This window comes from Macrotis lagotis, chromosome 6 (assembly GCF_037893015.1).
Source record: "Macrotis lagotis isolate mMagLag1 chromosome 6, bilby.v1.9.chrom.fasta, whole genome shotgun sequence".
NCBI classification, from domain to species: Eukaryota; Metazoa; Chordata; class Mammalia; order Peramelemorphia; family Peramelidae; genus Macrotis; species Macrotis lagotis.
The window spans coordinates 132,479,028-132,623,206 of NC_133663.1; the positions used below are offsets into that span (position 1 = coordinate 132,479,028).

The 144,179-nt window shown below is 37.1% G+C and overlaps 2 protein-coding genes across 2 annotated transcripts; both read right to left on the minus strand.

Annotated features, from left to right (window-relative positions):
• Nucleotides 1-19,176: 19,176 nt before the first annotated feature.
• Nucleotides 19,177-21,142, minus strand: POU4F1 (POU class 4 homeobox 1). The gene is made up of 2 exons (XM_074192619.1): nt 21,020-21,142; nt 19,177-20,307 (listed from the first exon to the last, which is right to left on the minus strand). The coding sequence occupies exons 1-2, from the start codon at nt 21,140-21,142 to the stop codon at nt 19,177-19,179; spliced, it is 1,254 nt and encodes a 417-aa protein (XP_074048720.1).
• An 8,414-nt stretch (nt 21,143-29,556) lies between these two features.
• OBI1 (ORC ubiquitin ligase 1) lies at nt 29,557-81,477 on the minus strand. Its single transcript, XM_074191864.1, has 6 exons — nt 81,358-81,477; nt 67,786-67,921; nt 65,148-65,239; nt 60,199-60,441; nt 53,953-54,041; nt 29,557-34,788 (listed from the first exon to the last, which is right to left on the minus strand). Exons 1-6 carry the CDS (start codon nt 81,427-81,429, stop codon nt 33,243-33,245), a joined length of 2,178 nt encoding a protein of 725 aa, XP_074047965.1. The 5' UTR covers nt 81,430-81,477; the 3' UTR covers nt 29,557-33,242.
• Nucleotides 81,478-144,179: the final 62,702 nt, after the last annotated feature.

Below are 144,179 nucleotides of genomic sequence, written 5' to 3' on the forward strand. Positions count from 1 at the left end.
CTCCTCCCTCAGGCCCTCCATCTTCTAATCTATTTCACAAACTACTTTCAGATTATTTCTCCTATAGGTTCACTCCAAGCATGTCATTTTCCTACTCAAACAATCCTCAAGTGTGTCTTCCAGTGCCATAAATATGATGTTTTATAACAAGAGGAAAGATAAATTCAAGAAAAAAAATAAGGTTCATTCAAATTGGAACTTAGAAAATTACTATTTATTCTTTAATTTTAAAAACCATATACTAATTTTAATGTTACTGCATTCAACCCATATGATTCAAACTGTTACTATTATATATGTTAGCAAAACTTAGTGAAAAGAATAAGCAAATCTCAGAATCTCAACATCAGACATGAGCAGCCAATGGCATTAGATTTTTTGTGAACACTGAAAAAGGATGACTTTTCCAATACCAAAATAATAAAAATGTTAACCATTGTTTAATGTCTGACTTAATTTATAGAAATTTAAAGATTCTATAAACTAAGAGAGGAGAATTCAGAGTTAGTGATTGTAATTTTCCCAACAAAAACTCACTACAATATTTGAAAAAAGTGCCAAAATTAATGTACCACCAAACAATATATTTGTAACTCCTAAGTTGATTGTTTACCAAAGGGTATGAAAATAGAACTAATAAATTGATGAAGCTTACTGCAGTAATCCAAGTCATAAGCCTGATATCTTTTAGACTATGTATCAGTTCATTTCAATTGTTATTAACTTAATAGTAAATGGACCTAATTTCAAAGCTAGAAGTGTTTATAGCAAGTTCCATTATAAAGTATTGAGGGAGATACTGAAAAGGTTTTGATTCCTGTATTCAGATCCCAAAATGCATACATAAAGTTCACCAAAATGGAGAGTTCAGGAAGTAAGAATTAGCCTGTATAAATGAAAAACTAATTTTGGTCCTGTTCGAAGAGTCAAGCTATGTCTTATTAATATAGGAATATGCAGTGGCTCTTTCAACACTGATAGTAACTGAAAAGCCTCCTTCACAGAACACTAAGGAGCATAGATTCACCTTTCTGACCATCTTTCCTGTCTTCTATATATCCTCATAAAATATTTACTATTCTTCTGAATGACCACTCTGATTATCCTTAGACTCCTTTCAGATTCCCTGATGATGTCATGGAAATGTTAAACCCATTATGCTAAGTTAGGACCTCCATCTGCAGTGACCTCTTGGCACAAGCTTCCCGAGGACAGCATGATATTTTTACATAAAAGTTACTCTTCATTCAAATCCTTGAGGTCTGATGCTGAAACATTCCAATAGCTTAATCAACCCTAATAAATACTTAACTAAGTTCATGGAAAAATAATAATAAAAATACAAAAATCCATTACAAATTTACAATTGAGTCATAAAAATGTCTATTAAAAGTACAATTATTTTACCACAATTTTATTGGAAAATAAGCATTTATCCTAATTTACAGGTTCAACCCAAAGGTGGTACATGACATTCCTTTTCATTAAGCTATTAGAGGAGTGATGAGTTACTGGCACCCAGCTCTAATTATCTTTAATGTAGTGTTTCAAATTGATCATGCATAATGCAATTACAAATCATAATTAAATTAATTTATATTGATTTAAGCTTTTATAAGTTGTTAATAACTGCAGCCTATTACATCTATTTCCACAAGCTAACATTAATATTTTCAATCTGCTGGAACATTTCATCCTTTCTCCTCTGGTATTCCTCTCATTAAAAAGTTCACACTGGTTACTACTTAAGACTGCTGAAAGCCATTTTCAAAAGGAACCATTTTTGTCCTAGCATTTTTATATACATGGATTGGGCTTTCTGAGCAATATCTGTCATGTTGTTCTAAAATTATTGTAACACAATCATCCTGGACACTGAAAGGGGGAAAAACTCTTCTAGGACTCACCTCTTTTCCTAGTTCCAGTCTTAGAAATCTGTAACAAAGTCCACCATGCCAAACCAAGTGTCTTACATATAATAGTAGCTCCATAAATATTTGTTGATTGCTGCTTTGACAAAGGATACAAAAGGGAACTCTTAGCTTAGGCCTAGTTAAAAGAATAGTTGTAAAGCTATGGAAAGAATGAGGAGATATTTTTGTAAATTGTTAATATTGCTTTATATTATTAAAATTATTATTATAACAAAAAATTAAATTATCAAAATTATTCCTAACTCTACTCAGCCACCAAATACAGTTTTCTGACAGCCTAGATGACTCAAGATTAAGTAAAGAATTAGAGGAGAAAATCCAGAACCCACCACCACCACCTCTTCAAAACACTTAGATAGGAGTGGTAGAACAGAGATAAACCACACTAACTTACTTGTCAGTCTGACAGACTATAAGGTTTAATGAATAATTCTATTCTTCCACTTTCTTGTACCTATATTCCATTTCCAACAAAGTACTGTTTTTATATATGCCACAGAAGAGTAATTTTAAAGATTGGAATAAGAAGATTGGAGTTCAAAGTGTTTTGTTTTTTTTTTTTGCTAAACCACCTGTATGACCTTGGACATAGCACTTCACTAGGCCTCATTTTCTTTATCTGTAAGTCATTTCATCATAGTTATAGAGATGGAAGGGAGCTCAGAAGTCATCTAATATAACTGTCTCATTTTACAGATGAAAAAACTGAAATCTAAATCAATGGAGTGCCTTGTGCAGGTAGTAAACATAAGATGGAACTTTAACCTAGGTCCTCTGACTTACAGTTTTAGTCTGTTTTCCATTCTAAGAAGCTGTCTCTTTGCCTATATGTGCCTTGAGAGATCCCTTTTGTCCTCTCTGTTGAATAGGAAGAAAGACCATAAAAGATTTTCGACAATCCTGCACTATTCTAAGTGGGAAGAGGAAGGGTAGGGTTTTAAAATTTTGCATGAATTTTATTGTAATCCTTTGTTAAAGACATTGTAACTGTCCCATCCCCGTGTCCCAAGAGTTAATTGAAGCACTATTTTCAGGAGAAGGCTTTGAGGATTAAGGACTGGAAAAAGCCAACTAAGCATATAAAGGTGAAGAGAATTGAAAGAAAGCTCAAGAGAAGGAATAAAGTAACAAACTTTCTCCAGATCCCAGCCATTCATTACTCTCAGGAAGATGGAGCCCTGGTAGTTAAATACTAAAAAGGTTTGGATGTAAAGAAATAAAGGGATTAAAATTATTGAGGAAATCATAAAAAAATCTGAGTAAAACGTTATAAATTGAGCTCCTTAAACTTGTGTAAAGCTCTTTGAAAGTACAGGGAATCATTAGTGATTCACTATGGAGAATAGGGGCAGATCAATCACAGCCTTTCAGAGATCCTTACCCCCATTTCCACTAAGACTCCTTATCCCAACTCTGTTGGGATGCCTCAGCCCAGGTCTTTACTGGACAGCATGGACCAGGGGGCTCCTAAGTAGTGCTTTCTTCAGTCCTCTTTTCCTCAAATTCCTCCTTTTCCATACTAGCGTTTTTGTAACTCTCACTCTCAGTCTTAAAGAGAGGGACTACAGTAGAGTTTCTACTACCACCCTACTTCATCTTCTCTACATTAAAGCTCACCTCCCTGAAGTTTGGGCATCCATAATCCAGAAGCCCAAGATTCTGACAATGACAGAGAACTGTGGTATAGGATTAAGGGTAGGGACAGAAAAATCACCCCAAGGAGAAGAGTAAAATACCATCAAAGAGGAGAGATGATTTTAGAAAAATAAGTTATGGAGGAGTATATTGATATGGCTGATCTAAACTAGGCTATAGTAAATGACAGCTAAACCTGGTCCAGTTTCCTTAGGTTTTAAATGTCAAAGCATTTATGTCAGAGAGATTAAGGTAAAAGGAAACCAAAGAAAACATACATACATTTTCTTTTCTTACCAAGTTACTATGTATTATAATGCCAAAAAAACCCTTTTATTGTAGTTTGATTAGATGGGTTTCAACCTTGGCTCTTCTATTTATTATCTATATAACCTAGGGCAATGTATTTGACATTTCTGGATGTGTATTTCTTTATTTTTAAAAATAAAGGAGTTTGATCTGAGAATTGCTTTACCACCAACAACGTATATCATTGCATATGTTAGCTTGCTCAAATAATTATCAACTCCAGCAACTTTACCCATCTTTTCTCTGAGATCACAAGCCACTAGTCTCTGATCTCCACTACTGTGCTACTATCCCATTTCCTCCAGAGGATAAGTCCAACATTCCCACAAAAGGATTGAATCATTAGGTAGGGGAAGTTAGATGAATTACACCAGGATCTCCTCAGCTTTTTCCTTGACTTAAGAGACCTAGATATAATTAGCCCTCATCCCAAAATGGCAAAAGAGATTTTTTTTTTCCATTAGTTTTTTTCTGAAAGAAAAGTCACAGAATGATTCTCTAATGAATGAATTGTTCTTTCCTAAGTGTCCATAAAGATTTTGATTTCTTACAAAGAGCTTTTTGGCTTGTGGTAGGGAATAGAGGGAAAGGATAGAAAGTTTCAAGTAGTCACATAATGATCTTGTCTGGGGGAAAAATTGAGAAGTAAAAGTACTCCAATCAAATAGGCAGCCTAATGAGGCTTCAAATTATCAACTTTCTGATTTGGACATAATTTTCCTTAACTAAAACTTTAAATGCACCTTGGCAATATGTCTACCATTTAGCAATGAAATCCAAAATATCAGCAAGGAATTCTCCAGTGGATGTTCTACTTACAAAGCTTGAAACTTTTAGATCTTTCTTTATCTAACATCAGTAAAAGAGCTATTTCTAGGAAAGAATAACTTTTGCAGTAGAGATGTGGCTTTATTAAAGTCTTACAATAGAAGATGACCTAGGTTTTTGTTTGTTGTTTGTTTTAATTTGGCATTGGTATGTATGAGAAGCAATCCAGGCTTTTAAGTTTCAAAGCAGGAGTCAGTTTTAAATGCATGAATTCTATTATATGTACAATTTAATCACAAGGTATTTAAAATAGACATTTCCATCTAAAATCCAATCAGAAATCAACACAGTTCCTCCAGGCATTAGATGATCATCTCGATTTTGCATTTGTAAACTGGTAGAAATAAATGTGACTTGTGGATACCAAGAGGTCAAGTACGGCTGCTCAAATATTTTTCTTACAAAATGACGGATTTATTAGACAAATAAGTAGCCCGGCTGATGCAAAACCCCCAGTGATTGAATTTTGACGTTGAGTCAACAACAACTCGAACTACATCAGTGCTTCAAGATTTAGTTATGATGGTAGAGATTACTGAACAAATAAGAGACAGAAATGAATACAGATTTCTGAGGATCTGCCCCTGGCACCCACTTCTTGACATTCTCCTCCATATGCTACCTCTAATTCATACAGTATTCTAATTAAAAGACTGGGCTATGTCTTCTGGTTTTAAAATAACTTTAAAATAATTAAGCTTTTTTATATTTAAAAAGCAGAATCTGAGAGTTCCATTATAAATATAGATCCTTTACCATTCTAAAAGGTACCCACAGGGAGGCAGGCCATGGGTGGATGGTGGCATTTTTTTAAGCCATATAATTGCAAAAGACTTTGTCTCAGATACATTTCTATATCCTTTTGTCTTCCACAATTTTTATTTAAAGCATCTTTTTGTCATAGTCCAAAAGGTTTCATGGGCTGAAACATTTAGAACTCTTCACACTCCCAACCCCAACTTCGTAGATATGAATCCATGTGAAATAATAAGTGTTTTTGCCTCTGTGACTGTGAAATTTCATTGATATATTGATCAATTTTACCTTTCTCCCTTGGGTTTTTCCATCCTCACCTTTATATGGAACTAACTGGGTTTAATTCTCTGGCTCAAGAAAGTTGAGCAACGGGAGCTAGCCTGGGTACTGAAAACCTACTGGCCTTTCTTACTAAGATCCCCACATCCCTCTGCACTTTCTACCTTTACTTTCACTTGCTAATCACGAAGAGGAGCTTAAATAATTGAAAGTACATTTAAACAAAAAGCAGTTCCTTTCTTGTCTTTTCAAGAAGAAAGAGACTAATTTTCTCCCGTTGAGAAAACTTTCCTTGTATTTATTCTTTATATTACATCTATCTTGTTGTGGACTTGGTGAGTCAAATTGACTTGAGTCTTATTGAAGCACCTTTTTTTTCTTTCTCAACCCCCCCAACCTCCCCCACCCCACCACAAACTCAGTACCATATCTGGACCCCTAATTTATTAGAACCATTTTTTTTCTTATCCCTAGAAATCTTCATTTGATTTTTGATGACATTTGTCTGAAAGAGAAGTTCAAAAGTCTTTCCTTTTAACAGTTAAAAACTTGCTTTCTGGAAAGCTAAGTCCAAAATGCTAGAGGCAAACAAATACTACCATGTCTACAACCCAGTTTATATTTGTCTTCAGGAATAACTAGTAAAGACAAAAGCAAAGTAATTTAATCTTGCCCCTCTCCCCACTCCACCCCACTCAAAGGGCTTTCTCTCCCACCCTCTCTATTGTCACACATTGAGAGACAAAAATACAAAATAGAAAGGAAGCTTTCTTTTCATTTTGCCATTTTTTAAAATCGTAATTCATACATGGCAGCTTCAGTAAGTGAATATGAAGCCTACAAATGAGTAAATTAAAGATTTCAGTAGAATTAATAATATGTTAATCATTTCATTGCTGCCTAATATTGGAGGAAGTTGTATAATTAATGCCCTTCTAGATAGTACTTTTTAATTTCAGGAGTTTTGATTGTTTGTTTTACAATGAATAGCAAGTACTTTCATTGGAACAATACATATGTTTACAGTTTGGCTCAACTTCCTTCTAGGATTTACATTTCCACAGCCTCTTTAGGATGCAAAATTTCTGTCAAATTAAAGTGAGTCCTCCTGTCTTGCCCGCTTCCAGCAAATCACTTGCAGCACCTAATAAATCCAGATGGGGTTCCTTCTATAGCCTGATGCTGCAGAAATCATTATTGTCCTGCCTTGCTTCATGTCAGAGGCCTCTTCGCCTCATCTGTCATGAAACCAATTTCACTTTATTTACATCCATTTGCTAGTTTAATTACTGTGCTGATGAATAGCCTGAAGGAATTAAGTTACGAGTCTTTGGAAACCTAAAGCGACAGATATATGAGGTACCTTTTAACTAAAAGGGAAGAAATGATGGTTCATAGAGTGTACCAAAATTTAAAGGTAATCAGTGCTTTTTTATGTCCAAAAATTCAAGATTATCATGTTGTAACACATATATTTATCCTCTCCCTGTTGTAATATATTGCTTTAGGACCCCTGGAATTTACTAGGTTTAATAACACATACATATACACAGATATATATGTTCTAGAAGGTATTAATCTTTTCCAAATAAACTGAAGAACTTAAACTTTCTTTTTAATTTAAAAATGATGACTACTCCTCTCAGTTATTTGCTCTGAACTAATAAGTCACTTTCTCATATAAGAGAAATATCGATGCCTTCATATAATAGTTAATTTATTAGAAATCAACAAGCAGTTCAAAGATTATATGTAATATATATATGTATATATATATATATATATATGAAGAGATTCTTTCATTTTTCTATGTACCACTTTGTTGTCTTTTATTCTTGGATCTCTATACACAATTTTTTCTTCTTCTGTTTTCCTTTTCTTATATATTTCCAAGATGCTTGGGTAGAAAATTTTACTCATTTTCTTTCCTTGACCATTGTGTACATAGGTATATCCATAGTAAGAAGCATGTGTCTGGGTTGTGAGACAAAAAGGGTGAAATAGATAAATGTAGTGTAGCTATATCAAACAACTTCAAAAGCTATTGGTCCTTTGGGTATTAAAGAACAAGAACACAAACTTGTATTTATTCTTTAGCATGTGAATTGACTATTGCTGAATATCTTTCGTATAACTTAATGGTTTAAGACTCTTTCAAGACTATGCTCCAAATTTCCCTTTATAAATCATCTGTAAATTTTAAATTTTAAACATCAAAAGTCAAAAAGTATATCATCATTATTTTTCCTTTTACCCTCAATTTACTTGTAATATTAAATTTTCTCTATTTCCATATATTAGATTTATTTTTCTAATTTGTGAGTGTGTGTGGTTCAATTTTTATATATTTTCTGAGATATATACATATATAAATACACATAGACACACACACATATATGATTGCATTTGGGACCTCTGAATTTACATGCCTATAGTTTTAAGTACAGTATTTCAAGAAATTATTTGGCCCCTGCTTCCACATTGAACATATAAATTTAACTTCAAATAACTTGAGGTTCTTCAAACTTTCTAACTATTCATGTTTCTGAAACTCTAGAGCTATCCCTTTGAAAACTATGTTAATCATTCAAGGGCAAGAGAATAAAGTATTTCCTTTACAGAACAAGTGATATATATGCCATCCCAAGTGAATTCAGTACGTTTTGTTATCCTTTGGACTCTATGTTTCCTTCATCATAGAGACAATTTAAAGGAGAAAAATGTAAAATTACTATGTGAGGACCTAGAAGTGATGAAAACTATAGTGTCACACACACACACACACACACACACAGAGAGAGAGAGAGAGAGAGAGAGAGAGAGAGAGAGAGAGAGAGAGAGAGAGAGAGACAAAGACATTAAAGGAGCATTTGAGTCAAGGGTATTGCATTCAAGTCCTTGAGAATTCTCTCTCTACACACCACAGTTCTACCAATTGTTCCTTCCCCATTTTTGCCATGAAGATTGACTCTCCCAAATTCTCACCCAGCCACCCCAAACACAAACACATAAAACACACATGCACACCATACACACTCACTTTTGGTACAAAGATAGTCTTTCATAGAAAAGTTCAACAATAAAAAAGTACTAAAAAGATACCCTTGGAGGTAAAATTCTTCTCTTAACTTCAAAAGAAATAGATAAAATTGCATCTTTGTGGAGATGCATAAAAGAGTATTTAACTTGACAGAATAGTTTGTCTAGTGTTTTTTAAAAAACTATGCTTTTTTATATGTTCAATTTTTTAATAAAAGAAAGACATTCAAAGGGTGAAGAATGAAAAGTTCTCTCTCTCTCTCTCCCTCTCTCCCTCTCTCCTCCCTTCCTCCCTCTCTCTCCTTTTCTCTCTTTCTCTGTCCCTCCCTCCCTCTCTCCCCCTTTTTGATTAATAGATCCATGTGGCTAACGGCCTGACATATGGTGTGCGAAGCAGCTTGAGATGGTACCTTAGGCATCCCCTACGGCCATTAACATATTAGAGGCTTATGTGCAGTCAGACAGTCAGACTTCATCTAGAGCCCAACACAGAAAAGGCTGCACCCCAGAGCTGTTTGATATAGTTTTTTCAATAATGTATCACTCTTCAATTTTAGTTTCTCCTTATGCTGAGAAACACAGGAGCAGAACCCAAATAAACTTTTGAAAAAGGGTTCAGCTATCCTCCTCAAAAGTGTTTTCCTATGTTTGTATACATATATATGTATATACATATATATGTATACACATACAGAAATGCAACCTCCATACCTACGACTAGTCATTATTATAAGTGAATTGAGAACCTAAGTTTCATCGGTTTATCTTGCCTAAAGTCCTTTAGAACCAAGAAGAGCCACAGACCTCTGTAAAGCACCAACCAGTAGATTTCAGATAGAGACATTACAAAACATTTTTTTAAAAATCCGACTCTGATCCTGAACACTATTTTCCCCCTTTAAAACGTGTTTTTGCAACAGAAACTTTATAGAACAGATAAAGAAATAATAATCCTCCCCTCAAAATAAATCACTGTGTTTAAACACCAAATACATCATTTGCTTTGCAGAAGAAGTAACACTACTATAAACAGTTTTGAAGACTAAAGTTTTGAAAAAGTCCTAGGGGAAAAATCGAAACTTGTAGACAGCGATTCTGAAAGGCGGAGAAAACATTCCGTTTGTATGCCATTCCTCTCTGTTCTTTAGAGATTAGAGTGATGATTTAAAATCAAAGCTTGCACCCCACTTAAGGCTTATTTAATCCATTTCAGCGTTTTGATTGAAGCTTAAAATCGAGGTCCCACCTTCTTCTCCCTTTAGTCTGCTGCACATAAACTGCTCTGCATCTTTTGAACTTTATTCTGACTGTTTGCTTAGCAAATAAATGATGTTCCGCCTGATTAAACCTTGGTAATTCCTCTGATTTCACGAAAACAGTATTAATAAGGAACTTTGATGTTGCCTTACTTTCGAATGGTATAGCCCTAAGGCAATAAGACTCATCAAGGTAACGGAAAAATAAATGGCCAGAAGCAAAGATCACCTTCAAAACACCACGGAGTCGCACTATCCGGTTCTAGTCTAGCCTAACCTAATTTAGCCCAGTCTACCCATTAAGCTACTCTTATCCAAATCTGTCCCTTTTTAAAAAAAAATAGTAATCCTGGTATAGTTTGAGTCATTGCTACCTTTAAAATGAGCAAAGCATTTTAGGCGACTCATATGCAATCGTCTACATAGACGTACTGCAAACCTTTATAGGCAGGAAAAAATAATAATTTTAAGTAAGCAAACAAAAAAAAAGTTGAAAGAAGAATTGTCTGCAGGCAGATGAAGAAGAGAGAACACATTTAAGTACCCAGAAACAAAACTTTCGAATATAACGCTATGAAAGTTTGGAAGACTTTTCCTGTTTTTCAGAGGAAACTTAAGAGTTCACATGAAACCTCTGGCTATTATTATTATTACACTTTATGAAGAAGAAAATACAGACAAGCACACACACACACACACACACACACACACACACACACACACACACAATGCAATTCCCTTGGTTGGATACGAGAAATTGAAATAATGAAATCTGATCTCTCTTAAATACAGGTGAAAGTTACTCATCTTTTAAGGTTTCACAATCCGTCGTATTTAAATCCATTTTCAGGAGACTGAAAGGTTGGAGGGGAGGGGGACACAACAAGCCTCCGCTTCCCTATTTCAAATTATTCCTACCTACTCTTTTTTTAAAATGCTTGCGTTTTTTTCCTTTATAAGTCAAAACGCAAATTTAATATTTCTCAAAGTATAGGACAATTGAATTTGCACCTCAATCTCGGAGCTTCCTGTCTCTCTCCCTTTTTCTTGTTTTATCACACTGCTTTAATAAAGTCACATAAGTGATCAGAATTAACATAAATCATTATTAGTTATTAGGATTTGCTCTAAATTACTCTGTGAATATAACACCAAACCCCATCTGCCACTCCTGCTCTAGCAGCAATAGATTGCAGATAAAATAAATGTCCTTACCCCATTAGAATGTTCCTGTCTCTGTAGCCAAAAGCCAAACAAAAGCAATAAATACAGAGCTTTTTTCTCTCCACTATTCAGCTGTGACTCTTTTCATCAGCTCTTCCTCTAGAAAAGCTCGATAGCTGCCTGAAAATATTGCATTTTATATCACCAAAGGGCGATTAATATTGCATTAACTGTATTTAACATTTTTAAGCGCGAGTAATCTGAAATGAGTAAGTTTCTCTTACTAAGTACAGGAGATGTCAGAACTAGTGCAAACCACTTAAGATATCTCTGTATAAACAGATTATTTGTTTCATACTTTGTATTTTTTATAATGTTATGGTATAGTGTGCTGTGTTTGAAGTACAAGAAGCCATGCTAATGGTCTGTTTAAAGTATTCTGACACTGTCTGGAGACATTCAAGTCTCTGCCTTCATTAAATGTTTATTGTCAACACTTCAGTGAAAAAAAAAGTCTGGTGTAAGTGAATTTCCACGGCTGGATATTGTCAACACTTTGTTTTATTCTGATCCATGTGTACAAAAGTTTGTATACATTATGCTGAACTGAAAGCAGGCGGAGATTTAGTGTGATAATTAGAGTTACCAAACAAACTTTTGTTGTTTGTAAACTGGTTTACAAAATGACCTTAATGAATCTCTCTCTCTCCTCTCTCTCTCTCTCTCTCTCTCTCTCTCTCTCTCTCTCTCTCTCTCTCTCTGTCTCTGTCTCTCTCTGTCTGTCTGTCTCTGTCTCCCTCTGTCTCTCTGTCTCTCTCTCTCTCTGTCTCTGTCTCTCTGTCCCCCTCCCTCCTCTCTTCCTCTTCATCCACCTCTCCCCCTACCCCCTCTTCCTCACACTCTCTCTTGAAAAATTAAACGTTGTGTCAAAGTGCTGCGATTTAAAGGAAATAAAATCTAAACCTATAAAATAAAGGACATAAAAAAGAGGGAATCCTTCACCCCATTCCACCTCCAACATTTAGATCATTCCATTTTGGTTCCGTAAGACTCTTTGCCTTATCAGGAGTCAATAATGGATTTCCTGGTCTTAGATTTGCCTACTTCTCTTACATAACCTTTTTAAGATACAAGGGTTTTTTTTTTAAAATCTTAGTTCTGTGACAAGAGCACGTCTTTGCACAATGGCTCCATTGGTTTCACGTCTGTGCCAGGGCTTCTGTTTTACACTTTCTTGCACATTCTTCTGCCCGTAATCTGAGTACTTCTTTCTCAGAAAAGATAAAACTTACCAAACTTGGCCCCTCTGTCTCAATCCTGAACACATGCACGCGCGCGCGCACAATACACACACACACACACACACACACACACACACACACACACACACACACACATATACACTCGCACACACACAAACACAGAGAGACAGAGAGAGAGAAACGCTCGTATCAACAACAAAAATAAACAGCCGCCACAGCAAAAGCAACTAAAATAACTGACAAGATTTTTATTTCTAGCATCTGGGTCTTTCTTGTTTTTAAATGGACGGTGACTGTAGAAGTTAGGAGGCGGCGAAAAGGACAGGCGGGCAGGGAGTTGGCGGGGGAGAGGGGGTCTTCTGCTAACTTATTAACTGGGAAATAGGGAATGCTCATATTTATCTTCAATAAGAAAATGCCCAATTCATTATTCTCGGGGGATGGACTTGGAGAGGGGCACAGGGAACGAGAGGGGCCTCTTTTCAAACCCTCTCCACCTAAAAAAATCTAGAAGTGCCGGGGAGCAACTACCTTGACAAGGAGACGGAAGGTGCACGCCGCGCATGTGCTGTAGATAGCATCAGTCTGGCACATTCGGCTGACTGACTTCTTTACCTTTTGCACTAGCTCCCCTGGACCTGATCGATCATTCCCCTCTCTAAGTCCAGGAACCGCTATTCATTTCTCGCAGTCACCCTATGCACGGACCCGAGAAATCGGGTCATTGGTAGCGACTAACCCGTTCTGGTTCTCCACAGGTTCTCTGCTATGTCAGACCCTCCGAAGCAGTTACTGAGACAGAGAAGGGCCCGGGACCCGGAGGGTTTAGCCAGGGCATCACGCCCAGCGCCCGCGCCTGGCGCCTGCTACTTGAAAGCCAAGCTGATTTCGCAGCCCAATAGAGCCAAGTCAAGCCCGGTCACTGCGGTCACGGAGTCCAAAGCCATGGGCTTCCAGAGAGACTCCGAGAAGAGACCATGCAATGCGCTTTGCCCTCGCCCCCTCTCCTACAGGACTTGCTCACAAAGAACTGCGAGGAAGAAAAGGAAGCTACGACTTCTCGGCACTCCCTTAGAGTGAAGAGATGGACGAGACAAGCCTATCTGCCCAAGAATGGAAAGCAGGAAGGAGAAGTCTTTCTCTGGGGCAAATGACCCTTAAGAGAGATTTCTGGATCGGAGCTGGAAAGGTACTTCGTTTTGGAGTGCGTGCTCCTGGGTGGAAATTAGAAGTCCCTGTCAGCTGTGTGGTTTTATAAGGGCAGAAACAAAACAAACACCCCCCCCAAAAAAAAGCCCAATTACTCCCCAAACCACAGTCTGATAATCAGAATGTTTTTAATAAGCAACTTAAAACTTGAGAACTTGACTGTCACATTCCTACTAGCTGTGGGAGGTAAGAGTAGGAGCAGGGGGAAGGACTGTTCTTCAACAGTGGTTCACTTAGACCACCTCAAAAATAACTCTGGGAATTGGAGATGCTTTCTCTGCATTTTCAAAGGATACATTTTAGAGGTTTTCAAAGGAAATACACTCTCTCCAGTGCCATCCTCGTGTCTCCCAGAGCCTTGTCCTCCCATCCCCATCAGAATATTTGGCGAGGGTTGGTAGGTGTTCTGTCCACCTCCCATCAAGCTGACTTGACAACAATTAAGAAAGTTTTTAATTAGTCTCTTGTTATAGTTCATTTTATTAATTTTCAGGATCTCAGGGCATGAATTATTAAAGGCCGCTCTGTAATTGTATTTGCAGCGATTCTTTTGTAGGGCACGTGGTTGGATACGGGCTCTCCAGGAGTGGAGCTCTCTTTTGGAGCGAGTCCCATTTATAAATACTGAGTGCATGAAGCGGGCCTAGACAGCAGCAAGCGCGAATATTTTATCAAATATTAAATAACATAATTATTGAGAATAGGTTTATCTCTCAGGTGGGAAGAAACCCTCTAGAGAATCGGAATTCGGTTGCTATTTTTAAAAAAATCAATTAAGCTAGTCGTCTCCTTCGAAACAGCAAGCAAATACAGAAGGCTTTCATTATTCAGATAATACTATGGCGATAACAACACAAATAGTATAATCGTATTAAATAAAGAATCTTTTCCAAGTCAACTATTCTGGAGATGCTGAAATGATCTAGGGAGAGAAAAATTCACATAAACACAGAGCAAAGGAAACGAATTAGCTTGGAGATCAGCCCCACGGAAGAAAAAAAAAATCACCTTTCAATAAATCTGTTTTGCAAGGGGAAGAAAGAAAGAAAAAGAAGTGATGGGGTTTGAAAGGAAAAGGAAAAGGAACCAATTGCACAGAATTCTGTTATTTAGATACTCTTCCTCCAGTTTCCAGGAAGTTAACTTGTTTAAAAAAAAGACCGAATTAGTCTTAATATCATATGAGACAGGGGAAAATCAATACTACCATAGCAGAGGGTGTTTAGCATTCATTTTTTAACGTTATATTTTTGATGTTTCTAAGTTGAAAACATTTGAAGAACAAGTAGTAAACAGACATTCCACAAGTCAGTTCGCGTCAAAGGGACAGTTAGACCCTAGCAGGAAAAAAAAAAGGGCAGAAATCCCAAAACCAAAAATATAGGAAAGAGGACAGGGAAAAGGGGAGGAAATGGAAATAAAGTCGAAGCAAAAGTTGGTGCCTGCTCTTTTCTTTTTCCTTTTCTTTTTTTTCACCAAAACCTAGATTTCCTGAGAGGATCAGGTGTCCGTTTTAATTCACTTCCCCCCCCCCCACCTTTCCTGTCACAGTGGGGTTTCCTCAGAGCTACTTTGAGTCATCTATTTACAATCTAGCCCAGACTGGACCACGATTACAAGTTAAATAAACTTCCTCTTTCCAACCTCTTTAGAACTGAAAACATGGAAAGGGGAAACTGCTACTGTGTGACGAACCATTGTACATTTTTTTGTAACATAGATTTTTATGTATATACAAACACATATATCCCCAAAGGATTGCCTATTAAAGATATTAATAAAGAACTTAAGTCTTCCATTAAATACTCATCCATTTAATAGAAAGTAAAGCATTCATGTTTTGCACAGTTTCCTACTACATAAAATAGGAAACTCTGCAAATCATATATTTTCATTTTGTTTTATTAACATATCATTTTCTTTGTAGTTGTAAGGATTTACTTAATACAAAACAGATTTTTAAGTTTTCAATACATACATTGTTCATTATTGTATAATACAAATGTGTTTGTCTGTAACATCAGTTTTGGGCAGATTTAAAAAAAACAGCCTTTGTAATTCTTTTTTTATTTGTTCATTCCTGGCTCTCCAAAAATGAAATCCCATCATACTTTTTCTATAAAATAATATTTTTTACAAATGCATTTATTAAAAACTCTGATGACATTTCAAGTCAATAACAACAGAAACAAGTCAATTTCTGATGGAAGAGATCTATTTTTAAAAATACCTTTAGTGTTTTTTAAACATTAACAATTGTTTAAAATCACAGCTTTTTTTTTTGATGTGTTATTCTTTTCTGAACATCAAGTAAGTGTCATGGTTCACAGATTTACCGGTGAAATTAAAAAGATTTGGCTAAAATAGGATGTCTCCAGAAGAAATAATCCCAGCTATTAAGAAACTTTTGTACATTTGGCATCTGATCTAGTCACAGGTCATCAGAAAATAGACAGAGGGTCTTGGATCACTTGAAGCAGTAGGTGGCATCCTGTACGTTCCAAATGAACAATTGTGTCTTAACAACGTATCAGGACAGAGCAGTTAATGGTTTTTATATTTGTTAACCCCCAAATAAAAATAAAGCATTTAGTTACATCATTATAATAAGTGCAATTAGGCCAAAACAACATATATAAAACCTCAAACCACCAAAATGGAACACGGATTTCATAGGTTGCATATTGCCTTCCAGAACACTAAAGAGTGATGTGGTTTGATTTGGTAGATTAAGATTTTCTGCAGGTAAAATAAACTTCAAGAAACGCAGGCAGCTAATATATAGTTCATTTTATTCAGAGCACCGCTTTTCACATAAGAGCTATCTCAAAGTATTGAATTCTGATTCGGCAGAAAAATACATCTTTTCACCATCCCCTCTTCTTTTCCTTCCCCCCTTTCATTTTTTTTTCTTCCTCTTTTTGGTTGAATTAAGTCTCATTTGTTGAACGGCTCTACCTGGACTTTTTCAGCCCTGCATCAGAAACAAAAATGCAGCCAATAATAATAAAACTTCTGTTTTCAATCGTGTTTTATTTGTAAGTGTGCTGGGACACATCTCCCTGTTGTATTTTGGCTTACAGAAATATTTCTGATAGAAATAAAAAGGAATATAGGAAAGACACAACCAAGGAGAAAGCTCAGCAAACATACATGGACAGGTAGATAAATCAGTGAGACATTTCAGGAGCTACACGTGGTTGCAATTTGTATTCTCTTTTGTGCATTAAAGAAAATATTTACAATAATCTTTCTTTTTCTTTTCTAAATACAAGAATGTGACAAGAATGTTGTGTTTTCTGTGAAAACAGGCATTAAAACTGTGAAATCACACCACCCACAAGGTCTACCAGAAGCTAGTCTATTTAGTGCTCAGTTTCAAATGCATAGAATGTTTGCGCTGCAAACAATGATACACAAAATAATTAAATAATCAAATAAATAAATAAATAAATAATAAGTAATCAGAGTGAGACCTAATCACGGCTCTTTCAGGTCATGCATGATTTCAGTCTTATTCAATGGCAGGTTCTCTCTCACCCCCTCCCCTTTATTTGTTCCGCTTTTTTGAAACCCCTTATCCTTGGTAAAGGATGGCTATAGACCCACCTATTCGAAGATTCAAAAGCTGGCATTTAACTAACCTTTAACTATCTCTGTCTTAATTTTTTTCATCCTAGTACCACAATGTAACTTCATTATTACTGAGAAATGATATACACATTTTTCTTTTCATTAGGAATAGTGCAAAAAAAAAGATTCCTCTTCTCGACAATAAATGACTTTTTTTTCCCCCAAAGGAAATCCAATTATTATTCCCTTTCCCCAACAATATGCAGACCCATCAGAAACAAACCAGCCGCATCAAATATTGCTTCTTTCAGTTGTAGATTTCGTTGGTTTCATAACAACTAAGTCCTGTCCTATAGTTGGAAATCAGGAACTTTTAACATTGCAATATCCTCTTCAATCTCTCAAGCAAATTGGAAAGGGGACCTACAGGAAGGAATGCTTCTTGTCACTCGGCCTCAGTGTGGGCAGAGCATCTCCCCTGTCATCCTCTACCGCTAACAGTTGCAATCTGGATATTTGACCAGCTAGAAAAAATATATATAGATATATTTAAAAAAAAGCAAACCATATCCAGAAAAGAAAAAAAAAGGGGGGGGCAAAGATGAGGTAACTTTCGCTTAGAGAAAACCATTCAAATGGTTTATTTCCTAGATCTGAATCAAATATGAGGGCAGAAGGGGGGGGCGGAATTTACTCCCCCCTCTCACCCGAAGTAAAATTTGTGTTTGAGACTCAATACTCTGCCTCTTCTTCTCCACGAGATGATGCCACCGGTCGCATCTCACCAGAACAGCTCTAAGCCAACAACCCCTGCCAAAGCCGACCCTGACCAAGTCAGAACTTGACAAGGCTAGGCTGGACTACCAGAAAACTGTCACCCCTTATAACCATGCAATAACCTCCAACCCGCCTTCGACCCACCCACTCCCCACAAAACAGAGAACCACCATCACGAAGCCTCAAGAAAAGGGAAGGATTTCATTAAGTCAAAACCAAAATGGGTAAGGTGGAGGTGAAACTTAGAAGAATAAAAATCAAAGCCCCAAACAATTAGCATTTGCACAGACATCAAGTTTCACCGTCTGATTGTTTTTTTTTCTTTCAATTTGTAATTCAGTTCATTTGTGTGCCTATGTGTATGTGTTTATGATTTACTTGGGCGGTGGTAGTAAGTAGTGGTGATGGTGTTCTTAACTCTCTTCCTTTGGGGAGGGGGCGGGGAAATCAAGCTGCAAAGGACGGATCCCCGGAGTTAGATTTCTAAAGCGTCTGCTTTTGCTTATAGTAGTTCTTTATTTCTATAGATTTTTTTTTTTGTTTTTTTGTTTTTTGGTGGTTGGTTGTTTGTTTTTTTTTTTAATTTTTGTACATTGTTCCTTGGTCCCCAGGATATTTTGCTAAGTGTCTCTGGTCAAGAACAAGTCAATTTGCCCTCCCTTCCCTTACAGCCCTCCCAACCTAGCCTCCCCCCAAAAGCCCCAGCCCAGCTCCTCGCAACTCCTCTCTCCTCCTTTCGGTCTCTCTTTCCACCCCTGCTTCCCACCCATGAAGCCTTCCCTCCCTCCCTCCCTCCGTCCCTCCTCCACCGCTACTTCCCCACCTCCTCTCCACACCCGGCATTCTCTTTCCTGCAGGCGGAGGGCGAGGGAAGGGGGGGTGAGAGGAGTAGGAAAAGAGGAGGGGAAAGGAAGGAGGGGGGGAGCGGGAAATTGGGTGGAGAGGAGCGCAGAGGAGGAGAGAGTGGGGAAAGAGGAGGGGGTGGGGAGGGGGAAAAGTACAAAATTAAACAAGAGAGAGAGGATAACGAAAATCAAACGGAGGGGAAAGAAGGAAGGGGGGGGAAGCCCCCCAACACAAAACACGCCCGAGCCTCAGCCCCCCCCCTCCCCTTCCCCTCCCGGGTGCCCCCCCACCCTTCCCCCAGCCCCAAATTCAGTAGGTGGCGGAGAATTTCATCCTTTTCTGCTTCTGTCTCTGGTTGCAAAACCAAACCCGCACCACATTCTTTTTGAGGTCCAGTTTCTCGGCGATGGCGGCGATCTTCTCGGAGGAGGGCCGGGGCTGCACGGCGAAGTAGGCCTCGAGGGAGCGCTTCTCGGGGGCGGCGATGGAAGTCCGCTTGCGCTTCTTCTCGCCGCCGTTGAAGAGCTCGGGCTTGTTCATTTTCTCGCGCTGCGCGCCCTCGGCCTCCTCCAGCCACGCCTGCAGGATGGGCTTCAGCGCGATCATGTTGTTGTGCGACAGCGTGAGCGACTCGAAGCGGCAGATGGTGCTCTGGCTCAGCGAGCCCACCCCGGGGATCTTGAGGTTGGCCAGGGCCGAGCCCACGTCGGCCTGCGTCACCCCGAGCTTGATCCGCCGCTGCTTGAAGCGCTCGGCGAAGGCCTCCAGCTCCCGGGGGTCCGTGTCCGAGTCGCAGATGGAGGCCAGCCCCGCGGCCCCCACCACGGCGGCCGCCGCCGACGCCGCCGCCACCTGGCCCGCCGCCGCCGCCGCCGCCGCCGCCGCCGCGCCGTGGTGCGCGGCCGCCGCCACCAGCCCCGGGTGCGGCAGCCCCGAGGGCATGTTCATGGCCGCCGCCGCCGGGTGCGACAGGTGGCCCAGGCCGTGCATGTGCGAGTGCGGGTGGGCCGAGCCGCCCAGGAGGCCGCCGCCGCCGCCGCCGCCGCCGCCCGGCCCGCCGCCGCCGCCGCCGCCGCCGCCGCCGGCCCCGCCGCCGCCGCCGCCGCCCGCGCCGCCGCCGGCCCCTTCGTGCCCGCCGCCGCCCGCGCCGCCGCCGCCGGCCCCGCCGCCGCCGGCCATGAGCGCCAGGGACGGCGAGGAGATGTGGTCCAGCAGGTCGCCCGGCTCGAGCGCCTGGTGGTGGTGGTGGTGGTGGTGGTGGTGGTGCGCCAGCGGCACGGTGGAGGTGGAGGTGCACGGCACGCTGTTCATGGTGTGATAGGTGGCATCGGGCTTGAAGGGGTGGCTCTTGCCCTGGGACACGGCGATGTCCACGGCCGCCAGAGCCTCGGCGCGCGCCAGCAGCGTCTCGTCCAGGCTGGCGAAGATGTTGCTCTGCAGCTGCAATCGACATAAACCAAACCAAAACAAACCAAAAAACAAAACAAAACAAAAAAAAAGGCAAAACAAAAAAGCAACCAAATAATAATAATAGAGGGCAGAGGGTAGGCCGAGGGGAAGGAAGGAAGGAAGGAGGAAGGCGGGGCAGGGGGGGGGGGGCCAAAATCAGAGCGACGGCGAGAACAGGGGCAAATTAAGAGAGGGGGCAAGCGGAGGGAGAGAGGATGGAAGGGGCGGGGGGAGGCAAAGACAGAGGAGAAGAAGGGGCCAAATGAAAACATCGAGACCGGGGAAAGGAGAAGGAGGAAACGTGAGGGAGAGGAGAAAGGGGGGAAAAAAAGAAGAAGAAATGGATATGTAACTCTCAGCTGGGGAATTGTGTCAAACACAAGAGCACATAAAGAAAATTTCTTTCAGAAGGCCGAGTCATAAAAATTAATACGGAAAGTGGATGAAGTCGGAGACTCGTGTGAACACCACTTTCAAAAAAGATCACAGGCGCTCAGATGATTGCAGAGGAAGACATGAAAAAAACATTAAGCGCCGCTTGTCAAAATGTGCCTCGCAGCGGTTTTGTTATTAATGCACACACATACATGCAGTATACAGGAAAGAGAGAGGGAGTGGGAGAAGGAGAGAAAGAGAGAAAGCGAGGGAAAGGCGTTGCAGCGGTTGGAGGTGGGAGTCGGGGGGAGGGTGGGGGGTCCCTTACCGGTGGAGTTGGGAGACAGGCTCTTCGTATTGCTTCGGAGCTGGAATGTAGAGATGGGTATTTGTGTTCAGGTAGGGTAGGATGCATGGCAAAATGTGGTTGTTTGCTGTTCATGGACATCATCTTGAAGGCTTTGCATGTAAATCCAAAAACACTCCTAAAGTAAGGGGGAAAGTGCTCTTGATACTCTCCTCTTGTTCGGGATGGTGATGAAGAAACAGTACCAGCTCCTGTAGCGGTGGAGGAGGATGCTGCTACTGCCGCTGCTGCTGTTGCTGTTGCTGCTGCTGCTGCTGATGCTGCTGCTGCTGCTGCTGCTGCTGCTGCTGCTGTTGCTGCTGTTGCCGCCGCTGCTGTTGCTGAAGCTGCTGCTGCCGCCGCTGCTGCTGCCGCCGCTGCTGCTGCTGCCGCTGTTGCTGCTGCTGCTGCTGCTGAAGCTTGGAGCTCCCTAGGACCGCACAGTGTGCCTCCCTCCAGCCTCTCGGTCTCACTTATCTGTCTGCTCTATCCTAGTGCTGGGATGAGATGCGCTCCTCTTACACCTGAGCCCCCACATCTCGTTGCTAGAGCCCAGCAATCTCTCGCGAGAGCTTGTTGCTCCACCGCTTTGATAGACGTCGGCTGTCTCTCGCCCTCTCACTCACTCCCTCTCCCTCCCTCTCCCAGAGTCTTGTTGCATCTTCTTGCGCACTTGCACGTCTAGCGGGTGCCGGAGCGTGGGAGCTGCTCTTATAATGACCACCAGGAAGGACAGTGCAGGTGTTACACCTGTGGCTGCAAGGCATGCGCACTAAACATATCACCTTTTCTCAGAGCTATCCTATAAAGATCAAACCTGTAGGTTCAGAAAGGAAACATTGTCTTCTCTGTAGGTACCGTTTATATTCTTTAAAAAAAGGAGGTGTGTGTGTGTGGGGGGGGAGATGCACATGCACATCTCTGGGTATGTTCGAATTTTTATATACCTTGAATACATTTTACATATCTAAACACACATTTACCCATTAGTTAGATCCATATCTATGCCTGAGCGATAAGGAGATGTTATGCAATGCGTACAGCTGAGCATTTGTATGCTAAATTATGCCCGCACATTCCTTTGTATAAATAACAACACATAAATGCAGAAGGTGATGTCTTTTCGGTGAGAACCTGTTACTTTTAAGAATTATAAATGGGCTCCTTGAGAATAATCATAGTGACAGACATTTGTTTGAAGCAGTCAGACGCTATTGATTTCCATATAATTTAATTTCCTCCACATACTTTTGTTGCGATTATTATTGTATCAGGCACTGCCAGTGACAGCCACTTAGGAGCCACAAGGAAGGAGCATGTGCTTTCTACTTGGGAAAGGCTGTTAAAGTGAGATTGGGCGTTTTCTTTATTGTTTGTCTCCTTTAACCGTGTACAAACTCACATTTCAAACAGTCCGTAGGTGATCTGAAGCACAGAGTAATCAAAAGGAAAAATACTTAACAGTATGTAGCTGGGATTCCTCCCTATCTCCCTCAAAACATGCACATACACATACACACACCACCTTCTTGTAGTGGGAACTCCAAGAAAACAGTGCAGAGTAGCGAATAAGCAAATGAAAATGTAACTTTTAAATAAATTTAGTTGTTTCTGTACCTTTTCTTGCCTGTTTGCTTACTTTTTTCTTCAACAGAAGATTGGAACAAACCTACTTTCAAAAAAAACTAATCAGAATATTAATTTAAAACAAATTAGAAAAACACCTGGCCCTGGCCCAATCTTTAATCATTAGTACCAATGATAAAGACCCCAAACAACCAAAATCCTCTTTCAATTATCCAACCTGGTATTTGGCCCAGGTCAAATGAATCCCTGGGGAAACAACAGTTAGGTGAATAGCATCTCCAGGGATCTTAATGCTTACTCTGGGTGACAATAACAATAGATATTATCATATCTGTGACAGAAGTGTTAAAGGGAAAGGGCAAGGGACTGTTTTGGAGAATAAGTGATCAGATAATGAATCTGCTGTCATTTCAAAAAGACTAGCTGGATCTCTTATGTTCTAATCTAGATAATCTACACGTATGTATGTGTGCACTGCTCCAAACCCAAACATCCATTCACAGGCTTTTGTCCCCTTTGTTTAATACTCCATGCACACTTGGATCATTAATATGTATTCATTCATATGCTAAAAATTTTAAAGTCCACTTTGGTTTTCATGCTCTTTTCTCCATTCCCCTTCTAGCCTAAGAGGGAATTGAGAAGCATGTTCAATTACTTGGGCAAGAGGGAGCTGTGTTTTCATCCATTATGGTACCCCCTGGGATCACTGAATGCAACTTTATCTCGATGGGGAATGGAATAGAAACAGAACATTTCTGGCTGAGGAGAGCAAGTTCCAAGGTATTCATTATGAGTGTACAAGATCAACCAAATTCTAATTGAAATCCATTCTCATTTCATCTGAACTATATCCATTGATGAAAAGAAGGGTTTTTTCCAAATGGACAAACTTGAAATTTGGGAGCCTGGGGACACTGACTCCTCTTCAACCTAAGGTGAAATATGCAAATATTTCATGTGCTTAAGACTGAAAAACTGAAGAGTGGCTGGACTACTGAGATCAAAATAATATAGCCTTCTGTGGAGAAAGCAAAGACAAACATCTCTGGTCAACCACAACCCAGGCAGGAAGGTTATGTCTATAAATCACCAAATACTCATGAACATTTATTTGCAAGAGAAGAGTGGCAAGTTAGGATAAGATTGTGGCTATGTTTCCCACTTGTCCCATTCTCTTTCTTTCTTCCAATCCACTTCTCTTTGGCTAACCAAAAAAAAAAAAATTACTTTTAATCTCCTGCAGGGAGGGGTGAACAAAGTGGGAGGAGGGCAGGGATTCTTTTCAGATAAGGTAGGCAAATCCTTGAATAAAAATTTATTAGTATTTGTTGTGACTAATAGATTCTGTGTCTATTTGTCATTTGTCTGAACTCCATTGTAAGCCCTTCAAGTACAAGAACCCAATCTTATACTTTTTTATTCTTCTACAACATTTAGTAGTGTTGAATGCATAGCAGACACTCAATAAATATTTGCTGATTAGTTGATAAGAGGAAAAGGTGCAGAGGAGAAGGTTATTGGAATGTAGATAAGATTTTTCCTTCTTTCCCTAAATATGTGAATTGGAAGCTGGACTCAGGATGAATGGTATTTCTTTTATGGGAATTAGACTCACCCAACTCTATGGCTAAAAAAAAAAAAATCTTTTTTTGTGTGTGACAATCTTTCCATTCCCCCTGTCACACCCTTCTTAGGTTTCTCCAGTGAAGTGGAGAAGTGGGATATTTATGTGAGAAGTGATAAGATGATAGAAAGAAAAGGACAGTAGATCTGGGCATGACTTAATAATATTTTACTGCTTTGTTTCCACTGATTTGGCAATCACAGGAAAGTTACCATTGATGCACTGCTTCAGATAGCCCCTGCTTGTACTAATTATGTTAGCATGGGGTCTCAGACTGGGCACAGATTCCAGCTCCCTCCCCCACCCCTTTTAATGAACATCCCCTTTTAATGAACACCACCAAAGTAACCCACAATCTCATGGCCTTGTATCTTATCAATAGGGGGATAACAAGAGCACCAGCTATTGATTTCTAAGGAATTTCCGCCTCTAGGGGCAGGGAGTCTATCAGCTGGATCGGAGACACATTTCTTTCCCTCATTAATTAATTTTCTCCTCCTCCTGTGGCAAGCCAAATGCCACATTTCCTCTGGCAGCCTCTTTTTCATTCTCAGAGGGGGAAAAAATCCTTGTCAGACTGGGTGGGGGTCCAAATTGTCATCCTATCTGTGGTGAGTTCCCTTATTTCCCTTCCCCCCCAGCATCTTCTCAGTCATCAGTTGGAGTGACAGCTGCTGTCCACTCTCCAGTGCTGATTTTTTTTTAAAGGGACGGGGATTACATTCAGTTCTTGGTTAGCTCATATTAAAAAAAAAAAAAGCATAACTCTCAGTTCTAAGGTTTCATAAGAGTTTGGATGTTTCTTATCTGAAAAATATAATGATGTGAAGTGGAATTTGATTTGTGAAATGGGAAAGTTCTAAAATATGTGACCATAAGAGTTAATAGCTGGTTATCTCTCATTTACTAGAGTCCATACAATATTATGTGGGGTGGGGACAGGAAATAACTGACAAGGATGTCCTCTCAACCTTGGAGCTTCAGAACCTGCCTTTCTAGACAGATTTCCCCTTCATTCAAAAAGCTCATAGAACTCTATCAAATAACTTGGTTTCTTCTTTCGTGACAAAAACTACAGTAAAATCTTTGTGACTAGAACTCTTGCTAATTAGATGGACTCCTGCAAATGCTGAAGAGTTGATTTAACAAGGATTTTCTCAGACCATTTCCTTTTAGTGATTTCTGAATAATTCCAAAACAATCACTTTCTGACAAAAAAAAAACTTGAGCTCTTAGAAAAATGAAAAAGTTCAAAAAGCCATCTTACATTTGTTTGAAACGCAAGAAATTTCTCTCCTTTTAATTCCAGGGAGAGAGAGAGAGAGAGAGAGAGAGAGAGAGAGAGAGAGAGAGAGAGAGAGAGAGAGAGAGAGAAATGGAAGGAGTTGTAGGAAATTCTTTTCTTGCTCAACTCTCCAGAGGCAGATTACATTTTGGAACACTCCCTTACTTGGACACTTTTCTCTTGGCAAAAAAGGAAAGGGCTAAAGAAGACTAGTTTAAACTCCCTCTGACTCTGTTTCTGTGTGTCTCTCCTCTCTCCCCACTGCCCTCTCCCCCATCCCTCTCGACCCCTTCTTTTCTCCCTCCATCCTGTCTTTAATGTTTTGTCTCTAGTTTTTTCTCTAGGGAAAAGCGTCTAACTTCTCTACTCCCTGCTCTCTTAGTTTTCCTTTCCAGAATGATCCAGTTTTTTTTACTCTCCCCTTGCCCTTCCTCCTCCCAATTCTCTTTATTTCTACTGCCCTTTCAATTTCTCTCCTACGTAGCTCATCTCCTTCCTTTTTCGAAGCCGGCTTCCAAGTTGGCAGTAATTTGACCGGCTCACAATTCTGCTGGTGCATTTTTAATGCCTGCTCAAAACTCGCTGTTCATCGTATTCCTGCCGGGAACATTCGCATTCATGGAGAGAAGCGCCAGCCTACTCCTCGCAGTAAATCGGAAGCTTTGAGGGTCTTGTTCATTAGGGAAGTGCCTGGGCAGTAACTCTATTTTAATGTCCCAGCAGTTTTCAGTAAAAAGAGGGTGAGGTAGGCATCGAGAAAGAATCTACTTTTCCACTAGTTTTGTTCTGCTCCAAATTTCAAAGAGGCGAATTTCCCTATTGTACCCTACCTGCTTGTCACCAGTAACCATTCCACTCACCCTCTATTCCCAAAGCATAAGGATTTATATGTTATTGTAACCCATCGTATTTGATTTCCTTTTTTAAGGTTCCCCAAAGACGAATATACTACAGATTAGAATATTAAATACTAACACCTCGTACAAGACACAGGAAAAAAGGAGTGATTTGGGGATTCGTGAGTAATCTATAGGAATAAGCTGATGCTGTTTTCTGTTTCCAGTTCCCATTTTATTCATATGCAACTTCCATTAGGTGTTTTCCACTTCCCAACACCACCCAAAGCAGTTAAGCATATCCTGAGCTTTCCCAAAGTATTTCTAGAGGTAGTACCACTAAGAAAAAAAAAAATCAAAAACTACAATATACATATAGGGTTTTTTTTAAAGTTCACTAACAATCACTATATCCTATTTAGCTATTAAAAGTATAATATATAAAAACCTCTTCCCCTGTGTATAGCAAAACCAACCTACCTTCAGAAAGCCCTATGGGTGAACGCATAAAAGACTATTTCCATGTCCTAATGAGGACCTTCCTTACTTCAGCAAAGGCCTGCTAAATTACCGGTGTACATACTGCCATAATTGCTTTTGCAGCCAAAGTATGGAATGGTGTCCTATTAAAAATGGAAAAGCTTGATTGGTGATTTAGGTCCCCGATAGGCAAAGAAGTTGCCCCTCGAAATCCCTCCCCCTCTCAAGGCTGCAGAGTAAGTTGCCTGGAAATCCTCTTTAGAGGTCCTGGGGTGAAAAAGAAAACCTTGATACGGTGATTTCTGCAGATCTTTGTGAAAGTTTCACCTTTCTCCACCGCCCCCAAATAAACTACTAGTCTGACACAAACACGGACTAATTAAAGGAACAACGAGGAAGAAGCCCCAAGCACCAGCGCCCAGAATCCCAAAGTGGAGCCTCTTAGCTGCTTAGGTAAATAAGCAGCTGATTTAGTTAAACACCGACCCAGCACACCTAACCAGGGAGTTAGCTGCGCTTGGTGAAGAGCTGGTGCCCGGCTCCCGGCACCTCCTCTCTCTCCATCCCCCCTCCCCCTCTCCCACCCATGCTGCTTAGCCCCCAGAAGCAGACGCTGCTTTCTCCTTCCGTAAGTAAGACTCGAGAAAGGGTCTGGAAATCGAAGAATGAACAATGACGCCGCAAGTTAAGAGGAAGAGAGATCTGCTGAGTTCCGTCGCCAGAAGAGCCAGCAACTGCGCGCTCTCCTAGCAACCCCCTCCTTCCTCACCGCACGAATCAAAGCCCGTTCCGAGGGGCTGGGAAATAGTTGCCTTGTCATGTAACACATTGCCCTGATTTATTATAAAATTTTAACGAAATCATGCATATTTTAACAGCCTTTAATCACTGCATGAAAATTTAATTCATGGACTGTAGCGCGTTTAAATAAATGAAGTGTTAATTCATTAGGATTAATTAATTTGTTAAAGGATTGTGTGCAAGGTTAAGGTGGAAGGAAAACTCTTTGTTAGTTCCGCGTCTTAATCACCAGGTTTGGTTAGCAGTAAAAATAATACTAATAAATGGCAGAAGGGGCTTCTCCGGGCTTCTGGGTTGGGTGGGAGCAGTGGCAGGACCCTTGGAGTTTTCGTGAACGCACCGTCTGAAAAGTCCACGGGCAAGTTCAAGATTGGTCCATGGCAGGCCCTAATGGTCCAGGGGGTGGTCCGCGGAAAGCAGTAAGCCAGGAGGCCGAACTGCTAGCGATCGGGTCGTGGGGCGGGCTCGCCAACAATACTTAGAATAAAGTTTGAAAGGGGCCCAAAGGCAGAGGCGAAGATCTCAGTGGAACTCGTTGGGGACGAAGATACTTCCAGAAAAGATGGAAGAACCCAAGTACTCAACCACTGACCCCAGAGATGGCCCCGCTTGGTTCTGGCGAAGGCACATTGAACCTCTGAAGATAATAACGTCTTCGAGGCGGGGCGCCCCTTCTACTCCCTAGGAGAGTAGGCTTTTGCTTAATGGAGAAAGTGATTTGCAAGCGTGGCCACAGCCTGACCCTTTCTAGAGCCCAGGGAACAGCTGTCTAGCCACCAGGCCGCCTGCCCCAGGCAGTGAACACGGGACCATTTGCAGAGTGGGGAAAAGGGAAACAAAACATACACTCTCAATTGCAAAGGAGAAATGGAGCGAGTTTTCTTCCGTAGTGGCGTCTGGGAAGACTTTATGCTTCGATGATATTATGATCCCCCAAAACACTCTTGACCAATGTCTCTCCCCCATCCCCACAAGGAACTAAACCCTTGAGAAACTACTTGAAAAGGAGGGATAGAGGCCTGAGAAGTTCCAAGTCAAAGATAGTTTGAAAAAGGGTCTTTTCCCCATATTCCCTTCTCGGGAAGGGGGAAGGATGTCGGGGTGACAATTGGAAATTTATATCCAGGGTTATAAAAGATAGGAGGTAATAAGAGGCAGGAGGAAGAGAAGAGAAGGAGGAGGGGCGGGTTTTCTTACTCAACACTGTAAAGTCCATCGAAAGGACCAAGGATTAGGACAGAAAGTAAAGCAAACAGTACAAAGCGTTCTAGAATGATTCAGTTATATTATTAAACTGAAGCTCAGAACAGCTTCACAGCACCTCTGTTCCAAGATAGATGGGTTCTTTAAAAAATCTGGATGATAATAGATGCTTCCTAGCTCAGAGTGGGGTTCCGAGAATTAGGCAGTAAATGTTCACAATGCACTTTGAGATCACTGCTTAAAAGGCATTCCATCTGCCAAGTATTATTAAGGGGATAGAGTTTCACCATGATGGAGGAAGGTTGAGTTGTAGAACTCCCACAAATAGGAATAGAATATATTCACAGGTTTTAGGTAACCCTTCTAACCAAAGGACTAAGTTATGCTCCACAACTCATAAGCCATAGTTTGACACTGACTTCAGGCATCAACCTAAAGGACCAACCAAGGTGAAAGATTTTTTTGAAAGGTCTAATGTGTGTTTTTGGGTCCTGATTCATTTGGGCATAGGGAAAACTTATAGAGGCATAGTCTGTATAACTGTACCTTGGCCAGTGTTATTGCATAATAGTTAACACATTCCACTCAAAGTCTACCTGAAACCCCAGGAATCATCATTTCAATCAATCACCAATTTATAAATTGGTCCCACTGGAACTAGTTGCTCCTCTGTTATTACTCCCTGTCCCCCTTTCCCTCTCTTTTCATCTAATAACCTCTTTTCACAGAACCTTGGTGACATTAATAAAACAAAACATAGTAATAGCTCTTGAAATATTTTATTGTAGTTGTGAACCAATTTTCTCTCTTTAGAACTTCTAACACTTTAATAGTAGCACACACATAACTTTCAGTTATAGAAAAGGGGCAGCTTAAGTGATTCAGTGAATAGAGTGCTAGGTCTGGAGTTAGGAAGAACTGAGTTCATATAATCTCAGACGCTTGATGTGAGACCTTGGGCAAATCATTTAACCTGCTTGCCTCCTGTCTTTGTCAAGAAAATCTCATGGGTTGTACTGGTCTGGTATGGTCCATGACACCACACAGAATAAGACACACAGCAACAGCAAAATAGAAGATTGCAAATAATCCTAATTGTGTTGGAGAAACAGAGGGAATGTATAATAGATGAGGGCACATGAAACACCGGAGATACAGGTTCAAGTGTGACTCGTACTATCTGCATGATTGTAATAGGCAAGTCATTTTTTCATTTTGTAAAGGATTACTCTAAGATTATATAAATTGGAGAGGTTACTGAACAAAATCAGGTGAATAGTGTTTCTATACAGAAACCATGGAGCAGTATCTTAATATACTTAAGAAGCTGGAACTCAGTATCTGAGAAAATGAAGTTCTATACTTTAGTGTATAAACCTTGAAAGACACTCTAGTTGTTCTCAGTTGATTTCTAGAAATGAAAACACTATATTTTTAAACTGAATGCTGATGTCTTCCACCAAGCACAAAAAAAAAAATCAAACAAATCAAGTCTTTATTTCTTCACATCCTAGCTGAAGACAAATTAACTATTGAAGATTTGTAATGGTATTTTAAAAATTCAGTTAGTAGTATGTTTTTATAAAGTTCCTGGAATGAAAGTTCCTTATTTGATTACTAGTTATTTGTCCTTGAAAAATTAATAGCAAAGAATGAATTTAATATGCCTGACAACCTTTTTTTAAAAGGATATTTGAGTAAACTTATTGCACCACATAAAGCCAAGAAGATGGGTGTAAAGGAGAAGGAAAAGAGCATGAATAAAATGTTGCTTGAAAACAAGCATTAGTTTTAAAATTAGCATTATTTAACTAGTAGAACTTTCAAAAATTCCACTTTTTAATCCTTGTGGCTTGACTACATAGGAACCTTTGGATACAAGAACTTGTATCGTCTACTAAAGTGGTCATAAGGTTAATAAAACAACAGATTTTGTAATGTAAACAAACCATTTTAGCTACTGACATGCAATGTCCAGTCTATTGATACAAAAACTTAGGCCATAAACCAAGTATTAGTACCTGCATTAGTACCTGTACTACTAGCATGCAGATTTTGTGATTTAAATGGTTTTCTTCTAAAAGTGTATTCTGCATTTCAAATGCACTCTAAACTGAACCATTTGGAAAGAAAGCTAAAATAAATCGATGTTGCTTTAAAAAGAATTCTTGAGAAATAGCAAATCTTTCCATTATGTAATTATTCAACCATTTTGCTTCTTTTTGCAAACTTGGGTATGTATTTAAAAGAATATGGTGATCTTGCTAATTAAAAACAAACAAGTCAAAATAAGAATAGCATATTAAATTATATCCTGCAGTTCCCTAGACCATGAATGTATTAGTTTTAATTAATACTGTGAAGTACTTTTGGGAAGCAGGTAGGTGAGGGAAGAATAGAATAAGAATTCAGATGACAGAATCTCATTCATAGAGGATGTCAAAGGGCACATTTTACTTCACTATGTAGATGTTATAACATTTGAGAGACAATTTTATTGCCCACATTTTGAAAACAGGCATGTCCTTAAACAAATAAAATGTTGTTTCTTTTAGCTATAGACAGAATCAGAAAAATGCTTGTGACATTTGAATGCCAGCTTCAGAAATACTGTTCCGGATTAGTCAATACAATTTCAAATGTTTTATTAACTCGGGCTCAGACTCATCAACATGATTGTTACTATTCAGTGATTTCAGTTGTGTCCTAGTTTGGGATTTCTTGGCAGAGATATTGGAAAAGTTTGCCATTTCCTTTACCAGCTCATTTTACAGATAAGAAAATGAAGTGAACAGCATTAAATGACTTGTCCAGGGTCACACAGTTAGTAAGTGTCTGAGGTCAGATCTTAACTTAGGAAGAGGAGTTTTCCTGATTCCAAGTCAAACGCTCTATCGACCACACCAACCTAACTGCTCTATCAACATGATATTGAAGCAAAAAAAGATGAAGAACACTTACAGGTAGGAAGTCTGTTAAAATGAAAAAAATATGTTTTATCTTAACCAGGTCTATGATTACCAATCAAAAAATACTTAATACATATAAGGAGACAGAGAACTTTCCAATGCAGGGTGGGGAGGGTTTATGACAGCTTATTTCAGAATTTCAGTTCAATTAAAAGTGTTAAGAAGGGCAGTTTTCCTGATCTTAGTATGTTATTTAGATATCTGAGACAACATCAAGGATTTACAGTGCTTATGACATCTTTTATTCAATTCACATAGAAAAGCATGCAGTATTAATGTAAAACAGTACAGTATTAATGTAAAATGTTCAGTGCACATTAGGTAAACAAGTCATTAGCATACAAACCCATTTTTAAAGGCCTGTATAGGGATACTGAATGTTTGGAATAACAAATGGTTTTCCAAATCTAAATTAAAAATTGTGCTTCACTCTTCCCCTCCCCCACCCCCTACCACTACCCACAAAAGAAAAAAAGCACTTGTATCTTATATAAGAGACATTCTATTACTAACCAAAACTTAACTTTCTTTAGCATGGAAAACAGAGCAAGCAAGAATGCTAGCATGCACAAAAACTGTGGTTTCAATAAAGCACAGTGCCATGCAAACAGCAAGTCCAATACTTCAATAAGTAGCCCTGGGGCATCATCAGAGCTAGAATTTGGGACTGAGAACTTAAAGAGTGCTCTATATCCAAGTCATGAAGTTACCATATTTTCCTACACAGAGTAGGCTGAATTTCTGATTTTCTACAAAGAGGTAAGTAAACAGACTCAGCCATAGGAAAAAAAACAAAAACCCCAAACCATCTACTCTGAAGTTAAAAATCATGATTCTTTCTTTTCTAATTCAAGGCTGTATCTACACTGGCTAGTCAAAGAACAATTAAGGGGGGAAAAAAGCCCCAAATTCAAAAATCCTCTAGGAGACCTCCATCGAACTCAAGTCTATATATAGTGTGGTCCTGCCAAAAGACAGGTCATTACTGTAATAAAATAAAAAGGGCAGGTAAAAGAAATTTAAATAGAAAAGTATGATGAAAACAATGTTTTATGGAAAATGCAAACAACTCTAAGAATTTTATTTAAGAAGAGCCACAAGTTGTTTCTTACCAGTAGGCTACTTCACCTGACAAATCAAAATACAAGAATACAAAACATACCCACCCGAATACATCACACAAAAATGATGATGATTAAAAAAAAACAACAACAGTCAAATTCCTGGCATTATTCAAGATGGGTTCACAGGATTATGAAAATAAAGGCTAGCCCATTCATTTTTAACTTATTTTTTGATTAAAAGGCTCAGTTCAAATTAGCTGAGATGTCTCTGGGGGTGGGGTGGGGATAAGAAGAGAACCAACAGTTCAGAAACTTCCATTTTCCTCTCAAAGTACCTTTTCAATAGAATTGAATCAACTTTTAGTTGCTTTAGATGGGCTGGCACTAGAAAGGCTACTCTGGATTTTCCTTTTTGCTGATTGATTCATATTCTTATTCCTCTTTTCAGGCACAAAGGAGGCGGACCATGGGGACTGAAGGTGATTATGAACATTGTGCATTTCTGAAGACATCTTGAAAAAAGAAGGTCCAAACCTCTGATCATCAAACAGCTTATGTGAGTTGCTAAACAAAAAACTCTGGGAAAACTCCCTCTGAAACAAACAGTTCTGGGGTTTGAGTTCACTAGTTCCTGAATTGGGAGAGGGAAGGAGTGGAAAGTGTTCATTCATCTCTTGGTCAGATGGTGAAAGGATGAAAAAAGAAGTGGGCTTCCACTCATTTCTATTTCCTGTCTGATCAAGTAACTGAGAACATTTTGTAAGGTTTGACTTAGTTCTTTCTTCTAGTTTATCAGAATCATCCAAATATTCACTACTTTGTGCTAACTTTGTTGGGGTTTCCATGTCAGCAGATTTGAAATTATTATAGGGACTCTTACTGTTGTCTGATTCAGACATCATGGAGTCCAACTCAGAGATCTTATCAAGGTAAGCTGCATCCATTGATGCTTCACTGGATGTTCTAGTACGATTCATTTCAAAGGATCGAATAGAACTTAATCTTTTGGATAAACAGGAGCCTGTTTTCTCACTGGATTTCAATGACAAATCTCCAGAAGAACTTGCAACTGTGTTCTGCTCTGAACTTTCAAAACTCAAGTTTTGGACAAAATTTGTAGGGCAACAATCCCAAAACACTGACTTTGGGGAAGTGAAACATTCTGATTTCTTTCCATTTTCACAACTATTTGTATTGTCCTGGAGGGAATCTTTGCCACAATTGCTTGAGGTGCCACAAAAATCATCAAACACCAATTTTCTTAGGTGATGGGAGTGTTTTCTGATACTCTCTGTTTTGACCACAGAGCTTTCTTTGTTATCTGGGGTATTGAGCTGAAGACAGCTAAGAGACAAAGAGGGGGTACAGGGAGCTGGGAGATCATAAAGTTCCTCATCTTTATAAGGATCACAATTCCCAGTTTTATTATTCCACTGTCTTTCCAAACAGGCATCCATCCTTGTATCAGTTACATCTAATAGGATTTTCAACTGTTCTGGGAAGAGTTCTTTGTTTTTACAACACTCTGTCTCTCTCTCACTTGAACCTTCTTGACTAGCAGAGTTAACCTCGGAAAGTCTACTACTTGAAGATTGTGCAAGGTGTGTAGAAGTTGGATTGGCTGGAACAGGTGGTTTTCCGACACTTTCTACCTGACTTGTTAAAGCTGTGGCACTTTCCTCAGGGTGACTATTTCCTTGGCCTTCTGTAGAAAGTACTCTTTGGCTAATGGAGTTTGTAGTTTCAGTTTCTTCACTTGAGCTTTTTAGCAGTGAGATCTGAGACTCTAATTCTTCTATGTATTTATCACTTCGTTCCAGGGCTTTCTTGAGGCGATTTGTTTCTCGCTCATATTGTTCTACCTTGGACTGAAGAGCAGCAACTGTAAACCTGCCAAATCTGCAAGAAATGGAAGGACAATTAATCTTCCAACCGAAGTTAGGATTTTTATATTTTTTTTCCCTTTCTAAAAGATTAAGATAACAGATAATTGCAACTTCTGATTCCATACAACTAAAACTGAAATTTCAGGCCCCTCAGTGAATGGGGACATGAAACAGACTCCACTACATTAGTTTTTTTTTTACTTCATGACTTTTCATATATATATATATATATATATATATATGAAATATAGAAAATAACGACGGTGGATAACTAACAGTATTCTCTATTAATCAAATCAGACCATTAGTAGCACTAAGGCAGAAACTATTTGAAGATTACCCTTCTCAAAACTAGACTTATCAATTCACTTCAAATATGCATGAAGAGTTATCCCCTAAAACAATGGCAAAGATTTATGATAACATTTGAACAGTAGTCCACATCTTGAAATATTTACATTCAATCATTTTCCTATCGTACAGCTGTGTTTTACAATACATTTCTTACACAATGTCACCTTGTCAAATATAAAATGTCAATTTGAAATTCAGAAATCTTAACAGTCCCGAGAGAGGTGGTTTTAAATACTTATTTGGTCCCTTTCAATTATAGACATCCTAGATCTACAGCCTTTTACTCTGCCTTCCAGAGTCCTGTGCTTTAACTCATTCCAGAGCTACTTATTTTTGGCATTTTACTATTGTGTGGAACATCAATCTCATTTCTTCCAACTTTGAAATACAAAATCTGTACTTGTGACTCAGATACATTCTACATAAAAACATTTTCATATTGTTCCTGAGAACAAGAATTTAAAATTGAGGCTGAAAAAAATATATCAGAGCGTCATCCCTTCATCATGTTTTCATTGACCTTTTCCTGAAAGGGCAGGTATTGGTCAGTTGAACTCACTAGTACACTGATTAGGGTAGCAGGAAAATTCATATATTCTTTCAAATGCTTTCTGATGAAATAATGAATATAAGCTAAAAGGCTCTACTTTCCTTTTTTTAACCTTCCCCACTCCAAATTAAAAAGGTCTTTCCTTTCTCCTATAGACACACTCATTGAAAACATTTCTAAACCCTTAGATGCCAATTTATTTTTCTGGGATATTTCAGTGGCACCCTTGCCTAATGGTGGTGGAAGGGGAGGAAGGGGTGATTTCCTTTAGTGACTTCTCAGAATTGTTTATAATTCTCTAAACCTATGTACTTCTTCTATGCTAACTCCTTACTCCTACCTATTCTATTTCCTATCCTGTTAACCCTACACCAGAACTGCTAACAAGTATCAAGTAAGTATTACGGGTCTGACAATATAATGGCAAACTGTAAGAGACATGGGTCAGCAATTAAATATTCCCATACCTTGATATGACATCTCCAACTCTGGTATTTTTGAAGGTCATTTCCATTACTGAACTATATCTTTTCCTCATTCCCAATCCTTTTTGCCTCCTCAATTCCCCACAAACAGAACCAAAATTGATCACTCCTCACATTTTGCTAGTGCTTTTTCTGGCCCCATCCTTTGCACCCCTCCTTTGTATCTGTATAGAGATTAGAATCCCCTTAATATAAGGGTTTATAAGCTGGAGTCCATGGACATTAATGTCTCTATACAGGTTTTAGGATGTATGTGAACTAGGATGAGAAAAATGACCTTTTCACTAATCCTCTAATTGAAATTTTTCATGTCATTCAATTAGGAATGTAGGGCAAGAGACCATTATTCTGAGAAGGGATCTGTCCATAGGCTTAACCAGATTGCCAAATGTGTCCATGACACAAAAAAGGAAAAAGGTTGAGAACTTTTGCCTAACATTTCACTCACTCACTCACTCACTCTGTCTCTTCCCCCCCTTTCCCTTTCCCCTTGTTGAATTGAATTTGCTGTTGCAATCATACATATTTGTTATTCTCTATCACATTTTTAATTAAAAGAAACAAGTCTTCCTTTTTTTTTTCCTCCTATAATAAGGTACATTCAAATTTAAAGGCAACTATCTAGGTCAATAAAGGCCCTCTGTTCTGCTATTTTTATTTGGTCTGATTCTGAAGAGCTGAAAGAAGCTGCAATCTGCATTGTCCTAAAAGGAGAAGTCTGAGATATGACTTCCTAATATTGATTTCCTCTCTGAAATTAACTATATTTCCAAGAATATGGAATATTTCCTTTATCTTTCAATAAAAGGAATAGTAACAATCTGTCCTTCTGGACAAAGAGACAAATTTTGGGGGTGGTTAAGAAACGTAAAATTTGCTGGTTGGAATATTTGAATATAATGCCAATATATGTTGCAGTTCCCTTAACAGATACATCAAAACACTGAACCTTCATATTAAAAGTCAATTCTTGATCAATGTGCAATGTTTTTTTAATTTTAGGGGTAACAGCAATAAATTTTCTAGACTACTCCAAGAGTGAGCTTATTTTTTTTGAAAAGGTCTTCATAGTTACATAGAAACCTTTTTTCTTTAATGGAAGAACTGTGTAATATGTTTATTTAATGAAAAGAAGAAAAGTGGCAACATCCAATTTGCTTACCATGAGAAAGCTTTGTATTCTCAAGTGTAATTTTTATAACATGTGTCCTCGGGTAAAAAGTCAGATTGCTCAAAACCTGCAGAAGGATGTTTGGGAAAGCAGCAGATGCTTTTATAAAGAAATATAACAAAGATCTTTCCCTTTGCTTCTCAAACTCAGAAGATTTTTAGCTCATGAGAGTTTGTGTAGTATAGACGTGAATTCTGATTCTGACTTTGTAATTCCACCTTGTAGCATATTTTTCCTCATTTGCAAAAATGAGGATAATAATACTTGAGTCCAACTCCCTTGAAGGATACTTGCTGGGATCAAATGAGAAAAAGCATGTGAAAATGTTTTGTGATAGTAAAGCAAGCTATAACTTTAAACTACTATGATATAATTAGATTTTAAGCTCAGACATTAATTTTATGATTCTTCATTTATTTATTCTAATGCTTCAGGTTATTTTTTTAAATGACCACAACAGATTCACTGAAGGAAAGTCAAAATGTCAACATTTTAACCGAAACCAACAGTCATTCTTTCCATCTTGAGACAGAAAGCTGACATGTGAGATGAAAAAGCCAGAGAATGAACATAAAGCAAGAAATATTCCTTGGATGTCTCAGTCAAGAAAGATATGTTATGGTGGACCTGAATTCTAGTCAAGATTATATTAAGCAAGTTTTATGTCCTATATTCAAATTCTATCTCTAGTACATAATAAATATGCCTTTGGGCAAGCTACTTAACATCTGAGTCTCAGTATCCTTATCTATAAATTGAAGAGATTAGACTAGGTGAACAAGAAAGTATCTTCCATTTCTAAGTCTGATTATATTTCACTTATCCCTCTAGGATCCAGTCTTCTCATCTATAAAATTAGAGGTGGATAAATCAGATGATGCTTAATGTCCTTTTTAGCTCGGAGATTCTCTGCTTCTCGTCTCTAAAAAGCGATTATCAAGCTTTTGGATCAATAATACTTTGATTATTAAAAGGTCAGAAGCATCAATCAATGAACAATAATTGATTAAAAACCTACTATGTGCTGGGTACTGGGAATACAAAAAACAAAAATTAAAATAGCCCCTACACTCTAGGAACTTAATCCCCAAAGGAAAAATAACCATGTACACATAAAAGTACAGTCAAAGCAATTTGGGGAAGTCGAACTAGCAATTCTTGGGCTGGGTTGGGTCTCCCTGAGCTGAGCCTCCAAGGAACCCTAAGTTTCTAAAATGTAGAGGTAAAGAAAGGGTTTTGTTCTAGGAATAATGAAGAGCCTATACCAAGGTATGGATGAGGAGAGATTAAATTATAAATATGGAATGGCAAAAAAGCCATTCTGCCTGGAACAAATAGTAAATAAAGGTGGAGAGTATATTAAGGTTGGAAAGGTAAGTTGGAGTCAGATTGTGAAGAGCTCTAAATGCCAAAAAGAGGATTTGTATTGAGACGACAAGGTAGATACAGAGACTGGAGCTGGAATCAGATATTAACTAGCTTTGTGATTAATCCTACATAAGACACTTCAACACCTGCCTCAACTTCCTCTTCTGTAAAATTTAGATATGGATAAGCACCTACCTCCTACAATTTTTGTGAGAATATTTGTAAAACACTTCACAAACTCAAAGAGCTCTATAAATGTGTGTTGCTGCTGCTACTACCACTGCTATTGCTGTTATCATATATTATAGAGTTAATAGGGAATCAGTGGAATTTACTGAATAGGTAAGTAACATGATAACATCTATGCTTTAGGAAACACACTTTTGCAACTATATGGAGGATGAATTGGAGATAGGAAAGATTTGTAAACCAAGAAGACCAATCAGTAAGTTTCTGTAATAATCCAGGCATGATCTCAACTCTACCATATTAGGGGAGTAACCACTTATCAATTAATGGCCATAAAAGTAGCTAACAAATAGTGATACAAGTCTGCTTTTTAAAAAAAAATTTTTCAATTAATAAAACATATCCTCTCCTTCCCATTCCATTCGCACTTAAAGAAAAAAATCTTGTAGCAAATATTCATAATATGTATATTCAAACAAAAAAAATCCTTGGAATGACGATGTAAAACATGAATTTTTTCTAAAATCAAATTAGAAATGAATCATAAATAACATTAATCTCTTAAAAAGGTCTATCCCAACATTAATACATAAAAGATTTGTCTTCCCTAGATATCAAGAAATCTGATATTGCTAACTTCATAAAATTCTGGTATCAACATCATAAAAAATCATAAAGCCTATCAAAATCAAAGGATTTAAGACTGATGGGAAGCTGGGTTCATGCTCAAAATTTTGAGTCAAGTAATCTTAACAGTACAACTCCTTTTACTTACCATATTTATGTTTCTTTTTAGTAATACAAAGAACTGTCACCTACATTATCTTCTGACAGTCACATAAGCTTGGTAGTACAAGCAATATCATCTCTCTTTTATAGTGGGGGAAACTTATTGGCTGGTAAACTGGTTAATGTAGCAGAGCTAGAGCTTAGTTACTGGAAAATGCATTGTTTACTGAGTTTACAGATGACCTGGATCCAAGTCCTGACTCTCATACTTACTAGTTGTGTGATGTTAGATAATTGTAAGCCCTCTGAACCTAAGTTCACTAAGCAGTAAAAGGGATATTGTTTATACTACTTAACCTTAAGAAGTTCTTGAGAAAAACAGAAATGTTTTACAGTTGCAAATTAGCAAAAAGCTATATTGTACAGTAGAAAACCAACAAATTTGATGTCAAAAGACTTAAGTTCATGTCTTAACTTATTATCTGTAGAATCAGGATTCATGAGTGGAAATTCTCTCAGAAAAAAAAAAAAAAAACATCCTAACAAATGACTGTCCAAAAGGGGAATTGATTTCCTTGGAGATCTAAATGGTGAAGCTACAGAAATGATACCATCTTACATTCTCTCCCTTTCTTCTAATCTCTGATGATGAAGTCACCTTCTTGACAAAGTCAACCTTTGAACATACAGGTAGGCAGAATGTGAATCTAGGATGTGTTGTTGCCTCAAACAAGCATGGCTTAACAATACAAAACTTGAAAGATATACACAAGTATCAGCCTTGGATGATAATCAGGTGCAACAGTTTCATCTCTAATTAGAAGAATAAAAGATTGGAAAGGTAAGTTGGAGTCAGGTTGTAAAGAGCTTTAAATGTCAATAAAAAGAATCTGTATTGAGACAACAAAGTGGATAGGGGTACTGAAGTTGGAATCAGACATTAACTAGCTATGAGACTGACCTTGAGCAAGTCACTTAACATCTACCTCAATTTCTTCTTCTGTAAAATTTGCATAAGGATAGCACCTACCTCCAAAACAGACTGTTTTTTTAAGGCAGAATATTCAGAAAGAATTGATCAGTGTCAACTTGGCACAGTTGATAGAATAGAGATATCACAGTGAAGAAAGAACTGGCAAGGGAGAACCAGGAAAGAATCATGTCACAAAAACCCAGAGAAGAGAGGATCAAAAATAGAGGATGATTTACAGTGTTAAAGGCTGGAAAAAAGTTCAAGAAGGCTGAAGACTGAGAAAAGATCATTACATTCTACAATTAAGAGATCATCAAATTTAGAAAAAGAAATTGACTGAATGAGATTAAAAGTCAGATTGGAGAGAGAGAGAGAGAGAGAGAGAGAGAGAGAGAGAGAGAGAGAGAGAGAGAGAAAAGGAATCAGAGGATACCCACTGTAAGATAGCCTCCTCAAAGACTTTGGCCACAAACTAGAGGAAAGACAAGGGTTTAACAGCTAGGCAGGATGGAGGGATCAAGTGGGGATAGGAGAGACAGAGGCATGTTTGTAGACAGTAGGAAACCTTGAGTAGACAAGGAAAAATTGTACAAGGACCCTGGATTCTTGTTCAAATGATCCCGAAACTGATAAAGGAGGAATCTCTCAGGAAGCTTCCAGTTTCCAATCTCCTCTTATTCTTGGCCTTGTTCTGATATGCAACCAACTACAGCAGCCTGACCTCATGTAACCAGCTTTTCTCTGCACTGCAGGTAAGAAAGGAGTAGTTTGTTTACTTTGTAATGACATCTTCTCTGCTTTTGACTTTTACTTCAATTCTGCCCAGAATCACAACAGCTGTTGGCACTCAGAACTACAGTAACTATCTGGTGATACTGATGTGCAAAGTTGGGGTTTGGGTCATAATCCTAAATCCTGAAACCCAAATGTTCAGAAAATTTCTAATAATATTCTTGCTATTTTCATAGATCAGTGCACCAGTATCGTCTGAGAATCCTAACCTTTAATTGTGGACCAAATTTACCCAAAGTAAACTAGTGCAGACTAAAATGAAATGCTCAGAAATCAATTCCTCTTCTTTGTCCTTTGCCAATACCAAATAAAGGGTCTTCTTGTACAGTTATCCCATAAAACTTCAGTAATCACACATTTGTAATGATGTGGAGGTAGGAGTTGGAGAAATGGAGAAAGACACATTTAAAATTAAAGTTTGGAGCAGACTAATAACTATTTAGATGTTTATACACTGTATTCTGCAATGGTTCACATGGAAGACTAGAGTATTGGCCCAAAAGCTTAAAATCAAAATACATTATAATTGATTAGATATCCTCAACTTTTTTTTTAAGCACCTACTCTATGAGGGTGAGGAAAAGGGGAAGAGGAGGAAGAGTGCTAAGAGGCAGTGGGTAAAAAGAGAGATTTAAAAAAAATTTAAGTCCTTCAATTCCAGCCTCTCTAGGAGTTTAAAATCTCTTCGACAATCTAATTTATTTGGTCATATGTGTAAGCCACAGACCACTCTACTATTATATCATTCCAATAAGGACAAGCAGATGAGAGATTGTGATCCTTCTGCCCATTCCCAATTAGTTGTGCCTTCAGAGATGGGCCCCTTAGGCAGCTGAGGGGCCTGTGCAAACAACTCATTTTAGTGCCTTGCTGTCACAGTCTGGCCCCAGGGCACCATCAGGTTCCCCTGACAGTCTACAAGATCCCCTTCCAGGGAAACCATAGGGCATAACAAAAATCAGTCAACTTATCAGGCCAGGGTCAAATGCCAGAAATTATAGAGTTGGAACAAACTCAGGAGGTAGGATGTCAGGAAGAACTTCCTGAAAGTGTGAAAAGTGGAGCAGGTCCAAATCATGGACCCATAAAACACTACTCACTATAGGACTTTGGTCAAGTCCCATAACTTCTCTACATCTCATTTTTTCACCAGTAAAATTAAGGGGTTGAACTGTATTGTCTCTAAGGCTCTTTCCAGCTCCATAGCTATAGACCTATAGACAAGCAGGGGCCAAGAACACTGGCCTCAGGTAGGTTAGAAAGATAAGTGTTGATTTAAAAAAAAAAGCAAAGATTCTGAAGGGTTTGGGAAAATTAGGGTCAGCTGTCTGGCAATATCTTTACAGCTTAAAATATAAGATGTTTGGTCCAAATTTCTACACTGCTGGTGGGTACCAAAAATCTCTATTTGTTTGCCTTTTTATAAGTCCCTAACTATAGTGGAGATCAGTTCAGGTTTTTACCTTGTCAGAGGTTCAAATGTGCAAAGGAGACATTACAAAAATATTACAGATGTATTACTTATGATGATAAAGGGGAAGAAATATAATATCTATTTATTAGTTAAGGTATAAACAAAAATGATGCAGAAATGTAATCAAATATTACTATGTTGTAAAAATTGATGGAATAAGAGATACAATAGGAGACTTGCATGAATTGATACAGAGTAAAAGAAGCAAAGTCAAAAATATACACAGTGACCACAATAGTGTTGCTACTATAACAGAGAATGTGTTGGGTTGGGAGAAAGGAAGAAAGCTTGAATCCTGCCTTAGACACATACTGAACCTGCATCAAACTCAATTTTCTTATTTTTAAAATGAGATTAACTAAAATATATAGTAAAGTGATAAATCTTGAAGTCCCACAAAAATTATTATTATAATTACCATTATTATTGCTATTTTTATAAATGGGGAAACCATAAAAGCTCTGGTCAGATACAATGCTGTCATAATATCAAAGGTAAAGACTACATTTCTTCTTCCTATTAATAAACAAGGTTTATGGGGAACATGCTTTGTAAAGGAGTTTGTTGGGAAGTTTCTGTTATGCTAAAGCCAAAATGAATCAATGAATTAAAAAAAAAACTATTTTTAGACGAAAGGCTTAGATATCAAATAATCTACCACAACAGAGCAGAAAGAAATGTCCTATGCTCTCCATGGAGAAGGAAAACTTGCTATCTTTTTCAAATGTTCTTCTGAGAGACCTTTTAGATCCACTAATCAGAGGAAAAAACTGATGAGTGAGAATTTCTGGGATCTCTATTCCCCATCAACCCACAGTAAGGTATTGGTATTAAGAAAGCATTGGTTTAGAACTGTCCTTTGGTCTCTTCAAGTCTTGAAAGTGCTGAGAAGTAAAATGATTTGTGTGTGTTCAAGGTCCCCAAGTCCTCATTACAGGACAGTATTTGAATATGCAAGATTCCAGGCCATATGGATAAAAAAAGTAAAGTCCATGAAAATAAATCTGGGCAGAGTGTGGTAGAATAGAGCTATATAAGGATTCCCAAACTCCCTAACTAACAGCTATCCAGGCAGAGTGTGTGAGGGTCAAGTGGAGGAATAGCTTTGCTCTACAAGACAATTCTGTGTAACTGTAATATAATTTCTAAAGAGTTTAATTGGGCGTTTAGTGGGAAGTATCTGTCACATCAAAATAAAATATTTCAAAAACTGCATTTTAAAAATGAAATGGTGGTGGAGCCAAGACAGCAAATTAAAGGCAGCAAGCCAGCCAAACTGTACCAACATTCCATTCCAAAAAACTTCAAAATGATGCCTCAAATTCTGGAGGAGCAGAGCCAACAAAAGGGCAGAGTGAGACATTTTTCCAATCCAAGACATCTAAAGGAGGTTAGCATGAGAGGAGTATGACACCTGGTAGAGGCTGGGCAGCTGCACCAGAGATAGCCAGGATAGCAGCAGTAGCAGCTATAGCAATAGTAGTGGCAGCTTTGGGAGCTCTCAGCCCAGATCCAGAGAGTTGAACAACTAGTCAAAATTACAGAGCAACTAAGTGGCACAGTGAATAGAAAGAGCACTGGCCTTGGAGTCAAGAGAACCTGAGTTCAAATCCAGAATCCATCACTTAACCCCACTGCCTTATATAATTAAAATTTTTTAAAAAGATTACAGAGGAATCTATCTGTACTGGATGCAGCTGAGGCTAAATGGCAACTTAATAGCCTCTAAGTCTGAGACCAAAGTTCTAGGGCAGAAAGAGGTGCTTCTGGTCATTTGCAAGGGAGCAGTTTGAGTTCCAAAGCAGAAAGAAGACTAACACTTGTGACTACAGTAGAGCAGGAGATGAAGTCAAAGTTCCAGGAACAAGAGGAGTAAAAGAACTGATGGCTGCAGGGGCCCCACCTGGGTGAAGATCACAGAGCAGTGATAAGATCTCTCCCTGGATCCCAACATTCAAAACTTACAGACTCCTCCCCCCACCCTATCCAGAACTAGCTCTTAAAACAGCAGCATAAAAAAAAAAAAAACAAAAACAAAACGCAACACTTTAGTTAGAGACAAAAAACCTCCCCATCCTTGGGGTAAGCCAAGCTTAACTTTTTTTAAATTTTAAATCCCCCCCTCCCCAGCTACATGACAAAGCAAGTTTTAACATTTACTTAAAAAACCTGAGTTCCAAATTCTCCCCCTTCTTCCCATCCTACTCCCCAAGTTACTTGCTGAGGGTTAAAAATTTGTAGCCATGAAACATGTTACTACACACACACACACACACACACACACACAGGAAGAAAGAGATACCTCAAGAAAAATAGAGAAAAAAAATGTGCTTCAGTCTGTATTCAGATACCATCAGCTTTGTCTTTGGGATGGATTGTATTCTTTATCACAAATCCATTAGAGAAATTGCTTCAACTCCCCCTGCCCCAGTTGCTATTGCTAGCTTTATTTCCCTCAGTCCTATTCTCCCCACTATCTATTCTATTCTTTCTCTCCTCTCATCCTATCTCTTTTCAAAAGTGTGTTGCATCTGACTACCCTCTCTCATGATCTTCCTTTCTTCTATCACCTACATTCCTCTTCCCCTCCCCCTGTTCCCTTTCTCCCATTTTCTCTCCTATATTCCTCTAGGATAAGAAAGATTTCTATATCCAAATGAGTGTGTATATTATTTCCTATCTGAACCACTTCTATGATAGTAAAGGCTTAATCATTCCCCCTCACCTTCCCCCTCTTCCACTCCACTGCAAAAGCTTTTTCTTGTCTCTAATGTGAAATAACTTACCCCTATCTACCTCTCTTTTCCCTTTCTCCCAGTACGTGCCTTTCTCCTCAATTAACTCCATCTTTTTAATATCTTATGCCTTCAAATTCAAGTCCCTCCTGTGCCTTGTCTATACAAGCTTAACTGTCCTAATAAATGAAAAAGTTCATATGAGTTATCAGTATTATCTTCCCATAAAAGAATGTAAGCAGTTCATTAAATCCCTCATAATTTTCCCTTCCCATCCACTTTCACCTGAGCCCTGAACTAGAAGATCACACTTTCTGTTCAGCTCTGGTCATTTCATCAGGAAAGTTTTAAAGTTCACTATTTCATTGAATGTCCATCCTTTCCCCTGAAAGAATATGTTCAGTTTTGCTGAGGCGTTGATTCTTGGATGTAATCCAAGCTCTTTTGCCTTCCAGAATATCATATTCCAAGTTCTATGACCCTTTAATGTAGACACTGCTAAATCTTGTATTATCCTGATTGTAGCCATGATATTTGAATTTTTTCTTTCAAGCTGCTTATATTTTCTCCTTGACTTGGGAGTTCTAAAATTTGACTATAATATTCCTGGAAGTTTTCATTTTGGGATCTCTTTCACAAGGTGATCAATGAATTTTTCTAATTTTGATTTTACCCTCTGCTTCTAGATAACAGGGCAGTTTTCCTGGAGAATTTCTTGAAAAACGAAGTCTAAGCTCTTTTTGGGGGGGGATGATTTTCAAAAATTATTGAACTACCTCAAAATTATATCTTCTATGTTTTCCAGGTCAGTTTTTTTCCCCCAATGAGTTATTTTAAATTTTCTTCTAGTTTTTCCTTCTTTTGATTTTGTTGTATTGTTTCTTGATTTCTCAAAGTCATCAGCTTCCTTTAGCTCCATTCTATATTTTAGGGAATTATTTTCTTCAGACCTTTTCTATCTCCTGTTCCATCTGACTTTTTAAGGCATTCTTCACCTCAGCTTTTTGGAGTACTTTTTCCATTTGACCCAAACTGGTTTTTAATCTGTTTTTCTTCGGTATTTTTTAAATCTCCTTTTTATCTCCTCCAAGCTTTTGACCCAGTTAGTGATTTTCCCACATCACTCTTATTTCTCTTCCCAATTTTTCCTCTACCTCCCACACTTAATTTTCAAAAATCTGTTTTGAGCTCTTCCTAAGCCTCAGATCAATTCATATTTTTCTGGGAGGCTTTGGATTCAAAAGCTTTGACTTTATTATGTTCAGAGTATGTATTTTGATCCTCCATAGGACCAAAATAATTGTCTATGGTCAGATTTTTTTTTCTGTTGTTTGCTCATTTTCCCAGTCTATGAGGAACTTTTTTAACTCTAAGGCGGGACTCTGCTTCCAGGGTGGAAGATGCACTGTCCCAAGTTTTTGAGGGTTTGTGCAGCTGTTCTCAAGGACAACACCTAGGGACTGGCAAGTTCTCAATTCCTCCAAGATCTTATGAGAGTGCTCCTGGCCTCTGCTCTGGTCTGTAGATGATCACAAGCACTCCTTTCTGCCCTGGAACTGTGAAGAGGATTCTTGCTCCACTGCAGACAATAAACTATATTGTGCCTCTGATTCTTTTCCTGAGACTGGGACCCCAGGCTACGACCTGAATCTGAATATGGGCAAAGCAACAGACCAGTTTGCTCCAGACCAGGTTGCACTTCAGATCCTTTCTAACCCCAATGTAACGGACCCTTCCCTCAGATCTTCCAAGTTGCTTGGGCTGGAAAATTGTTCATTCACTCATCATGTGGGTTCTGCCACTCTAGAATTTGGTTAGAATCATTTTATAAAGGTATTTGGAGTGGTCTGGGGGAAACTTCGCAGGAATCCCTGCCTTTACTCTGACCTCTTGGCTTTGCCCCAAGCTAGCTCAACTTTTAACAAAAAGTTCAAAGCAAAGAAATGGGTTGAAATAATGAGCAAACAGCAAAATAGAATATGATCATAAAAAGCTTCTATACTGACAATGAAGATCAATTCAGAAGAAGACAATAATGTGAAAACAGCCACAAGCAAAGCTTCAAAGATAAATGCTAACTGGACCCAAACCCAACCAGTATTTCTATAAGAGTTAAAGAAAAGAGATAAGAACTATATAAGAAAATTAAGAAACTAATAAAAGAGGTGTAAAAATTCAATAAAGAAAAGAACTTTAATAGAAGATTTGGCTAAATGGAAAAGAACATATAAAAGCTCAACATAGAAAATAATTCCTTAAAAAGGAGAATGGGCAAGAGTAAGCCAATGACTCCACAAGATTTCAAGAAACTATAAACAAAGTCAAAGACAAAGCTGAATAGAAAATCTGGAAATCTGGCATTCAAACATAAAGTTTGAAGAGAAGCATAAAAAGGGAAACATAAAAGAGTAACCATTTGGAACTCAAAAAGTTAAAACTGTTTACATTCTTACATACAAGATGATACCATGTAACTCCAAGAACTCTATATAATTTTAAAGGGCATTTACTTAGACAAAGGATATGTGTGTTTAAGTCCATTATGTTGGGGGGGGCGGCAAAGGGGGGAAGAGAAAAGGAGTAGAATGGGGAAATTCTCTCACATATGAGTTTTTTGAATGAAGGGGAAAATGCAGACAGGTGGGGGGAGGGGGTAATACTTGAACATTACTACCATCAGTTGGGTATAGAATCTATCTAACCCAGTAGGGAAAACAGAAAGAAAAGAAGATAAGATAAATGAAATGGGAGGGAGGGGGAGGTGGTGAAGAGGGGCAGATTAAAGGAAGCAGTAGTCAGAAGCAAAACAGACTTTTGAGGATAAACAGGATAACAAGAGAGAGATAAACAGAAGCAAACAGATTGGAGGTAAATATTAGAGTTATTACTATTAACATAACTGTGTAGATGAATGAGATGAGTTCATCCCTAAAATGGAAGGGGAATGAATAATGAAGTGGAAACCAAAATTCAGTAATATATTATTAACAATGTTCACATTTGAAGCAGAAAGACATAGTTAAAGAACTGGAACAGAATTTATTATGTTTCAGCTAAAGAGGTTAGAGTAGGGGCAGCTAGGTGGTTCAGTGGATGGAGCATTGGCCCTAGAGTCAAAAGAATCCAAGTTCAAATTCTGCCTTGGATACTTACTAGCAGTGTGGCCTTAGTTAAGTCACTTAACCCCAATGCTCCACAAAAAAATTAAAAAATAAATCCTTTAAAAAAAAAAAGACTAAAGTGGCAATTGTGACTTTAGTAAAAGCAAAACCAAAATTAGTCAATTAAAAGAGATAATCAGTGAAGCTACATTTTGCTAAAAGTTGCCATAGACAGGTAATGAAATAATATAAAAAGTAATGGATATATCAAAAAAATTTATGGCAATAAAGACCTTTTTTAATAAAGACCTCATTTAGTAAGTATATAGGGAATTCAATCAAATTTATGGAAAAAAGAGGCATTACTCAATTGATAAATGGTCAAAGGATATGAATGAACAATTTTAGAAGACAAAGTTCATCTATAATCATATAAAAATATTCTAAATCACTACTGATTAGAGAAATACAAATTAAACAGCTCTGAGGATCACCTCAGATCCTATCAGAAATGACAAATTGTGGGAGGAATGAGGGGAAAACAGGTACACTAATTAATTGCTAGTGGAGTAGTGAACTGGTTCAACCATTTTAGAGTACAATCTGGAACCAGGCCCAAAGGACAATAACCCTACTAAATCTGTATCCCAAAGAGATCAAAGGAAAAGAAAAAGTACTTATATGTTAAAAAAATATTTATAGCAGCTCTTTGTGGAAGCAAAGAATAGGAAATTAAAAAGATACTCTTCAATTGTTGTACTACTGTGCTGTAAGAATTGATGAAAGGGGTTAGTTTCAAAAAAAACCTGGCAAGACCTATATGAATTGATGTGAAATAAAGTGAGAACAACCAAGAGATCATTAAACATTAAACAACAGCAATGTTGTAATGATGATCAACTATGAAAGATTTGGCTACTATGATCAGTACAATGATCTGATTGATCCGAGACAATTCCAAAGGGATCATGATGGAAAAAATTCTGTCCTACTCCAGAGAGAAAAATCTGATGAACACTGAGTATAAACCGAAGTATGATTTTCTCACTTTTGGTTTCCTTTTTAAAAATATGGCTAATATGGAAATATTTCTTGCATGATTTCATATGTATCATTGCCTTCTGAATTGATGAGGGAGAAGTAGGGGGGAGAGGGAGAGAATTTGGAATTCAAAATTTAAAAAGAACGTTAAACAACAAATAATTTTTTAAATAATTTTTTCAAAAGAAGTAGTGATACTGATTTCCAGGATGGAATGGGCAAATAAAGAAAACATATTATGGATAAGCTACATAGGCTATAACATCAGTTTCCTATTCTGGAATCAAAAGGCTTGAGTTCATTACTTAGGATGCTTCACATAACCTTGGGCAACTCACAAAATGTCCCTGTAAAAATGAAAGAATGAGGCTAAATATGTCTTCAGAAATCCCTTCCAATTTTATGACAGTCTGTTGGTCCATGAGCCTTACTCAAATTCCAGGCTCTTCTGCTAGGTTTTCAAGACCCTCTATTTATTAACTTGCCCTCACTCTATTGATCCAACTTAGCTTTATCTCCCTGTTTTAGTACCCACCCTCCACATCATTCCATTTTTATTCATTACTCTTCATACATAAGATGCTTATTTGCTGTCTGTGTTTATGTTTCATCCATATTTCTGGACCATGATTCTCTCCTTTTCTATTTAACCAAATCCTATTCAACCTTGGAGGTTCAGATCTATTTTTTTCTTCCTCCATGAAACCTTTTCAGAATCCTTCATTCCAGATTCTTCTTTCTCTGACCTTCTATCCTACTTGACATCATGTAATTTAGCACTGTTTATTTGCCAATTGTGCATGAAAGTCAATAAGCCTTTGCCAGGAATCCACATATACTTACAAAAATCAAAATTCTAGACCACTTCTAATCCAACCAAATACATTTTCTCAGGGCTGTTATTTTATATATTCAATCAATCAACAAGCCCTGATTTGTGCTTCCTATATGCCCAACACCTGGATACAAAGACAAAAAGGAAATAATCCATGACCTCAATTGGAGGGATGCAATATAAACTGTTTTCACATCTAGAATCTAAGTTCCTTGATATCAAGAATCAAATCTTTTGTCCCCTCCCCCATCCCTACATAGTTTTGGCAAACCACAGGTATCAAAAACATGGTGCCTTAGTAAAAGGGTATCATTGTCTTCCTAGACATTTATCTCAAAAGTTAAAATGTTCCTTAACTGTTCTGAATTCCCCTTAATAAACAAAGTTCAGAGAAGAACTTGAATCTAAACCATGAACCATGGTGGAATTCATTCATTCTCTTTCTTCCTAAGCATTCTTCTTCTAGTTTAGAAGAAATAGTAAGATTACTCTTCTCATTTAGGGTGTGTCTAAGAAAATTACTTTATTGAAAGCAGATAGCTGAATAAAATATTATAATTTATTTGGATTAAAGCTTTTAGTTCTCTTCATATAACAGCTTCTGAAGTGTGTGAGAGCTGGGCTCTTTCTGTGATAAGAGTATTAGTTTTGGTTTTTTTAAAGCAAGATTCTTAAATTTTTTTGAATCAAATCTTTTTGGCAGTCTTATCAAGTCCCCTGATTTGACCCCTCCTGAGACTAATGGTTTGAAATGTATAAAATGCATAGGACCACAAAGGAAACTAAAAATAATGCAGGGGTTTTTTTTCCTATCTATTTACAGACCCCTTTGGGGATATGAATTCCAGATTAAGAACACCTGCTTTTTTTTGGGGGGGGGGTTTAGGTTTTTGCAAGGCAAATGGGATTAAGTGGGTTGCCCAAGGCCACACAGCTAAGTAATTATTAAGTGTCTGAGGCCAGATTTGAACTCAGATGCTCCTAACTCCGGGGTCACTGCTCTATCCACTGTGCTACCTAGTCACCCCCAAGAACACCTGTTTTAAAAGAATGTTTATACTCAATCTCTCAAGGCCACATTCTCCTTTTAAATTTATCAACTTCAATTCTTCTTGAAGAGGAAGAACATGTAAGATTCAACAGGTAAATATTGCAAAATCAGTAATCAAAAAACAGAACATCACACTCAGACCCATAACCAAAAGAAAAGAGTCCCAGAAGATGATGCAGGAAAACATTCATTAACCAACACATAAAAGGAACAATTTGAATATTTTGTTTGCTTTATAAAAACACTTTCTTTCCATCCCAAGGAAGAAATGGCATTTTTTTTTTTATCTTATTGTTCTTGACCATACAAAAAGAGAATTCTCCTCAGATGAACCAGACCTTGGTATTTTCAGCTGTGGTCAGCTGCTTTTCTGAATCCCAGTAGGTTTGGAGATGCAGAGTAAACAGGGCTATAAATCAAATGCAATGCATTTAATACCTCAATGCATTGCAAATTGATCCACAATACCATTGAGTTCAAGTCACGTTTCTAGTGAGACATGTCACATTAAGAGGAAGGGAGTGAGAAAAGAAATTCAAAGTCCTTCTGTTGAGTTTGGTTCCAGTGACTGCTTGGCTATTTAAGAGACATGGCCAGATATCCTTCAGATGAGAATCTTTTGACTTTTGGTAATTTATCAAGTTGGAGCCATAGGTATTTAAAAGACAATTCTCGTGGTTGGCATTAGATCTGAAATATTTGGTGGGCAACTTTTCAAGGAATAAAAGCTGCAAAATAGCTTGAGTTCCATTCAGTGTGCTGTGGGAAGTAGCTAATGGACAGCCATTACTTTGACTGAAGGGGAGCCCTGTCAATCAATGATCATCACTGAGATCCAAGTCACCACACAACAACAATAACATTTCCTAAGCTTATTTCACTCGTTTGTCAAAGTGGGGCATTATCCCAAGCGAAGGGAAGAAAAATGAAGATAGGAGTGGAAGGGAAGGAACTATTTAAAAGTAAAAGCTCTGCTCCTGTCTCTACTGATAATTGAGCTTGGCTGTGGATAATTACAGCTCCCTTCTGCCATTTCCTGATACCACACTCGGCTTTCCTGGAGGCAACACTTTCTCTTCTCAATCTGACAAGCTGGGCTATTTCTGGCGGGATAAATTTGCTTTGTCTCCCGTCTACTGCCTTGTCTTTTTTCCTAATGGGGAGAAGTGAATGCTGGTGGTTAGCAGAGCGTCAGGAGTCCTGGCCTGCTAACCTCAGAGATGGCACCTGACTTCTGGGAGCTCAGGAGCCTCTCCCTTGAAACTTCCTTCCTTAAAGAACTAAGAGACCCTCAAGTAAACAAGTAGCAAAAAGTTGCCCTCCTGTCTCTATTCTTTTCCCCTCTTCCTCTTCTTAAACCTTTCGATCCTGTTTTTTTCCCCCATCACCATTTAAAATGGAGTGTTAAGGGCCAGTTAAGGAATTCTTCTGTAACTTATAATATTTTATGTCACTTAGCTAAATGATACATTGGTCAGCATGTTATGAAGGAAGGTGCAGCTAATTCTAGGGTATGAAAATCAGTCCCAAATCTGATAAACTGTCCTCTACATCCTTTCCCAGGGAGTACTGCAAGTGCTTGCCTGTGCCCTGGTATTATACACTTAAAAAGTAAAAGAGGAAAAAAAGGTTACCCTTTTGCAGGTCAAATGAACATCCTTCATCAGAGATGAGGAAGATAAATTTCTCTAGAACAGAATTCTTTTTTGAATGATATTGCCAGTATATTCAGACACTAACATCTGAGTTTATTTTATTTAACTATACTAAAAAGTACAATAGTGACAATGGACCTCCCCTTCCCCAAAAACCTTTGACTGAGACTAGGATTTTACTAATCAAAGTATACACATATAGATATTATAAAGACAGAAATGTTCAAACTAAAAATCAAGTCAAACACACTTTCAAATATTCCATAATGGCCTCCATGGGCCATTATAAGAGTACTAGATTTGCAATGAGAAGACCTGGGTGAGACTCCTTTTAGCTCAAACACTTGAAGCAAATCATTTAATTTCTCTGTGACTCAGTATCCAAAACAGTCAATTGTACCTTCATTACCACAGTCAGCCAATCAGATGATGAATTTTCTCACAGCAATTCAAAAAGACCATCTCCTAAGACAAAACAGAGTATGAGGTGGACTAAAATGAATCAGCAATCATGGATATATAGCCATCCACAAATTCAATAGGTCCTTCAAATCATGCTTTTGCTTATTTCTGTTGTGAGGATCAAGTGAGAAAACATCCTAAAACTCTAAATGGCACCTATTATTATTACCTTCAGTAAATGCTGAAACATTTTCTGTAAATAAAATACATACTTCTGGGGTGATCTGTTATCAACTTCAGCCTTCAGCCGCAAATTCTCCCTCATCAGGCCACCATTTTCCAATTTTAGTTTCTTATTTGCCTAAAGAAAGGGAAATATAATAAAGTACAAGTGAAGACTGAGTACACCTGGAATATCTGATAAGTCACCTGTGATGTTTTTGTTTTTAAAGAGACATCAGAAAGCTACCTTCGAGAACTATGTCCTCACAAAGTCATCATTGTAAAATCACCATTGAGAATTGTTTTTGGAAATTCAACAGGACATATTTTATTCATATTCCCAAAATACAGAGCAAATCTCCTACTGAGAGAGAAGAAAAACCACGATGTGATGTTCATTAGCACAGGGTTATTAAGAGAATGTTCTAATGGCAAAGTCATTTTGTTTTCTTGTTCTTCAGTGTGACTTAATACTTTAAATCTTCATAACATTACATGTGCATGTATCAGCAAAATTAGTACTGAATGATTCTTTTTCATTCAAGCAACAAGATTATCTTTTTGTTGTTTACAGAAAACATTTTCCCTGGAAGATCTATTTTCTTTATTATTCCTTGTTGCCTGACTAGCCATATGATCCTGGGCAAGTCACTCTCCCTCATCTGTAAGAAGGAGGTGATGGTTTAAAAGGGACCCTTTTAGTTCTCATTTTAAGACCTATGACTGGTCCGATTAAGTGCAATCAATGGCTTAAGTAGGCTAAGAGGGGGAAAGCAAAGCAGAGCAGAAAGCAAGACCACTGGATTTGGAGTCAGAAAATCTGCAACCTCTAAACTGAAGAGGGATGTGACTCTACTTAAATGACTTCACACCTTTCTGTGTCTCAGTTGCCTTGCCTGTAAAATGAAGGTGCTGAACTCAGAAAGAATATTTGATCTAGAATGACTAGACCTAGATTCAAATCTATAAACTGACAGTTACTATGTGACCTTGACAAATTAAAGCCATTTTCAACTTAATTTACTCAAAATTTAAATAGAGATTGAATTACATAACCACTGAAGTTCTTTACAACTCTAAATCTAAGATGCCATGATTAATGGCATGATTTCTTGATTCAATCTTATGATAGTCTTCAAATACCAAACAAAATTTAGAATGCTTATTTCCAACAGTAAAGTACCAGTTAACTCCATCTCTAGGTGATCCCATGAAATTCAGTAAACCTGCAACTTATAAAGAAGGTACTAATCTGCATTGATAAAATCTTCAATAGTTGTTACCTACAAAATCATAATTGTGAAAGGGAGAGAGGGAGAAGAGAAGAGGGATATTTTCCTTTAAACAAATGAGTCATTTATAAGGTCCAAAGAAACTGAATTTCTGGAGTCTAACCCTGTGCTAAACTAAAAATTCAGTCTATCTAGGCTACCTTTTTTTGGGCAAGTCATTGAACCTCTCTGGGCTTCTCTGAACCTCTAGACTTCCTCTCTTTCCTCTCCTGGGGGCCAAACAGAAGACATCAATCCTTCTTATACATGAAATCTCTTCAAGTACTGAGGGTTATCATTTTTCTCCTTCACCCATAACATTTTTTGATTGTATGTTGAGTCCCTTTCCAGACTCCCTTAACCTTTACCCAGGTGAATGCTGAAGGGGTGAGAGACAAGTTCTCCCTGTACACCAAGATCTCCCTTTATTGAACCAAACACAAGTGCTTAAATATCCTTTCCAGTTCCTGATCCACTCCAACTCCCATGGCACTTAATAAAATAAGACTCTAGTGTTCAAGGACACCAGGTGATGGTATTTTACAGGACTCCCACACACAACAGTCCCTAACAATTGTACATGGTCAAAATTGGTTAAAATATTCTGCCACCAGCAAAATGTATGAAAATAAACTTTTAAGGAGAATATTCCATTGCTTGTGTTAAAAATTATAGTAGGCTCACAAAAGTTATATTGTTCTCTTCAGCACCCAATATTCCTAATTCTCCTTATCAGTCCCTACGTTCTACTAAAGTTGTATCTTCCTAGCTTCATTCCTCCTTCTCACCCCCACTCAAGAAATACAAGTCTCCCAAATGATCAAAGAAATGAACAATGATAAGAAGGGTAATCAGAGTAATGGGCAGTTCTTTTATGCTTAAAGACTGATTTTTCCTTAAGACTATCCTTGTTTCTTTGGAGCACTGGACACCTAGTTATCTGCCTGGTTATAAACCAATCAGGACCACTGAGGGTTAATTCATTAGGTGACTGATAAACACCATTACTGCCCCTCCAAAGATATAGAGAAAGCCATTTACTTCCTCATATGCACAGACAATGAATTAAGTTCTCAAGCATAGCACCACAGAGAGAAGCACTTAGCAAATGCTTTTTGATGATGCTGACAAGCTTAAATTAGAAACAAACTCGTTTAATTTCTCTGAGTCTTCCCTTCCTCTCTCCCCCGCCCCCCACACACCACAGCAGATCTATGCTGTAACTGGGACTTTCAGAAAGGGCTGTTCCTCTCCCTCTCCAACCTGAACTTGCCTCAGCCAGAAGACATCTCAGATTAAGGGTATCTATTCCTTTACTCTGAATCCTCACATATGCATGTATGTTTTTTGCAATTCATTATCTATTTTCTCCATCTGAACTTATTTGACTGTAAATGCCTTGATAAAAAGACAGACTGCATTTTTTAGTTTTCTATTTCCTCCTATCTACTTTCTCCCTTTCCCTCCAAGGTCTTAGAAACTTGCAGACTGCCTAGGCTCTGGATATTTATTAGGATGGGAATAGGGAAAGAGCTTGTGATTTCATTGATGCAGGGAAGTCTCACAACTAGTCAGCACCTTCTCAGGAATTCAAACAGAAATGAGGGCCACTAAACTCTACACAGGGATTTCAGCAGCCACATATTGATTGAGAAAATGACATGGTGTAAATAAATTTTTATCAATACATCAACATATTAAAATCATATAGGAACTCTATTTTAATCTATTCAGATTACACTTGGGAGTTTGATACCTACAGCATGAAAAGATAAGTGACTTAAACCCAGTTACCCTGCCAGTATGTATCAGAAAAGAGAATTGACACCAGGCCTGAGGCTGGCCAGATCTCCACTGACTGGGCTACACGGTCTGTCTCTCAGGTTCTCTTTAACACCCTACAACAATTTTGAGGCCTTTCTCATGTTCAAAATGGCTTTAGGTCCATAAATGCCTGAATATTAAGCAAATACAAGAGGACCAAGTATGCTATGTATGTCTTTTTTTAATTAAAAAGTAAAATAATAGATGTTTCTTGAATATAACTCATATACAAAAACATTTAGTACAGTAAATATAATAGAGTAGGAAAAGTAAAAGCATCTAGATATCTCATTCCTAATAGAGAATGGAAAGTGATCTAGTCTAGGGATTATAAAATTACAACTGCTATTTCTTCATCTTTTTTTTGGTTCTCTTCTCACAAAAGAATTCCAAAGATGTCAGCTGTGCAGTCCATATAGAATTTAAAGGCATATGCTTAACCCCCACCACCTTTCCCCTTGCTCCGAACTGATGCACACTGAGCAGGATGATGTCTCCAGACCCTTTTCTCTAGAAGTTATAAATTCCCTTCCTTTCATCTTGGGCACCAAAGCCCCAATAAAGCATATATTCTGCATTGGATAGATGGTGATAACTTGGTTACAACAGCTCAAGGCCAAGCAGGCTAATGGGTCTAGGCTCTTTTCTGCTCTCTAAGCTAAGCCCAAGGTCTCATCTTTAAAATTTCATCTGGAGCTCTTCAGTGATTTTAGGGCAAGAAAGCTGATTCAGAAAGTCAATGAGGCAAAAGCTAAAAGCTGACATGGCCAATCTGTGCCAACACAACCATTTCAATTCATCAGAATGGAATAAGTCTCTGTGAAGAGGCAGAAGGATGGAGGTCAGTTTTGGAGTTCAGTCTCATTTCCTACTATACATCTATTGGGACAGACTTTGGAATGGCCACAATGTTCAGCTCTCCTAGAGCAAGTTAAATCTATCACAGAATATTGACTTCCCTCCTGACAAGGTGGACTTCACTATTAAGCTTCAGCTTCCTTCTTAGAAGATTCTCCACCTTCCTGCTCAGCCATCATCCATGCCTCACCCAGCACTGTTGCTAATTCTGTTCAGTGACCCCAAGCTTCCACAAAGAGACCATCACATCCCCATCCCTCACCCCACAGCTTTCCATTTCCCTTTTTATGTGTTATCTTTACCTATTATAATCTAAGCTCCCTCAAGGCAGGGACTGGCTTTCTTTTTATTTATATTTGCATTCCCAGTGGGTAGAACATAGTAGATATTTAATGAATAGGCCTGTTGACTTGACTGACAACTATCCTAAGGTAAAAAAGGTGAGGATATGACCCAAGCAGTATCAGAAATATAACAAGGAGAAAGAGTTATCCTATGGAAAAGTGATTAGATTTGTTCTGCTTAGCACCAGGAGGCAGACCAAGAAGAAATGGGTAAAAGTTGGCGAGAAGTTAAATTTGATTTTTGGAATTTTAAGACTAGATCTGTTATTTAGTTAGAACAAGGAATTACCCATAGAGAAAGTTACTCTACCAACACATATCTATGTCTGCTCTGTGACCAGATATGAGGAGAGTTTCAGGATGCTGAGAGGTTAGGTGATTTGTCCAGACTCCATGTCTATACCACATGTGACAGTGGCAGGAATCAAACCCAGGATTTACTGACTCCAAGGAAGCTTTCTACTCACTACCTTATATAATCTTGTGCCCAAAACAAAACAGAAATCTCATGAATGAAAACTAATCAAAATAGGAGACCATGTCTCCCCCTTAAGAAGGTAGGTCTACAAAGGGAAAGGTGGAAAGTCACTTCCTGGAAACACAGTAGAAGAAATGTCTTGTTCATACAGATCTTGGACTAGATGAGTTCTGGAGTCCTGTCTAGGTCCAATAGACTCTAATGCTACACTTTAGACAACTGTTCACATGGAATAGCCCTGAAACTGAACTGAGAACCGAATTCAAGTTTTCAGAGTTCCTGGTCTACAAAATTCAATAATTCTGTGACCTCAGGCAAGCTGCTTGGATTCCAGTTCCAGTTTCTTCAACCGTACAGTGGGGATGCCACATTAAATTACTACTTGACAGGAGTTATGGTGATTTTCAGATGAAAAAACTGATATATGACATTTTACTATTTTATAAAGGGATATAGATTTATATATAAAATTATATATATATGATTAAAGTTATCTAGATATATAATATATATGTATACACACACACACACACACACACACACACACACACACAGAGCTTAGTAAAGCTGTGTAAAGCTTAGTAAAGTGAAGTCAGATGAGTCTGAGGATGTTTCAAATCCTACCTCTTACACTTAGTACCTGTGTGATCTTGGTAGATAATCAGCTTCCCTGGGCCTTCATTTCCTAATCTGTAAAATGAAGGGAATGAAGTAGATGGCTTCTGAGGTCCCTTATACTTTTAGATCTGTGAGCCTATGTATGTAGATTTTTTAAGTCACAGTGGTGAAACAAAACCCAGATACCACCCTTTTATCTGATGCCACTTTCCCAAATGAAGACCCAAGTTCTAGTACAAGCTATAAATTTCTCCACTAATAACTATGAATAGAAATGTGATTTTCATAAACTCAGATTCAGAGCTAGAAGGGACCCAAGAGATCCTCTAGTTTAACCCTCTCATTTTACATATGAAAAAAACTGAGCTCCTTTGATCTTAACACCAGGACAAGATCACAATGGTAATAAATATCAGAGACTAGATTTGACCACAAACCCCAAGGGAGGGGGGCGGTATATTATTTTGTCCGTTAATCAGATAGATGTAGCAAGGAATAGGGAATTTAAAAAAGTTAGTTTTGGAGAGAGAACTCTCCTAGTTTCCTCTTGATCCCTACCAGTTGTATGATCTAAGACAAGTTATTTAATTTCTTAACATCTCAAGGAATAAGACTTTAATTTGCAAAGCCAGTGATTTGTATTCATTTAAGAATTCTTCTCACTAGAAAGTTACCAAATCAATAAAGTAACAGAAACAGGTCACAAAGAAGGAAAAAGAAAAGAAAAGAAAAAGAGTAGCATAATTGTTTTGGGGGGGGGGTCTTTCAAGTGCTTTTTGGGAAACTTTTCTCCCTCACAAATAGTTTGATAGTTCTATATGATGTGAGTTCAGATCTTCCATGACCATCTCTGAACTACCCCCATCCTGGGATACTGAGAGCCCCCTTCTCTCTTGGGCTTACCTCCTTGAGCTTCTCCATATCATCTTTCACTTTTTCATAGATGTCATGAGCTGCCCGAAGCTTTTTCTTCCATTCTGCCACAGTTTCAGGCGGAGGCTTATTTCTTTCATCTGAAGCTGGTCTCCTCTCCTCATTCTGGTTGCCCAGGGTCAAAGGTTCCAGAACAGATTTCAGCTGTGACTCCAGGCTGAGGTTCTTCCCTCGAAGTTCTTCCACTTCCTTCTGCAGGCATTCTATTTCATCCTAAAAAAAAAAAAAAAAAAGACAGAAAGAGAGACCATTCATCAAACCAAAACATTCCCTAAACTCAGATGTACATGGTAATCCTGAAATGCCAGGAGAACATGAAAAGATTCAAACAAAGACTCTGGGGGTAGAGAAAGAATCTTAACATTTTAGAATCTTTTCCCTAACTAGTAGCCACAGATTCAATTGAACTTCTCAAAATCTGAATTGGCAAATTATTATCTGAACTGATGTTTGATACAACCCACTTCGAATTTGTGAATTCAAATAAAGATTTCTCCTCAAGAAGCTTCATCATTGCCTCTAGGATCAAATGCAAATGCCTTACATGGCAGGATAAAGACAAGTTCTCTTTCAAACTCCTCTAAATACCTATAAATAATGACCACAAAGAAATTCTTGAGTAGCAGAACCCATAAAAACACTGAATGAAACAATTTTCCAGCCTAAAACAACTTAGAAGGTCAGCAAGAAAGGTCTGTGACACCTGGTTAAGAATGGAGCACAAGCCCCAGCAAACCAGCAGCTGCTTCATTAGTTTCCGGGTGTCCAAGAACTGAGAACAGCTACACAAAACCCCCAGAAGCTTGAGGCCATGCACCTTCTATAATGGAAGCAGAGCCTTTAACAAAGAGTCATAGATTGCTAAATGCACAAACAGAAAAAAAAATCTGAGCATAGAAAGATACTATGATGACAAGGAAAATCAAAACACACACTCAGAAAAAAGTCAAAGCTCCTACATCAAGGCCTCCAAGAAAAATATGAATTGGTCTTAAGTTATAGAACTCCAAAAACTTTTTGAAAAACAATTGAGAGGTAAAGGAAAAATTGGAAAGAAAAATGAGAGTGATATAGGAAAATCATGGAAAATAATTCAACAGCTTTAGTAAAGGAGACACAAAAAAATACTAAAGAAAACGACACCTCAAAAATAAATGACTAGGCCAACTGGTAAAAGAGCTGCAAAAAGTCAATGAGAAATATCTTCAAAAGTAGAATGGCCCAAATGAAAAATGAAGCACAAAAATTCACTTATAAAAATTCCTTTAAAAATAGAAAAAAAAAGCTACAAAACCTCACAGAAGAAAAAAATAATTCCTTAAAAAAGTAGAATTGAGCAATAATGACTTTATGAGAAATCAAGAAACAACACATACCAAAAGAATGAAAAAATAGAAGACAATGTGAAATATCTCATTGGAAAATAGATCCAGAAGAGATAATTTTAAAATTATTGGACTACCTGAAAGCCATGATGAAAAAAGAGCCTAGTGACTCTAGGGCTGGTGCTCTATCTGCTATACCACCTGGCTTCTCCAAAACTGAGTATACTCTTTCAGGGAAAAAGATGAACATCAAATGAAATAGGGGGCTTTCTACCTTTCTTGATAAAAAGTCCAGATCTGAACAGAAAATCTGATCTTTAAATACAAGACTCAAGAAAAGCATAAAAAAGTAAACAGGAAAGGGAAATCATAAGGAACTTAATGAATCTTAACTGTTATATTTATATTTCTACAAGGTTAAGATTAAATTGGTAACTCACATACTTTCTTGTTATCAGGGCAGTTAGGAATATATATGTGTATATGTGTGTCACACACACATATAGATAAAAGGCACAGGTGTAAGTTGAATATTAAGAAATGATATCCAATAGAATTAAGGGGTGAGAGAAAGGGAAAGGGGGTAAATTATCTCACATATAAGAGTCAAAAAAACCCCTTTTTTATAGTGGAATAGAAGAGGGGAGAGACGGAGGAGAAGTGAGTGAACCTTGCTCTCATGAGAGCTGGCTCAAAGAGGGAAACACACACACACACACACACACACACACACACACACACACACTCTCTCAAATCAATTGGGTATAGAAATCTAAATCTATCTTACCCTATGGGAAAGTAGGAGGGAAGGGGATAAGAGAAAGATGGAGGCAGGGAGGTGATGGAAGGGCAGATTGGAGGAGGAATTAATCAGAAGCAAAATGCTTTTGAGGAGGGACAGGGTGAAAGGAGAGAGAGAGAGAGAGAGAGAGAGAGAGAGAGAGAGAGAGAGAGAGAGAGAGAGAGAGAGAGAGAGAGAGAGAGAGAGAGAGAGACTGAGACTAGAATAAATGGGTAACAGGAATAGGATAGAGGGAAATAGAGCTAGCATTAGGAACTGTGAAAAATTTTGAAGCCTGTTCTCTGATAAAGGCCTCATTTATCAAACATATAGAAAAATTGAGTCAAATTTATAAAAATAAGAGCCATTTCCCAACTGATAAATGATCAAGAGATATGAACAGTTTTCAGATGAGGTTATCAATACTTTCTACTCTAATAATATCAGCTGTTCTAACTCTACTGACTGGAGCAATACAAATTAAAACACTGATGAGTTACTACTTACTAGATTGACTAACAGGACAGAACAGGAAAATACAAATGATGGAGGGGATATAAGGAGTTGAGACATTATGCATTGTTGATAGTATTGTGAATTGATGCAACCACCCCATTTTTGGAACTACACTTAAGAGCTATAAAATCATACATATCTTTTGATCTAGCAATATAGAATGTCTGTGTCCCAAAAGAGATGAAAAACAAAGGTCCTTTATGTACAAAGATATTTATTGCAGCTTCTTTCTTGTGGCAAGGAACTGGAAATTGAGGGGATGCCCATCAGTTGGGGAATGGCTGAACAAATTGTGCTATGTGATTATGATGGGTACTTCTATAAGAAATGAAGAGCAGGATGATCTCAGAAAAACCTGTAAAGATTTACATGAGCTGGTATAAAGTGAAATGTACTGTTGACAGAGTAATAGCAACATAGTAGAATGATTGGCTGTGAATGTCTTCGTGTTTTTCAGCAATAAAATAACCCAAGACAACTCTGAAAGACTTATGATGAATAACATTATCCATCCTCAGAGAAAGAACTGATGGTATCAGAATATAGATAGAAGCATACTTTTTTTTAACTTTAATTTTATTGAAATATTTTCTTTTTTGGGGGAGGAGGTCTTTTGTTTTCTTTTACAAAATGACCATTATGGAAATGTTTTGCATGAATACCCATATCTAAATTCATAATCTATATCAAATTGCTTAATTTCTTAATGGAGAGAGGGGTGGAAAAGGATGGAGGGAGAAAATTTGAGACTCAAAGATTTTACAACAAATATTAAAAATTGTATTTACATGTAACTGGGGAAAAATAAAATACTAAATAAATGAATTTAAAAAAATACAAATGTCTCCCTTTGGTACTTAAGAGTCCTTCATAACCTGGAACAAACTAGTCTTTCCTTTGCATTATTCTCACATACTTATATTCCAGTGAAACTGTCCTTGTCATCTACTAGACATAAGGTTGAGACTCCTGCTTCTGCACACATGCCTCATGCCTCCTCAGTCTCTCTGACATCTCAACCCCCATTCAAATTTCAGTTCAGACTTTTCCCAAATAAGAACTTTTCTGATCATTCCCCTCCACAAAGCCAAAATTATTTGTACACAGTATATATTTATTTATTTTTATGTATGGAATAGAAGGAAATAAACTTCTTCAGAGAAGGGGCTGTTTTCACTTGTCTTTGAATCTTGCCCAGCACTTAGCGCAATGCTGTCCCACAGTAGATGCATATTTGAATTGAATAATGTTTGAAAAAAATAGAAAGTCAGATCTCTCACATGGAAACGACTTCTAACACAAAAGAATAGTCTTAGAGAAGATGGCACTCTGGAGGGTGGGAGATGGGAGAGGAGAGGAAGTTCACTACTAAGAATTAGACATTTACAGTCAAGTCTAGTGCTTTTGAAATTTTTGCCTCTAAAGCCTGTTTCCCCCCAGAAATAAGAGGAAAAGATCTTCTACCACAGCCTCTGAATTTACACTTCTGAAATAACATTTTTTAACAATTAACTTTTCTGGTACAGTCCTGAGATCATTTTAAATGAACAGCTCAGACTTTCCAGGCATTCAGTGACTGCCCTCTGAATTTGGGTAAATGATCAAAGACAATCCCAAAGGACTAAAGATGAAGCATTCTATTCAGAGAAAGGACTGATATTGTTTGAATAGTCTGAAGCATGCTATTTTCTTAATTTTTTTTCTTTTGAGTTTTCTTTTACAAAATAACTAATATGGAAATGTTTTATATAATTGTACATGTCTAACATATCTAACATATATATATCTATATATATATCTGATTGTGTACCCTTCTCAGAGAGGGAAGAAGGGAGAGAGGGAGGGAAGGGTAGAATTTGGAATTTAAACTCTTAAAAAATGTTTTAAAATTGTTTTAACATGTAATTGGGAAAAAAATATTACATTTTTTTTTTAAAAAGAAGTCTCTAGAAACTTACTCTGGCAAGTGCTTTGCTCTATGTAACAATTAAGTACTATACTACTAAAATAATAAACAAAACAGCTTCTTTTGCTATTATACTCAGGGTACTTCCACCTTCCACAATAGATAGTTAACATGGGGAAGGGGGAGATGACTAATGTAGATGAATGATGAAAAACTCTTTTCTAAAAAGGAAAATTACTACAACCTGTCAGGAAGATGTTGATGCTTTTTGAAAAATGTACAATTTCATTGTTTTTCTCTAGCCTACCCACTTTTCTCTTGGTGTTCCTAAGAGCCTAGGCACAGAGTAGACATTTAAAAGAAAGCCTCATGTTGGATTGGATTGAATTACCTCATATTCTCGATGGAGCAATTCAAGTCTAGTTTTCCGGAGGTGCTTTCTGACAGTGTGGCTAAGCATAGGTTCACTTTCACTTGTTCCTCCTAAAAAAAAAACAACAATATATATATATATATACATACATATAAATATATATACATATATTAATTTTGGAATCTAGGCAGAATTCCAGTAATACCTGGCTCTCTTCTTTCTCAATAACCTGTAATAATAATAATGGTAATGATTGGATTCTATAAAACATTTTGAAGTTTATAAACATTTATCTCACTTAAGTATCACAATATTCTCTGAGGGGCAGTGAAATTAGAACTGAGTTTTGAATCTGAGGATCTGAGTTCAAATCTCAAATCTGTTACATACCGCCTTCCTGATTGAATATTTAGTATCTCTGAGCTTTAGTTCCTCATCTGTACAATGAAGGAACTGACTTAGATAGTTCCTAAAAATCCTTTCAGCTCTAAACCCAAGATCCTATAACTAGTTTAAAGGTATTATTTGTCCTCAACTTGCAGATGAGGATTGAGGCTCCGACATGTTGCTAGCAGTAACTAGTGTCAGATTTGAGAATTGAACCCAATCAGGCCTTATTAACTCCAAATCCAACGCTCTATCCATTAAGACACATTGGCTCTCCCTTTTGCCCATGCTATTGGCATAAATCTGCGCTTCCCCCACCCCAACCTGTGAAGAATAAAATTTAGAGCAAATGATGAATGGCTTCATCACTCTTAAAAGGCAAGATACTAAAAGAAGCATCTTAAGAACATGGGTAATTGTCTCAAGGATAAGGAATGGGTTTTTATTACACATCATATTCACTACAACACACTTGAGCACTTATCAGATGTTAAATAAGAGTAAAACCAATTAGCTACTCAAACTTACTTGGCTATTGGTAATACAATTGAAAAGATTAATGTCTGCTTTCATGCAGAATGCTAACAAACCAATTAGAATGGATTAAGAGTCACCACATTAATTGTAAACTCAGAGTGACTTGTTACAAATATACCCAAAATAAATACTCTCTAAAAGATATCAGCTTACCCTTGATTCAGTTCTAGTCTGTCTTCCAGTTTTCTATATCATGGTAGAGAAAATGAAGGGTTTTTTTTTTTATTTAAGAAAGTTTTATTTCATAGCAATTGATGCCTCTGATTCCTTTATAACCAAAGACCTATTAGCAGTAATTAAACATTCCCCTGAGATAATAATCCATTCATAAGAAGTAAAATAAAATACCCTGAATTATACAAAAATCTAGAATGACTAGACTGGAATTATTTTACCTTTCAAAGGTCACTTTAAGAGAAGTTCAATCACAGCTTGTTCATTATAGGCAATAAATCAAAGTAACAAAAACAAACAGAAAATCAAAAAGACCAATAAAGATTTCTGTTTCTCTTTTGGTTTAAATGCAATGTATTTTTTTTTAATGACAGATGACTCTCCTAAGTTATCATTTTGACTGTTACTTCTCCACTCAAAAATTAAATGATTCCTGACTACCTAAAATAACGTCAAGGTTCCTTAGTTCACCATATAAATAATACTTACCTCCAGAGTTTTAACTGATACTTCCTCCAAAAGGAGTTATTTACTATTCCCTTAATAGTTTAGTGTTTGTCCATACTATTCTTTCTGAAATAACCTATGCTATACTTTCTTCCATTAAAAGAGCAAAGCAGCAGATGGAGCACTGGACTTGGAGTCAGGAAGATCAGTTCAAATTCAGACTCTGACACTTACTAGTTGTATGACCCTATGAAACCCACTTAACTCAGCCTGCCTTGGTTTGCTCATCTGTAAAGATGAGGGTAATACCTCTCAGGGTTGTAATCAATATTTGTAAAGCACTTTGCAAACTTTAAACCATCATTTAAAGCCTAATTTTTATTATTAAATTCTTAATTAACTTTACTTAAAAAGCTCCAAATGCTACTCCCTCTAAGAATACTTTGGTACCTACTATTAAAGTGGTACAGCTTTTTTTTTTTGGTTTTCCTCATCACATACAACTAGTTTTTCACTTTTCCCCATAAAAGAATATCAATTCCTTCAGGGATTTGTTTTATTAACATTTTGGATCAAATAAGTACATATCTTTGCAAAGATAACATATCTTTTGTGCTTTGCAAACCTTAAATTTTTAATTATTATTATCATATGCAAAAGGCAATGTTGCATAGGGAATTGAAAGCTGAACCCAAGTAAATTTCAACCCAGCCCCCTTCTCTAACATTTACTGACTGCATGACCCTGGGCAAGTTATTTAACTTCTCAGTTCTCTAGGCAATTCTGTAACACTAAAAAGTTCAGAGAAGATGCTGATCTGTATTGGTAGAGGGAATTTCTTCACCTGGCAGTTCACACATTCAGTTCCTATTATCACCACAGTGTCTAGCATATGTGAGGAATATTCAGTAAATGCTTGCTGATTATTTGATATTCAACAATGATGAACAAATGATCCATATTTGCTTATGGCAGAATCCAGAAAACATTGCTGCAATTTACTCACTTTAAGCTCTAGTCAACATACATATGACTAAAATTTAATCATATATGTGCACAAATACAGATATGCATATATGTGTGTGTGTACATAATTATTTAGTACCCTTACCAATAATCTCCTTGCAGGGATTTTCAGGGGTGATGGGGACACGGCAAGCTGGGCATTGGCTATTGTTCTTCAGCCATACATCGATACAAATAGAACAGAACACATGATTGTTGATGCAAATGACAGGATGGCGGACCTTTAAAAAAAGTTACATTAATTTCTAAGTTAAGTGCAATCACAATTCAAACTCCATTCATTTCTTCAATTCCCTATTTGGTTTTGAACTATTCAAATGATTTTTTTGTCCAAGCACAGGCACTATGCTACCCAACTATGGACCAGACTTGTTCCTTACAGAAAAGAAACCACCTGATACATACCCTGCAATCTCTGCCATGTAAAAAAGAATAGCTTTGTTCTGTAACTAACGTTGAAAGCAATAAGATTTGTAGTTCTTTGTTCACTGATACATAAAATTTATCTGAAATCATTTCCTCTTTAATAAAATTTACTTCTAATTCTGATTTGCAATCAAATGTTATAAAATTAATGAGTATTAAACAATGAAACAATATAAATTGAAAATAAAATTTCCTAAAAGTTAATACAGAGGTAGCCAGGTGCAGTGGATAAAGCACTGGCCCTGGTAGAGTCAGGAGGACCTGAGTTCAAATCTGCTCTCAGACATTTGATAATTACATAGCTGTATGAGCTTGGGCAAGTCATTTAACCTCATTGCCTTGCAAACAAAAAAACAAGTTATGAGCAAGATGATACCATGACTCCAAATCATTGAATGATTAATGATTAAACTCTCAAACTAGATTGCCACATAACAAATTAAATGGATACAAACTTTTCCTTTAGTGAAATATACAGGAAAGAGTTTAGGATTGATTGTCAATGGATTTCAAATCATATTTCTCCCCTCTCTATATATATTATTTAACTTGGTGATTTCATCAGCTCCCATGATTCTATTATCATCTCTGAGCCAAGAAGTCTCAATTTTGCTTGTCCAGTCCTAATCTCTCTCCTAACCTTCCAGACTTACATCTTCAAATTAATCATTAGACTTTCTAAACTAGATGTTCTACAGACATTTTCAACTCAAATTGTCCAAAAGAGAATTCATTATCTTTCCTCCCGTGGCCTTATCTTCTGAACTTCCACCAGAATCCTCTCAGTTACCCAGGCCCACAACCTCACATTCTTCATCAACTCCCCTTTTCTCCTCCCTTTAGTGTAAGCCCCCATCACTTCAAACTCAAACTACTGAAATAATCGGTTGGGCTTTCTACCTCAAGTCTCTTTCAGCTCCAGTTTATCCTCCACTTGGTTGTCAAATCTATATTCCTAAGTAAATCTTTGACCATGTCATCATCCTATTCCATAAACTTCATCAGCCCCCCTCCCACCCCTCCCCCCAATCAAACACAGAACCTTCTATTTGGCATTAAGAGGCTTTCATAACATGCTTTCCCAATTCCACTCTTCTGACACCTCCACATCCTCTGCCACTTAGTGATCCTGGCCTCCTTGCTCCTCAAACAGGATACTCATCTCCAGATGGCAGGCATTTTCTTTTTTCAAAAATTTATTTATTCTTATTTTGGACAAATAATGTTTTTTTTATACGTTACTAAAATATTCTTGTTTAAGAGTAAACATAATACCCCCCCCCCAAGAAAATATAGACCTGCATAAGCAATAAAGTAAAGGGGGGGAGGAAAACAAATAAAACTGAAATTTAAAATATAATAATAATAGGTATGGCTAGGTGGTGCAGGGATGTAGCATTGGCCCTGGAGCCAGGAGCACCCAAGCCCAAATCTGGCCCCAGACACCCAATCACCCAGCTGTGTGACCCCATGCAAGCCACCCCAGCCCCATTGCCCTATAAAAAACAAACAAAAAATACCCCAAATAAAATAAAAATAGTAATAATAATAATAATAATAATAATAATAATAATAATAATAATAGCAGTAGGGGCAGCTGGGTGGCAGACAGATCACTGGCCCTTAAGCCAGGAGCACCCAGGTCCAAATCCAGCCTCAGACATCCAACAATCACCCAGCTATGCCGACCCAGGCAGGCCACCCAGCCCCATTTGCCCTGCAACACCCCCCAGAAGATAATAATAATAATAATAAAAATGTGCTTCAGTCTGTATTCCAATACCATCAACTCTGTCACGGGTGGATCACATCCTTTAGGATAAGTCCATCACAAAAGTTAATTCCATATTTTTCCACCATTGCCATTGCTGATCTCAACTCCCTCCTTTTGTACTTCTCTACTACCATGTACTATATTTTCTCTCTCCTTTCACTCTGACTCTGCTGTAGGGTAGCTGAGTGGCACAGCAGACAGATCCCTGGCCCTGGGGTCAAGAGGCCCCGAGCCCACATACCACCCCTTAGGCCCAGCATCCACCTGGCCCTATGGTCCCGGACAGGCCATCCAATTCCAGCCCTTTGCAAGAAGTAAAAAAGAAAATGTGTTATATCTAACCACTCTCCCCCCCATGGTCCATCCTCTCCTTTATTCACATCCCCACCCCTTCCCCCTGCTCCCCCCCTTCCTTCTTACTCCAGATGCCTATACCCCATTGAGTATATATGCTGTTTCCTCTCCTAGCCACCTCTGATGCGAGCAAAGATTCCCGCCTTCCCCCTTACATATCATTGCAATAGCTCATTGTAATAAAGAAAAATCTTATACGAAATATCTTAGCCTATTCCTCCTCTCCTTTTTCTTTCTCCCATTACATTTCCCTTTTATCTATTGACTCCATTTTTATACCACATTATATCTCCAAATTCAGTTTTCTCCTGTGCTTCATCTATAAAACCTCCTTCTACCTGCTCTATTAACTGAGAAGGTTCATATGTGTATTATCAGTATCATTTTTCTATACAGGAATACATGCAGTTCATCATCATTAAGTCCCTCATATTTTCCTCTTCTCCTCCAATCTCTATGCTTCACCTGAGTCCTGTATTTGAAGATCAAACTTTCTGTTCAGCTCTTGCCAACAGGAAAATTTGAAATTCCCCTGGATCACTGAAAGTCCATCTTTTCCCCTGGAAGAGGACATTTAGTTTTGCTGGGCAGTTGATTCTCGGTTGCATTCTAAGCTCTTTTGCCTTCTGGAATATTATATTCCAAGTCCTACGGGCTTTTAATGTAGTTGCTGCTAAGTCCTGTGAGATACCGATTGCAGCTCCATGGTATTTGAATTGTGCCCTTCTGGCTACTTGTAATATTCTCTTTGACTTGGGAGTTCTGGAACTTGGCTATAATATTCCTGGGGGTTGTTGGGGTTTTTTTTTTTTTTTTGGATCTCTTTCTCGGGGAGATCGGTGGATTCTCTCCATTTCTATTTTCCCCTCTGCTTCTAGGATAGCAGAGCAATTTTCCTGTAATAATTCTTTGAAAATGATGTCAAGGCTCTTTTCCTGGTCATGACTTTCAGGTATTTCAATAATTTTTAAATTATAGTTCCTAAATCTGCTTTCCACATCTGTTTTTTTTTTTCAATGAGATGTTTCAAATTTTCTTCTAATTTTTCATTCTTTTGGTTTTGAATTATTGAGTCCTGATTTCTCATATATTCATCAATCTCCCTGAGTTCCATTCTTTGTTTTAAGGATTTCTTTTCCTCAGAGAACTTTCTTATCTCCTTTTCCATCTGGCCAATTCTGCTTTTTAAAGCATTCTTCTCCTCAATAACTTTTTGAACTGTTTTGTCCATTTGACCTAAGCTGATTTTTAGCATGCTATTTTCTTCAGCATTTTTGGGATCTCCTTGACTAAGCTGCTGACTTCATTTTCATGTTTTTTCCTGCATCTCTCTCATTTCTTTTCCTAATTTTTCCTCTATCTCCCTCATTTGATTTTCAAAGTCTTTTTTGAGTTCTGTCATGGCCTGAGCCCAATTTCTGTTTTTCTTGGGATCTTTAGATGCAGGAGCTTGTACTTCCTTGTCTTCAGATTGAGTGTTTTGATCCTTCTTGGGATCACAGGCAAAGTATTTCTCAATGGTGTTCCTCTTTCTTCTCTGCTTACTCATTTTCCCAGCCTGAGCCTGGTTTGGGGGTGCTTCCTGAGCTTTTGGGTCACCCCCACAAGGATCTCAGTGTGTGAGGCTCTGTCCTCCCTCCTGGTCTGTGAATGACCATAAGTGCCCCCTCTGCCATGGAGGCTGAGGTAGAGGGGGCCCTGCTATTCTAATGGGGGGGCCTAGACTGCGATCAGGATCTGAATGTGGTCAGAACCCCAGCGTCCTGTTCCAGGGACAGAGGACAGAGCTCAGCAGTCTCTCTCTCCACTCCCCTCCCTAGACTCTGCACTCATGCCCCGGGGGCTCCTGCTTACTGTTCTGCTTGCTGTATGCCCTGAGGGCTGGTTTCACATGCTTGCTCTGGCAGAGGTCCCCCCCACTGTTCCCCCACGTTGTGCCTAGTGCTCTTCAGGGTGTAGGTCAGGAAACTGCCCCACTGCTGTGAGCCTGGCTCGTAGCACCCTGGGGCTTCTTCCAGGAGGCTGAAGTTCCTTTGCTCTGGCGGGCCACCCCTCCCACCCCGTGGAGCTGAGCCTTTCCACTCTTTTCCAGGTTACCCTGGGTTGGAGAATTGCCTCACTGGATCCCCTCTGTGGGTTCTGTCTCTCGAAAATGTAGTTAAGAGTCCATAGTTTATAAGTTTTGCTCCAGAGCAACTAAGAGATGGTCCTTTCCTGTCCCATCTTGGCTCCGCCCCAGGCATTTTTACTAGATGCCCTCCTGGAATGCTTTCTGTCCTCATCTCCACCTTCTTACTCCTCTGCTCCCCGTTAAATGCTAGTAATTTCCTTCTGTCACCTGCTTTCAATCTATCTTTTATATAGCTTGTTTGTATAGTTGTTTTTCACATTATCTTCTGCATTAGTCTGGGAGCTCTTTGGAGAACAAGGATTGTCTTCTACCTTGGTATTCTGAGTACACAGAAGGTGCCTAATAAATGCATACTGATTGACTGATACCTCTCTGCTTGACTGTGGGCAAATAAACACTCTGAGCCTCAAGGAAAGGGAAGGGAGATGATGATGATCTAGATTTCTAAAGTCTCTTCTAAACCTTTGGATTTTTGTATTTTCATAAAGCACCTAAATAATAAGAACATAGCCTCACAGGATTAAGAGTTTAGTGCAGGTAGGCAGCTTAGAAACTGTCTGGTCCAATTTCCTACTTTTAAAGCTGAGGAAATTTAGGAACACAGCCAGGAAAAGACTTGTCCAAAGTCAGAGAAGTAATGAGAATCAGTAATCAACTCAGGAGGCTCTTTCTAGTAAATGACTGACATCACCTAAACTCATTTACTGAGAGATGCAACGGATACGTGAAGAGAGCCCTGATTTGCAAGCTATAGGAAATTTTACTTGAGCATGAATCCCATTTGATCGGCTGAAAAAAACAGGCACATTAAGTTTAGAGATTTAGGTAGTTGGGTGGGAGGAGGGCCTAGACTTGCTCTGTTTAATGGGGGGGAGGGGCAGGGCTTCTATTTCTTTTTCCTTTTAGGTCTTTGTCTCCCCAATGCCTAGCACAACACCCTACACCAAGGGAGTGCTTAATAAATGCTCAACAAAGTGAACTTCCCCACACTTTTTTATGATCTACATACATGTTTCCTTGTCACAAGACAACCAGAAGTTCACATTCATCTACCCTACTCTTGGCTATAGGCCTGTATTTTAGAATGAAGTCATAAAGTCAAGCCCTGCTCTTTTTGCAAGTGAACAGGTTCTCAAAAGTCTGAGTTTCTCTCCCAAGAAACAACACACAGACTTTGTAGAGAAATATTCCAAAGACTGGAATATGACCACTTTCAAGAATATTTTCCTTTAACCAGCCACTTAAAAAAAAAAAAAAGTAGTTCTGACCTTCAAGTAATATTTTGGTCAAGCCCATTAGTCTTTGAGCTTGGGCAAGCACCAACAGGGCCAGATATGAAGCCCTGCTATGAATGGACCTTTTGTCAGTAAACAACCTTGCTTCATTCACTGCTGCTGTTGTACCTCACTACTGTTGATACACTACACTGTTTGACTCTTTTAACCACAAGTGATATCTGGTCACTGGACACAGATGGCTCTGGAGGAGAAAGTGAGACTGGTGACTTTGGTCACAAATATATAAATTAAGGTTCAGACCCACTGCCTTGGTCCTCCTACTAAGGGTGGGACACCAGAAAGTGTCTATCATCTGCCTCTTTGCTTGCAAGTCATTTTACTCACTTTGAAATTAAACTTCTGTTTGATTCCTGACTCTTCTGTCTGCTCTGTTTAGCTCCAGTCATTCACAGGTTAGAGGTGAGTTCAATCTGGTTGACAGTATCATGCATTTATTCTGCAAAAATGTATTCTAGTCAATAGTTTAAATACAGTTTAGGTGAGTATAAATTCAGGAATGAGAAGTATCTAAAGTTCCTGAAATAAGTTAGCCAACATTTTAAATTTAAAAGTAACTTTTTAAATTTGTAACTTTTTTTAACCTTAAAAAAATACATAATTTTCTCTTAAATAGATCTGAAGGGAGAGGCAATACTTTTCATTCTCTGCATGACACCCACTCTTAAGGGTCTAAAATCTAGTAAGATTTTAGTTGATTCCCAAATTGTTTTCTTCTGCCCTAATTTATTTATTTATTTATTTATTTTTGCAAGGCAAATGGGGTTAAGTGGCTTGCCCAAGGCCACACAGCTAGGTAATTATTAAGTGTCTGAGACTGAATTTGAACCCAGGTACTCCTGACTTCAAGGCCAGTGCTTTATCCACTAGGCCACCTAGCCGCCCCTCCTAATTTATTTCTTGAACTGCAGATGGTGATTTCCAACTTTCTACTATATCTCTTCCTGGATACTCCACCAGTATCTTTTGCCCAATATATCCAAAACCAAAATTGTTTTTACTCTCAAACCAGTAACTCATTATGACTTTCCTTTCTTTTTGAATGGTGCCAACATTATTTCTAATCATCCATGAAAATTTTTTGATTCCTCTCCCCATCTAATATTCTTCTATAATCTTCTCAAATCTATAATTTCTCAAATAGGTCATTTTAGAATCCCATCAAACTGAAATCCAAGTCCTCAATACCTCTCCCTTAGAATCCTATGGCAGCTTCCCTTTCCAGTGTTGCTATCTAATTTTTCAGAGAAACAATACTTCTGATACATAGATAGCTCTAATTATCTTTAGAGTGATAAGAGATAATAAAATTTTGAATTGGGCTCATATACTGAACTCTTCCTCAGATTCTTCATCTATAAAATCAGAGGGCTGGTTAAAATCCAAAGAGACATTTTTCAGGAATGATCTATGAGAATTTGTTTTGCTAAAGAACTATAATTAAAAAAAAAAACACACTCCAGCTCTACTGCTTAAAAACCTCAGATGTATCTCAAGAAGTTTCAATATAATATGACTTTCATCTCGTTTTTCATAGAAGCCATACCTCTCTTAATGTCACCCAAGATCACCTAAGCTTTTTGGCTCTCATAATATTGACTTACACTGAACCCATTATAATTCCAGTAATTTTAAAATAAATAATCATAATGACTGAAATTTATATAGCATTTCGAGGCTTTCAAAGCATTTTACATTTGATTTTTACAACTGGGAGGTAGATGCTGTTATCACCATCCCTATCTTTTAGGAAACTGAGGCTGTTGGGTTTAAACAAATTGCCCCCAGGTCACACAACTAGAATTGAGGATAGTATTTGAACTCAGATCTTTCCCACTCCATTCACTACCAAAGCTGGTTCTCTTTTTAGACAAACTGCTGTCTTTTGCTCCTCATTCTTCTATTTATGAATTCAATATTCTAAACTCAACTATAAGACTTTACATTTATCCCTACTGAATTTCATGTTATTAGATTCAGCCCAATGTTCTAGCCTGGCAAGATCTTTTTTGGATCCTGGCTCAATCACCCAGTGTGCTAGCCAGGCCTCCTTGGCACTATATCCTCTTCAAATCTGATTAGAATGTCCTAGATAGCTTTGTCCAAGCACTAAAAACAAATGTTAAACAATAAAAGGCCCAGCTCAGATCCCTGGGTCAGTCTACCCAAGTCTACCTTCCCACTTGACACAGAATCATTAAGGACTGACCTTGGGGCAGAATGTTTAAGCAGTTCTGAAGCCAACTGTATAATCATCTAGCCCACATTTCTCTATCTTGTTAAGTATTCTCTGATCTCATCAAGCCCTGCCAGAGTCAGTTCCATCTTTGCCATCTCATCTCTGTACCTCCGCTTGTGTCATTCTTTATGCCTAGTATACTCTTGCTACTCATCCTTCAGCACTCAGCTAAAAATGCTGCTTCATTTAGATTCCCATCTATATCACCATTCCATCTATTAGAAATGTTTTTCCCCAAAATTCTCAAAGTACTGTGACTGTACCTCTTTTGTCGTCTATGATGTGTTGTTGTTATACGCATTGATGCTGACTTCTTGACATTAAAAAAAATATTCATTTTATTGCTTAAGATCAAATATTACATTTTAAGTTTTTCCAGGAAACAAATGAACTTTTCTGAAGGAAAAAGTATGCAACAGTTCCAAAATGACTCTTATCCAGTTCCTATTTCTTTTTTTTATTGCCTATTTTTTCAAGAAAAACTTCCCATATAGCTTAGATAAGAGGTGATTTTTTGTTTTGAAAACTCACTTCATTTAGTAGTAGGAACCTTGTTATAGAGACTTGGAGAGCATCTCATCCATAACTATGTGATACCAAGTAAATCATTTAAGTCTTCTTTGTTTCAGTTTCCTAATCTTGTTCATTGTTTTACTAATGTGATATTCCTTTTTATCATCAAGAATATCATTGGAAGAGTATAAATTATTTTCAACAACAGTAATTACCAAAATGCTAATGCATTAATGGACTGCATTACTAAAAATATGTCAAAGGAGATAACAATCCACTGCGCTCTTCTCACTGGTAAGACCACATCTGGAGAAGTGTTCAGTTTGCAGTACCCTAATCTACTACAAGATTCTAGGAGTCTAACTTAACACTTTAAGGAAACTATGAAAGGGCAATAGAACAAAACCTACTTTAATTCTTATGCCAAAGTCCAATTCTTATGTCCAAAGTTTATGCAAAGATATAACATCATTTGCCTCTATTAGTAAGTTGAAAATTCTTGGTAATTAATAGTTGTTCGGTAGAATAGCACTCATAATAATAAGGGAAAAGAAGAGGGTGCAGTGATACTTGTATACTTGTCAAGAGGTATTAATCATTCTTACCAACAGATAATGAACTTGGTACCCTAGGTTAAAATTGATTAGAATTCTTAGCTAAAAACCTAGCAAAGAAGCTCCAGTACCTTCATCTGTGGAAAAAAAAACCCAACAAAATATTTGCAAGTGTGTTTTAAAAATATGAAGAATTGTTACTAATGTTCAGCAATGCCATAATAAAATGTCTAAATACATTTATAGGTCTTCAAAACAAAATTCCAGATTAGAACCAAAAGACATGCTAAATCAGTCCAAATTTCTTCCCACTTCTTTTTCCCTTCACTGAAATTTACCCATCTGGTATCTCTTTGTGGGCAAGTTTTCAATGTCAGTGCTTTCCAATATAGAAGTAATTCTATGGTAATAAAAGAGGTCTAGAAACAAATCTAGATCTTTTTCCTTTACGATAACAATGTTTGCTTTAAAAAAAAAAAGCTTTTAAAAACCAGTGCAAGGATAGGAATAATGGTTGATATTTCACAAAAGTGTGGGAGTGTCACTATTGGTAGAGTTATTTTGCTGACATGGACAGATACTTCTCAGGACCATACCACATAGGCAGCAACCATTGAGAATGGCTCTCAGTTTATTTGATTTCTTTATCAAGAGAAAAAGAATATAGTTCTTTGAGGTTAGAAAAACCACTGGAGTGTGAGCCTCCCCTGTGGCAGGGGCTGTTTTTTTGCCTCTTTTCCTGTCCCCAGGTTTTAACAGTCTCTGACACTTAATAAATGTTTACTAATTAGTAGAGGCCACAATTGTTTGGCTAAACAACCAAGATACTAAATTGGACTGGCTTCTATCTATACTACTTAATACTTAAAGCATAGTATATAGATAGTAAAGGATGCTGACTTTGGAATCAAGATTCATATTCAGACCTCACCTTTCCTACTCAATGACCTGTGTCACCTCAAGCAAGTAACTTACCTTCTCTTGTTTCCTCATCTACAAAATAAATGAGGGGCAGCTAGGCAGTGGATAGAGCTCTGCAGTCCGGAGTACCTGGGTTCAAATCCCGCCTCAGGCACTTAATAATTACCTAGCTGTGTGGCCTTGGGCAAGCCACTTAACCCCATTGGCCTTGCTAAAACTTAAAAAAAAAAATGAATATGGAAAGACCTACCTCATCAGGCTGCTGTGAGAAAAAAAATGAGATAATGTAAAATGTTCAACAAACCTTAAAGTGCTTATATAAATGTTCATTATTATCATGAGATAGAAGGGACCTCAAAGTTCATCCTAACTCCAAGATTCTATGTTTGAGAGAACCTGGGAAAGATAGACTAGCTATTCTAATGTAGCCAGTAAATTTTCCTGGACAGCAACTCTGGAGCACAAGATTTCTGCTAAAATAACTCCAGTCCCACATATTAACTAGGATCTAGATGAGCAATGATTGGAGAAGGGCTGCTTTTAAGTTGTAAGCTGTGCTACCTTGGAAACCCAACCACCTTGTCATTTGCCCAGCCAACTTTTCTCTGGCTTAATTCCGGTCTCAACTAAAATCCCTTCTTTTCTTAAGCCCTCTTAATTCGAGTGCTTTCCTTCTGTTATTTCCAATTTATTGCATATAGCATATATGTACATACTGCTTGTTGTCTGCCCCATTAGACCACAAATTCCTTGAGGGCAGGGACTGTCTTTTGCCCCATTTGTGTATACCTAGCACTTGACAGTCTGGCATATGGTAAGAACTTTTTGATGCACCATCTTTCCTCAGGAAAGACAACCAAGAAAATGCCTATGACCCAGGATCAATTTTGTTGTTGTTCTGAAAACTAAATGTAATATAAAATTATACTGTGAAAAAAAGTTCTTAGCAGAGTAACTGAGTTCACTAAAGATTCAAGGCCTGTGGTTCAACAGTTAGACAGCATTAGCAGATTGGCTCTCACACAAGTGCTTCCTGCTTAGCTGACCCATAGAAAGATTTTTCAGATAGTTGTAAAATAGCTTCATGAGTAAAAATGATAGAACATGATGGAAAATTAAGGAAACTATTTCCCATGTTTTGGACAAACTTGAATTTCTGTTGTAAGGAAATTGTATACAGACTACTTTTACCACCTTTAAATGGAATGGGCCTTCCTCTTTAGTGTCATAGGCCTTAAAAATGCTTCACATACATACCTTCCAATTGGACAGCTCAAATCAGAGGTAGTTTTATTTCTATCATTCACTAGCTGGGTGACTTTAAGGAAGTTATATAATTCTCTAGACTTTAGTTTCCTCATTTTAAAATGGGTATAAAAACACCTGCCCTATTCTACTTCAAGGGGTTCTTGTAAGGACCAAAAAGATGAAAATGTATTTTTGTGAAAGCAGAAAATCTTCTACAAAGAGTATACAAAGTAAGTCCCTGAATGAAAGACTTAGACTTAAATTAGTCTAATTAATAATTAATGATAATCTTTAACACCAGAAGTGAGGTCTAACAAAAAATAAAACAAACAAAAAAAAAACTGGGTTGTCACTGAGTTTGTATAACCTGACTGGTTTAAACCACAGCCTTCAAAAATCTGTCTATGAGATGGGGAGTGGGAGGGGAAAAGATAAGACATGCAAATCACTGACATGAACTGGTGCAATATACATAGTACCCTTAATGGTGGTACTATAGACATAGTAAGCACTAGATAAAAGTATGACCTAATTGCCTTTAAAAATTTGACAGTGAGTTTGCCTATAGCTTATGTGTGGTTTTAAACTATAGTATGAAAAACTGTCTTTTGGGATGGGGAGTGGAAGGGGAAAAGATTGCTATGCAAATCACTGACAGGAACTGGGTTTAAACACATAGCAAGCACTCAATTACCTAAAGGATTTAATGACCTTTCAAAAATTGGACAGTGAACTTGCATGGTCTAACTGTGGTTTAAACTGAATTTCAAAAATGTGTCTATGGGGGTAGAGAGTGGGAGGGGAAAAGATAGACATGCAAATCACTCACATGAACTGATTCTATAGTTACACTAAGCATTCAATAAATATATGGCTTAAATGGCTTTTTAAAAATTTGACAGTGAACTTGCATGGTCTAACTGTGGTTTAAAGTGAAGTTTCAAAAATCTGTCTATGGGGTAGAGAGTGGGAGGGGAAAAGACAGACATGCAAATCACTGACATGAACTGATTCTATAGTTACATTAAGCATTCAATAAATATATGGCTTAAATGGCCTTTTAAAAATTTGACAGTGAACTTGCATGGTCTAACTGTGGTTTAAAGTGAAGTTTCAAAAATTTGTCTATGGGGTAGAGAGTGGGAGGGGAAAAGATAGACATGCAAATCACTGACATGAACTGATTCTATAGTTACATTAAGCATTCAATAAATATAGGGCTTAAATGGCCTTTTAAAAATTTGACAGTGAACTTGCATGGTCTAACTATGGTTTAAAGTGAAGTTTCAAAAATTTGTCTATGGGGTAGAGAGTGGGAGGGGAAAAGACAGACATGCAAATCACTGACATGAACTGATTTTATACACAAGTAAGCACTCAATAAATATAGGGCTTAAATGATCTTTAAAAAGTTTGACAGAGAACTTGCATGGTCTAACTGTGGTTTAAACTGTAGTTTGACAGAATTTCTATTTGAGGCTAAGGAGTGGGGGGGATTAAAAAACACTGCCGTGAACTGGTGTTTCATCCACACTAAGTCCTCAGTGAATATATAACTTACATGTCCTTAGAAACTTTTGACAGGGCGCCTGCCTGGCCTAACTTTATGGTTTAAGGTGTAATTTCATAAAGTCTGTATTTGGATTTGGGTAGTGAGGGAAAAGACATACCTGCCAATCGCTGACATGAACTGGTGTTTTGTACACCATAAATACAGTGATTAAACTGGATGTTTACAAAGTCTAAGGATGGGGGGGGAATTATGAACAGGATGTGGCATTATTTACAATACACCCGAAAGCCTGCGATCCTGAGAGCTGCCTCTGCCTAGTTTGCTCAGCGCATTGGCCCCCTGCGCCTTGGCATCGCTGCTTTCCCGTTTCGGAGGGTTGTGATTGTGTATACAGCGCTTTATTTATTTATTCCGGGCTGGAGCTCGGGGCCCCCCTGAATTTTAAGAAATCAATAGACGAATAACGTTAGAGCCGGGGCCGGGCCGCTGACCATTGTTCCTCGGCGCCTCTGGCACCCCGGGCCGCGCGCCCCGGCCCCGGGAGCCGGCGCCCACGCGCACCGGGCCGCGCCGCCGGCTGCGTCCCTCCGGCAGCATCCGCGATGCCGGCCCCCCCACCCCCCAACACACACGCCCCCCCCGCGACAACGCCCCCCCCCGGCGGCGGCGCGGCGCCTCCGTTCCATTACCTTCCCCAAGCAAATGTGGCACGTGATGGGCAGCGTGAGAGACAAGGTAACGTTCTGGACGTTCTGAGCCATGGCCGCGCTCAGAAGCCCGCCAACGCGGAAGTCCCACCGCCCGCGGCCGGGCCGCCCGCTCCGGCCGCCGCGGCTCCGAGCGCGGCCGCGGAGGTCGGGGCTACGGCGGCTCTCGGGGGCCAATGCCTTCTCCTGACGGGCGGCCGAAAACGCGCTTTTTGAAACGCCGAGCCGGCGGAGGCGGGCGGCCGGGGGTGGGGGAGGGGAGGAGGGAGGAGACAGGGAGTTTCCCGCCCTGCCCTTCCCCCCACCCCGGGAAAATGAGCCGGCGCTGGCGAGCCCCGCCGCCTCCTGCCTCCCTTCACCCCAATCCAAGCCCCCCGGGCCGCGCCACCCCTTAGCGCCCACACTTGGCTGCGAGAGGGGCAAGAGGGGAGAAGCCGGAAACTGCCTCCTGCGCCCCCAGCATCCTCCCCGCGCGGGGGCCCGGCGAGCGCCCCGACACTGAGCCTTTGGGGTCCACTGACGATCCGCGCCGATCCGGGGGGATCTCGGCACTTCTCCCAAGGGGGGCTTCCGTGGAGATGAAAAGCTTTTTAAAAAAAAAAAAATTTCTTTCTGGTCTTTTGCACCTCTTCCCAGAATCTGAGGACTATCTGCGGCTCCATACCAACTAAATACTCCTAGAAGTGTGAAAAAGCAATCAATTAGGGAGATTTCCACAGGCCCTCCCATCCATTACATTCCAGCCACTGGAAGGATTACTGTAAGAAATGTGCACAATCCCCAAACAAGCAAAAACCCCTTTCTTGCTTTCAACTCTTCCTAAAGAAGCCTGTTCCCATTCTAGTGCCCGCCTGAAAGAAATTCTACAGATGGATAAAAAAACAGACACCCCAGAATTTAACAGAGTTGTTTAATGCAAAGATTTTGTTTTCGATCTCTACTGTACCTTCTTGGTCTATAGGGTATCACTTTTGGGTGTGTGAAAACTTTTTATAGTTATTTACGTAGAGTTTACCATACTTTTTTTTTATTTCGTCGATAACAGTGGCTAATTAAAATCATTTACAACTATTTTCATCTAATTTCCATGACCATTTCTTAATATTTAGATTTTGAGGGGTATAGTGGATAAAGCACGAGCCTTGAAGTCAGGAGTACTTGAGTTCAAATTTTACCTCAGACACTTTAATAATAATAAGTAATAATAATAATAATAATAATTACCTAGCTGTGAGGCCTTGGGCAAGCCACTTAACCAAATTGCCCTGCAAATAAATAAATAAATAAATAAATAAATAAGTGAATGAATGAATGAATAAACAGTTCTAGATTTTTAGAATGACTGAATAAATTGTTTTGTCTGAATTAATGGAATAAATATGAAGAATATAAAGAAATATGGCAAGATTAAAAAGTAATTCAGGGAGACAAAACTAAACTGCAATATATATATACATATATACATACATATACATATATATATATATACACAGCTCTGTAAAAGAATAAACATTCCACATTGGTGTAATAATAAGTACAAAGATTGATACTAGTTTTTTTTTAAGATCAGTGGATGTAGTTTTCCTTTTTACCAGTTGGTCAACGACAATCAGATATTGTTGCAGGCATCATCAAATTTTATGTTTTCCTCAATTTAGTATAAGACTTTTTTTAAGTCTATGAGTGACTTTGGGGAAAATAATTTTTCATATACAGGAGGAAATCATGAAGCTCAGCTGAGGACCTAAGTGAGAGTAGCTAGCAAAATTTTGAAGGTCCTCACAGCAGTTGTTAGATGATACTACAAACCCTTTTTAAAATTGTTCATCTACCCCCACTCACCACTGTTCTGAATCCCTTTTCCCTTCAAAGTTTCCACCCTCTCAGCTGAGGACTGAGATTTTTATTTCAGTGACAAAAGCTTGAAGAAGAGATCCATCTTTTTTCACTCCTCTTCATCTCATATCTTCCTAATACTCATTCCCTCCTCCCTGACCTCACCCCTAGTTCCTCACTGATCCCCACACTTCCCTAACCTGCCCCTATTGCAGCCTTCACTCTGGTATCTCATAAAGGGGTATTAACATATTACTCCCTTTTATTCAGAGTATGGTCAAACCATATGAGCTTTCTAGCAGATCCTCCCACAGGTCCCTCTGGAATACTAGCCCTCCCAACCTCCACCCTCCAGATCCCTATTTTTTTAAAGGAAGATTTTTTTTTCCCCCATCTACTCTGCATCTCATAGATACAGATTTAAGTATCTGTTCTCTCTCCTCCAAGCTCTTGACTATTTATGGCTGTTTGTATTTTGAAGGGAAAATCATTTTTAGTCCTGTCTGACTCTTGTATGGAGTATTCTAAGAAGACTAGCAGCTCTTGGGTAAGAGCATAATGAACCCTTTTCAGGACTGCTCCTCTGCCTTTGGCACTCAACTCTCACCTGTGGATTAAAGAAGCTGTAGCATAAATCTCAGCCACACCCCAATAAACTGGCCAATCAGATGGGCTAAACCAGGTTGAGAGTAACCAGCAGGCCTCAAACCTATGAGTAAAGGAGGATGTCTACTCCAAGCATGCAAAGATTTTCCCAGAGGAATGGGTGAAAAAGAACAATTTATTATGAAAGCCATGAAGACTGCCCTGAATACACCAAAGTCATCCACTGCATCCTTGGCCATTGCTACTTATCTTAACATTTGTCTTGCCACTGGATTTCACTGACTGGTAGGGAGTGAGGCTGGAACTGTGCAATTCTGCTTCATTTAAATCCAATTAACAAATGAGCCACAACATCAATCTCGTGATGCAATTGGTCATCTTCAAAAACAAAGGACAAATAACAATTTTTTTCTTATTCCCAGTGCTTAGTAGAGAGCCTAACATAATCAGTTAACTATTTTTAAAAAGAAAAAAAAAACAAAGAAATAAAGCTATGGCTAAAGAAAAGGGAAAAGTGAAGGAAATTTAGCTAATTCAACCATTGAGTATGTTGAATAAACAATTGAAGGGTTTTGTTTTGTTTTTTAAACATAGAGTTAACAATTAATTGGTTTATTTGTTAACAGGATCCATACTTGGTAAACAAGAAAAACAAACAAACAGAAACAGTGTTTTGGTCCCCTTATGCAATTACCCAGGGGTGAGGTTATGTTGTAAACTCCCTGAGCTCAACAGCAATGCATTATTGATCTTTGTATTAAGGTAGGGAAACTTAGCTCCTTATGGAAGCTCAAGCAGTGAATATCACCTTTGTTTACTTTTAAAGCATTCTGTTGTTTTAAAATAATTTTCAATTCATCCTTGACCCCATTTGGGGTTTTCTTGGCAGAGTCATATGGCATCTCCAGCTCATTTTACAGAAGAACTGAAGCAAACATGGTTCAATGACTTGTTCCAGAGTCACACAGTCAATAAGTGTCTGAGGCCAGATTTTTAACTCTGGAAGATTTCCAGTTCCAAGTCCAATGCTCTGTTCACTATACCAACTAGCTGCCCTGTTTAAAGCACTACTGAAATGAGTTGTAATTAATGTTAGCAGTATCAACATCATCACTATTGAATGAAGGAATGATGCTTGATAGAAGGTTGTGGAACCAATATTACTTTTTCATCAGTTATACCTCATAAATAATATTAACTTTTTGTATTATTCTTATTTTTACATTATTTTATTCTTTATAACCTGATTTTTTATACATTATTTTAGTCTTTATAACCTGATCAACAACGTCCTAGTCTTCCTCTCTATATTTTTTCTTTGGAGTCAGCTTGTTCTCTGTAATTTTTGTATTATTTAGTTTCAATAATTTTGTTGTTCTTCCACCTGCAGTGTTGTCATTGTATATGTAACTTTCCCATCTCAGTCTGAGTTCCAGTTTTTCCGTTCTTCTCTGTATTTGTCATTTCTTTACAATGCTGTAATATTCTAATATATTCATATACAAAGATTTATTTAGCCATCCCCAGTAGATAGGCATAGATTTTGTTTCTAATTCTTTGGTACTACCAAAAAAAAGTGTTGCTATAAATATTTTGACTTGCGTAGAACTTTTCATTTTGTCAACAATCTTTTTGGGGTATAGATCTAGCAATAGAATTCTTAGTCAAAGGTTATGGACCATGTAGATATTGCAAAATTGGAAGTCAGTTTTAAAAAAATGACCTGAATGGTCACTTTGAAACTGAAAGAGAAGAAAAGGTCAGACTGTAAGAGATTTTCTTTAACCTTCCACTCAGAAATGGCTTTTTTGCCTCATCCAAATAAATTAATTTTTGTATCAGCTTGAAGAGGAAGAGGGAAAGAAAACTGAGCTAGTGAAAATTTAAAAACAAAAATCTTCTCTCCTCAAATTATATTGCATTCATTTTCCTCAATAGAATATAATTTTTCTGAAGGCAGCCACTATTCTAAATCTTATCTTTGTATAGCTCATGTCTAACATTGATCATAGCTTAGTAAAGGCCAGTTGAATTGAATTGAGAAGTTACTGTCAAACAAGGCCAGGACAAATTAATTCTAGATTAGAAGAAGAGAGTCACAAAAGTAAGATGAGAAAACTTAATGGAAATAGTGAAATTATATGTCTAGTGGTAGAAGTTGGCTTTGAGAATGGGACTGGGAGGTCAGTATAATAAGGGGCAAATCTTAATGAGGGTAAACTACTCATTCCTGTAATTGATATGAGTTTAAGTAATTCAGGCAAATCTGTTAGGTAGATTATGACAGTGTTTATCACGAAGGACTGTGAAAATTAATTGATTCAGAAGCTGGTGTTAACAATTTGTTCCAAAATAAGTGAGATAGAGTAGGTAGGAAATAGGCAGTCTGCCAAAAATTCCTGGGAAAACCATTTCAAACAAACAAAATCAGGGATTTCAAATCCCATGTTGTTTTTCCCTCCATTCTGTGATTTATAGTTTAGTCACTTACATATTTTTACCTATTGTTTTATCCTATATTTAAGAAGTTTAAAAATCCTAAGCCATATGGCCTTTTTGCAGGTTTCCTCCAATTCACCAAAGATAATCCAAAATCAAGGTGACAGCAGGGGGAGACAAATACACCAATGTGTCAATCAAAGTTCTAGAGAAATGCAAAGCTATTATGTTAGGGGGAGGGGGGGAGGTTGTATTATGATCATCAGACATGTAAAATGGAACTATCAGATTGGGTCAACAAAAACAGTCTATTCAGCCTGGATAGAATGAGATTTAATATGCCTAGAGGCTTTTTCCCTGTGGTGAACTATTGAAGGTGGGAAGGGCCCAACTGTTATTAAATAAATTTAATATTATATAATGAGATTTTTGTACCTTGTTGAGTTTTATTTTGCAGTTCAAGTTTATTTAGCAGCCTTACCTATGCAGGTTGAAAAAAGGAAACTATCAGGGTAGCTAGGTGGCACAATGGATAGAGCACCGGCCTTGGAGTCAGGAGTACCTGGGTTCAAATCGAGCCTCAGACACTTAATAATAATTACCTAGCTGTGTGGCCTTGGGCAAGCCACTTAACCCCATTTGCCTTGCAAACAAAAACCTTAAAAAAAAAAAGGAAACTATCTTTAGTATGCAATTTATGCCTGAGCTTTTTGAAAACAATTTCGGGTCACTTTTTTTTTTAACATTTCTAATATTTCACTTATAGTTCCAATTGTGTTTACACTAGATCTTGTGTTTCATGAACTATTTTGTCACATGTGTGCTTTAATTTTGGAGAATTATACAATGTGGTTATATGAATCCAGTGATTCTAAAGTGTTTTCTGTCAACAAATTCATTGAATTTGATAACAAAGAAACTCTGGAGCTCCAAAGGAAAAAAAAAAAATCTTGATTAACGTCACACATACCAAGAAATTATATTTACCAGACTTTTCCATCATGGTGGCTAATGATAGAGAGCCCTGACTCTTACAGGAAGCAGGATTAAGACAATCGCCTGAAGCAATGAAGCTGGAACTTTTATCATCTACCCTCTTGGACTATGCTAGTAGCCAGCCTGGCACCACAATATTTAGCATCACAGACTCTTAGGATATTGGTGAGTTGACCAGTTTCAACTATCAACTTTAAGAGGTATTATAGTAAAAATGGGACCTTTGTGCAATTTCACAGATGAAAATGCTTACACCAACAAATTCCTTTTTGGTTTCTAAGAACATCTCCCTCAACTTCTCTTTTCCACAGGTTTGTCATATCCCCTAAATGAGGAAGTTTCCTGGTCTTGATGTGGCAGAAAGAGTGGGAGCCCTAAGGCAAAGACCTGATTCTTCACCTTAGGTCTAGGATTTGAATCAAAGAACTCTAACTCCGGAGTCAGTGCTCTTCTCAGAGTACCACCATGTTTAGGAGGGTCTGCCAGAAGATGTAGGATCTTCAAGAGCCCAACATTATCCCAAGAGAGATTATTAGACACGTGAAAACTGATCTCTGAGGGAGAGTGTAAAAGGACCAAAAAAAAAGGGGGGGGGCTTCAATAGAGTGTTGGGGAAAACCTACATCAATGGATTATAGAAAACTGATGAGTCAACCAAAAACACAGAGAAGGAACAATCAGACAAATAACTAACAAATCAGACAAAACTAACAAACTAACAAATAACTAATAACAGCTCACATTTATAAATTGCTTTAAGGTTTCTAAAGCACTTTGCATGGATCATCTCCTTTGATACCAACAAAATTATAGATTAGGTATCATTATTGCACATTAAAACAGTTCCTATTCTTAAGTAGCTTGTACTCTACAGAGAAAGAGATAAGAATTGTATGTGTTATTTAGTCAGGACTCTAAGGCTTGTGGCTCTCCAACCCTTTGATTTTGGAAGTATTACTGGTACTATTCCATTCCCACCTACCAATCTTGACCCTTTTTTGTTTCAGTAGTCAGTTTATTAAAGGGCATAGTTGAGCTGTCGGATACATAAACACATAATAAAATTTTAAAAAATCATCTATTACAAAGCACAAAATTCTACTTGTTCCTACAAACTAGACAAAAAAAAAACTTTTCATTTTTGAGATCTGGTCCTGTTAGCTGCTCATAAGATTGGGAAAGAGTAAACTTCAACACTGTATGTTGTATTAGGCCTCCCGTTTCCTCTTAAAATAGGAGTAGTAAATAGGCAGTTTAATCCCTGCTTGTTTAAATAACAGTATAGAAGCATCAGATGATCCTTGTGTTTGCTGTTCCATGGACAAACAGGATAGCAAATGGAATAGAATGCCAAGGATTTCTCTCCTGTTGAAGATATTAGGGAGCTTGCTTTCAGGAGAGTTATGATGCTGGGGAATGGGAGAGATTAGGGAGTACATATGGAAATTCTGTAACTGGTTCTGGTTGGTTAACCACATATTGAAGAAGAGATTCTTTGATTGGAAAGGCATTCAGAAGAACTTTGTAATCTTAATCTCCTCTGCTTCATTTGATGGCTCTACCCTTTAACTTCTAGAATCAATGCTTTAAGAGAAGTAATGGAACCATTTCCCCTTTGAAGGGTAATGGCCCTATGACTGAGTCTCATAAGTGGACTTCTCCATTTGTTGTCTTCCCTTTTAGGTGAAGGAGATTGGATCCTCTGTCTTTATGAGTTCAAGAAGTCAGAATGGATACTCTGGAATCCAGGCTTTCTACAATCGATATTCTAGTCAGAGAGGCATGAATGCCCCAAGAAGCAAAGAGTGATCTTTGGAACCTTTTTAATATTTCATAAATATTTGAAAATTTAAATGTCATCCAGAATACTGAAATGGAAAATTTAAAAACCCTTTCACATTTTTACCAAATAAACAAAAGTCTCGTTTGAACATCAACTCTATATAAAGTACAGTAGAAAAAATGTACCTTTTCTAACAGTTAAATGTTAAAAATTCCTATAGTCTTTTTGCTTCTTTTGCTAGCAAGTGAGACATCAGTGTCCCAAGGAGCAAGGGGAGAACTTTGGGAGTAACTTTCAGTGACTCTGAGACAAGGACAGCTCTGGCAGAGATGCCACTTAGACCATAAACTTAGTGGAACTGAAATAAATTTTGAGTCTCTTCCCTAAAGAAAGATATTGGGGAAAGTGTTTATTCCTTTGTTCTTACTATATCTTTAAAGTAAATATCTTTTTTTTATAAAAGTTAATTAATGGTAAATGGTTAAATGGTACTAAGGTACTAATCATTAGTCCCTGAGTGGGAGTAGGAAAAGAGTCAGAGCCAGTGAGGCCCTAAACCAAAGCTAGTAAAGAGACTTCCAAGTCCTTTATAGTATCCTAGATCCTAGAGGGTTCACCTCGTATCTAGTATGTAGCCACTATGGATCTGGGACACTGACCCAGAATATGTTCTCTCTATGGACTCAGACTTTGCTTTGTTTCAGTTTGACAAATGTAGGGTATTCCTCCTTTGGAAAATGATGCTACTTGAAGGGTCCTAGAAACCAGCAATGGAACTACCAGCATGTCTGTCTGTGCTGTTAACCTACCTAGGTAGTTAGTCTCAATGTCTCTGTTATTTCTTCTTAGATCTCTGCCTCTCAGTCTTACATCTGACTTCCATCTCTTTATGGTGAGGCAAAAGAGTGGACATCAGGAAGTCAAAGTATTGACAAGTGCCTAATATAAAAATGATAGAGCTGGAATTTGACTCTCATCTTCACTAAAATCCAGCGCTCTTTTTTTGCTACTTCCATTCTGCCTCTCTCTCTCTGGTTTATCTAGACTATATAGTGCAAAGTGATTTCTTCTCCTTCTGCAATATATATCAAGTCAATTCTCTGCATTATACTATACTGTATAGACAAATGGATCTTCTGGATTCCTTATCCTTAAAATCACTAGTATCAGTCCCCTTTTGTCCCCACTCTCATTGCTACTACCCTAGGACAGGTCCTTTTTACTCCCTGTCTAGATCACTGCCTAGATCAGAGGTATCAATTAAGAAGCAGCCACATTGCTTCTGAATCACATTAAAATGTAACTGGGAAATAAAAATACAATTAAAATCGATAACAATTCTTTTTAAAACTAAATCAATATATATAGCACATAGGGATCCTTATATATAAATTACTGATCCTCATTTCCATTCCCCCAACTCTTGTTTATGCTTATTTCCACATGCATCTTTATTTTGCATAGATCTGATCATGTCACTCTGGAGAACCTTCAAATAACTACTTATTGTTCACTAAACTAATGAGTTCCTTATACTACTATTCAAAGTCCTTCACTATCTTTCCAAACTTATTTGAAACTATTCCTCTCTAGTTGCATTAATTATAATTCATAGTCAAATTATACCATTTCCCAACCATTTTTACATGCCAATTGCTTTGCTGCTATCTCACCTTTTATTCTTGTTAGTTGCTTTGTGTGGCCATCCCTACCTAATCTCGGACTATTGAAATCTTGCACTAAAATAACTTCCCCCAGGGAATCTTCAATAATCTCCCCTTTTTTCCTTTCTCTCAACTCATTTAATTTTTTTTGCCTTAGATCTCACAGCATCTACTTTATTTTATTTTGTTCTAGCCCATCTCATCCTATCTCATTCCATCCTATTGTTCTAATCTATTCTATGTAATTTAATCCTATCTCATCCCATCCTTTTATATTCCACATTAGTTATTGCATAGTTCATGTATGTAGCAGGAAGTAGATTCCATCTTCCTGGATCACATAGTCTCTATAGCTCTCCCAATGCCTAATCAATATTTTGTTCATGGTAGGTCCTTAAAGAATGGTTGTTGAATGAATGAATGAATGAATGAATGAATTGATTTTAAATCTGGTCTCTTCTACTTAAAACTAGTCTGCTACTTAAACTAGTGATTTAACACTTACCAAATTTTGCTCAAAGCAATTTTATGAGATAAGTATCACAAGTATTACCATCACCATATCCAGATTACAAATACAGAGAAATTTGGAGCTGGAAGAGTCCTCAGCAGTTCCGTCTGAAAATTTGAACCTGTACCTACATAAACAGAAACAAAATCTTTCACTACAATATACCCCTATACAATATAACCTTGAAGGGGTTATCCACCTTTTACTTCAAGACCTTCAAGAGAAATGATCCATTTCCCTCTCTAAGGCAATCCATTCCAATTTTGTGTGTGTGTGTGTGTGTGTGTGTGTGTGTGTGTGTGTGTGTGTGTGTGTGTGCAGGCGGGCCTGCATGATCTCTCCATCTTTCTGTCTCTCTGTCTCTGTGTCTGTCTCTCCCTCCTTCCCTCCCTCCCTCCCTCTTTCTTAGTCTTCTCTGTCTGTCTCTGTCTCTCCCTATCTCTCTGTCTGTCTGTATGTCTCTGTCTCTCTCTTTCTATCTCTCTAAGCTAGGTGTGCTGGTCCTGCATTTGGGAAGACTAGAATCAAATTCAGGGTCACCTAAACCTGTTTATGTCAGGTTCCTCGATTGCAAAATGGTCCAGAGAAGGAAATGGCAAACCACTGTAGTATCTTTGCCATGAAAATCCTAAATAGAGTCACAGAGAGTCCAACACCAATAATTTGACTAAATAACAACAACCAAATGTAAATTTATGTTTTTTCAACTTCCACCCATTGTTACTGGTTCTCCCTCTGGGGCCAGATAGAAAAAAAAATCCTAATTCCTCTTCCAGACTACAAAGGAAATGGGATGGTGTAGAGATTAAGTGATTTTCTAAAAGTCATACAACTAGCAACAGATAGAGTTGAGATCTGCCCCAAGGTTCCTGACTTCCTGTCCAGCATTCTCTAACTACCCCACACTGACTTCCTATGTAACCTTAGACAAGATAACTAATGTCCCTGAGTGTTAATGTTCTTCTCTGAAAATGAGAAAATTAGATTAGGACATCTCATTCCTTCCTGAATCCCATGACTTTTTATGAATGAATAAATGTAATGTGTAATAATAATAAACACATTAAATGCAAATAATGTTTAGGAAAAATGAAAATTCATTTTAGTTAATTCCCCTTCTAAAATACAAACTTGGGGATTAAAAAAAATCATTTCTTTTTTCAAGAAAATCAAAATATAGAATTTTGCACACAAGACTTTTCAATATGTACTCTGCTCATAATTTTAAAATGATATTTGTATTAGAAAACATGAAGATTATACTAGTCATTTTCTATATGGCTCCATGATTTTCTATTCATTCCCTCAGTGGGGAACCTATGATCAGATGATCTCTGCCACAGAATGAAAAGACAGGTATTCCTGATTCACTTAAAATCTGGGATTTTTTAGGGACCTTAAAATGACCTAGTTTATTGCCCTCATTTCCCACATTCAGAAAATGAGGCCCAGAGAAATGAAGTGGAAAAAAAATTAACTAATAGCAAAGCCTAGGTGAGAATTTGGGTCTTGACAAGTACTTTGATATGATTGTCTCAATGCCTTCTTGGAAGTGCAAAATGTATTATTCTTAATAAAATAGTTTTATAATAAAAAGTCAGCCTTAATTGAATTGCTTTGCTAAGAAACCTATTGAGTAACCAAGAAACACCTCTTACCCCTTGTTTAAATCAGATTCATTTTTATGATAAATTATTTAAAAGCAAGTTAAAAAATATAAAATCTTAAGTGCTATTAAAAATTGATTAGGAATGCATTATTCTTTCATTGACTGAGTTCAGATTGTTTTTTAATTTTTTTGGTCAAAGCTAATAAATTTTAGTAGATCTTTCAGACAGACGTTTTGTAATCATTTGGTCATCAGTCAATTAATCACAACTTCATAAATATTGATCTCAAATTGCATTTATTTTTCATTCCTAAAAGACAATCTTTCTCCCTCTCAGTCTCTTTCTCTCTTTGTCTCTGTCTCTCTCAAGCTTTACACTGCCCCCCACCTGCATTGTGAATAACTCTAAAAATACTCACAAAAGTCCTATTAAAAATTAATTGGAAGAATTGGCCCACAAGTATGGTCATCATGCATGGTATCACTCTTGTCTGGCAGAAGAAGTTAGAATAAATGATTGGATTGAAGCAATTGGTGTCTATGACCTGAAGTATTTAATTTAATGTTGTCAACAGAAATTGAATTTTTTTAACTTTTATGTATTATTAGCTTAGAGGACAGAGGTTGTCAACCATCAAATGTGAAATCAACAATCCATGAAGCAGTTACAGTAATTAGCACTTTTTGTTTTCTGGTGAACTAAATGAGTGTAGTTCATTGTTTGTTGCATTTCTATTAGATTAGAACAGCATTGTGATTTAATGAACATCAAGAATACCTGGTTAAAGTCCCATCTCTAGTAGAGACTGACTTTTCGATCCCTGGGTAAGTCATTTAACCTCTTCGAGTTCCAGGTTAAATTCTCTGAGACTATAATTTTCTGAACTAATATGAATTAGCATTAGTAGAACAAGTTTACTTATTGGGATTTCCCTATTCAGTTATCCCTTCCACATCAAGACTTTCCCCATCACCAGTTCAATATAGGTCAATATAAGAAATTAATTAGGAATTTGGGGAAGTTTTTTGGAAGCTTCTGACAACTCAAAAAGGGTTAGTATACCACACATAAAAAGTTTAAAATCTCAGAAATGCATAAATTGTACAGTATCACATAATATCAACATTTTCCCCTAATACCATAATTCGGACTTCTCTTGTAAGAAGGAAGAGCCAAAAAAGTTTACTTGAAATTTCCAAATTGCAGTTGTGCCCTTAACCCCTGAGATGTTGAAGGGATAACAACACCAATGAATTCCTTGTCTTTTCTAAAAACAATGGAGATGCTTGATGTTAGTACTATCTTTATAGACTCATTATTATTTAATGCTTTATTATGTGAGATATTATGAAATGTTATAACTTGATAAACCTTAAAAAAAAAAACCAGGGTTTTGTTAGTAATAGTGAGAGGTTAATAGAAAGACAACCTAAGTGGTAAACTGATAATCCTTCTCATCCTTCCTAAATATTAAAAGATTTAGATCTCCAGAATTTTGGATGCACTTTGTATGAAAAATTCACAGAAAGATGTAGAGATGGTTTGAATGGGAAAGAATACCCTTATAGAATGTCCCAATGATGACATTGTCAATTTATTGAAATGTGGACATAAACTAGGGTCAAAGTGAATATAATTATTATTCATCAATAAATGTTTTATATTTATATATAATGTTTAGTTTAAGTTGCCTAAGGGAATGTAAACTTCTCAGAGACAATTTCATTTTTATCTCTTGACTCCTCAGTTCCTAGCACAATGTAGACTGTTAAATGATTATTGATTGATTGATGTAAACTAACATCCATGTGAAAATTTCTTTGTGGTGGAAATGGCATAGTGTAGAGGAATTCCTGGTGTAGCAAGTCCCTCAACCCCACAGAAATTCATCAGCAACTTATTTATAATCAGAAGTCTTAATTGCCTGATTCCCTGAAAGTTTAAATGACTTTGCAGGGTAACTCAGGTAGACAGCAGAGGGAAGATATGAACATAGGTATTTCTGATTAAAAGATCTAACCTTTTTTTTATCTAGGGGAAGCTAAATGGTACAGTGGGGATCATGACAAGGGAAAGTTATTGTCTTGACTTGCAAGTGAAATGGATTTAAATGAGGCAGAGTTGTGAGAAATCACCAGCCACACTCTTTCCTTTGGAACCATCTGGGTATAGATCAGGATGACTGGAGATGGACCTAGGTGCAATAGAATATCTTGGCCTTTCTGAGATTTCAGTTCCATTAAGGCAATGCCTAATCACAGAATGGCTAGGTAAGAAAAGAGGCAAAGAATGGCCTCTTTTACCTAATCCCCCCCCCACCCCGAAATAAAAATCAGTCCAGGAGGGGAAGAAATCTCAAAGTTTCTGGCCAAAGCTAAAACAATTGCTGTTTACACTAACTCATCCATCCAAACCCAAACAATAACTAAGTTCCACTTGGACTGGGACCTATTGTTGGTCAATTGAGCACTGGATTTGAGACCTGAGTTCAAAACTGACCTCTCACATTAGTTGTGTGATCTTGGGTAAATAAATCACTTAACTGTTCTCTTGGTTCAGTTTTCTCAATTGTAAATAATGACATGTACTTCCTAGGGCTATTGTGAGAACTAAATAAAATCAGATTTATAAAGCACTTGCTAGTGTCTGACACATAGTAGGTATTATATACATGTTAACTATTTTCTACCCACTTTATACCATTTTGCCTCTCTGGAGAGAATTTTAAGAGGCATCTTAGATACTAAAAAATCATCTATATATCAGAATTGGAATTTGTGCTCAGAAATTCTGACTTACATTTTTCTTTAATTTATCAAAATAAATACTTTCATTTGTCTTCTAGTTTTCTATTGGATTAGAGCAAGCATACCACAGAAATATGACATAGGAATCCAAATGAGGGTTATTTAAATAAAGCACATGTTTTAATCATCCTAGGTAGTGAAGCAAGACAAATAATTGCATCCTATGTGTGGCCACCCTAGCCCACAACAGCATCCTGTGTCTGAACCACATGGAGCCCTTGAAGAGCAGACTGAAGACTTGCAATTCCATGTGTATATGATTCTATTTAAATTTATCTAGTAATAGGCTGGATACCTCATTTCCTTCAGCAGCCTTTATTTTACTACTCAAATCATTTACTAGGAGTATAGTTTAATAATGTAGCACCTCAGGGGCAGCTAGGTGGTGCAGTGGATATAGAGCACTGGCCTTGGAGTCAGGAGTACCTGAGTTCAAATGCGACCTCAGACACTTAATAATTGCCTAGGTGTGTGGCCTTGGGCAAGCCACTTAACCCCATTGCCTTGCAAAAAAACTAAAAAAAAAAAATAATGGAGCACCTCTTCCTGGGTACTTTTCTTGTCAACTTGTACACAAACTCCTTGGTCAGGACCCAAATATCAACTGATATTTTCAGATTCAAAAAGTACCCTAAGGTCACCCACTCCAAATCTAAAACTTAGAAGCCCCCATTAATTTCCTTTCCATTATTATTGTCAATAGACAAAATTACCTCTTGTCATTTACTAAAAGAGAATAATAAGAATTGTAGATATAAAAATATACAGTACAAAAATAAAAAAAAATTAAAAACCCAGAATTCATGGGTGGGGTGGGCACAGAATTAGAATATAATGCTAATAAGGTATCTACAAAGGAAACACATGTAGTTAAAGCAACTTAAAACTTGAGGACCCTAGGGTTTCAAAGGCCTTCCCCTTCTCTTTAGCACCACTCTCAAGTCAGGGCTTATGCTCTCTTGAATCCTGAAGCAGATTTCTTTTTCTGAAGTCAACAGTCTAGTTTCTTAAAGTTGCTTCTAGTCTTTAGCAACTGCCTCTAACTCTGCTCCCTCAGTTATTCCCTCTTTAAACTCAAACACTGAACTCTTTCAAACAGACTTTTCAATGACTACATGGGAGGATACTTCACAGCCAATGTGAAGAGAGGAGAGAAAATTACCCCTCCCAGATGCTTTCTAATATAAATGTAAAGGTCACAACTGTTCAGTGCCTAGGCTGCTTTGAGTTATCACTGTGTTGATTAATTCCAGGATTAGCATTTTAAAGTACTCCATGGGCAGCCAGCCCAGTCTAAGACTTGCTACTTATAACAAAGAGAAAGATTTAGGGAAAAAAAGGCTGGGGGGGGGGGTAACTAAAGCTAATAAAATCCTGTTAACCCAGCAACACCTTATCAGCTGTGATTATATCCAGTGACTGTCATCTGAGTTGAGAAGGGGACCAAATTCCTTCTCTCTTATTATATAATTTAACATTTGTTTTCATAACATAATTATGACTCTGACTATATTCTTAACCTCAGTTGCCCTTGTTTAAGATTGTCCCTTCCTCTTATTCAAATCCCACCTATTTCTTAGTGTTAAGGTTATAGTATCTTCATGCAGTTTTCTGTAATTATGTCAGTTCTCATCTCATAGATCATCCTTTTCTCTGAAAAGCTACATCTACAGTTTTCTTTTTTTGACTGATTCTGTGATTTTAATGGTCTAGTGGTTTCCTGGTGAAGAAAGGAGTTTGGTATCTGTTCTGCATTTGTATTCATCTGTCTTGTATTTATTTTATATTTATTCCAAGCACACATATATGTGTGTCCATATACATAGATAGATAGATAGATAGATGTCTCCTCTGATACAGAGTAGGAATTTCTTTTTTCCATACATGCATATGTATGTATATGCATCTATCTAAACAGGGTTACTTAGAAGATTGGACTCAACTTAAAGTACACATGAAGGAAACTTACACAGTAAAAGGGAGCTTTGCAAATTCTGATACTGGAAGTCTTTTTTTTTTAACTTTTTTTGGAGTCCTCATCAAGTCTCATTTAGGTATAGCAGTATTCTATGCTCTGAGTATCAGAGTGCCCGCTAGAATTCATAACAAGCTGTCACCAATCTTCCATGATTCTCTTTTCACATCCAACTGTAGATGCTTTCTCTGTCATATACTTCTCCACTATCCATTGTTACTGCCATTTGTTGGTGAACTCTCTGTTGGGTTCCCTGGATCCATGAACCACTAGATTGCCTGATAACTGCCATCTCAGAATGTTCATTCATTTAAGATAAAAAAAAGAATGGGGTTCACTGTCCTTATAGACATATGATCTTGAGGTGAAGAGGCATCAGGGCAATTGTCCTTTCTCTTTAGTTCCCTTAGGGAATCATCTTTGAGGCTTATTACCTTCCACTCAGTTAAAAGGTAAGAACAGAGGTACAGCCTGTTTTTTTCCTCCTGAGTCCTATTTTTTCCCTCTGCCTGGATGTATTCAACAATAAGGCAATTTAGGGGGAGGGGGAAAGAGAGAGAGAGAGAGAGAGAGAGAGAGAGAGAGAGAGAGAGAGAGAGAGAGAGAGAGACAGGGAGAGAGAATTTTCTTTATATGTACCTCCTTTCTCCCCAGGGGCTTTGTTCAAATTTTCTGGTTCGATGTTTGCCCTGATATTTAACTTTTTGTTTTTATACATAACACAAGATGTATGTTTTGATATTCTCAACCATAAATAATATGTTTTTTCCCCCAAGGCAATTGGGTTAATTGATTTGCCCAAGATCACACACACAGCTAGATAATTATTGTCTGAGACTGAATTTGAACTCAGGTCCCGACTCTAGGATTGGTACTCTATCGACTGCATTATCTAGCTGCCCTCCAATAAGATCTTTCTTTTTTTTTTGGCAAGGCAAATGGGGTTAAGTGGCTTGCCCAGGCCACACAGCTAGGTAATTATTAAGTGTCTGAGACCGGATTTGAACCCAGGTACTCCTGACTCCAAGGCCGGTGCTTTCTCCACTACGCCACCCCAGCTCCTATACTTTTATAAGATGTTTCTTAATGGATAAATGGATGACCTTTATCTAATGGTCCAAAGTTTTGTGGTCCTTTCAATCTGATTAAGAACTTGTCTATTAATTTTGTCATGATTCCTACACAGCAGATAGAGTCAATGAAATTTGGCAGAAAAAGGGCATAGCAAAAAAAGAGGATGGCAGAAAGATGCCAGTGAATGACTCAGTCTTGCCAGTTTTAAAGATGCAGGCAGTTAATCAAAGGAGTCTATCTCCATTCATGTGATAGGGGACACAATGGGCTCCATGTTAATCAAAGAAAGCATGTTCAAAAAGGCCCTTCAAGAGCATCTCCACATTAAAAATAGCCCAGAGACATAAAATAAAATAATAGATTATTCTAGATATATGTAGATGTTGTTTTATATGTGTATGTGTATATAAACATATATAAAATCACGGGGAGGGGTTTGTCCTGTTCTCATAGTATTAGCTCCCCACCTGGAATAGCAGTTCCTTGGCAATGGAGACTGTCTTAACCTTTTATAGCTACCACAGTACTTACCTTAATCAGGATCTGATGCTGAGCACATGATGAGGATCAATAAATCCTTACTGATTGATTGCCTAGGTAATTGTGACCCAGTAATGAGTTTGCTATGTACACATTTATTTTTATGCACAGAGATGGCTAGCTAAATAGCTAGATAGAAAGACTGTCAAATATAGCAGAGTTCCCACATGCTATTTTAGTTAATTGGTTCCCTTTGTTTAACATTTTTTTGAGTTGGGCGATTTGACAGAGGTAAACTAGTTAAGGAGGCTCTTTGTTCCCTTAGGCAAAGTCTGGATAGACATCTTCCCCTCAAGCAAATGATATGTTTCAGGCAACTGTGTGATGTGGAACCCTCTTTCTATCATGCTAAATTGCATTTCTATTTTGGATATACAATTTTTTTAAAGATTTTGAGCAAAAAGATTAAATCCGATTAGAATAAGAAGACTATGGATTTGGAGAAGAAAACTGATGAACCATTTCTGTTAAAATTTGACATAAGACTATGATTAGATATGATGATTAGATTCAAATATGTAAGATTTAAGTAAGAACCATTTCCCAGGTGAGTCATGCTTCAATCTAAGGGTATAATTAGTTCTCAAAAGAAGGAAACAAACTAAACAGCTTTCTTAATGATCTCTCAAAGTTGCTCATAATCAGAGAAGGCAACCTTTCAGATTGACAAAGATGGTAGAGGATGGGAAAAGTCAATGTTGGCAAGCATTCAACAAAGTTGGCACAATAATGTACTGCTAGTGAAACTCTGAATTGTTCAAATCATTTTAAATAACCACTTCAATATCCTTTGAACCCAGCTTTTTATCTGGTGGGTTTAGACCCCAACACATTTGCTACCAGTAGATGCATTTATTAAAAAATTCATAATAGCATTATAATAGTTTAAAAAATCGAAATGACTTGCATTTTGCAAATCTTGTTCTGACCAACATTAGCAGAGATTTCCTCATTGTACTCTAATGAATGTTTTCTCACCTTTGTGCCCTATATCTGAGCTATGCTTACTGGCCCATGGCTAGGATCCTGATACCTTGACCTTTTTCTATATACATTGAGAAATGGGAGAAAAAAAAATGTGGTGCAGGAATTTAAGAAAATGTAAGAAAAAATTATAAGGAAAGCGGAATATGAAGAATTAAAAGAAAAATGGAAAGACTTGCCTGAAGCAATACATAAAAAACAAAGCAAAGAACAATATATTCAATTATTACAATTATGCAAATGAAGATAACTTTAAATGGCAACAAAGCTAGGACCAAAAACATTTGGATAACATTGTTACTAACCAGTACAGCATTTTTCTGTTCATTCTGATTATTTATTTATTATTATTATTATTTATTATTATTATTATTATTTATTATCTGTTAATTCTGTATTATTTATTTTCAGAAATTAGAAATTAGAAAATTTTCTGAAAATAAATAATACATGTGAAGTATGTGCAGTCTTGTGCCTGATTAAGTTTTGTTGTTTTTAAGTGAAAGGTCCATCACCTAAGAATCTAGAGACTTCCAGCTAATCTGTTGGAAGTGTGGGGATGGAAAATGGAAAGACCTGGAGAAAGGTTGGCAGGCACAATAAATGGAGCTAGGAAGAGCAGAATATCTGCTTTGGTGACAGTTTGAAGCAATCAGATACTTGAAGGTTTCAGCTGAGTGGTTGTTGATTGGTTAATGAGAAATTGACTTCATTGACTTTAGGGACAGCTATTTCCCTCTGCACCACTTAGAATTGGAGAAAGGTGAAGCTTTCCTTAGCAAGAGTATACCTGGTGGGAGTATATACTTAATGAAAGTTTCTCTTTAATAGAAGAGAATTGCATATCTGAAAACCTGGCTACCTTAAAGTATATTTTTCTATATATACACAATGTAAGGACACTCTTTACCTGATTAATCTATATTTCTGTGCTATACTTTTTATGGTACAAAATCTGAAAGTTTAAGAATTAAAACTATATAAACCCAAGACATTCTTTTCAAGCTATCTTTATTTCCATTTAAAGATGATCCTGATTTTAATTGACATTTTATTTTGTTTTTTTTAAATGGGAAGTTTATTTTTCTACAAATGACCTTTTCAAGAATGGACCATAGAGACTATGAGTGTACAGAGAGATAACAGAATCTAATTTGAATGTAAGATCTGTGAAGATGAAATATATTTCTATCCAAAGACACTTAATAAATGCTTACAGATTAAGATTGAGTTATTATGACCTGGATTTGAATCCTACTTCAGGCATTACTACTTGTATGAACCTGGGAAAATCATTTAACACATTTTAGCCTAAGTTTCTTCATTTATAAAATGAAGACAATAAAATTACTAAGCTCACACACAGGATTATTTGTAACTTAACCTGCTACATATATTAGCCATTATCACTTTCATCATCACCATCATCATCATCACCATCTCCACCATCTTCATTATTTCTCCTAGATAGGAAAGACACAATACTGTCAGTAGGATGTTCTCACTTTGAATCTCTCTCTCTCCCTCTCTCCCTCTCTCCCTCTTTCCCTCTCCCCCCCCTCCATCTGGCAAAAAGAAAACCCATTGATCTTTAGGATATATCCTGGAAAAGAAAACTTCAAAACTTTTAATGAAAGGACTAGTAGGATTCTATGACATTAAATTCTACTGAAAAAATTAGGCCAAGAGGGATGGGAATTTTCAAGAATGAAATTCTGAATTGAAGATAGAAAAAACAACAATACAACCATCCAATGAAGAAGGAAAAGTGAAATTGTCTAAAGAATCCATTGTGTCCCATCAATCCAATATAAGGTGTGCCTAGGATGGAACTAATAAAAATTAATGAAATATGCATACAGAAAAATGTCATGGTCCTTCAAAAATAGTGTTTAGAGTGAGTTGAAACCAGTTCTGAATGGTAGATACAAATAAAGGAGGGTTTTAAAGCTACTTCAGATGTAAGAGGAATAACTGAGAATGGAGAAAACTGCTTCTCAGGGGCAATGTACAATAATGTTGCCTATGAAAAAGGAATGGAAAATTACTGAGTTTTAATTTTGTTTTTATTTTTCTTTGCCAAACACAATAAGCTGTAGAATGGGTGGGTTAAACAAAAGTTATTAACACAGAGTTCAAACCCAAAATAAGTGAGGTACAAAAAAGAAAGAAAGCACCTAACTGTATTTAGAGGGTTCAGTTCACCAAGTCTATACATCCCAGAGTACTGAAAGAACTCTGCCAAAGGTTGATTGTGGAATCTTTGAGAGAGAATTGGAGACATCACACAGAATTTGAGAAGGATAAATGTACCTGGACAGGGAAGAGCCTATTCCACTGCTGGAGGAAACAGATTTTGTTAAGATAGATAAAGTTATCAATTATTCCCACTTCAAAATTTATGTAGCAGTACTGAACTCTTTAGTTTTGAAACAAATGGCAATATATGTACATTGTGATCTTGGTTTATTTTAATTCTGTGTAACCTGTGGACAAGCATCCTTTTAATTCAATCCCAGGGTACACCCCCCCCCACCAAAAACCATACCAGTTTTTAGACTATCAAATGCTTCTAGAATATTTAATCTGGAAAAATCTCAAAATATGGCTCATATTTAGGTTTTCCCAGCATTAATGTGACCCCCAGTTCTGATGCCATCAACCAAGGTTATAAATGTGTAAACCAAGTATAGATTTCACCCAAAAGAAAATTAAAAAAACTCAAAGGACTCACAAGCTGACCCTTTACAATGCAGAAAACTTAAGACTTCAAATCATTTGTCAACAATCAATATAATTCTCTAGTGTACTCTACTTTCCCCTTCACAAATGCAGTGACTCCAAATGGTCTTTTTGTTGTTTCTTACACCTCTTTCTTGCGTCGGTCCCTGTGTTTGGAATGTATTCTTTTGCTCTCCTTCTCTTCTTGTTTCTTTCAAAATTTGGTCAAACTTTTGCTGTCTCTGTCTCCCACCAGAACTTGGATTCCCATACCTGGGATTCTGGGTTCTAATTGGTGAACTCTCACCCTAAGTAGCTTAGTTCAATGCCAATCACTCCAGTTCTTAGCCATCTCCATGTCATGCTGCCTCCTCCATACTATGCCTTTTCCTTTTCCTCCAGGCTTCATTCCCACCATGTATTAGCTTTCCCTTTTTAATTCAAAGTTCTGTCTTGTTTGCTTGTTTTTTAAAATGCCCAACACTTACTACAATGCCTAATATATAGTAAATGTTTAATATATGTTTTCCCCCTTCTCTTTCTCTCTTTTTTTCCTATCTCCCTTATACCTAATCAAGATAACAAAAATTGGAAAATTCAATGTGGGAGAGGCAATGGGAAGACTGGCACTCTAAATTAGTTTTGATAGAGGTGAACATTAGTTCAATCCTGAAAAAAAGGTTAGAATCATGCAAAAAATATTACCTAATTGTTAAGTATTCTTTGATTTAAAAATCTAAAATTGGGGTTATATTGCAAGAAGGTTATTAAGAACAAAAAACTATGTATATACAAAAAATTCATAGAGGGCAGCTAGGTGGCGCCGTGGATAGAGCACCGGCCCTGGAGTCAGGAGTACCTGAGTTCAAATGGGACCTCAGACACTTCATAATTACCTAGCTCTGTGGCCTTGGGCAAGTCACTTAACCCCATTTGCCTTGCAAAAAAAATTCATAGAACAATTATTTATGGTAACAAAAACTTAAAACAATATATTTACCCAATGACTGAGGAATAGATAAATGAACTATGGTGATGAATGTAATGAAACATAAAGAATGATAAATGAAAAATCCAGATGAATTGGGAGGATTATAAACTGATGCATAATGAATGAGACTAGGTAAAAACAATGAATGTGGTGACTACAACAATGTAAATAAAATCACTAACAAAAGATGTATAGTATAAGGGACAATATTGAGACTACATTGTCAAAGTGAAAGTTCACATTCTTTTTCATCAATCTTTTTATCAATGATTGGCAAATCACTAAAGTGGAAAATGCTCTTACAGTGATGCTGTCAGTTAATTTCATTTATGTCCCTCTCTATTTTCCTTCTACTAGGTCCTCCTAGCAACGTACTTATAGGGGGGGATTTGTTTGGGTTTGTGTTGGGAAATATCTATTGTATTGAAAGCTGATGCATCCACAATGTTTTTTTAGGGTTTTTTTTTTGCAAGGCAAATGGGGTTAAGTGGCTTGCCCAAAGCCACAGAGCTAGGTAATAATTAAGTGTCTGAGACCGGATTTGAACCCAGGTACTCCTGACTCCAGGGCCGGTGCTCTATCCACTACGCCACCTAGCCACCCCTTATCCACAATTTTTTAAAAGGACCTTAAATTTGGTGAAATATCTATCCCTTATCCATCTTAAATTAGGTGCACCTTGAGATCAAGGACTGTATTGTTTCTCTCGATTCCTAGCATTTATCACAGGGCTTACATTTAGCCATCTCTTTGTGAGTCTTGGTTGAATTTGTTTAATTGAAATGAACAGATAAGTAGAAAATAAATGTTGTAGTAAAAAGATTTCATTATGTCAAAGCTTTACCACCTGGCTACCATAAAATAATTCATTCTTTGGTGCCATATTTTTCCTATCCTAAAAATGAAATTACTTTTGTTGAATAATATTTCTTATTCCCATTGACTGCTTGGTTTAATTTATAAAGTGATCTATCTTTTATTCAATGCAATTCAGAAAGTAGATTATTGCATACTTACCATGTATAGTGTAGTAAAATAGGATTGTAGTTGGCAGTGATAGTATGATTGTGGCTAGTGAGGAGATGGAGACAGAAGAAGGCATTGTGCCCGGTCCAAACAAGGAAAAAGTACAAATGACTGCCCTTAAAGTAACCAAGAGAAGAATGTGGAGAACTCTCTGGGTGAGTCCAGGAGTGCCAGAAGCTCTTTAGAAGCTGCCCAGGGTATGAGAGTACGAGCCAAAGGTAGCTCCCAGTCAGTAGGTGACAATTAGAGGCATGTCCAGGTGGTAAGACATTCATTTGACCTTCTGGATCCCCAGGAATCCCCCAGAAGGTCACCAAAATGTTACACAACTATTCAAAGAATGTTAGATATTTAAAAAAAAAACAACTATTTTTTTAAAATGGTAAATGGAAGAAATCAGCCCATGTAGACAGACGAAAACACGTCCAGGATATACTTATGCTCAGCCTGAAGCTATGCAGCATGGCTGTAAACAGCTGGAAAACAGCTGCATCTGACAGACCCTGCTGGCACGCTGCTGTCAGGGACAGGCTGGCTCAGTACAAGTGGAAGTGACATTCTATCCGCAAGGCTAAACAACAGAGTCCTGAGCAGCATCTGGACTCCCAGACAAGAGGCTGCACAGCGACATAAGGCTGCTTCCCTCACGAAAGCAGTGTGGCAAATAGATTAGTTTTGCTAGAGCCATTCTCCTAGGGACTAATACCAACGAGGAGCATCACCTTTATTCATGAAAGACTAGGGTTAGGTAAAGATTTAGCGATTTTAGCTGAAATATGCTATTTACATGGAAATTCCCATTTTTTTTATCCAACATTTGTCATCTAGTACTCTTCCCTTATCTCTAGGGGCTGGGGCAGGAGAGCTTTCAATCACAGTCTCATGGTTCTCCAAGGCTCAGTTACTCCTATATTCGATTTCTAGTTTCCACTTATTTTTGACTATGCTTTCTAGCTATGACTGACAAGCTCTGAGGTGAACTCTTTGGCTCTCTGGAAGCTGCCCAGAATCTGAGAATGTGAGCCAAAAGGACCTCCCAGTCAGCAGGTGGTAATTGAGGGCATGTCCAGGTGGCAGGGCATTCACTTGGCCTGAATCTAAGCTGCCAAGTTCCATCATTTATTGCCCAGAATCAGTAATTATTCACACCAAATGGAGAAAAGCTGAGTCCTGGTCTGGCTTTACAACTCAAATTTCTTAGAGAATTCAGGCTGTTCCTAAAGAACTCTTTTCACAAGAGAAATTTTCTCCTAGTGTTCTGTGCCAGGAGAAGGGCAGAAGAGCAGGTAATTATCATTGTAGCATGGTATAGTGCAAAGAATAATGGAATAATTATTTGTGTGATTTTGAGTAAATAGCTTTTACCTTAGTTTCGTCTCTGTAAAATGAGAAAGTTGAACAAGACAACCACTAAGTTTCCTTCTAACTCCAAATCTACAATTCCTCCACAAATACACTTGTGGTTTGTGGGTTTCAAGGTCCTGTGAAGGTTTTCTCAGATGCTTTGTCACAGGGCACAAATGCAAATTGCTTTGGTTTTCCTTCCTTTTTGTGTTAATTTTTGGAAAGGATAGAAAACAAATTAACGATATTTGACATCTACATAGCACTTTAAGGTTGAAAAATACTTTATACAGATTATTCATTTCATCTTTATAACATCCTTGTGAGGTAAGTAATTCATTCTCCATGTGATGAAACAGAGGTTTAGAGAGGATTAAGTCATTTGCTTATGGTCACAGCTGGAAGGAAGCAAGAAAGGAAAGAAGGGAGGGAGGAATGAAAGAGGCAGGAAAGAAGGAAGTTTAAAAGGAAAGGAAGAGGGGCGGCTAGGTGGCGTAGTGGATAAAGCACCGGCCCTGGAGTCAGGAGTACCTGAGTTCAAATCCGATCTCAGACACTTGATAATTGCCTAGCTGTGTGGCCTCAGGCAAGCCACTTAACCCCGTTTGCCTTGCCAAAAAAAAAAAAAAAAAGAAAGGAAGAAAAAAGAGGAAGGAAAGCAGGAAGATAAGGAAGAAAAGAAGCAGGAAAAAAGGGATAAAAGAAAACAGGAAGAAAATAAGGAAGGAATGGAGGCAGGGAGTAAAGGAAGAAGGAAAGAAAGGAAGGAGGAAGGAAGGTAGAAAGAAAGGGAGCAATGGTGGGATTCAAATAAATTAACAACTGGTTCTCTGCCCTAATGACCAGTATAAGTATACAAAAGATAAAGTGAAAAGTAGTTTAATATTTCATATATTTAATATTCAAATAAGAATAATAAAAGAGGTATGCAAAACTAAATTATGTTATATTACTCACAGTAAGCAAGCATTTCTTTATGGAGTGAAAGCAACTCCGTGACCACAGCAGCCAACGTTGGAACATATGCAGAACCAAAACTCATTCTACCTATTTTAACTCTTTTTTTTATGCTACTTCCATGGCTTCCAAAATGGGCAATAAGATAACCTTTGAAATCTGTATTTCTTTTATTTCATTATTTCCCAGTTTCCTATTGGTTTTTACCATTCAGGGAACACCAGTGCACTCATAATATCTCTGGGGAATTTTGGGTGTAAAGCAAAGCAGAAACTATTGACTCATCAACCTAACAAAATTTGAACTAAGAACTTACTAACTCTAAGAAATCAAACTGCCTCTCAGTTCTTGTATTATTCCTTTTTCTGGTTTGATATATTTTAAAACCTGAAGATTATAGGTTTTGGAGACAGAGGACCTAGCTCTCCTCTTTGTCACTAACTACCTCTGTGACACTGAACAAGTTAACTATCTCCCTGGGTCTCAGTTTCCTCCTCTATAAAATGAGGATACCTTCGGATCCATAATCCCATGGACATTGATACACAATCAACCATTGCCAAAAGAGATTTTTCAGGATTGATTCTGGTAAAGATTGGCTTGAAATTTGCTAATTATTGGGCAGTTAGGCACTGATCTTGGAGTCAGAAGGCTCTGAGTTCAAATTTAGTTTCAGACACTCAATGCTTACTTAGCTGTATAACCTTGGGCAAGTCACTTAACCTCATTGCCTTGCCAAAAGAAAATTGTTAAGTATCTTGGGTGGATTGGACCCATGGGAACTTGGCTTTAAAGTTAGAAGGAACCTTATATTCCACTGAGTCTAAGTACCTCATTTTATAGATGAAGAAACTGAAGCACTGAAGGGTTAAGTAACTTGCCAAGGGGTCACATAGTTTTGAGTGTCTAACTCAGGATTCAAACTCTGGTCTTCTTGATGTCCAGTATAGCAATCTTATCTCTTTTACCATCATACTGCCTTAGAGATCTTCCTGATAAAAATATTGAATCCTAGACTTGGTACTATCACCAGACCACAGGGCAGAATATATTTCAGGCAAGAATTCACCTAAATGTATTTATTGATTGTAGGAACAGAAAGAGGAGAAGGGGAAGGATTGGAGAGAAATCTTCCCCAAATACATAAGCAATAAGCACAATTTCATTGAGGTTGAATGGAAGTGACAAAACTTTTAGCATAACTTTGACACAAGTAAGGCCTTGCTGGACTCTTTAGAGGGAGACAAGAACCTTAGTTGCTACTTCATCTTCACCTTAATAAATCCATTTAGTTTTGATTACTAATCTCCAAAAAGATAAATGAAAAAGACAAATATGTCACCAGTGGTAATATGGTCCTGACACTTTACCAAACCTCAAAATCTTTTCACTCTTGTCATCATCTCTATAATCCAACCAAATTTGCTTTCATCCTATTTCTCACAAAGGATGATCCATCTTTCATTTTGGCTGCTTTTAACAGACTTTTTAACATCTTTCTAGGATGCAGTCATTCCTCATTCAGACTTCTTGGGATTCCTAGTTTGGAATTCTTGGAATTTTTTAAATACCTAGATCAACCACCACCTTCTATATAAGTATATAGGTATGTAGGTAGATAGATAGGTAGATATATTGGATAGGATGGAAGGATAGGTAGGTTGAGAGGTTAGAGAAGTGAATGGATGAATAGATAAAGTATATATATATATATATATATATATATATATATATATATATATGTATATATGGAGCAGAGAGAGAGAGAACTAGTTAGCTAGATGAATGGATAGGTAAAAAGATATATATAGATAGATGGAGCATTGATTAAGTACTTATTAATAGTGCCAGGTACTGTGCTAAGCACTCAGATTACAAATACAAGAAAACAATATGTTCTGGAAAGGACTGGAGCATGTAGAGCCCTATATGCACTAGGGCAAGTCAGCTGATGGTAAGAGGGACAGATCAGAAAAGGAGCTAAAAGTGAAGTGAGCCAGGGATCCTCAACAACTTGCCATCTTGTATGTATGTATGTATGCATGTTTGTATGTATATGGATTTATACATGTATATATGTATGTGTGTTTATTCTTATACACATGTATACACATTATATGTCTTTGTCTATATGTATGTCTTAATGCATGTACATGTAACATATAATGTAACCTTAGGAAGGAATGTTATCAGCTGGGAGAACTAAGAAAGTTCAAGTGCTTCCTGATTGGTAAGTCACTATATAGGATGATCAGATATTGAAGAATCCAAGCTCACTTTACTTCCAATCTTAATGGAAAGATAATTTTGAATCTAGATAAATGTATGCACATATATACAAATAAGTACCAAGAATATATCTACATGCATCTACATGCATATGTATTTATACAAACCTATATATATGTATATGTGTGTTAATATATTGTCTCCATTTGAATATACATTTCTTGAAGATAGTTTTAATCCACAGTTCCTGGCCAAAAGTGCTTAATTAATGGATTAAAGTATATTTGAAGAAAAATGACTTGTTTTAAAATGTTATAATATAGCTCAAGCATTTTTATATTTTTGGTTATTTAGAATAGTGGATACATTACCTGTGAGAGAAAAAAGGGTTAATAATACTAAAAGGTAAAGGACATTAGAGTAACGCCAAACTTAAATCTTTAAATCTCTCCTGTCATCCATGACCTGATCCCAAGCTACTTTTTCTTCCAGACCTGGTAATCTCAATGATCCTTTCTCTGTCTCTATTTTAGAATCTGTCTCTGGATTTCTGCCTATACTTGTGCCTCCTTAATAATTCTGGTCCCTAATCTTTTCCTTCCAAAAAATTTTATGCATCTTTTAAAATGCCAGCGCAAATCTGTACTTGCCTATGAAGTCTTTCCTGTACTTCCTGGCCCATTGTGATTTCTTATCTTATGAACGTATAGCACTAATTGTCCACAGCTGTAGAGTCCAACTCAAAAAGAAATGGAAGCACTAACTCATTTAGGGCAGCTGGGTGGTGCAGTGGATAGAATGCTAGACCTGAAGTCAGAAAGACTCATCTTTCTGAATTCAAATCTTTTTTCAGACACTATATGACTCTAGATAAGTCATATTTTATCTCAATTTACTCATCTGTAAAATGAGCTTGAGAAGAAAATGACAAATCACTTCAGTATGTCTGAAGAAAACCCCATGTTGGGTCATGAAGAGTTAAGCAAGATGAAAAAAAAACAAATGATTGAATAACGAAGCTGTCTACTGTGAGGGAGGTAGAATTAAAGTAACTCTGGATGGGTCAGTGAAATAGACAGATTATGAGTGTAAGCAGTGAGCAGTGAAGGAAATAAAAAACTAAAGCAATCCATGGCACCTGATTTCCACTGGTTCAGTTAAAAACTTTATTGTACTGTAGCCACAAAATGATTTTCCCAAAAAGCAAATACAATCATAGTATTCCCCTAGTTAATAAACTCCAGTGGCTTTTCTTGCCTTTGAGAGCAAATAAGAAAAATTCTGTTTAGCCTTCAGAGCCTTTCATAACCTAGCCCTCTGCTGCCCTTTTCAAATCTTATATCTTACACCTCTCCACATATCCCACAATTCCAAAAACATTGACCTCTTGGCTGTTCATAAACAAGAGACTCCATATCTTGACTGCTGGCATCTTCTCTGTCTCCCATGCCTGGAATGTTCTACCTCCTCTGCTCTAACTATTGACTTCCCTGGCTTCTTATTTCCTATGCTTACTTCGTATATAATTGTTTGCAGGTATTATATTTTGTCTTTTTGTATCTCCAGAAATTAGCAGAGTATCTGACACATAGTAGAAGTTTCATAAATGTATATTGATTGATTGTAGCCAATTCAATTAGACCTTGAGATGTCCTTAAAAGCCAAACCTTTGATTGTGCTGTGAAATCAAGTTCACAAGGATTAGGGAACTACTTAAGAATACTTAAGAAGGTCACTTAAGAATGTGGGGCATGTAACTTGTCAATTGTGTGTACCACAAACTACTGGAACAACCATATTTAACAACAGAGACACACACTGATACAGTACACCAGCAAAAACTGCTTTTAACTGGCTTCAGCTCACCTCTTTAGACCAGAGGCAGTCGGTTCCTTTAACAAAGTACCCAAGGGTTCTCTGAACTAAGAGCCATAAAAATTGTTCATCTGCTCAGTCCCAGGCCATTTAATTTTGGAGGCATCCCTGCCAGTTGGTTACAGTAATTAGCCTTCCTGTATCAGGGCAGCTTCCCCGAAGCTATGCTAAGTAGGGTTGCACTTTTGTATGGCAACCTAAGCAGGGTTGTGCAAATGAGCCTGGCCACCCATCTTCCAGACAGAAGCCCTAACTATAGCTTCCTGGCTCAGGGTGCCTTTCATGCCCACCTGCAGATCTTATTTACTGATTATTAATGATATGAACTAGAGGCAGCTGTGAAAGGCATACACAGCATGGCAACCTCAAACTACAACCCCAAACTACACTCCCTGGGACTGTAATTTCCTTGAATGACACCTGACTCCAATTTTAGCTTCTCCCCATGCCCCTTTCCCCATCCTCAATTCATCCCTCCCCTCATTCTGTTCACCCCTCCCCCCTTCCCAATTGCATTTGTGCTGCAGTAATCAAAGGCAAAGTGAGTTCTGGGTTTGGAAGACAGGCACTCATGCAGCATTTGTCCATGCATCTGTCAGCTCCTTGATATAAATGGGGATTTGGAGAGAAAAATATGTTGGTATTAATTTCAAAATTGGCCCGAAGCACTATGAACCTGGGGTTAGGAAGGCCCACCAAATTGTTATGTGCCAGGGTCCAAAAGAATTAGGTTACATGTGGGTTTGCTAATTGCTAGTGGCAACATGGAGCTCATCCTTGAGGTTTACGTGAGTTTTAAAAAATAAAACTGAATTGGAAAAATTGCAGATCTGGTAATGGCATAGACTTCATCCTTCATGATATCAGACATTGCTTTCATTGCACAGGGGTTTATCTTAGTAGAAAGGTCAATGAAGGAAGTGGGTTTATTATGGACCTGTAAATGTGAATCTTCTGAATATACAGATCTGCATGCTAGTGTGCACATCTGCAGATCTTTGGTTTCCTGGGAAACCACAATGCACAATTGCAGGAAAGGGTCTCTATATTTTTCTTTATTATCCAATATGATCTTTATTTCCTCCCAAATGCACAAGAAAGTAATATTTCAGAGGCTGGCTAAATTTTTACATATTTAATTCTGAGATTAATTGAATGGACATCTTGGATGTAATTAAAAATAGGTTATGGTGTTTTCTTCTATTTGATGGATGCTATTGCAAATATAAGGCTTTACCTCACATTAGTTGCCTGATTGTTTTTTATTAGAGAGCAGAACTATTCAAATGAATGAAATAAACCATCTGAAGTTGAAATTTGGAGAGAAGATACTTATAAATTCTGTGACAGATTAGCCATTTTTGTCCCATTTAATCACTGGATACTCAAAGCACTGTAGACTCTGTTAATTAAAAAATGATCTACCTAGTTTGGTTACAATTAATCTTTATTTGCTTGAGTTTTGAGGTAGAATAAAGTAAACATTCCAAATAGAGAAATATACCCTTTTCAGCATGTAGGGTTTTTATGAGGATGGAAATTGGTAAACCATGGTGCTAAATGAGCAAGATATATATTTGTGTGTGTGTGTGTGTGTGTGTGTGTGTGTGTGTGTATGTATATGGAAGATTTCATAGAAGCTGGAAGGGACCTTAATGGTCATCTCTTCTACTCCTTCCCTGATTCATTTTATAGCTGAGGAAATTAAGATTCAGAGACTTTAAGTGATTTCCAGGCCTCTGGTTAATAAGTAGCAGACTTCAAACCCAAGTCCTTTGATATTTTCTACTTGTGTGATCTTGGGAAATGCATCCCTCTTTCCTCTGTTCCCCCCAATGCTTTCTTGACCTTTTTATACTTCACAATCTTTTTTGTAAATTATATGATTTTTATTCATTTGATTAAATATTTTCCCAGTTACATGTGAAAATTTTTGGCAATCATTTTTTTAAAAAAAATTTGAATTCCAAATTCTCTTTTTTCTACACCCCTCCTCCCTCATTGAGAAAACAAGCGATTTTATATTAATTATATATGTGAAGTTATACAAAGTATAATTCCATATTAGCCATACTACAAGAGAAAATACATACAAAATAAAACAAGAAAAATAAAGTTACCAAAAGATATGCTTCTATCTACACACAGAGTTTATGAATTCTCACTGTGGAGGTGGACAGCATATTTTATCATGGGTCCTTTGGAATTGTCTTGACTCCTTTTCTTGACCAGAGTAGCTACGTCTTTCACAGTGATCATTCATATAATATTACAATTGCTATTTACCATGTTCTCTTAGGTCTGCTCACTTCACTTTGCAAGAGTTTATATGTCTTCCTAGGTTTTTCTGACAACCATCTTGCTTGCCATTTCTTATAGCATAATAATATTCTATTACAGCCACCTACCACAATTTGTTCAGCCATTACTCAATTGATGGGTATCCCCTTGATTTCAACTCTTTTGCCACAACAAAAAGAAATGCTAGAAATATTTTTGTACATGTAGTTACTTTCCCCTTTGATCTCTTTGGGAAATAGATATAACAGTGATATTGCAGGTCAAGTAGTATGCAAATAGTCCTTTGAGTTTGATTACAAATTATTCTTTAGAATGTTTGGATTGGTTCACAATTCCACCAATAGTACATTACTGTCCAGTTTTTTCAAATTTCCTACAGCATTTGTCATTTTCTTTTTCTATCATATTAGCTAATCTGATAGGTATGAGGCAGTATCTCAGAGTTCTTTTAATTTGCATTTTTCTGATCAGTAGTATTTAAAGCCTTGTTTCACGTGACAATAGATTTTATTTCTTCTTATGAAAAGTGCTTATTCACATATTTTGAACACTTATTTACTGAAGACATTTTTTTATATATTTGGTCCAATTCCCTATTTATTTGAGATTTGTGATTTCTAGCAGATAAACGTTCTATAAAATTTCCCTCCAGTTTTTTGTTTTTGGGGTTTTTTTTGTTTTTTGCCTTTCTTCTAATTTTGACTGCTTATTTGTGAAAAATCTTTTAATTTCATACAATCAAAATTATCCATTGTACTTCTCACATTCCTTTCTATCTTTTCTTTGGTCATAAAATTTCCATTATCCATGAATCTGATAGGAATATATATTTTTATTTTACTCTAATTTACTTATATCACCTTTATATTTAAATCATTTATCCATTTTGACCTTATATGGTGTGTAAATTGTATCTATCCCTAGTTTCTTCCAAATTGCTTCTCAGTTTCCCCAGTAATTTTTGTCAAATATTGAGCCTTACTCTCAAAGTTAAGATCTTTGGGTTTATTGAACATTTTATTACTATAGTCATTTACTATAATATATTATGTTCCTAATCAATTCCACTGATCTAGTAGTCTGTTTTTCATTCAGTGCCAGATTTTTTTTTGGTAATTATCCCTTTGTAATATAGTTTGAAATCTAGCACTGCTAGGTTATCTTTAATTATTTATTGATTCACTTGATATTCTTGACCTTTAGTTTTTCTATATAGGTTTTGTTATTATTTTTCTAATTCTATAAAATAATTCTTTGGTAGTTTGAAATGAAATTCTTTGGTAGGTTGAAATGAAATTCATTGAATAAGTGAATTAACTTTGGTAGAATTGTAATTTTTATTATATCAGCTCTACCTATCCAGCAGCATCTACTGTTTCTTCAGTTGTTTGACTTTATTTATGTGAAAAGTCTTTTGGAACTATATTCATATAATCCCTGGGTATGTCTTGGCAAGTAGACTTCCAAGTATTTTATATTTGCTGTAGTTATTTTAAATATCTTTTCTTGCTGTGTTTTATTAATATATAGAAATGCTGATGTTTTATATGAGCTTATTTTATATCCTGCAACTTTTTTGATGTGATTGATTGTTTCAACTAATTTTTAGTTGATTCTCTGGAGTTCTCTAAGTATATCATCATATCATCTGCAAAGATAACTCTGTTTCTCCATGGCCTTTTTTGATCCTTTAATTTCTTTTTTTTGTTTTATTGTTATATCTTACATTTCTAGTACAATATTGATAATAAAGGACAGCCTTGCTTCATCTCAGATCTTATTGGGAAGGCTTCAATTTATCTCCATTAAATATAATACTTTTCATTTTAGATAGATGCTATTGATTTTAATAAAAGTTCCACTTATTCTGATCCTTCTAGTGTTTTTTTTAAAGAATGTATGTTATATTTTGTCAAAGGTTTTGTTGCACTTTTTGTTATAATCATATGATTTTTGTCATTTTTGTTATAGATGTGGTCAATTATTCCAATAGTTTTCCTAATATTGAATCATCCCTGTGTTCACAGTATAAATTCCACTTGGTCGTAGCATGTAATCTTTGTAATATATTTGTGTAATCTTCCTAGTATTTTATTTAAAACTTTTGTATCAATATTCATTGAGGAAATGGGTTTATCGTTTTCATTTTTTCTCTCTCCCTGTGTTAGGTATCAAAACCATATTTTTGTCAAAAAAGGAATTTGGTACAACTTCTTTACTTTTTTTTAGGTGTGGTTTTTTTTGCAAGGCAAATGGGGTTAAGTGGCTTGCCCAAGGCCACACAGCTAGGTAATTATTAAATGTCTGAGACTGGATTTGAACCCAGGTACTTCTGATTCCAAGGCTGGTGCTTTATCCACTACGCAACCTAGCTGCCCCTTGGTATAACTTCTTTAGCTGTTTTTTTTCCAAACAATTTTTATAATATTGGGAGGAATTGCTCCTTAAATGTTTTGTAGAATTTATTTGTAAATCCATTTGCTTTTGAGAATTTCTTCTTGGGGATCTTATATATGACTTGTTCAATTTCTTTTTTCTAAGATAGGATTATTAAAATATTCTATTTTCTCTTCTATTAATATGGGCAGTATATACAATTTGTAAATATTCATCCATTTCACTTATATTATCAATTTAAATGGCATACAATTGGGCATCTCCTTGACATTATTTATTAGGTATATACTTAATGTATCATGACTATAGAAGTGGACATCAGTAACTCAATTTTTTTTCTTGGGGACATTTGAGTTGTAGCATGGTGGGAGAAATAGGTCACAGCCCAATAAGTTCTTATTCCACAGGTTTGTTTATTTATTTTTAAAGTATTTGACAGAATAGTCACAGCAGGAGAAGCAGAGAATGAAAGGACTGCAAGTCTCAATTTCAGAAATCCCTTTAGAGCTTATCATAAGAGGGACAGTAGGAGAAAAAGTGGAACAAGGTTTTATTGTCTCTGATGTACTCCTGTAAGAGCTGGAATCTTTTTGAGCCATATCAGGATAGAGTAAGGAAAGTTTACTTCCAATTGCATCCTGCTCCTATTGTTATTACTATTTTTTGTAAAGGATACAAAAGTGGTGTTGGCTTTTGGTAAGGGAGGAGGAAAGAATGTTAATACTTGTATAAGTGTATTGAGGTGAATAAGCCATTCAAGGCTTTATTGACAGGCCTAGCCTCAATTATAAATGAGGGGAAGCTTCTCAAAGTGTTTGTAAAGGCAGTCTTTTTTATTGGGGTCTCCCAGCAGGAAATACTGGCTGTTGTCTGGAATGAATCAAGGAAATGGGGGATTCAAAGCTGCCCAAGTGTTTTACTTCATCTTGCCACCATCCTGGAAGATACTGGAACCAGGTGAAATGATGTCCTCCACAAAGTGATTTTTTTTATGTAATGAAAAGAAACTTTTGCTTTGGGCAAGAAGATTTCTGAGATATAAAATGGGGATGGTCAGAATCTAGCTTCCCAACTTTCAAACATCTTAATTATCATGAACGGTCTATTGGGTTGGAATAAATATATAAGTTTTGTTCTGGTTGAGATACATTGTTAACTCAGTTTACAAAGCCCTAAGGAATTTAAATAGAAGATATCAGAAATAGTGACAACTTACATTTAGATAGTTCTTCAGGGTTTGCAAAATACTGTTCCATATATTAAAAGATGCAGAACATTTATCTGTATTGACAATAGGAATTTCTCCACTGACAAAATCACAGATCTGGTTGACATAAATGAAGAGTCAGCCCAACACTGGGGGTATGTACCAGATTTGGAGTTAGGCATTTTTGTTCAGTAGCTTTTCAATCATTTCTGACTCTTAATGACCCCCATTTGGGATTTTCTTGGCAAAGAAACTAGAGTGGTTTGTCATTTCCTTCTCTAACTCATTTTGCAAAGATAAACTGGGTCACACAGCTAGTAAGTGTTTGAGGCCAAATTTGAATTCAGGAACAAGAGTTTTCTTGACTCTATGTCTGGTACTCTATCTACACATACCTGAGTCTGAATCTTACTTTTGATACTTTATGAACTATTGGACCTTGGATGTACCAATTGCCTTTTAGGTACCTCAGGAAACTTCTACATACTTATCTGAAGCAGATCAAAAAGGGCATACCACTGGATTTGGAGTCACAGGATTTTGAAGGTACAAATCTTGGCCATTCTACTTAATTTACGTGATTTTTGAATGTCACTTGATTCTCTAGTGCTCTGTTAATTTGCCTAAAAATGAGGAGTTTGATCTAGAACCTTGGATCTGTGTACACTATGCTTAGCATAGTGCCTAATATATAGTCAGTGTTTAATGATTGTTTATTGACTAATGTTGCTTCAGCTTTAAATCTCTGATCCTACCAAGTTGCTGTTAATTTGCAGTGTGTTGATGGAGGGAATTTTGAAACATGGAGTTGCCCATGCTGATAAAAATCACAGCTCTGAGAATATGAATATTCACAGATAAATTTGAGAATATTGAGGAAAAGAGCACTAAATTTGGAATCTATAGGACTGTGATATGGAAAGGTATTTCATAATCATCTAGCCTATCACTATCATGAAGAAACAATCATGGAGAATGGAAATGATTTGCTATCTTAATAGAGAGCATGGATAGATAGGAAGAAGATATGGATGTATCTGATTTCTGTAGTCCCTTCTCCCATTAGGAAAAAGACAGCAGTCAGGAATTACTTTGCATATTTAAATGATAACAAAGAAGTATTGTCTATAATCTCTATATATTATCTATAATCTCCTTTTCAACTCTTTTATAATTATGACATCCCCAGTCCCCTTTTAGGGTCCCAAATTCAAACAGAGTTCTTTCTATATAATGCTTATACAGTAAATACTGTAATTTTCTCTTTGGCCCCCAAATATTCCATCATTGATCTAATCAGTGACATAAGTGATGTTCTCAATTGGCAATAAAACTCAGAGTTTAATAATTTTTAAAGAAAACTATGGCAATGGGAAGTCAAACAAAACATACAATTAAACACCTAAAATAGGTCATAATATTTTTCTATAGGGGACAAGTAAGTTGAATTCAATACAGAACATTTTAATATTTATATCCTATAAGAAACTGTGAGACAGTGCTATATAGAGAAAGCAAGTTTCACATCATTGGAAAATCTCTAAAGGGTTTAGTCCAGCTTCTTGGATCATAGGAGGCATAAATAACATTGACTACATTGAAGGTGTGGCACTGTATTCAACAAATGAAGGATATTTTTAGCATTTTTTTTGAAGGCCAAACTTTCTTAGTATTAAAAAATACTGATAAGCTGAATTATATTTTTTTCTTCTTTTTGAGTTGCATCTTAATCTTTTTTTCATCCACATACATATTTTCTTCCACCCTTCCTTCCCACCCCCTTCCCCTCAGTGGTGAAAAATCAGGTTAGCATTGTACGTACATATTTTTGAGAAACATATTTACACATTAGTCATTTTTGGTATGAGGAATTAGGATTAAGGGAAAGAGATACATAAGAGATAATGTTTATAAAATGTTCATCAGATTCTGAAGGCCTTTTTTTGTTTTGTTTTTCTTCCTCTGGATGAGGATAACTTTATCCATAGCTGGTCTAATTTGGTTGTCCTAGCTCTCTGATCTGCTCAGAGGAACTTCTTCCATCAAGATTGATCATCTCATAATGTGGTTAATATGTACATTGTTCTCCTGGTTCTTCTTCCTTCATTCAACGTCAGATCCTGTAACTCATTCTCTGCTTCTCTAGAATGTATAGTTTCTTAGTACCATAATTTGTTTAGCCATTCTTCAATTAATGGGCATTTCCTCAATTTTTAATTTTTTGTCACTATAAAAAGAGATGCTATGAATATTTTAGAACATATGAGACTTTAGCCATTTTTAATGATTTCTTCTGGATATAGGCCTAGAATTGGAATTGCTGGGTCAAAGGGAATGAACATTTTGTTGCTCTTTGGGCATAGTTCCATATTATGCTCCAAAATGACTGGATCAGTTCACAACTCCATCAGCAATGCATCAATGTCCCAATCCTCCCACAACTTCTCCAACATTGATCATTTTCCTTTTTTTCCCATCTTGGCCAATCTGATAAGTTAGAGGTAATGCCTCATATTTGTTTTAATTTGCATTTCTCTAATCAATAATGATTTGGAGCATTTTTCATATGTTTATATACATACATATATATATATATATATATATATATCTTTAATTTCTTCATTTGAAAATTGCCTTTTCATATTCTTTGACCATTTATCCATTGGGGAATGACTTGTAACCTTATAAATTTGATGAAATTCTCTATAAATTTTAGAACTTTAGAATTCAGACTTTTTCAGAAGTCCTAGTTGTGAAGATTGTTTCCCAACTTTCTGCTTTCCTTCTAATTTTGGCAGCATTGGTTATATTAGTGCAAACCTTTTTTAATTTAATATAGTCAGCATTCATTTTGCATTTTATAATGTACTTTAATTCTTGTTTGGTTATAAATTTATCCCCTTTCCATAGATCTGTTCAATAGAGTATTTGGTCTATTAATTTATCAATGGTGTTACCCTTTATATCTAAATCCTGTACCCATTTTGAACTGCATTACAATTTGATAAATCATATCAAGAATCAATGAATCAATGAACATTTACTAAGTGCCTATTATGTGTTAGAGGTCCCCAAAGAGTCAAATGATAATCTCTGCCCTCAAGGAGTTTACACTCTAACAGAGGAGACAATTTTCAACAAATATATACAAAGCAAACTATAGACAGGATAAATAGAAAATAATTAGACTAGAAAACAATTTAGAATTGAAAGGGTTTGGGGAAATCTTCATGTAGTATGGAAGCTTTAAATTGGAACTTAAAGGAAGTCAGCAGACAGAATCAAAGAGGCATGGGGGACAGCTAGAAAGAATACCCTGACCTGAGGGATGGAAGTAAGGTGTGAGAAGACTTGGAAAAGTTTAAGGTGGGGGGGCAGGAAGAGAAGTTATTATAAAGAACTTTGAGCAAGAGAGCATTTTGTATTTGCTCCTAGAAATAATAGGAAGCCACTAGAGTTTATTGAGTAAGGGGGGGGGGGTGGCATGACTGAATCTGTGTTTTAGCACTTTGATAGTTGAAAAGAATGGGTAGAGATGTGAGGCATGCAAATACACCAGCAGGCTATTTCGATAATCTAGGCAGCATGAAGCACATGGCAGTGTCAAGAGGAAGAAAGAGGGCATATTTGAGAGATTTTGCAAAGACGAAATCAATAGATCTTCTTGGCAACAGTTTGGATGAGGGGGATGAGAAACAGTAAGGAATCTGGGATAACTCAGAGGTTTGTGAGCCTCATATTGAGTGCTTAAGAGGATGATGTTGTCCTTTATAGTAATGGGGATGGGGGGAGAGGTTAGAGGAAAAGATGAGTTCTGTTTTGTATATATTAACTTTGTTTTTTACTTAAAGACTTTATTTATTTTGTGTTTTACAATTTTCCCCTAATCTTACTTCCCTCCCCCACCCCCACAGAAGGCAATTTGCCAGTCTTTACGTTGTTTCCATGGTACACATTGTTTGGATATATTAACTTTAAAATATCTACTGGACATCTAATTCAAGATGTCTGAAATGTAATTGGATCTATGAGATTGGAAGGCAGAAGAGAAATTGGGGCAGGGAAAAGTCTATTTGAGAATCATCGATTTGGAGGTGGCAACTAAAGCCTTGGGAGCTGATGAGAACACTAAAGAATTGTTATAGAAGGAGAAGAGAAGAGGTCCTAGAAGAGAATCCTGAGAGATTCTCTAACTTATGGTTAGAAGCTATGATTAGGAGGAAGAATGAGCAAAGGAAACAGAAGAGTGGTCAGATATGTAGGAGGAAAACCAGAAGAGAGTGGTATCTTGAACATCTAGATAGGAGAGAGTATTAAGGAGGAGAGAATGATCTATAAAAGTTGAATAAAAATGGGAATTTTGAAAAGATCATTGTATATGACAATCAAGAAATCATTAATAACTTTCAAGGGAATAGTTTTGGTGGAATAAGGTCAGAAGTCAGATTATAAAGGGTTATGAAGAGAGTGAAAAAAAGATAGTAAAGACACCTATTGTAGATGACCTTTTAAAGAAGTTTACCTACAAAGACCAAGAGAGAGATACAATATGATAGTGGGGATGGAAGGCTCAAATTGAGAGTTTTTTCATGATGAGAGACATGAAAATGTTTGTAGATAGTGTGAAATGAGTCAGTAAGTGAAAGAGAGGTAATGACAGAATGGCCAAACTATTGAAGGAGACAGGATGGAATAGATTTGTTTCAAAAAGTAAAGAGGTTATCCTTGATAAGCAGTAAGGCTACTCAATCATATGAGACAGGGGTGAAGAAGGTCAGAGCAGCAGAAGACACTTGAGTGATAGGAGATGAAGAAGAAGGGAGAAAAAGGAGTTCACAAGAAATAGTCTACATGTTTTTTTTTCTGTAAAATATGAGGCAGGGTTTTCAGCTGAGTGAGTAAGGAACAGGGGTGGCCAAGGAGGTTTGAAGAAGGAGGAATAATTTAGCTATTTTGGAGATTGTAATAATAATTTGATAAGGGAGGGCCCAATTGAGTTTGTGTAACATAAATGTGTCAGAAAGAACTTTTCCATGATTTTTTGTCACCTCTGTTTAGCAGTATATGTTTAGGAGCAAAGGTAATGAATGGTGGGAATGATCCAGGGCTTTGATTTGACTGGACATAATTGGCAATAAGGGGGCTAGGGATTCTAGAGGAGGACACTGTAGAGTTGAATTGGTTCATTAAGGAGTCAAGTTAGAAAGAAAAGAGAGAGTGGTTAGTATAAGATAGATGGCCTGGGAGAGAATGGAGTAGTCAATGGACTGGAGGTCATGGTGTGGAAGAATAGTAGAGATATGTAAGGGAAGGCAGATGGAGAGGCAAACAACCAACACATTATGATATATTGAGATTTCAGAATTCTTTCACATGGAGTTGGTACATTTGTGAATGATGGCAAGATTAAGGATATGGGCATCTTTGGAGTGAGGTAGAAGAGTAGTGCATAGGAGCTGAGTAAGTAGAGGAATTGAGTGGTTAGGGTATTTGAAGGAGAATCAAAATGTATATTGAGTATGAGGGCAGATAGTATAGGGGTAGAATTTGGGGAGAAGAGCAAAATTGTAAGCCAGATATTAAACTCATCAGGGAAGAAAGGGGAATAATCTGGGGGTCTATAGACAATAGCTACAGGATTTTGATTGTGTGATAGAGATAAATGGAATGAACTTTGAAGGAGGAGATGTTACTGAGTAATAAAGAAAGGGGGAGAACCTGGAAATGGCAATGGGAAACAAAGGTTATTTTAATTTCTCAGCTTGCTTTGACAAGTGAACCCAAAAGAATGAGTGAAAGTGCAGCTAGTACTGGAAAAAGTGGCTAGGTATCAAGGGGAAAGCCAGGCTTCAATAAGAACCAGTAGGAGGAAGATAGATTTGAGGAACATAGTACTGAGAGAAAATAAATTTAAAATGTCTAGGAACAGTCATTCCAGAAGTCTGGGAGGGACTAATAGGTTGGGACTTTTGGCATAGAAGTGTTAAGGGGAATGGAAGTGATGAATTAGCTATTAGAGGATAGAGCGTATTGGAATTCAGATGATAATCTGTAGCAGTTGAGTGTCATTAGAATGTGAAGGGTATGATCAGGTATTTGAATATTCATCATTGAGTGGAAAATACCTTCTTCTGAGTCCCATTTTCCTAAAAGACACATATTGTTCTTCTGATAGTTAATGTATCTTGGGGTTAAACCATTCTTTCCTTCCTTCTTGCCTCTTGTCATGTAGTTTAGAACCTGGGGTTATTAAGAAGTCCAAGAACCTTCTCCATGGATACAGGACCTACACATAGCAAATGACTCACACACATCCAGGTGAAGATCAAACCCCAAGTTGTTCCTCCTCATTATGGTTCCCTACTTTGTCTATGCTTCGTTACCTTCTATTTTCTGTCTAGTGACAACTCCTTTTTTCCTTCTCTGTCAGTTTGGGGAAAAAATTATTGTAAAAGCAATTGTTCTCTTTTTTGTCATTGACTTCTGCTTTGGGAGTATCTCTATTTTCTTTGTTCCTTCTTTTTTTGTTTCCACTTGGCATCTTTTCTTCCATATACCTGGTCCCCTGTAAGTGCCTGATGTATACAGTCCTTTCTCAAGGAAATTGAGTCTTTATTTTTAAAAATTTGGGTTGTAATCCTGCCTCTGCAAATGTCTTGGGTCTATGTTTTCTCATCTGTAAAATTATAGAGTTTTCTTCTAACTCTATACTATATAATAGAATAAAGTGGAGATAAGAAGATATGAGTGACTTTGAAAGAGTCCTAGTGAGTGATAAAAAGGTCAGCTATTAAGGAAGAGATAGACACAAAATACCTTGTGAGAGAGGCATTGGTGGGATTTAGTAGCTGATTAGATAGGAAAAAGGAAAGAAAGGAAACAGCTGACCTAAAGGTAGTAGTGTAATGGTGTGGCAGCCACTGCTGTTACCACCAACATGGTGTATTAATTAGATGTGAGATATAGAGCCAAGGGTTTGAATCTTGTCTCCTATACTTATTAGCTGAGGTACTCTAGAATACCATTTAAACATTCTGAGTTTCAGCTCATCTTTAAAATGAGGGAGTTGATCTCTAAGTTTTCTTCCAGTTTAAAATCTATAAACCTTTGAAATACTAATAATGAATGACATTCAATAAGTTCAGTGAAAATGAGTTTATAGACATAAAATGTCTATTACAAAAAAAGTTATTTTATCCTCCAGAGTCCACAGAATATTAAATACAAAAAAGTAAAATATCCACTAGTCCTTAGACCATTTCTATCTAATGACATTTCTATAGGGAAAAAAAAGATGAGAACGAGAATATAGAAAATACAAAGAACCTACTCTGTTAGCTAAAGATGTAGCCTATTACTCAAAGACAGCTATAGAAATTCTAACTAAAATTGAGGAAGAGGAACTATATGAACACTTGCAAACTTTCTCACAAATAAAGACAAATCTAAACAATTGAACAAATACTAATTGCTCAACTTAGTGCTTATTAATCAAACCACCAAAATTATTTCATAATTATACAAAATAATAATTCATTTGGAGGAATAAGATATCAAGAATATCAAAGGGATGAAATTTTTTAAAAGTGAAGAAAGGTAGGCTAGCAGTGCCAGATATCAAGCTATACTACAAAGTAGTAATCATCAAAACAATCTGGTACTACATAAGAAACAGTGTAATTAACATATATTATGCATAAAATGTTTTGAAATAGATAATATAAACCCAAAGATCCAAACTATTGTGAATAAGAACTCACCATTTGAGAAAAATTTCTGGGAAAACTGGAAATCAATTTGGTAGAAACTGGTCACAGGCCATCCTCTCACACTGATTATTAAAATAAACTCAAAATGACACATGATTTAGATATAAAGAGTGATGTCATAAGCAAATTAGGAGAATGTGGAAAAACTATTCATTGGACCTATGGTTGAAGGAAGAGTCCATGACCAAACAAGAGACAGATAGATCACATGAGACAAACTGTATAATTTTGATTACATTAAATTAAAAAGGATTTAAACAAAAAATGAAACCCAATGCAGTCAAAATTATAAGGAAGCTGGGAGAAAATTTTTAGCAAGTTTCTCTAATAAAGATCTAAATGAGAACTCACATATATAGATAACAGAGCCAAATTTATAAAAATAAAACATACCCCAGTTGAAAAATTGTCAAAAGTTATAAATAGGCATATTCAGCAAAAGAAATCAAAGTTAACAGTAGTCATATGAAAAAATACTTTAAACTACAACTTATAAGAGAAATGAAAATTAAAACAACTCTGAGGTATCACCTCAAACTTATCAGATTGATTAATAAGACAGAAATGTGATAAATGTTGGAAGGGATTGGGGAAAATTGGGGCACTAAGGCATTGCTGGTGGAGTTGTGAATTGTTCTAACAGTTCTGGAGAATAAGTTGGCCAAGAGCTATAAAATTGTGCATGCCCTTTGGTCCAGTAATACCACTATTAGATCTGTATCCCATATGAACAGGTAGTTTTTAGTTGAAGAAATTAAATCTATATACAATCAGATGAAAAAATGCTCCAAATCGTTACTAACTAGAGAAATGCAAATTAAAACAACTATCAGGTACTACCTCACACCTATCAGAGTGGCTAAGATGACAAAAAGCGAAATGATCAATGTTGGAAAGGTTATGGGAGGATTGGGTCATTAATGCACTGTTGGTGGAGTTGTGAACTAATCCAACCATTCTGGAGGGCAATATGGAACTACGCCCAAAGAGCAATAAAACTGATCATACCCTTTGAGCAAGTCATATCAATACTAGGCCTATATTCAGAAGAAATCATAAAAATGAGAAAAGTCCCACATGTTCCAAAAATGTTCATAGCAGCTCTTTTTGTAGTAGCAAAGAATTGGAAACTGAGGGGATACCCATCAATTAGGGAATTACTGAACATGTTATGGTATATGAATGTTATATAATACTATTGTTCTATAAGAAACCACACATAGTTGGACTCTAGAGAAGCATGGAAAGAATGACAGGAACTGATGCTGAGCAAAGGGAGCAGAATGAAGAGAATATTGTACACATTAACAACATAGTGAGAGGATCAACTTTGATGGATGCAGCTCCCTTCAGAAGTTTAGAGAGCTAGGATAACCCTGGAAGACCTATTATGAACACCATCCACATTCAAATGAAGGTAAAAAACAAAACAAAATGAAACAAAACAAAAACTACAGAATCTGAATGAACACTATGTTCACTTTCAAAAAATTCCTCTTACTTTTTTTCCTTTCCTTCCCATGGTTTGTTTTCCCTTAGTCCTAATTCCTCAAATAGAAAATGACTAATATGCAAACACGTTAAACACAAATATACATATACAATATTTATTAGATTGTTCACTGATGAGGGGAGGGGGTGGTGGAAGAAAATTGTGTAATTAATATATGCATATTAATGAATGTTGAAATCCATATTTATAAAAAATATTTTTGACAGTTCTTTTTTGTGGTAGCAAAGAATTGGGAAAAGGGTGATGCCCATCAACTGGGGAATGACTAAACAAATTGTGGCATATAATTGTGAAATAATATTGTGCCTTAAGAAATGATGACAAGAGTGGTTTCATAAAACTTGGAAGATTTATAGGAGATGATTATAGGAGGTGAAGTGAGCAGAACTAGGAGAAAATTGTATAAAATAATAACAACAGTGTAACAAAAACCAATCATGAAAGACTTTACTTCTCTAATCAAAATAATATGATAATGACCCATGATAGAAAATACCATCACCTCCAGAGAGAGAATTGATTAGCTTTGAGTATAGGTTGAAGGGAATATTTTCTTTTATTTTTCTTGCTTTTTTTCTTTTATAACATGTGGAAGTGCTTTTCTAGACTTAATATGCTTGTATTTTTTTTTTGCCTCCTCAAAGGGTAGGTAAGAAGTAGGAGAGAGGAGGGAATTCAGAACTAAAAATAAAAATGAAAAATGAAAAAATTAGAGGACTGAAAAATTTTTAGAGATTTCATGATAAAAGTAAGAAGATATCTCTTCACAAAGCAATAAGAAAGGCTGAAAATAATTACAATTGAATTGTTGAATAGAATCTATTTTGGTTTATGTCCAGATGGATTCTATGAAATAGATAAGATTCAAGAGTGGAGATAAAAGGCAAAGTGATGTTGTGAATCTCCACGAACTTAACAAATAATATGTCACCAAAGAAATATGAAACATGTGACTGAGTCATGAGGTCTTATTTACAGAAACAGTAATTTATGATAGTGGTACAAAATTAGATCATTGCCTCCAGAAATTACTGAAATATCATACTTATAAGCCTGGAATTATTTATATATATGCAGATTCTTGCAAAAGAATAGTAGAAACTTTGCAGCATATCACTACAGGCTGCAAAATTTAAGTATCTATTGAATATTTAGAAAGACATGATCAAGTGGCCAGAATTTTAGACCAGAAACTTAGAATCCTTCCTAAATGAACCTATAATACTTCCTCATACTACAAAACACAAATTCACATATATTCTTGAGAATTCAACAAAAAAATTGATATAGAACATTATTACAGACTGTTCATTGTAACCTCCCAGATATAACAAAGATCAATGGAAATGACATGTCTTATATACTGAATCTTCAAATTATGTGGAATAAAAGGCTCTCAAAGAAATAAGAGTAATACTTTGTTTCAGTTAGAAAAAAGCAATTATTTCATCCATCTATATAATGGTTGGCAAATATTAAACATTAAAAAATATAATACTAAAGTTATCCTAATCCAGTTTTATCTGAACTTTACTTAATTTCAGATGATGATGATGATAATGATGATGATAGACTCAGAAACTTAAGAACTATATTTTAAGTAGGGGTCCCCAAACTGATCACTCATGTCCTTCAAACTATGTGGAATTAAGAAATTTAAAAATTTAAAAGTAGCACAGGGAAGTGGTCTAATGGATAGAGTTCCAGGCCTAGAGTCAGGAAGATCTGAGTTCAAATGTGGAATCAGACACTTGCTAACTGTGTGACTCTGAGTGAGTTATTTAACCCTGTCTGTCTCAATTTTCTCATCTGTGAAATGAACTGGAGAAGGAAGTGGCAAAGTACTCCAATATCTTTTCTAAGAAAACCCCAAATGGGGTCATGAAGAGTTGAACATGACTGAAAAATAACAAAATAACTACAGCAAAAACTTATAAATGTAGCAGAAGAAATAAAAATAATGTAGGTCCAGGAATAAGTATTATCTGCTATTGGAGTTGTTTGAAAGATGTTTATACCTATTACACAGTAGATGAGCTTGCATTCCAACACTTTCAATGAATTAAAACAAAATCATTTATCATTGGTGGATCAAAATTTTAAAAAATGGCAGTTTAGTGTCTTGTCTCAAACATTTCTATAAGAATGACATAAAATATAAAGATGACAAAAAATGAAATATTAAAAACAATACAATAATAATTATAGACACACGAGAAAGACCAAATTTGGAAAAAGAGATCGTAGATGGATGAGAGAGGGAGAATGACTGCTAAAGCCAAGTTGTAGTTGTACTGGAAGGGAATGGAGTTAAAGTGTCAGGTAGAGGGATCACACTAATGAAAAGTAAAATACCTTTTCTTCAGTGACCAGAATGAAAGAGGAGGGAATGGATAATGATGTAGTACATGAGGGAATGGAAAGAGATAAAAGAACTCAGGTTACAGGATCTTAATTGGGTGAAATAAGTGGCAAAGGAATCTGCTTGTGTATTGTGGTAAAGAGGACATTTGAAGGGACATCCAGGTAGCACAGTGGATACAGCATCAGCCATGGAGTCAAGAGGACCTGAGTTCAAATAATTACCTATTTGTGTGACCCTGGGCAAGTCACTTAGTCCCATTGCCTTGAAAAAAAAGAGAGCATTTGAGGGATTTGGAGAGAGAGAGCAAATGGTTTGGAGCAGTAATTATGGGGAATTAGGGAGTCAATGAGAGAAAAGCAAAAGGAATATTACACACCATCTAGGTCCAATTTATAATGGATAAAATAAGTGCTCTGCACCACTACCTCTCCCCATTTCCCATCTTCCTTTTCTCTCTCTCCCCTTCTCTGCTCCTTTCCTTTCTTCTTCCTTATCTCCACCTCCTCAGTTTCCATTTGCTTTTTACTTCCATTAGTTATGGCCAACATAACTGACCATTCTTACTGATGGGATTGATGGAAAGTGAAAGGGCAAGGAATACTAGGATTCAATGAAGCACTAAAATATCAAATCATGGAGTTGAGACTAGATGTATAGTCAAGTAGACCTTTAATTGTGGGTTTTTTCTTTATAATGAACCTAAATTTGTAGTTCTGCAGTTTCTAACCACTATTCTCTATCATATGAAGATTCCTAAATCTTCCTGGATCTTTTTCAGATGAGACTGCAAAGAAAGTGGAAAGTACTCATATCTGAACCTGTGGTAATATAATCATGAACTTCCTGGTAAACTGTTTTCTACTCCATAGCTTAAACTCATGGTACCAATTCCTTTTGTTATTGTTCTAGGCCTACAGAACAGTGACCATTAGAATGTTTACTTCAAGCTACTTGATATATAAAACTTAGCATATTACTATTTTTAAGATCTAGAGTTCATCTTGTCTACTAGACTTTGGTATATTAGCAATAATATATTAACAATATTAACAATAACAACAACATATATTTATATAACATTTCAGATTTGCAAAACATTTTAAGAATCGTATTTAGTTCTCACAACAACAGTGGGAGGTAGGTGTTATTATCTCCATTTTATAGATAAAGAAACAGAGGCAGACAGAGGTTAGTTGATTATCACAGAGCCAAACAACCAGTAAGTATTTAAGTCTAGATTTGAATTCAGATCTTCTTGACTCCAGATCCAGAGCTCCATCCAGTGCTCTATCTCACTATCTATTAATTATCTAAAGCTATCAGGTAAAAATCAAGTAGCATGCACACAAATACCTCAATATAGATACTTTTATTGATTTTTTTTCCTTTTCTATGAGTTAGCTAATACAACCACAAAAATGCTATATACCAAAAAGTAGGTCTGACTACTAGTGCCATCAAAACAGGGCATATATAAAAAAAGTGAAAAGATGGAGGAGAGATGCAAAAAAGACCAATTTAGTTTACAGTGAGTCCTACCCTGAGAGATTCTGTTTGCAAATTAAAATGAAAGGCCTCTTCTAAAGCTTCCCATAGAATGAACTTCTACATTCCCCTCTCTTCCTCTAACTAAGGGCATTGCCTCATACTTCCACCAAAAGAACAAAAAAACAAAAGAGAGGTTATTTGCCAGGAGTTTCCTTTTCTTTCCTGCTCTTAATTGCTTAGACATTCTTCTGACTCCACCCAGCATCTCCTCCTTTAATCTCTCAGTATGCAACCTGTATCCTACCTAGGATATCTTCTCCAGTAGATTGCTCCTTTCATTATACCTATTCTATCTAATCTTCAGTCTTTCCCTGTTGACTACCTCCTCTCCTCCTGTCTAGAAAGATGTCCATTTATCGTCTAGACTTAAGATAAAAATAAAAATAAATCCTCACTTGATTTGATCATCCCCATTAGCTCTAGTCTTATATTTCTCCTCTTCTTGACTAGACCCTTCAAGAAAGCTATCTATACTAGATGTCTCCATTTCCTCTCCTTTCACTTGCTTCTGAACCTTCTTCAGTCTGGTTTCACGTCTCATCATTCAACAGAAACTGCTCTGCTCAAAATTACCAAAGATCTCTTAACTGAAAAAATGGAATGGCCTTTTCTCATTCTTCATCTTTTTTTGACCTCTCCAAGCCCTTTGACACTCTCTCTTCCTAAGTGCTCTTTCCTCTCTAGCCCTCTTGAAAGGGACTTATCTTTTGCTCCTTTTTTGTCTCCCAAGCACTTATCCTAGTGCTCTCAGTAAGTGATAATAAATGTTTACTGATGGATTGGATCACTCATTCATATATTTACAGTCTTCTTACATTTTATCCGTATGCATGTGTTCAGTGATCCAGCTGTTGTTTCCCTACTTTTTCAATTCTATAACTCTTCATTTTCCAGTTCCCCCCTCTTGCACAGAATATCTTTTTAATGGATAATGGATAAAATAAGTGCTCTGCACCACTACCTCTCCCCATTTCCCATCTTCCTTTTCTCTCTCTCCCCTTCTCTGCTCCTTTCCTTTCTTCTTCCTTATCTCCACCTCCTCAGTTTCCATTTGCTTTTTACTTCCATTAGTTATGGCCAACTCTACTCTACTTCCATTTACCCTTTTTACAGAATATCTTTTTTATGATTCTCTACTTCCATTTACCCTTTTATTGCTGATTTCTCTTTGAGTTAACCTGTATATGTATTAATAATAGTATGATATATTATATACAATATAATATATAACATAATAATAGTAATAATAATATATAGTTATAGATATAGATAAATATGTATGTATGCATTTGCATGTTGTTTTTGTCAATAGATTGAGTTACTTGAGGTCAGGTTCTATGCATTGCCTTTCTTTGTATTCTTAGTGCTTAGCGCAATACTAGACACAGAGTAAATACTTAATAAATTTTTATTGACTGACAAATACCAGAGTTGGGTGCTTTGTAGGAAGAATACCCCACTTATTCCATTATTTAATTCCAAGTTTATGCCTATAAGAGGAAGTAATCCTGTACATCCTAGTTAGCCTAGAAAGGTAAGAATTCTCTGAGAGTGACCTAGACCCCAGAGAGTTATGGAAAGTAACAGTCATTCCCTTCTTAATATCAGAGAGGAATCTAGTTTTAGATTCTGAAGGGACCTAAGAAGCCATTTAATTTAACCAAATTTAAGGATCACCATGTAATTTATAGTCACTATTTTTATATCTAGTGCTTCTTTTGATAAGAATAACTTACAAGACTAGAGTTCATTCAGCAGGACAGAGAAGTAGAGGGCAAAGTGTCTGTATATCAATATCTAGCATTCATATAGTATCTGAATGACACCAAGGTTATAAACTTCATCCTATGCCATTGCCAGTCATCTTGACTTTTGTTCTGTCACTGGACTTTAAGGACTCATGAACAGAGTGTGAGACTGAAGATTGTGCAACTCTGCCTTACTTAAATTCAGTTCTTGGACAAGTCAAGACATCACCTTGAGATGCCATTGGTTCTCTTTACAAAGGAAGAATGAACAAGAGCAGTACTTGTTTTACATATGGGAGAGGAGGCCCAAAGTAATTTGTCTGAGGTCACAGAGTTAGTGAGTGGCAGATTCAGGATCTGATACCCATTCTAACACTGTCCGCTCTAACATAGTTCCCAAATGAGATATAGGTCAGGGATATGATTGAGCAATTAATCAAATTTGATAATAATAATAATAATAATAACAACATATATTTATATAATAAAGTCCTAGTCAACTTAGTATTTCTCCATATCTATTCAAGCAACAATAGTTTTTTGCTCCAGATTTATTATTTATAATATAAATTATGAAGACAAGACAATTATTGAAGGCAAGACTTTCAAAAAATAAGTGGCCCCCTTCCCACCCAAAGTGTCTAGACTTGTGATTTATACTTGACACATGTATTTGAGCAGAATGTTGCTCAAAGTAGGATGGTAACTAGTGAAGAAATTACCATATTGTAGAGTGCTTACCTTGCATGGCATTAGATCCTCCTATTATTTTCATTTATAATGATGTCAGTCCAAATACAAATGAAGAAACCATTGAGTGCATCAGAATTGGAAAGCTCTACTGGGAAAGCCTTTACTATCACTAGTCTGTCTGAGGGCCTCACTTGGGAGCTGCAGGGATTCTAGACCTGGCTGTGCGAAAGGTTACTGAGCTGCAAAAGACCTGTGCCTACCAAGTTCCTACAAGTTAATTTTTGCTCCTAGGGAACTGCCCTAATTTGCATTGACTTTCAATGACCTACCTTCAGGCAAACACCCGCCCGCAGGCTGAGATATGGTTTAAAATAGCACAATGTATTTAATGAATACCAATTTCTCTGTGTGAGATGTGGTGGCATCTCCTTCTACAAGCCAGCCTTGGCCTAGGCAGGAAACGTAGTGATGGCAGGAGGTTGAAGAGGTGAAGATAAAGGGAATTCCATCACTGTTTGACTTTTTCAAAATCGCTTTGAGCTTCTGCCTAAAAATTTCCCTATACCCCCAACCCAGACTCTGTTCATTCCATTAATGTGATTATGGGCTTTTCATTTTTCTTTTCATATATTCACTTGTGCCTTTGCTCATTAGCGCATGCCCTTTGCAACAGGGGAGTCTGACTTCAGGTGAGCAAGAAGCAGCAGGAGAATGTGAACTCTTAAAAGATTCAGCTTTCATGGAGGCATTGCTAGCAATGAAAACGAAGGAAGGAAAATCAAGAAAATGTAATAAGTAAGCAAAGATGTCTTTGATTAGAATCTTATAAAATAAATGTTTGCATTCAGGCACTTCTTAATGTAGAAAAATACCTCTGGGAGCTAAGAGAATAAAAATGAACTACCTGAGAGATTTAAATTTAGGAAAAATAACTATTTAGCATGCACAGGAGTTGCTTTCCATTCTGTATTTTAATGCATGCAAATAGAATTCATATTATAACAATGATCTCATGGCAGTCCAAACTGAGACAATATAGATGGCAATTGATAGAGTTTTGATTTCAAAAATATTATGACAAAATTATCTGAGAATATCAGATGGAGAGATGGAGGCAATAGGTTAATTATACTAGGGAGGGCTCCCCCCCCCCCGCCCAATAAGGGCTTATTTCTATCTGTTGTTTTGTCTTTTTTTTTTTGATAATGGAAATTTACATATTTTTAGAATTGTTCCAACTGGACAAAATATTAAAGTCATAAAGCTTTTTGATTTGATTTGGCTAATTATATACTGAAGATGGATATAGTACTATACCTATATAGGGTATAGATATATACCCTATATCTATATAGGGCATAGATAGGAACTCTATCTTATGTAATGAAATGTTTCAAAAAATGTTTCTAGTATTTTTAAATGAGGAAGCATAGGGTAGTGCCTAGAGTGTGGGATTTGGATTCAAGAAGACAAAGGTTGAGATCCCACTTCTGACCTTTTGTTACTGTGGGTCCTTGGACAAGTCATCTTACTTCTTTGTTTCTTAAGCAACTCCCAAGACCTTATCAGGTTACATTCAGTCTTTTGGTCGAAGGAATTCTCACACTAACAAAATCACCAATCATTCCCATATTCCTACTTAAACATCATCATAAGTCTCTGTTGATTTGTAATGATGGCCATATTATTTTTGTACTAATAACAACCAGATATTAACATTTCCTATGTCCTATTTTATTTTGTCAAATATGTTTATATTACATTTTTTTAATCTAGTTTAGTTCTATATGGTGGTATTAAAGTCCTATAATGAGGCCATGTAGGTGATACTACTTCACTAAATAGCTTCTTTCTATCTGTAGTAGTTTGGCTTAGTCAAGCAATAATTATGAATTATTCACTGTATTCAGGGTTATAAATCAAATCATAGGATCATAGATTTAAGATGGAACTTTGGAATTCATCTAGTCTAACCAACTTATCTTACTGTTGAGGAAATTTGGACCTAGGTTAAATGACTTCCTCAAGGTCATAGTCATCATAAGTCACAGAATCAAGTTTCAAACTCAGTCCTTTGACTTCAAAACCAGGACCCTTTCAACAACTAGGCATAAAGAACTTGATCTTTGCTCTCCAGGAATATGGAATCTAAAAAAAAAAGGAAATCTTTGTTGGCGACATTACTATTTATTGCATTCTAATTGAGCAATTGTTTAGGTGTTATAGGAATACTAGAATGAAATTATTTTAAGGAAAACTTTATGGAAGTGCTGAATTTTAATTATATGATAATTATATATGTTGACAGAGCCCTCTTCTGTCTTTTGGTGGTACTAGAACGGCCCACTTTTGCCTAGCAATAATCTTAACATTAGTAGAAGAGCATGGTATCCTGGACAGTAATTTACTTACAAGTTGAACAAGAATTCAAGTCCTACCTCTGACATATACTGGCTGTGTGACTTTGGGAAATCACTTAACTTCTCAGCAACTCTGTAAGATTATAAATTATATATTATTAATAGGTAGATGAAATCACAGTTCTAAACCAATTATAAGCAGAGAATTTAGAATTTAGAATGGGCATTTAGGCCTTAATTTTCATTGCAATTAGAAAAATCTTGATAGAATACAATAAATGTGTAGATCCATGTTTACACCTTTAATTGTGCATAAGCCACAAACATTGTCATTCCCCAAATCATTCTGTCTCATTGCTAGCCAAATATCTGGAATGGAAGAGACTTGTCATCACCAAGGTCAAGGTTAACCTGTTCAATATGAGAGTATGTTTACTATTTTCTATCTTTTCCATAATATTTGCTCCCTGTTAAATTAAATAATCCCATCTTTGACATATGAAAGATTGTGTTTATTAAGGCAAGCTTTCTGTCCCTATTTAGGGCAGGATTCCCTGCTGGGAATGAATGAACAGATTCTAAAGAAATAGATAGCTTGCTTCCTACAGAATGATTTGAGCCTCTGAGCTCTTCAGCTGATTATCTGCAGCAATATATCTATAAATGAACATCAATATCAAGATCTGAAATTGCTTTATGATATTTTTACACATTAAAAGAGAAGCTCTTAATTTTTTGAAAATAATATGCCATCTTACAGTAAAACCAAAATAAAAACAAGTCATAAGAGTGTGATATTAATTTTTTTAAGGCTAAAACAATCTCCATAGAATCAGGTGTGATTCACCATTAATATCTTTGCATGAATAACCCTTGCAATAAGAAACTGAATATGAAGGAACATTTTATTTAATGTCAATTAGGTTAAAAAAGTAATTTGTAGAATTAAAGATGCAGCATAAATAGCTTCTAAAGACCTCAAGACCAGGGAGACTTGGGTTCAAATCTTGCTTTTAAAACATACTAGTTGCAAGACCCTGTTGAAGTCACATGTTTCAGTACCCTAAGTACCATAATACCTTTGATTATAAGTTTCAAAAAAAAAAGTATATAGCCCTACAGTGATAGATGAAGTTTGTTTCCCCTAGAGTTCCCCAAACTGGGGAAGGGAATAAGCATTTATAAGGCACCTACTATAGGCAAGCACTGGGCTAAGTGCTTTACAAATATTACCTCATTTGATTCTCCCTGGTTTCCTGTACTAGGGAAGATTGATATAGAACCTATTATGTGGAACTATGGGGTTTAGACTGCATTCAAGTAAGACTAGTATATCTAGTATGAGGGTTGCTGAGTCCTTTTTGGGAAATTTTCTGCCTTTGATTTCCACCTGAGCCACCCTGTGGCTCCAAGAAACTGTAAGCATGCATATCAGTCACACCCAAGCAAATCATTTCAGTAGATGGGCTAAACCAGGTTGAGTTGAAGAGGGTTTCAATTCCATGGGTGAGTTAGGGGTGTGTCTACCCCAAACAGGTGAAGTCTTGGTGGAATGGGTGGATGAGAACAGCTAAAGCAGGTATTGTGGAGAACAGATCTGTGGTGACAGGCAAGAAGAAGTGATACAGGGACACTCTGAAAGTCTCTCTTAAGAACCATGGAACTGACTATGTAGCACAGGAGACACTGGCACAAAACTACTCAGTATAGTACCCTGATTGGAGAGGGTACTAGGCTCTATAAGCAAAGCAGAATTGAAGCAACTCAAAGGAAACATGGGATGCCTAAGAATAGAGAAACCATCCCAGGTGTTCACATGGACTTTGTGCTAGACCAGTGGTAGAGCATTTGGGGCTGTTATTGGTCTGATCAGTCACAGTTGGGCACACTATAACTCTAATATAGTGATGTCAATTTGATCCTCTTTGATAACAAAGGAGAAGAACTAGTCAAATATGTGGTACTGTCCTACTCATTTGATTTTCATAACAACCCTGAAAAGTAGATGGCTATGGTCTCCATTTTAAAGTTGAGGAAACTGAGGAAAGCAGAAGTAGAGTCACTTGCCTAGCATCATACAGTTTGTATCTGAAATCAGATTCAAAGTCAGGTCTCATTGATTCCAGGTCCAGTAGCCACCTAACTGTACCACCTAGTAAAATCACAACTCCAGTTATTCCTAATATAAAGAATTACCTATAGGAAAGGCAACATGATGCAGTATAAAGAGAACATGAGTTAGTAGGTCTTGAATTCATGGATTATCTCTGAAACAATGACTATATGACCCTAGACAAGTCACTTAACTTCTGTTTTGGTGTAACTTCCATACATTAATTAAATCATAGGTCTACTCCATCAGATAATTTATTCAAGAAGGGACCCAATAAAATAAAGATGATGCCCATCTTTTTGTCCTTAGAAGATTGTTGGATAGAAAGGTAAGTTTTCTACATTTTTCCCCAGCTCTAGTGCTGACTTATTCTCAAAACATATTTTCTAAAAGACTCCTTATAACTCTTTTTGTTGTATTGTGAGAGTGTGAATGAATCAAATATCAGGCAATTATTTCTTGTAAAATACAAATTATAATAACATTATGCCATGATAAATTTCCTTATCCTTTCTAGTCTTTATGGATGGATTTCACATTTATCCTTTGAAAATATCAATGATGTGTTTTCCCCCCTTTTGTTCTGATTCTTCTTTCACAACATAATTTGGAAATATGTTTAACATAGCTTCACATGTATAACCTATATCAGGTGATTCATTGTCAAGGGAATGAGGAAGAGAAGAGAAGATGGGAGAAAAATGTGAAACTTTAAAAATTACAAAAAAGGAGTGTTGAAAATTAAAGTAAAATCAAGTTAGTTTCAAAAAATAAAATATCAATGATATTGTTATTAAAAACAACATTGGCAGCTTTAAAAAATCATTTCAGCTAGGAATACTTTGAATCATTTAATGCTAGTGATAGCGTATCATTCCTGTTACAATTCAAGTCCATTGATTTTTTGTTTGATTTGTAATAATATATCTATAAATATTATGGGTGCTATTTTCATAGTTCACTTTATTCTACATTATAAATTCCCCTTTTGGGACAGCTTTCGTAGTGCAGTAGTTAGAATACTGACCCTGGAGACAGGAGGACCTGAGTTCAAATCTGAACTCAGACACTTAATAATTACCTAACTATGACTTTAAGCAGGTCACTTAACCCATTGTCTTAGAAAAAAAAAACAAAAAAAATTCCTCCTTTCTCTTCTCTGAAAACTATAATAACTAACACTTTCTTAACTGATTTCAGTTCCCTAACTTTGAACATCCCAGACCTTCCCTCATCTTAGTGCTTCCCTTCTTAGATTTTTCCTATTTTTCTATGTTTCTTGCTTGCTCATTCTTCCAGTCTACTTCCTGACTTTAAGTTTTGTGATTGGGCCAGGTTCTGATATCTGGACAGAGTTTGTGTCCTCTGGGTCCTGCTGTTGCTTTCTTGGAGTAAAGGAGTTATTTTAGGATCTCAGATACAAATCAAACTACTATAAATTGCAAGCTTTCAGTGCTCCTAAAATTGTCTGACCTAGAGCAAAGTTTGATTGAAGTCCCCCAATATGACATCTCCTGCCCTGATTTTGGGGCTAAGCAATGAGCCTTTGCTGTTTTTAGATAGATCTATTGCCAGTGTCTGCAGTCCTCTCTGTCTATCTTCCTTTGCCAACATGGACTCGCCATATTTTTTTCCCCTTGTATTTCTCAATCAGGACTTGATTAGCATATTTTTTGATCTGTGTGAATAAATTATATTTCTTCCTGTCATTCTGCTATCTTGACTTCGTCTCATACTTAAGATATTGTTTTTTTCTTTACCTGTTATTTTATTTTATTTTTTTAATTACATGTGAAAATAGTTTTTAAAAGTCATCTTTTTATAATCTGATATAGATTGTACATATACCATCATATTTAACATATTTCCATATTAGTCATGTTGTGAAAGAAGAGTCAGAATTAAAGGAGGGGGGTAAAACCTGAGAAAGAAAGGAAAAGAAAACATAAGAGAAGTTTTCAAAAATGAACAAGTAGGGGCAGCTAGGTGGTGCAGTGGATAGAGCACCGGCCCTGGAGTCAGGAATACCTGAGTTCAAATCCGTTCTCAGACACTTAATAATTACCTAGCTGTTTGCCTTGGGCAAGCCACTTAACCCCACTGCCTTGCAAAAAAAGTGAACAAGTGCTTTGCTTTTCATTCATACTACATAGCTTTTTCTCTGAATGTGGATGACATTTTCCATTCCAAATCTTTTAGATTTGTCATGGTTCAGTGAACTGCTGAGAGAAGCTGAGTTTATAACAGTTAATCACATCACGATGTTGCTGTTAATGTATATAATGTTCTGGTTCTGTTCATTTCACTCAGTAACAGTTCATGAAAGTCTTTCTAGGCTTTTCTGAAGTCTGTCCAATCATTATTCCTTATAGAACAATAGTACTCCACCAAATTCATATACCTAAAACACATACCATGTTGAGTCATTTCCCAATTGATAGGTAGTTCCTCAATTTCCAAGATATTTGTGAAAACATATAGCACCCCACTTTGGCTCAGCAAATGATCTTCCCCTTAACCTTTAGGTTACCTTCAATTCTGATGCTTTTTAGATATGGGGTTCTGAGATCAGAGCTATAACTAGAATATTTTGCACTCTAGGACAAGTGGTACAAAAGATACCTTCTGTTTGAAGAAGAATACTGTCCCAAGAGGGAAATCAGAGATCCCAATTCACCAGAGAGCTGTTTTTTGGAAGGCTGCTTGAATACCAAATGAGAAGGTAGGTGCTGCTAGGGGAGTAAGGTGCATAGTGAATAGGGTGCTAGACCTGGAGTCAGGAAGACCTGAATTCAAATTCTGCCTCAGATGTTGACTAGCTGTGTGACCCCAGGCAAGTCATTTAACCTCTGCCTAAATTTCCTCAACTATAAAATGGGGGTTGGGATAGTTTTATTTTTAATTTTAGACAAATCATTTGAGGTCTCAATTTCTCAAGCAGTAGTTTAAGACTTCAGGTAGAGCCAAGATGGCAGTGTGAGGGCAGTAATTCCCAGAAACTCATGCCCCAAAAGCTACAAAAGCTGTAAAGTTATGACTCTTCTCAAATTTAGAGGGGCAGAACCCACAGAAAGACTGAGTGAAACAATTTCCCAGACCAAGACAACTTGGTAGATCTGCAGGAAAGGTCTGTTTCACTGCAACCAGGGCTTGGAAAAAGCCCAGCACAGCTGTACCACACCAGCACAAACCAGCTCCAACCTTCCAAGAACAGCCCACAGGGCACTTGGGTCCCTGGGAATACCTGGGTCCATAGCAGTAGGAGCGGTTCCCAGACCCCTTCACCTGGGAATCATCTGGGACAGCTTGGAGGATTTGAAGGAGAACTCTGCTACACCAGAGTGAATGGGGCCCAAGCCAGTGCTGGCCTCAAGGCAGCCCCGCATCAGGAACCAACTGCTTCCAGAGCACTCAGACCACAAATGGTAAGGGGGTGGGAAGAGTCTGCAGAGGTCTGTCAACTATCTCTGAGACAGGACTTTTCTGCTTTACCCATACTCAGATCTAGGGCCCAGTCTAGGCCCCCATACTACCATAGTGGAGCCAGGACCCTCCTCAAAGTTCCAGGGCAGGGGGGCGTGCCTGTGGTCATCCATGGACCAGAGCACAGGCCAGGAGAGCACTCAGAGCTCTCATAAGACATTGAAGGAATTAAGGCCCCTGGGAGTGTCCCAACACCACCCCCCCACCAAGTTTTAGAAGTGTTATATATCAGTCATAGGATGAGGAAATGAACAAACAACAGAAAAAATATAATCTGACCATAGAAAATTACTTTAGTCCCATGGAGGATCAAAAGATCCTCAGAAGATGACCAAGTTGAAGCTTCTATATTCAAAGCCTCTAAGAAAAATAGGAATTGATCTCAGGCTGTGGAAGAGGTAAAAAAAAGACTTTGAAAAGCAAGTAAGGGAGGTAGAGGAAAAATTGGGAAGAGAAATGAGAGCTATGCAAGAAATTCATGAAAACCAATCAGCAGCTTGGTGAACAAGATACAAAAAAATACAGATGTTAAAAAACAGTTTAGGTCAAATGGAAAAAGCAGTTCAAAAGACAAATGAGGAGAATAATGTCTTAAAAACAGAATTAGCCAGATGGAAAAGGAGATGCAAAAACTCTCTGAAGAAAATAGTAGAATGTAGAATGGAGGTAAGGGAAGCTGATGACTTTGTGAGAAATCAAGAAACACTAAAAAAACCCCAAAGAGTGAAAAACTAGAAGAAAACATGAAATATTTCATTGGAAAAATAACTGACCTAGAAAACAGATCCAGAAGAGATAATTTAAAAATCACTGGGCCACCTGAAAGTCATGACTAGGAAAAGAGCAAAGTCTTCATTTTTCAAGACATAATCCAGCAAAATTGTCCTGAGATCCTAGAAGCAGAGGGTAAAATAGAATTTGAGGGAATCCATCAACCAACTCCTGAAAGAGATCCCAAAAAGAGAAAACAATTTCCCAGGAATATTTTAGCCAAGTTTCTGAGTCAAAGAGGAAATTCTACAAGCAGCCAGAAAGAAACAATTCAACTACCATGGTGTATACAGTCAGGATTAAACTGGATTTGGCAACATCTACATTAAGGACTTGGAGAACTTCGAATATGATACTCTGAAAGGCAAAAGAGTTTGGTTTACAACTGAGAATCAACTATCCAGCAATACTGAACATTCTCTTTCAGGGGAAAAGACAGACTTTCAATGACACAAGGGTCTTTCAGACTTTCCTATTAAAATGACCAGAATTGAACAGGAAATTTGATCTCCAAGTACAATATTCAGGTCAAGCATAGAGAAGGCGGATGAGAAGGACCAATTATGAGAAATTTAATGATGCTGAACTGCTTGTATTCCTGCATGGGAAAAAGATTCTGATAATTTATATGAATGTTCTCATTTATACCAACAGTTAGAAGGAGCATATATAGACAAGGAACAGGAGGGAGCTGAATATAATGGTATACTATAGTATAAAGATGGAATACTGACAGAAAGGAAAAAGAAGTAGAATGAGCTAAGATACTTCACATAAAAGAATCAAGAAAAAGATTTTGCAATGAAGTAGAAGGGGGGAAGGTGAGGGGGAATGAGTGATCCTTCATTCTCATCAGAAATGGCTCAGAGGGGAAATAGCATACACACTCATTAGAGTATAGAAATCTATCTTACCGTAGAGAAAAAAATGAGACTAAAGGGATGGGAGAAAGGGGACAGGGGGAGGGAGGGGGAGTGGGTGATAAAAGAGGGGGAAATTGTAGGAGAGGGTAGTAACATACACCACACTTCTGAGAAGGGATGAAAGGAGAGAGAGAGAGAGAGAGAGAGAGAGAGAGAGAGAGAGAGAGAGAGAGAGAGAATAGAATAGAATAGAATAGAATAGAATAGAATAGAATAGAATAGAATAGAATAGAATAGAATAGAATAGAATAGAATAGAATAAATGGGACTGGGGAAGAATAGAATGTAAGATAATTCAGTTAACAATAGCAGCTGTAGGAAAAAATATTGAAGCAGCTTCCCTGATAGCCTTATGATAAAGTGCAACCCAACCCAGAGACAGAGCTGATGGTATCTGAACATAAACTGAAGTACACTTTTATTTCCCTCTCACTTCATTTCTCTTGAGGTTTCTCTATCTTTTTTGGGGGAAGGGGGTTAGATTTACTTTTCAAGAAAATTTTTGTAATTGGGGGAAATAAATAAATAAACGACTATCAGCTGCAGAATAGATTCAGATCTATTTTGGTGAAACATCCTTACACCAGTTAAATCACAAGTCCAGTCCATCAAGAAGAGATCCCTTAAAAATAGAGGTGATGTCCATTTCTTTGTTCTCATGGATATGTTGGAAAGAAAGGTAAGTTTTCTATGTTTTATTCCTGGCTCTATCATTGACTTTCTCTCTCTCTCTCTCTCTCTCTCTCTCTCTCTCTCTCTCTCTCTCTCTCTCTCTCTCGCTATGTGTATATATATATATATATATATATATATATATATATATATATATATATATATATATGTATATATATGTTTTTTTTAACAAGGCAAACAGGGTTAAGTGGCTTGCCCGAGGTAATTATGAAGTGTGTGAGACTGGATTTGAACTCAGGTACTCCTGACTCCAGGGCCAGTGCTTTATCCACTATGCCACATAGCCACCCCTCAAAATATATTTCTTAAAAGACTCCTTATAACTCTTTTTTATTGAAGTGTTATTGTGAAAGTCCAATGAATTTTCTTGTAAAAAGAGCTTTGCATAATGTTTGTCACATAGTATATCTTACAAAAATGCTTTTCTAGAATTACATGAACTCATGCTGAATGAAGAGAGCAGAACCAAGAGATCATTGAACATGTTAAGAACAACATTATGAGTTGATCAGCTTTGATGAATGCAACTCCTCATTGGTTCAGAGATTTAGGACAACCCAGGAAGACCCATTATGGACAATACCATCCAACAACATCCCCTCCCCGCAGAGAATCTGAATGGACACTATGTCTATTTTTTTAAAACTGCTCTTATGTTTTTCCTTCCTATTCCATGATTTTCTTTGTATGACTATGGGCAAGTCACTTGGTTCTGTTTGCCTCATCTGTAAAAAAAGCTGGGGAAGGACATGACAAATTACTCCAATATCTTTGCTAAGAAAACTCCAAAGAGGATCACAGAGAGTTAGACATAACTGAACAACCAAATACAGATCAAAGTTGTCAAACATGGATGGACAGATGGTATGGTCCAACAAGACTCCTTGAGTGCATCTGAACCAGATTAAAATGTAATTGGGAAATGTTCCTCAAACATAAAATGACTAATATG

Bases quoted from the DNA above. Each gene is read 5' to 3' on its own strand.
- POU4F1 (XM_074192619.1), bottom strand. From the start codon at position 21,142: ATGATGTCCATGAACAGCAAACAACCACATTTTGCCATGCATCCTACC. The intron at 20,308-21,019 runs GTAAGGGACCCC...TGTCGATTGCAG, and splicing joins CCTGTCTCCCAACTCCACCG to CTGCAGAGCAACATCTTCGC.
- OBI1 (XM_074191864.1), bottom strand. From the start codon at position 81,429: ATGGCTCAGAACGTCCAGAACGTTACCTTGTCTCTCACGCTGCCCATC. The intron at 60,442-65,147 runs GTAATTCAATCC...TTTTTTTTTTAG, and splicing joins TGCTCCATCGAGAATATGAG to GATGAAATAGAATGCCTGCA. The intron at 34,789-53,952 runs GTATGTATTTTA...CATTTCTTGCAG, and splicing joins GATAACAGATCACCCCAGAA to ATTTGGCAGGTTTACAGTTG.